Source organism: Zootoca vivipara, chromosome 1, assembly GCF_963506605.1.
Source record: "Zootoca vivipara chromosome 1, rZooViv1.1, whole genome shotgun sequence".
In the NCBI taxonomy this organism is placed as follows: Eukaryota; Metazoa; Chordata; class Lepidosauria; order Squamata; family Lacertidae; genus Zootoca; species Zootoca vivipara.
In genome coordinates this window covers 19,102,591-19,246,769 of record NC_083276.1, presented here as the reverse complement: position 1 = coordinate 19,246,769, position 144,179 = coordinate 19,102,591, and the positions used below count along the sequence as shown (strand labels likewise).

Below are 144,179 nucleotides of genomic sequence, written 5' to 3'. Positions count from 1 at the left end.
GACTTAATTCTGTCCTCATGTAGAGCTGGAACGGACCTCCCTGCCCATCCCTAGTTACATGCTTAACTGTTGTGCCTTCTTACTTACAATAGATTTTTAGCATCTGTGGAAACAGTGGAGGAAACCTCTCCACGTAAGCATCTTGCAGCCTTGATTTGCCTGCCAAAGAGTTGTCCTTTGGGAGAAAACTCAAATAAAGCACCATCTCAAACTGCAGCCCAGAAACCAAGGGGAAGAGAGAGAGAGAGAGAGAGAGAGAGAGAGAGAGAGAGAGAGAGAGAGAGAGAGAGAGAGAGAGAGAGCACAGAACTTTTCAAGAAGATGCTGATGAGTTATCATTTCTTCAGCAAGGCAGATCAAACAAAGGCAATTCTTTAGGATGATGTAAACTCAAGACTAATTAATAGCTGCTCTTTTCGACAAATCACATGGCAAAAACATACATTCCCTCTTAGCTAATTGAGACCAAGTGCTCTCCAGCCTTCATCTTTCCTAGTTTATACCGGTATTTGTGAAACATCCTTTCTCTCTCTCTCTCTCTCTCTCTCTCTCTCTCTCTCTCTCTCTCTCTCTCTCTCTCACACACACACACACACACACACACACACACACAATTTGAAAAGGTAATAGAAAATCCCTAAAGGCACCCCCCTTCTCTCTAATACACACACACATCAATAGGAAAAGCAAACAGTAAATTAAATTTGGTAGCACCACAAAAGGGTAATTTGCACGCGTTGCAAGGGGCTGGGAGCTATGGCTTCCCACTTATCTACATCACATTCTTTCACTCCAAACAGAACAGACCAAACAATCCCCCCCCCAATGTAATTTTGTGAAGGCTCCAGCCATCTGAAAGACCCGATAATTTTGCCATGCTTTGTTATGATGATGAATCACTGTGTATTTTTCTGCTGCACTTGTTAATCTCACTCGGCAGTCCAGGGCCTGTATGTGCACTAAGAGATAAATTGGACAGTGACCCCCATGTAGCAGTGTCACAGCCAACTGTCTAAGGACGTTCTTGAAACATATTGCTAAAGTCATGCAGGTTCTTGCTTTGTGGGATGTTGGATTCGCCACTGGCCAGGAAAGGACTGGTGCACTGCCAGTGGCTCCAGCTGAATTAGAAATCACGTAATAAACCTATGAAGAAATGGGACAGCCATAGAACTAATCCTTCTACTATTCATTGGTTACTTAGAAATACAAGGAGGCCAATCTCGAAACAAAGCAAAAGCATGTTTCTTGTCATCACAGAAGACAACCATGAATTCAAGAAGCAGCTGGGCTGTTGCTGTTGTTTTTAAATGCTATTTAGCAGAACAGAATTATGAATAAGTAAGACAATGATGAAGACAATCTATTGTGAGCAGCTCCATCATTTTATTTCAACTGGTAGATCGTTCACCACTTGGAAGAGCAGCCACCACAGCCAAATATGAAAATGAATGCTCTCAAGAATGCGGGAAGATGCAACCATTGTCAGTTGAATCAGCAAAGAACAACGCAGAGAAAAGAAATCAGTTTAATGCCCTTTCCCTCACTGTGATCACATCCCTGTTTAGGGAAGCTTTTAATGTTTAATAAATTGTTGTATTTTAATATTTCTGTTGCAAGCCGCCCAGAGTGGCTGGGGAAACCCAGCCAGATGGGCGGGGTATAAAAATAATAAATTATTATTATTATTATTATTATTATTATTATTATTATTATTATTATTATCATCATCAACACCACACATTTAAAGCACTCTGATGCAACTTTTAACAGCCATGACTCCCCCCTTAGAATCCTGGAAACTGTAGTTTGTTAAGGGTGCTAGGAACTGGAGCTCTGAGAGGGGTCTCCTAGCAACTCTCAGCACACTTAACCAACTGCAGTTCCCAGAATTCTTTGGGGGAAGCCATGACTGGGGGAAGAAGCCATGGCATCAGAGTATGGTGTGGATGTGACCTGTTGTTGATGAGGCCACATTGCACATATATGGGATGCCACCACTTTTGACAATGGAATGATCTCAGATTGACCATCAAAGACACAGATGCTGACGTACAAGGTCTTTGTCCTCAGCATCTAGCTGCATGACATTGCACCCTCAGAGCACCTATTGTGGTGAAGACCCAAGAGAAGAAACCCAGCGACTTCCACAGCTGCTGTTGGCAACGTGCCCTTGGCACTCCTTGGCACACTAAGATAATTACTGAAGGCCATTCCACTAAGCATTCTCATACTTAGTGGTCATCTTTCACCTGAAGCACATACCCAAGTCAAAGCATCCTCATACTTTGACTTGGGTATGTGCTTCAGGTGAAAGATGACCACACACCTTTGGCTCTCTTGGCATTGCTAAACTACAGGTCCCATCATCCCTGGCTATTGGATATGTTTGCTGGGGTTCATGGGAGTTGCATTCCAGCAACATCTGGAGGACCAAAGCTTCACACCTGCCTTGGTATATTTTTTTAAATAAGAACTGCTTCGCTTCCAGAAGGTCATTTTTCTAAAAAATTTTTTTTGTATGAACACAGCGAAGCCAGAAGTACAACAGAACATGGAGAAAATGTAGTGGGCAATTTTCATCAAGTACACTTCCCCACCCCACACCTGTCCTGTTTTTGCTTTCCTTATAGCAGTGGGGCAAGCTCATCAGTTTCTTGAGTAAATGGGAATGCATTTGGCCTGCAGAGCAATTTGTTCATCCTCTATGAATGACAGTTAACGGTTACTTTACTTCGATGCATATTTTCATTTCAAAATGGAAATAACTTTTCACTGATCTCATACCTTTCACCACACCGCTTTGGACTATTTACAACCGCAAATTAAGGTATAATGGGTTTCAGCTGCTGTTCATCCTAGGTTGCATGCTTCTGCCCAAAGAGCCCAAACATATTTTTTTAAAAAAAAGGAAGTAATATATGGCAAATGGAAATTGCTGCTTTGGAATTGTTTGCATATGACTGTGTAGAGAAGTGGAATGGAATGGAATGGGAGGAAGCAGATAATGGGGGGGGGAGCCTTATATATTCACATGCACACACCCCAACAAACCCTAGATGTACAGAAACTCAATCAAAGACAGAGCATTCCATGCTTTGCCTAGCAAACTCATGGATAACTAACTCGTTAGACCTAGGAAGTGTATGGTGGTCTTGTAATAAGGTTAAAACATACTGGGAAACTATATAAAATGAATTGGAAAAAGATGTTTAAGATAACATTTGTAAAAAACAACAACCCAGAAGCTTTCCTCTTGGGGATTATGGGATTAGAGCTACCTAAACAATATAGAAATTTACAGCTGCAAGAATGATATTTGCCCCAAAATGGAAAGAACGAGTCCTGATGAGAGAAGAATGGCTAGAGAAATTAATGGACTATGCAGAAATGGAGAAACTTACTGGAAGAATAAGAAATCAAGACGACAAACTTTATAATAAAGGATTGGAAATGGTTTGTTGAAATTATATTTTGAGGCATCTTGTCTTTGCTATTTAAAGGAATGGATATTGTGAGGGACAGGAGCTATAGACTACCCCCTCCCATCATGACAACCAGTTCTTCCCCGAGCACAAGCGGGAGCGGGGAAGGGGATGAGTCTAGCGGGGAAACAGGAAGTAGAGGGCAGGGCTCTGACAGGGTCACAGAGCCCCTGCGCCGACCGGGGGGAAGGAAGGGAGAGGGAAAAGGGGAGGCAGGAAAACACGGCTAGAAGACCCCTCCCTCCAGTTCCGGAGCTGCGCATGAAGAAACGGGGGAGGAGATTGGGGATTCCCAGACTACTTTGTTGGAAAAAGACGTGGGAATCCCCATTCCGGGGTACTGACCCAGACTGAGAACATGTATGTTGTACAGCTTCTGCACTGTAAATAGTCTGCACATAATAAAAGCATGAAAAGGCAGCGTGTCGGAGAGTCGTTACTCTAGAGTAGCCGCCAGCGCACCTGTGACAGCTATCATCGGAAAACGATTCCATATTAGATCTTGAAAGACACCTTAACAGATTTGGCTGGCACGCCTATTTGTGGTATGACAAGGTTAAAGTTCATAAAGCTTTTTTGAATCATGTTATAAGGAAACTGGTGTATGAAGCATGGGATAAATACAAAAAATTATTGGAACACAAAACACCCTGGTGGTTCTCTCCACTTGAAGCAATATCGATGGGGGGGGGGGAGGAATATGAGAAATCATTGGGCAACATATAAAGAATTATTAATAGAAGTAGATAAAAATTTAAATTAAGGAGGTTCATAGATATAAGGGACTTAGGAGAGGGAGAAAAGTTTGGTTGTGAAACAGAAATCCTTGTGCTGAACATTCACTTAGTGCGATCTTGGATACAGTTCATTGGGTTGGACAGGACCGTAAAAGTCATCTAAACCAACTACCTGTGCAGGATCTACAATGCAGCGTGCAAGGACAGCATCCTTTCTTTTCTTGGACCATCCAGACTCTGCTTAAATACCTCCAGATTAAGATACCCAACACCTCCTGAGTCAGTCTATTCCACCGCTGAACTGCTCTTACCATTAGGGAGTTCCTCCTGATGCTTAGCTAACTTCTGCTTCTCTGCCATTCCCATTCATTCATTCTAATCCTGCCCTCTGGAGCGAGGGAGAACAAGTCTGCTCCATCATCCACATGACAGCCCTTCAGATCTTTGAAGACAGCCATCTTGTCTCCCCTTAACCTTCTTTTCCCCAGGGCTAAATATACCCAACTCTTTCAAGTATTTCTCTTAAGATGTTTTACTTTGGTGGCTGCAGGAAGAAGTGACTGCTAGATGTTAACATCTAGCTACCTGAAAAGCTGCCTCCAAGCAGTGGCTAGTGGTAATTCATTAGATGTGAGCAAGAATCTGGCAGAATATAACAACTCAGGATGGAGTTTTCTGAAAATCTCAGGGTTGAATTTGTCCCCTCCCAATTTCTGTCTCACTCCTTGATGAGAAATGTTTCTCCCACCACTAGTTCTACTATTTAAAAAAATCTTGCACATTATATGCATTTTTTCTATGAACATATATTATCTGTATCTCCATAGACACACCCAGTGCAGATATACATACAACAATGCATGTAAGTGTATTAAAATACTTCTAAAAATCATGATTCAGAACTAGAGTACCACATGGGGCTTGAATCTCTTACATATATTTCTTGCATGTAATGTTGTATATAATTAAGCTTTTTTAAAAGAGAAATAAAATGTTGGGAAAGATGGAGGGCACAAGGAGAAGGGGACGACAGAGGACGAGATGGTTGGACAGTGTTCTTGAAGCTACGAACATGACTCTGACCAAACTGCGGGAGGCAGTGGAAGACAGGAGTGCCTGGCATGCTCTGGTCCATGGGGTCACGAAGAGTCGGACACGACTAAACGACTAAACAACAAAAAAATGTGCATGCTGTTTGGACATAAGCTCAATTCAAAAAGCAGTCTGGTGTGAGAAAATCTTGATTGGGCAAGAACCACCAAGTTCTGTGTATAAATCCATTTGAAATGGAATCCTTTCCCATTCCCCGGATTCACTGGAACCTACCTATAGCCCAACAATTCACTCACATTTGATGTCATATGCTACTACTGTCATATTATTATAGTAGTAATACTATAAGGGCGGTTTGCAACATACTAGCATGTCACATTGAATAACTGAATGAATGAATGAATGAATGAATGAATGAATGAATGAATGAATGAAGAAGCTATATGTTGTACTTTTGCATGAATCACTGATTTGGATTGCTCCTTCCAATGAGCAGGCAGGCATAGAGCAGTGACTCAGACACAAGAGCAGAAATACAAGGCAAAGGGAGATTTTTCAGAGGGCTCTTATTGCATGAATTCTGCAGATTTTTATAATCTGTCCTGCAAGGTTCTTGTTTCCTCTGATCTTGTTTCAGGGTTAGTCAAGGCTAACCCTTGTTTATGTTTCCCCACCATGATTGCCCTCTCCACACAGGAAAACAAACGTAAGTTGTAATGTACGCACGGCGTCAGAAGAGCCCATTATTTACAGCTGCACAAGCATTTGTTCACTGTTTATAAACAGTTGCACAGGTCCAGTGGTTGGTGAGTCATTTCTAGGTATTCACTTTCTGCTACAGCAGGCAGGTTTTAGGATTCTGCTGTAGGCAATCTGAAATCTAAAACCACCCAGTTTAATCAATCTCTTTATAAACCTGATGCCCTTGGAAAGTGCTTGGAAGCTTCAGCTGGTCCAAAATGCTGTGGCCAGACTGCTGACTGGAGCTAGTTATGGGGAAGCATGTTAAAGTAAAGGTAAAGGGACCCCTGATCATTATGTCCAGTTGTGACCGAGGGAGCTGGCGTTTGTCCGCAGACTGCTTCCGGGTCATGTGGCCAGCATGACAAAGCCACTTCTGGTGAACCAGAGCAGCACACGGGAACGCTGTTTACCTTCCCCGCTATAGCGGTACCTATTTATCTACTTGCACTTTGACGTGCTTTCGAACTGCTAGGTTGGCAGGAGCAGGGACCGAGCAATGGGAGCTCACCCCGTTGCGGGGATTCGAACCGCCAACCTTCTGATCGGCAAGCCCTAGGCTCGGTGGTTTAACCCACAGCGCCACCCGCCTCCCGGGGGGCATGTTACTTCTTTGCTAAAACAACTTCACTGGCTACCGGTTCGTTTCAGGGCACAATTCAAAGTGCTGGTTATGACCTCCAACGCCCTTTATGGCTTGGGCCCAGACTACCTGAGAGATTGCATCTCTCTATATGAACCTGCTCAGGTGCTATGATCCTCAGGTGAGCACCTTCTCTTGGTCCTATCATCACCAGAGACATGGCTGGTGGTGATAGGAGAGGGGGCCTTCTTTGTGGCTGCTCCCCTATTGTGGAATTACCTCCCAAGAGAGGTTAGTTTGGTTCCCTGTTTGTTAACCTTGCTCTGGCAGGCTAAGACTTTCCTATTCAGGTAGAACTTTGAAAATTGAGGTGCAGGAGATGCTGATCACTGGTGCTGATCAGGTCAGCCTGTAGTTCAATTGTTGGTTTTAAATGTGTTCTGCTGGGTTTTAATTATTGGTTTCAAGTAGCTTGTTTTTATTACATTGTATTTTATAATGTTCGAAATGTTGTAAGTTGCCACAAATCCCAACTCAGGCGAATAGTGGAATATAAACACAGTAAATAACAATGATTATAATGTTGTTGGGCAACGGGGTTATATCATAGCTGCCAAGTTCTCCCTTTTTTTAAGGGAAATTCCCTTATGCTGAATAGGCTTACTCACGAGAAAAGGGAAAACTTGGCAGCTATGGGATATATGTGTGTGTGTGTGGTTCTCTCTGCTCTGTGATTTAACAGATAGCTCACCTAAGTCATCCTATCTAAAACAAACTTTATCGTTCTAGGTCTTTGCTGAAGCTTCCAACTCTCAGCCAGCCATGGATCAATATTAATAACAGGGCTGTTTGCGAAAGGAATATGTTTCTGGAATAAATATGGTGTTGTTTTTTTGGAAAGCATTTAGTGTGATGTAACTAAATGATATTTTGGAGGGAAGAAGCCTGAGAGTGCAGAGTCCCATGAAAGATCACAGACGTCCATAAGTGTTCAATTCGTCCATGGTGGAACTTTTGGAACAATGTTTGATGAGAATGAATCTTATTTACATCCCCTGTGGCAGATCTTCTGCAGGAGTGTTTCCTGGAGAGCTGCTTCCAGTTAATGTAGAATAATACAGAACTAGAGGTCTGACTTTCAATACGGCTCCCCTTGTCCCTGTGTCTGGTTCCAAGCACCTGCTAAGCACCACTGGACACAGAATTCACATAGAAATTTATCTTGGATTCAAGTACAGTGGAACCTCAGTTTATGAACACCTCGGTTTATGAATTTTCGGTTTATGAACGCCGCGGACCCATCTAGAATGGATTAATTCATTTTCCATTACTTTCAATGGGAAAGTTCGCTTCAGTTTATGAACGCTTCAGTTTATGAACAGACTTCCGGAACCAATTACACCCATGCTTCTGGTTAAGTACGCTTCAGGTTGAGTACTCCGCGGACCCGTCTGGAACGGATTAATCCACTTTACATTACTTTCAATGGGAAAGTTCGCTTCAGTTTATGAACGCTTCAGTTTAAGTACCCCGCGGACCGTTTGGAACAGATTAATCGACTTTCCATTACTTTCAATGGGAAAGTTCGCTTCAGTTTATGAACGCTTCAGTTTATGAACAGACTTCCGGAACCAATTGTGTTCATAAACCGAGGTACCACTGTACCTAATTTCCTTCGCCTGCAAGGAAGCCTGCAAAGCTTTCTTTGATTCTCATTCATTGCCTTTGAAATATTGCTGCCTCGGAATCAAAGAAAGATTAAATTAGATGGCACTTGTTATAAACTCAAGCAAATCTGATGAAAGAAGTACCCATTGACCCTCTCCTTGTTTTGTTTTTTTTGTCCTTGGGAGCTTGAAAGATCGAGCTCGAGTGAGCTTGTGCTCTCCTCCTGCCTTTTTCCAATTGAACAACTAACTTGCCATTTTAATTCAAAATTGATGAAACATGCCTGTATTGTTTTGCTGCCCTGTATATATTCACTTTTAAAAAGCGGACTGAGAACATCTCATAAAGAACCAGCACTAATATTTCAGCAATAGCCCAATGATCATTAGAGGAAAGAAGACTTGTGGGGTTGGGGAACCCAGTAAACAGATCTTATGAATGGTGCACCATGCCGATTTAATTCAGATTCCGCCCTGCCCCCCCTTTATATTATTAACTAATTTTTCTAGAAAAGAACCAGATTGTCACACTGGAGTAGTTAAGAAGATTATTTCTGTTGTTACTAATAGAGAAAGAGCAAACATTCTTTATAAAGACAAATGAAAATTAAGCCATGACGTTCTGAGATTATTTAAAACATAACTCATCCTTTGAATATTTGAAACCTTGAGTTACTGTGTGGGTGGGTGTTAAATATATTTTTAAAAAATGAATGGGGAGGATGTAACGTATGGATGGAAGAAAAGATGCTTGTTTCCATAATTCTGATTGTACACACACACAAGTGCTGCTATTAAACTTTGGGAAAAGCTTAGTGGCAGCATAGGATCAACCACCATGGGAGTCAGAGGGGTGGGAAGAGATTTAAGCAGCTCAGTACAATTACAGTGGTACCTTGGTTCTGAAACTTAATCCGTTCCGGAAGTCCGTTCCATAACCAAAGTGTCCCAAATCCAAGGCGCGTTTTCCCATAGAAAGTAATGCAAAATGAATTAATCCGTTCCAGACTTTTAAAAAAACAACCCCTAAAACAGCAATTTAACATGAATTTTACTATCCATTGAGACCATTGATCCATAAAATGAAAGCAATAATGAATGTACAGTACTATAAAATAAATAAGACAGTATTGTAGATGATAAAAATTAATAATAATAATAATTCTTACCTGCACTGATGATAGTCATTGTTTGGATGGGAGGCTTTTATCCATTTCCGCAGTCACACAATCGTTCAATCAGTAGCTGAACTGGGTCCCACACAGCCACAAAAACAAATTAATTGAAAAAGCCTCAAAAGCAAAAACATGAAATAAATATCAAAAACAAAAGCGCCAAACTTAATCCATTCTGGAAGTCCCTATGACTTCCAAAATGTTCGAAAACCAAGGCACAGCTTCTGACTGGTGCAAGTGTCCTGGAAACAATAGCCAACTGCCGCATCGGATGTTCGGCTTCTAAAAAACGTTCGAAAACCAGAACACTTACTTCCGGGTTTTCAGAGTTTGAGAACCAAAGCGTTTGAGAACCAAGGTGTTTGAGAACCAAGGTACCACTGTATCCAGCAAGGACAAGAGGGCTGGGAGAAAAAGAGTGGGAAGTACCTCTGATTCTATCCACTGCCATTTCGGGCCCCACCCACTGTTGAAAGAATCCTGCTCTTGATAGTGGAAGAGTGAAAATCTTGCTTTCTGATGATATGCACATCCCCCAAGGCCTCTTGGAAATTTGAGAATGTGCACCCCCTCCCCTGCCCCCGGTATATATATTTATTGAGTTTACAAGAACACAAATTAAAATGAAAGCAGTGGAAACTCATCTGGGAAAGTAAAATTGTGAAGCATGAACATGTGAGAAGGGAAGCAATTTAGTAAGTATACATTATAACTTCGTCGTTAATATCATTATCTAAACATTAACTTTTACAGGGTTTGAGAAGGAGAAGTGAATTAGAAGTTCCATAATCAGAAGAATGCCGGGGGTGGCAAAGAATAATCTTTTCCCAGGCTCACATAGTTAATGAACATCTTCCATGTTGTCTCAAATTAGTCCTTTTTTTCTTTTTGTCCCATGATAACTCTTAATTTTGTGTGTTCATTTCTCTAAAAGAGTGCATTGCCAAACTCTCCGGTACTGCTGATCAGTATGTACCCCGGTATGCAATGAAATGTCTTTGAGTTCTGTGTTGTGACCACTGTCATGGCTGAAAATTGATGGTTCTTTATGACTGAGATCTAAACTTGTATCAAGAAACAAATGTAACAGTGTCAATGTTCCAGAGCTGTTCCGCCAGGCTCAGTCTGCCCCCTCTCCTTTTACAAGACCCTGCATATAAGTGGCCTCTCTCTCTAACTCTTCTCACCAGCTCATAATTGTGCTATGCAAAAATTATGATGGGGGGGACGGGACTGCGAAACCAGCCAATGCTTCTCTCAATTCCTGCAGCCCCTGTTAATTCTGCCTCATGCAGGGGGTAGTAATTTATAATAGCAGTCCCCGGCCCAAATCACCATGTGGCGAAAACCGTGAAGACAGCCAATGCCTCTATATAGCTCTAACTTTATTTCAGACATCGTGATATACCGGTATATCACAATATTTAGCAGGTGATATATATCATGATGTTGAAAATCAGATATTGCCCAGCCCTACCTCATGCATGTCAAAATTGGGTCAGGGTGTGTGTGCGGAAGAACCCATGGAACAGCGTGCAGTGGAGGAGAGGACAGTTGAAATACTTTGTGCAGATGGGATGATGGGAAGAGCATGGTGTTGAATTCTACCCATTGCAGATTGACCTGGAAATGTGCATAGTTCCCTCTTCCTGGAAGGGTTATGTGCACTTTCCTCAAGAGGCCTGGCGAATGTGCACACTAGCCAGTTGTTCTGCACATTAATCATTCAACTTACATTCATATATATATATATAATGATTCTGAAGGCCTTGGGAAAAAGCAGACTTAAGAACAAAAAACCTATCAATTAATGGTTATAACTCTCTCCGGGGTTGGCTAGTTAGTGAATAAAAAATAGATTTGCTTACTGCCTGATTCCTTACAGCATCCTTTTCCTGGTGTAACATCACACAACCTTCAAGTTTTTGATGAGCACAGCATATGGGTCCATGTATTGAGCTGGGCTGTGCAAAATATCTGCTGCAAGGTTTGTCAGAAGGATAGGAGGAGTTCTTTGATCTTTTCAAATACGCTCCCCCGCCCTCGGCCTGGATAAAGTGCATGCAAATCATAATTAAAATCATGTCAGCTTTTTCATTTCCACCCTCCCCAACTTTCTCCACTTCTTTTGCTAATAGGTCTTCTCTTGCGTTTGGTGGTACAATTCATTTCCTCTACGGAAGAACAATTCCTTCCCTTTCCTAAGGCATCAAGAAATAGGCAGCCCAATGCTTTTCATACCATGAATACAAACCAGATATTAAATAAAAGATTAAAAGAAAATCGGGGCAGCTTCTTCTGGGAACTACTTCAATGGCCCTTATAGGGACGGGGACCATCTTTACCACTGCACACCTTCCTCCATCACTTCCTGTAGCCATGACTTCCCTGAATCCCTCTTGCTGTCAGCGGTTATGAGATCACATAGAGCAGGAGTCCCCAAACTAAGGCCCGGGGGCCGGATGCGGCCCAATCATCTTCTAAATCCGGCCCGTGGATGGTCCGGGAATCAGCATGTTTTTACAATAGTAGAATGCGTCCTTTTATTTAAAATGCATTTCTGGGTTATTTGTGGGGCCTGCCTGGTGTTTTTACATGAGTAGAATGTGTCCTTTTATTTAAAATGCATCTCTGGGTTATTTGTGGGGCATAGGAATTCATTCATTTCCCCCCCTTCAAAATATAGTCCGGCCCACCACAAGGTCTCAAGGACAGTGGACCGGCCCCCTGCTGAAAAAGTTTGCTGACCCCTGACATAGAGCAACAGAGGGAGCTGCTTGATACCAAGACAGACAATTGTTCTATCTAGCTCAGCACTGTCCAGACTGACTGGCCATAGCTTTGTGTGGTTTCAAGTGGTGAATGTTCCCAGCCATACCTGTAGATGCTGGGGTCTGAACCTGGAATTATTCTGCCTGCAAAGCAAGTGTTCTTCTGCCGAGCTACAGCTCTTCCCCAACACGTAATTTCCTAGCAGCTAGGATGTATTGTATGTTTTTTTATTATTATTATATTGTAAATTGCTTTAGTGGGCCTCATGGGAAGTGATTCATAACTGAAATAAAGAAACAGCAACAACTCTTGGACATCATGGCAAGACTGATTCCTAACTTTGGTGTGGAAAATAAGAGCCCATGTTTAATGCCCCAATGCTTTTCCTGGAGTCATTACTCCTCACCTGCTACTAATGTTGCATATGGTCCAAGGTGCTACTTCAGCTCCTGGATACAATTACCTGCCACCCACCACATTTAACAAAGGCATTTGTACTTTAGGTTCAAAATATACTGTTGCAGTACAGTTGTACCTTGGAAGTCGAACGGAATCCGTTCCGGAAGTCCGCTCGACTTCCAAAACGTTCAGAAACCAAAGTGTAGCTTCTGATTGCCTGCAGGAAGCTCCTGAAGCCAATCGGAAGCCGCGGAACCCCTGTCAGACATTCGGATTCTAAAGAACGTTCACAAACCGGAACACTCGCTTCCAACGTTTGGGAGCCAAAACGTCCGAGTACCAAGGCGTTCAGAATCCAAGGTATGGCTGTATAACCATCCTTTAGGTGTGAGGGTAGCTCAGCTGGTAGAGCATGAGACTCTTAATCTCAGGGTTGTGGGTTCAAGCCCCACATTGGGCAAAATATTCCTTGCAGGGAGTTTGACTGGCTGACCCTAGGGGTCCCTTCCAACTCTATGATTCTATGTGTTTGCAACCGGTCAAAATGAACCTCAGCAGCTGTGGCAATGGCATTCCAAATGGCAGATTCTACCCTGCAGCCAGTGCCTTCGTGGCCATGCATTCACTAGAGACAATCCACCCATACTTTCTCCCACTTGGAGGGTCAAACAACATGTGATGTGATAATTCAGTGATTGGAATTCCTGACAACTTCTTTTATTTTGCAGAAAGCAGCAGTCCTGTGTGTGTCTGTGTGTGTGTGTGTGTGTGTGTGTGTTCCTGTTTGAATTGAGGCTGTTGTACATGGGGGTAGCTAACCCTTTGCTCCCAGGCCTTGGCCTTGGTCCAAATGCCATCTTGGGGAGGTTTAGTTGCGGCAACAGTGCAGGAGAAAGGATTAGACACCCTCTTCCAACACCACAGTTCTAATCCAATTGCAAGGTGGAGGAAGGTACCTGCCGTTCTTTTTAAAATATAGCTTGAAAACAGAAACTCTCACATCTCATACTGTTTGACCCTGAGTTCTGTTTCAGTGTATCTGAAGAAGTGTGCATGCACACGAAAGCTCACACCAATAACAAACTTAGTTGGTCTCTAAGGTGCTACTGGAAGGAATTTTTTTTATTTTGTTTGACCCCGACTTTTGGTATCTGGAGACCTTGGAGGAAGGATCTGAATGGTGAAGAATGACAGCTGTGGAAATCTCCAGCTCGCCAGTCCAACACACCTATCAAATTTGGCCTGTAGGCCTAGATCAGATGAGGATCTGGCCCATGGAGCCAAAAAGGTACCTTACTTGTGTCTTAGAGGAAAACGTGGCACCTCTCATTTTCCCATTCCAGTGTTGCGAAAGCCTATTTGATTGCGGGGTATCTGCTATCGCAGAAGATTGTAACCTGCTCGGTATTTTAAGGATTTGGGCTTTAATTGTATCTGCCTTAGATGCTCCTGTCCTGAAGACAGTTTCTTACTGTGACTGTTTAATTTGGATGCGTTTTAATCGTATGGTGACCCACTCTGATGCCAGTTATGACGAGGGGCGGGTGAGGATATTTAAGTAAACATTTACATTGGCTGGAGCCTGCCCCATAGCCATGAAGGGGAGCACACCTCAGGGCAGTTCACATAATCAAGCTGTTACTGGAATGTACTGGGATCAGCAAATCTAGGGGGGGGGGCAAATGTACCTGAGGCCCCCTCAATCTTGAGGCAGGCCTCTGCATGTTGTGTATGTGATATCACGTCTGTGCCACAGCCTCCTCCTTTGAACACATGATGTGTGTTGTGCATGTGATGTGTGCCAACACCTCCCCCCCCCCCATATTGGGGTCAACCCAGTGCCTCTCACTGGGAGACTCTGGAGAGAGAGAGAGAGAGAGAGAGAGAGAGAGAGAGAGATAGAGAGAGAGAGAGTACAGTTGCTGGAGGTATGCCCCTTTTGTTTATGAGCTTCAGGGAAGTCTGGGGTTTGCGAGAGCAAAGGATTTGTCATTTGAACTTGCGTTAACTTTTGAAAGTGCACCTTTCAGCAGGACTCGCCATGCAACATTTATGAAACCCGCACAAGCCTTTTGGAAGAAAAGCAAGAGTGGAAATTTTAGGTCGGATATCTGAGATTTCCAATAGGGCTCGCAATGTGTCTGTGGAACAAGGCCATTAAAAATGATCTGGTGTGACATTCCTAGCACGCCACAAAAGAAGGGAGAAAGGAGCCTTTTCATTTACAATAACCCTCATGCTCTTCAAGCTCCTGGAGCAGTGCTGCATGGGACGAGGTGCCTCTTCAGATATGGTCACCTTATGCATCTGGTTGATGCAGAGAGGCAATGTGTAATTAGGAAACTGGCTAGAAACATCAAGTTAATATTTTCCTTTCCATCCCAACTCTGTCCCCTGTGATCACAATAGCAACTCCCAGATTCTCTCCAGCTGTGGTAGCTGTGGCATGCATGGTATTTATTCATTTAAAATCGGCCTTGAAACACTCCTCCATTTAAAATACTTTAATGCTGCATTTCAATGAAAAATTGCCCATATATGCAGGCATCACTTACATTTATATTTTGAGTTGTTTGAATTGATTGTTGACTGCAGGTTTCTTTAATGGATCTAATGTCACTGTGTGCTTTATTTTTATTTATTTAACAAAATCACCATTAAACAATTACAACTAGGAACAAATAAGAGCAGGTACAATTAAATACATTCATCCAGCCGGTGATCTTGGGTTTCCCAGAAACCGTATCCTTGAGCATGAATGCCTGCGTAAAAAGTAAGCAGGGGCCATGAAAAAGGCAAATTCCATGCTATGGACCATTTTTGAGGCCCTGAAGCTTGATCTGTCATGGGGTGGGTGGGGTGGGGGGTGGGCATCACAGCCAGCAACAAGGTCTGAGTATCATCTTCTTCAGTGGTCACTCCACCTTTACAGCATCTGCCCTACTGATGCCCAAACTTTTGGCTTGTTGAAATATATGCAACAAAAAAACTGAGTTGTGCAAATCAAATTGGGTCTACTAGACCCCCTCCCTCCAAAAATGAAGCAATGTGGACTAAAGTCACTTTTGGAGTCCCTCCAGGATTGGGGCCCTGAAGCTTAAGCTTCATTAGTTTCATAGTAGATCCGTCCCTGGTAAACGTCCAATGAACCTGAATGCTGGGAGATTCAAGACATTTAGAGGAAAGTGCATCTTCACAGTGTATAGTTAAACTATGGAACCTGCTCCTTCAGAAGGCAGTGAAGGCTACCAAACTAGGTGGCTTCGAAAGAGAATTAGACAAATTCGTGGAGGAGAGGGCTAATGGTGTCTACTTGCCGTGATGGCTATACTCTGCCTCCATTGTTGAAGGCAGTAAACGCTTCATACCAGTTGTTGGGAACCATAGGAGGGGAGAGGGCTCTTGTGCTCAAATCCTGCTTGCGGGTTTCCCACAGACATCTGGGTGGCCACTGTGAGAAGAAGGTGTTTGACTAGAGGGGCCATTTGCCTGATCCAACAGGTTCTCCTTGTGTGTTTTTATACCACACCAAGCCAGAGGTCTCTACACACACACACCTCTGTCCTCCATCCATGTAAACAAAATGCTTCCTTATCACAGTTTGGGGATACACTCCTGCTAGGGAACAACAATCAAAGAAGGTGTGGAGCAGGACCAGTGGTGGATGCAGCCTGGGAGGGGATGTGATTTAGTGAGAGTCCACAGGCCTGGATAAGGTAAAAAAGGTAAAGGTAAAGGACCCCTGGATGCTTAAGTCTAGTCAAAGACAACTATGGAGTTGTGGTGCTCATCTGGCTTTCAGGTCGAGGAGCTGGTGTTTGTCCACAGACAGCTTCCTGGGTCATGTGGCCAGCATGACTAAACCGCTTCTGGTGCAACGGAACACCGAGATGGAAGCCAGAGCGCCCGGAAACACCGTTTACCTTCCCACCGCAGCGGGACCTATTTATCTACTTGCACTGGTGTGCTTTCGAACTGCTGGGTTGGCAGGAGCTGGGACAGAGCAATGGGAGCTCACCCTGTCGCGGGGATTTGAATTGCCGACCTTCTTATCGGCAAGTCCAAGAGGCTCAGTGGTTTAGACCACAGCGCCACCCACGTCCCCTACAGGCCTGGATAGAGAGTCCCCAGCCCTAAGGTTCTGTATCTGTGGTGCAGATGGTGGTAGGGATGAGCCAATGGAGATGCAACAGAGGTGGAGGGCACCAGGAATATGGACTTGCTCTTCCACTCATGCAATTCCAATTTTGTGAAGGGCAAACACCCAACCAGGTCTACAGTTTGATGGCACATATCGTGATTATTTCTAGTCTGATTCTCTGTCTGACGTGAAATATTGCACATGGGCATAAGGATCCTTTTCAGTCTGCCGCATGCACCGCAGTGAAGGAGAGGGGAAAGTGTCTTTGGTTCTCCAATCTCGCAGATTTAACATCTGCTCAAGCCCTTCTTCTTACTATTATTATATATGCATATAATACTCAGGCTTTTCCTTTTCTTCTGGGCATGAAATTAGAGGGAAAATTCCAAAGAGAAGACAAACGCTAATAAAAACCACATCTGTTCAAGGTACTTGAATGGGGTTTAGGCAGATATGATTGAAGCAAAAGTCGAGTCCTGGAGGCTTATATGGAAAGCAAGAGCCGGAGACTTCCCACGAGTATGCAGAAATGTAAATGAGAAGCAATCAGATTGTTTCTCTAGTTAGAGGCGTAGGGACTTTTTAATCCCCGGGACGTATTTGTTCCTGACCTGATTTTTGTACTTTACACTAAAGATATGCTAGAAAAGCAAAATGGTCCAAGAAGCTATTACCAGCCATTCAAAATGAGCCCCACCAGCATGTGAAAAGATAGACCAAGCTACGTGGAATCAGTGTTCACGCATGTGCGTTTAAAAAGACAGGTGCATTAGAGATAAGGCCTATTTCTTTACAGCCCAATTACGCAGAGTTAAGCCCATTTAATTCAATGGGGCTTACTCCCCGGTGAGGTTAGGAACAGTGGCGGAGCATGTGCTGCTGCTGCCCGGGGCAAGTGCGCAGTGCACTGGGGGCGGTATGTGCAGGAGGCAGTGTGTAGAGGGAGCCCGCTGCAGTCGCACCAGCCCAGCCCTCACCACTGCTTCAAATCAGCCTGATCGGCCTGGTTGTGCCCCTTCACAAAAATGTGCCCAGGGCCAAGGTCCTCCAGCCCCCCTTGTTATGCCACTGATCAGGATTGCAGCCTATCCTGTTTTATTGCCATGAATATAGTCAGATATTCACACCATATATTTAAAGCAGGCACCCCCAAACTGCGGCCCTCCAGATGTTTTCGCCTACAACTCCCATGATCCGTAGCTAACAGGACCAGTGGTCAGGGATGATGGGAATTGTAGGCCAAAACATCTGGAGGGCCGGAGTTTGGGGATGCCTGATTTAAAGCATGCAGCTTCCTCCTAAGAACCCTGGGAGCTGTAGTTTGTTAAGGGTACTAAGAGTTAAAACCTCCCAGGGTGGTTTAACAGTTAATCCCTCCCAATTAGGGACTCTCACCACCTGTGGTTTCCAGCAACTGGTAACTGTGGGACTGTGGCTGGCCACATCCCAACCACTGCCCCCAACTACAAGATCTGCATGTGTAAGGGACTGGGCAGAGGAGGAATGGTGGAGACCGTCTCCCTATCCTGACCCTTCGAGGGAGGAGGAAGAGGAAGATGGTATAGATTTACAAACCTCTGGGTTTGAGGGAGGTCCAGGCTCAGAGGCAGATGAGGAGAAAAGTTGGGAAATAATGGGAGAGGAGGAGCAGGCAGAGTGGGAGCAGCAGCTGGCTGACACATCATTACAAAGCATTCCAAGACCCACTGTCTCCCAGAACCTGGCGAACCTTAAAAGTAGGAGAGCAAAGAGCTCAAAGACAGAGGGCACATAGCAGCACCCATAGAGGAGACGATGAGAATGAGGAATGAGGAAGTGGGAGAGATGGGGGTGGAGAATAATAATAATAATAATAATAATAATAATAATAATAATAATAATAATAATTTATTTCTTCTACCCCACCCATCTGGCTGGGTTTCCCCATCCACACTGGGCGGCTTCCAACAGGAGGTTAAAAATACAATGAAACACCAGTTATTAAAAACTTCCCTAAACAGGGCTGCCTTCAGATGTCTTCTAATTGTCATATAGTTGTTTATTTCTTTGACATCTGATGGGAGGGCGTTCCACAGGGCGGGCGCCACTCACTCAGGACAACGCCATTATCCAACAGGCTGGGTTCTACAGCCTCTCTCTGTGAAGTTTGAAATAAAAAAGGACTGTAAGAAACTTTCCCTTGTCTTTATACTTTCCTGGGCAACCAGCTGGGAGCCTCTGACAGCCTCCTGACAGCATGTTGGGTATAACATCTGGAAAAGGTCAATGATTTGCATACATCTGTATGTCCATAGGCTTGCTCCTTTCCAAGGCCACAGAGTGAATGTGTAAACTCTAAGAGGGGCTACGTGATGCACTGAACTGGGGGGTGGAGCTGGTTGCTGTAGGTCCTCCTGTTTCCTCCATGCGTTGGCTGTATATGTTGAGGGATTCACTTGCACTGTACTTCCTTCTTTCCATGGAGAAAGTAGGACCACACCTGCTTCCTAAATCATATGTTACTACTACTCAGCCAGCCCAGCCCCTTAGACCAATAAATAATGGACTAGCATCACTATGCTGCAGACCTGCTTTGCTGACCTTTCCTCCTGACACCATCCCAATACAAACATCTAATAATAAATTACACAGTTATGTTCTCATTTGTTCCTGTGAACATCCATAGTGAAGGTGTTCAGCGGTTAAGCTATTCCTCTTGAGATGGAATCAACCAGCTTAGCCTGAATTCCACGACACTATCATGCCAATCAAATAATTCTTTGTGGGCATGTGATGGGCATATGGAGTTCCTCTGGTCACAAAGGCATGCCCATTCCTTCCCAACAAGGTGATAAGTTCAGTGACCTCAAAGAGATGCACACTCCAAAGCTGCTGTCTTTTCAGAAGCAAATGAAGAAGCTGGCTGACTAAGAAGCACTGAGAGTGTGTGCAATGTGTTTTGTGCATTGTAATGAGTAATGACAAGATGGTTGGACAGTGTTCTCGAAGCTACGAACATGAGTTTGACCAAACTGCGGGAGGCAGTGCAAGACAGGAGTGCCTGGCGTGCTATGGTCCATGGGGTCACGAAGAGTCGGACACGACTAAACGACTAAACAACAACAACAACAACAAATGAGTAATGGGGAAGCAATTCAATTCACTTCTCATTTTAATGCAGACCTACCTAATCTGCACTCCCTGATACAATATGCAAACTGAGACACAGCAATCCTTCAAAATCCACTTTCCTGAATCTTGTGATGCCGTTTTCCAAACAAAAAAAGTGTATAAACTCTCTCTCTCTCTCTCTCTCTCTCTCTCTCTCTCTCTCTCTCTCTCTCTCTCTCTCTCTCTCTCTCTCTCTCTCTCTGTGTGTGTGTGTGTGTGTGTGTGTGTAGTTAGGCCTCAGCACAGAAGGGTTATATGTTCATGCAACTTCAGCCCATGCGGCTGGTATTCAGTACAACACCTCTGGCTTAGCCTTTGACTGGTAAACAGAGGATAAATTCTTACCTTCCACTCCTGACCACTGGGACTACATCCTCATCAAACATTGAAAGCACATTAGGCAGGCATGGCTTCTCCCAAAGAATTCTGGAAGCTGTAGGGTGCTGAGAATTGTTAGGAGACCCCCTGTCCCCCTCACAAAGTTCCCCGTGAAGTGGAATTGTTAAACCACTTTGAGAACTGTAGTTCTGGGAGGGGGAAAGAGGATCTCCTAACATCTCTCAGCACCTGTAACAACCTACAGCTCCCAGGATTCTTTGGGGGAAGCAATGAATAATTAAAGAGGCATTATGATGCTTTCATTGTAGGGGGTATGTTATGTATGTATGTTATGTTTGCCTGAGCTTGAGTCTGGACTAGGACCCAAAGTCCTGTGTTTTGATCCAATACATGATATCCAATCACATAGTATTGTCAGGGTTTGGGCTACAGGCATTGGCTCTTAAGCTCTTGGTTATGATTTGCAGCTTGGGGATTTAGCTAGCCAATCACGATGAGAATGGGAGTGGCCCAGGCCTTCAGAAATATATATAAGCAGTTGCTTTGCCCTTGTTTGACTGTTCTGTGCTGTTAGTCATCAGCTCTATGAAGTCTGTTGCTGTAATCACCGTGTCTCACCTCGTAGAAACCCACGTACACATCAGTGTGAACGCAGCCTGCGTATGTTGAGGAGCATATGCTCTAGGTTGCGGCAGGGTGTACACACATAGTAGAATGAAATAGGAACAGGGCTTTTTTTTCAGTCGGAACTCAGTTCCGGCACCTCTCAGGTGCCATTATAAAAGAACAAGGGAAGTGTTCATGGTGAGTTCCGACACCTCTTTTTCTAGAAAAATAGCACTGATTAGGAGCATTCTGAGATGGGAGAATGGGCCGCAGGAAGGGGTGCCATTTTGCAAGTATAAGATTAACAGGACTTGTCAAGAACTTCTCATCTTGGTGGGCTGCTGTTGTCGTTTTTGCATGGAGAGTCATTAAAGAAATGGCATCCCGGCCAGCAGTCTAAAGTGGCACAGTCCATTCTACCACCTCAATTTTCTTCCATCTCATTTTGGTGCATGCATAGAGACCAGGCGTTTTTGTTAGAACAGCAGCTCAGGGTAGAAATATAATGCGTACCCACTCCTCGTGACAGAATTTGAGAGCGTCTGCTTTGGAGGAGATAAATATGTCCAGTTTAGCAAAACGGCAACTGGATTGCTTGCATTCTTCAATATGCCCTTGACACATTTTTATTTATGAAATTTGCTGATATATCTGAAACAACTTACATCTGGGAGTCAGAGGAGAGAGAAAAAATCGATAACTAAGCATGTCTATCTTTGCCACTGGTGTAAAGGGAGACAACAGAGGCAAGCCCTTCTGGAGGTTAAAACCAGCTTTCTATCTGAAATACAATAAGGTTGGTGGGTATGAAATTTGATAAGAACCTTAGCAGACCATTCTTAAGGCACAAGGGATTAAAATATCCAAATTACTTTGCGGTTTAAAGGATGCCCTTCATCACAGCTTTTGTTCAGGGTTGCAAACTTTGTTATGAAGCAATTGTTGTGCCCAATTATTTGATCCTATAATGTTGGTTATTCTTTAATTTAAAACTTCTCATTGTGTTGCATTCTTGAAAAATGAAAAGATATACAAAAAAATAAAGAGGTGGGTCTAGACTTCCCATTATGCTTAGAGTAGACCCGTTGAAATAAATGACATTTAAGTATGTTCCTTTGATTTCAATGAGCCAGCTGCAAGTATGACCTAAACAGACATGTTGTCCTACAAAGTGGTCTGTGTTTGCCTGAGCTTGAATTTGGACTAAGGATTCTGAGCCCCTGTGTTCTGATTCAATACATGATATCCTCTGCCATTGGCCCTTAAACTCTGACTTATGATTCGCAGTTTGGAAGTTCAGACAGCCAATCACGTTGGGAATGGGAGTGGCCCAAGCCTCCAGAAGTGTATATAAGCAGTTGCTTTGCCCCGTTGTCCACTTCTGTTTGCTTAATAAAGGTTCTTGCTGTTATGACTGTGTCTTGCCTTGTGGGAACCCACCTACACTTCAGTGCAGGATCAGATCACTTTAAACAGCCATGACTCCCACCCAAAAATGCCGGGCTGTAGTTTAAGGGTGCTGAGGGTGATAAGAGTTGCTAGAAGGCCCCCACGGAGCTACAGTTCTCAAAATTTATTAACTGTCAATTAATATAACCAGGGGACTCGGATAATTTTCGCTCTGTAAGGGGAAGAGGGGTCTCCTGACATCTCTCAGAACCCTTAAACTACAGTCCGGCATTTAAACAGTCATGGCTGTTTAAAGTGGTCTGATCCTGCTTTACATGTTTAGTGTAGATGGTTATGGAGGACTGTTTTCCTCCTCTCTGGACTCAGCTAGACTATCTGACTTTTAGAAGACATCTGAAGGCAACCCTGTATTGGGAAATTTTTAATGTCGAGATATAAATAATAAAATTATTATTATTAATAATAATATTGGTGATATAACATTGTGCCACCAGATGGCGATGTGGAGTCCTGTTTCTCTTTACCTGTTTTCCCTGTTTAAATTTACAACACTTTAAACTGAAACAAGTTGTCTCTTGGCAATCTATTTAGTAACTTTTAAATTAGAATCTATGAGATATTAAACATTGGATGGTGCTGCATTTCAGTAGTTTTTGTGATATTAAGTATGTCACTTTTAAACGTTTTCGAATGCGGAAACATTTTTTTTTTAATTGTCTGAAATAAGCTTCTTTGGAGAGAGAAACAGAGCCCACAAAATATGTTTATTGTCATATTGGCAAAATAACCTGAGACAAGATGGGGGAAATAGCTGTGGTAATTCTCTTAGGTTGCAGCAGGGAAACTCTCTATAAATTCACATATATAGATAGATCAGTAGGGATATATTTGGAAGCCCTGGTGCCCAGTGAAATAGCTATAATTCGTTCTAAACTGAATTTGAACCTAGCCTGTCAAAGCCATTTTCCCGCACAATGAACAGTACAGGAGATGTAAAATACAGACTTCCGTGAACCACACTAGGAGATTATTTTCGCTTTACTTTTTTGTGCTTCGATATGTATACCTACTTTAGTGCCCCAGGACTCCTCCAGTTGTGGCAGGGGGGCTTAAACACTGTCTCTGTCCTGGCTTCCTCTTTGGCCTCCCAAGATTCTCCCTCCCTTGACCTCAGAATTAGAGGGAATAGGGTGAACAAACTCCCGCTTCCAGATTCAGTTCTTCAGCCTTGTCTCCTAGCAGTGAAGCAAAGGCCACAGATTTGTCCTTTGTGACCAGGAACATAATCTCACGAGAGTTCCTTGCCATCTTATGAGACTTTCTGGGCATCCTCAAGCTGAGATTGCCCTTGCCACTGCCACGGTAACGGGGATACAGCTCACCTAGACACTCTATTGAGAAATGCATAGGTCTTCACATGACCACACACAGATTCCTATCCTGCTGTGGGTTCCACCTGAAAAGATGGCAGGCAGATGAGGCAGAATGTGGAAGTGCTATCCGTATTTGATTCACATGGGAGGCAATTACAGACATCCACACAAAAACATATGGATGTACATATGGCAAGGGTGTCACAAACAAACTTGGAAGCAGGAGGTAATGATGTCCTTGACTCTTCACCTGAGTTTTGGGTGTGACATATGTCCATTTCTACATGAGTGTGCCCCATTGTACTTGATGGGCACATGTCTATGTTGTTAGGAGTATTCAAGCACAAAAACCAGAAGTCTTTTTGGAGTCTGTGACTGGGAGATTTGTGGTCAACTTTGTTTCCTGATGACTTTTCTCAGCATGGCCCCAGTGACCAGCTCCTCCTCTTCCTTCTCCTCCAGCTGCATAGGGGAAGGAGGGCCAAAACCACCTTTCACTGGTGGCAGCTGTGGAGGAGAGATTTGCCAATTGTGTTATTGAGCTAGATCTGATCCTATAGTTTGCATTGCTTGCATTGTATAATTGTGAGTGTATGGCTTAGCCCCCACCCCCCCTATCCCTGGGATGACTTGCTTAAAATGCTTTTTTTCCCTTTGCCTCTCTCTCTGTGCCAAAGGGTAATGTAAACAAAACAGGATGCCCAGCTAAGCTATCAAGGCCAGATGAGCTGGCCCTGTCTGGAACACAGAAGGACTTATCAGCTGCGTAGTCTTACTCAAGGCTACTGGAAGTGCTAGCTTGATGCGTAAACTGAAGGCTAAAGGCTTTGTTGAGCCAGCATGTGTTTACGCACAGGACGTGTACTAGTGACCCCCTTGCATGCGTGACCCCCTTGCGTGCGTGACCCCCTTGCGTGCGTGAACCCCTTGCGTGTGCACATTTACAGGGAGGGGGGAAGGAGCCCTAAAGAAGGGTATAAGAGAGCTTTGCAATTTGTGTTTCTTTACTCTTGTCGTGGAACTAACCACCTTGAGTCTCTTATTAATAAGAAATTAAATTCTTTCTCTGGAACTCAACCCCGGTGTCGTTTTGACTATCTTTGTCCTGCCTGGGGCAACTTAAAGGACCCTTAGTAGCTGATAAGGCTGCACAGCGACAAAAGAAGGTGGAGGAGGAGCTGCCGGCCATTGAAGCTGTGCGGCCGCCATGTTCCTCCCAACGTTCTGATGTCGTGTGTGTGATGTTGCCCCCACCCCAATCGCCTTCACAAGCTGGCGCCTTTGTTAGATATGTTTAGACATATCTGTGAGGGGCAAGGGATATCGCGAAGCCCCTCCCCTCCTGAGTTCCAGCACAGACCCGAGCGAGGCTGAAAAGAAGGAAAGCTCCAGCTCAAGTGGGGAAACAGGAAGTGGGTTCCAAGGCTCTGGCAGGGAAAGAGAGCCATCGTCCCAGGTGGGACAGGAAGGGGAAAGGAAGGGGGGCAGGCCAGTCCCCCCAACTCTGGAACTTCGCAAAAGGCGTCGGGGGAAGAGGATGGGTCTCCCCAAGTTATTATGTTGGCGCAAAACGCGCCAAAAGCCACTGGGAGGTTCTGATTCAAGCTAAACAGATGGGTCTTTGTAAATAGCACTGCCATTAGCACTGTAAATACTCAGCACCAATAAAACCATAAAATGCAGAGCTGTGTAGAGTCGTTACTCTGAAGTAGCCTTCTCCAGGCACCGTGACAATATCTAAAAGGTCTCATCCCTTATATACCAAGCTGATCACTGTGTTTCGCAGGAGAAAACAAACTTAAGATGCCATCTTATCAGGAGGTCTGCTGCACACAATGTTGAAATTGGGCCTTTAGCCCGGCAGTGCCCTTTGAACCTCTCTCTTGTTACACACCAGAGAACTGCCACCTCTGTTGGCTTTCCTTCATCATTTGTTGTAGACTTTCTGCTTTCAACAAGCTTTCTAAGTGAAGATTTTTTAAAAATATCCCCATTAGGATCTGAATTTTGAAATAGTTTTCTACTATATATGCAGTTGCTGTTACATACATATTTTCAATTGTTTTAACTGTTTTTACATAGGTAATTATTTGGATATGGTTTTTATTATAGGTGAAACTCAAAAAAATAGAATATCGTCGAAAAGTTCATTTATTTCAGTAATTCAACTTAAAAGGTTAAACTAATATAGGAGATAGACTCATGGCATGCAAAGCAAGATATGTCAAGCCTTTATTTGTTGTAGTTGTGATGATTATGGAAATTCATATCAAATACAATTTGCTTGGGACACGGGTGGCGCCTAGGGCTTGCCGATCAGAAGGTCAGCGGTTCGAATCCCCGCGACGGGGTGAGCTCCCGTTGCTCGGTCCCAGCTCCTGCCAACCTAGCAGTTTGAAAGCGTCAAAGTGCAAGTAGATAAATAGGTACCACTCTGGCAGGAAGGTAAACAGCATTTCTGTGTGCTCTGGCTTCTGTCATGGTGTTCCATCACGCCAGAAGTGGTTTAGTCATGCTGGCCACATGACCTGCAAAAACTGTCTGTAGACAAACGCCGGCTGCCTTGGCCTGAAAGTGGAGATGAGTGCTGTATCTCATAGTTAAATTCGACTGGACTTAACTGTCCAGGTGTCTTTTACTTTTACCTTTTCCTGTAGGCCCCAACTAAGGATGAAATCTGATTCTAGGTACTGGTTCAGATTACAATTAAGTGGACTCACTTTTCAATGTTTCTCTTCAGTTATTCCTTCTCTATTTTTACCTGTTCCTGATACAGCCCTTTAGCTTGTTGAATATAATGTTATTCCTTACGTTTGTTATGACGATTTCAGAGCTGGCTGAAAACTCAATGAGCCAGTAATTGCCCACTCAAGTATGCATCTTGCTTGAGGGTTGCTGTCTGCTTAAGTGAGGATGAGGAGGTGATGGGAACCCCCCCCCAAAGTTATTGTTTTTTTGGTCATTTTTTTTACTGTCAGCTAGCTAGCATATTAACAGCGTATATTGTCAAGGATATGAGCGACCCACCAGCCCCCCCCCCAAACCCAGCTCACATTGTTCAAGGCATGTTAGTTGTGGTTAATGGCTAATATAATCACCTCAACACATAACCAATGAGCAGAAGTTGAAGTGAATGCACATTTCGAAAGTACCATGTTAGCAGGCAGTTAAGATAAACATTGGTGATGGTAGCTGACTAAATTGTATCAGAACAAATGTCGGCGTATTTGACAAATTCTGTTTAAAAACAAAACAAAAACCTAACAACCAGGATAGGGAAAATCCACAGAAAATTGTTCCAAGCAAGACTGCTTTGCAAGGAGACAAGCGGACTATGGGTCAGTTTGATATGCAACCTGTTTGCACATTCCACCACCATCCCTCGTCTCAACAATTCCTTATCTCAACAATTCAGTGTGTTGCTTTCCATAATAAGTTTTAGAGAACTGGGCTTTCTACAGTTCTTGGTCCAGTAAAAAAAAAAAGGAGCCGGCACTGGTCCAATACATAAATATAGAATAGCAAGTATCTTTCTTTTCTCTTCAGTATTCCAAGTCCAAATCTGATCCCAATATGCTTCTAATTACATAATCAGGAAAGCAGTGAGGTCCAACCACTTGCAACCACAACTCCCGCCACCCTTTCCTTCTTACCTTGCCTAGCATTAATAGAATGGTTGGGAGACCTCACCAGAGTCCTTGTTTCCTCACTTTCCGACAGCTGTTGGAATTTCTCCCTGGGGAGGCTATGGAACTCCTCAGCTGTTTAGAGGTGGATGAGGTCGAACAAGCTGGAACTTAAGAAGAACATAAGCAGACTGCTGAATCAGGCCAGGGGCCCATCTAGCCCAGCATCCTGTTGTTACAATGGCCAGCCAGATGCCTGTGGGGAACCCTCGAGCAGGATTCGAGCACAAGAGTGCTGTCTTCTCCAGTGGTTTCCTGCAATGGGTATTCAGAAGCGTTACTGCCTCCAACTATGCAGTAGACATTATGGCTTGTAGCCATTGACAGCCCTCTCTTCCATGAATTTGTCTAATTGCCTTTCAAAGCCATCTTGGTTGGTGGTCATTGCTGCATCCCGAGGGAGCAAGAGCCATAGTTCAATCATGCTCTGTGGGAGGAAGTTATTTTCTCTGTCCTGAATCTTCCAACCTTCAGCTTCCTTGGACATCTATGAGTTCTTGTATTATGACAGATGGAGAAAAGCTTTTCTCTGTCCACTTTCTCAATGCCATGCATAATTTTATAAACTTCTATCATTACTTAAGATACTTTCCTCTGGCCACCTTTTCACTAAAATGTCCCAAACTCACTCCACCTGCTTGATCATTTTGCTTGCCCTTTTCCAAACCTGCTTCCACTCTATAATATCCGATTTTGAGGTGGAGTGACCAGAATTGTACACAGCTTATTGTTTTATTGTTGGCTGTTGGATTTATCCTTATCTTGTTCATGGAATGAATACGTTATTCTTGTATATTGTATTAGTCTTGTGCTTTTCAATATTGTTGTATGCCACTTTGTGGAGAAGCTTTCTTGGAAAGTGTGGTATTAATTTCTTAAATAAGCAAATGTATCCGTTTCCAATCCCCGTCACCTTTCTGTGACTTGTTCAGGCTGCTCCAGGCTGTTTTCATTCCAATAGGTTTTTTGGGGGGGGCAGGGAGGGGATAAAATGAATAAAAAATGAATTTCCATTCATTCATTTGCTTTCCCATCTGTTCCCATAACTAAGACAAATGAAACAAATGGGTCTAATTTGCTTTGTTTTCCATCCATTTTACAAAATGAATGTACACCTCCAAAAATATTATAAATGTTATATGCAATTCCCCAACCCCTTCACTAGCACAGATATTGCTTCTGAAATCTTGCCTGTGAGGTGAGTGTGTGACTGTCACAGGACCCTATTGGATAATGCCTGTGATATCAATGATACAATTCCTTGGGTCAGTTATTCCTCTGCAGGAGGGGTGAGGAAGCTTTGTGACTCCACAGGCTAAATCCTTATTTTGCCTAGAGGGTAAAATATGACAGGTGAGTGAGGCCATTTACCTGTCAAATCAGCACCTTTGCAAGTCTCAGCCTCCCCTTTCAAACTCCTAGTCTTGGAGGTTTAATAGGAGAGTATGGGGATAGTTGCAAGGATATGAAACAGGCCCTGTGCTTGTTTCAGCCTAAATTGGGAGTGTGCAGTGCAAGGATGTCTCAAAGGCTTTGCAAAAGTGCTGCTTGCAGCAGCTGCCTGCTTCTCCTTTAAATGAAGAAGAGGGGACAGCTGCTGCAAACAGTGCTTTTGAGAAGTGCTTTCAGGCAGTTCCCACTATTTCATTTCAGCTGAAATGGAAGTATGGTGGCTTCCTTGAAGTGTTTCTCAAAATGTGTTTAGGATTGCAGCCTAAAGCTGTAGACTCACAATTTCCTGAGCTTATATGAGTTGCCACATATAGGATTGTACTGCCACATATTGTTTGTTAAGGGCTACTTTAATTTTATACTTTTATTTCTTTTGTTATAAACTTATCTCCCACTTGTTTTTCAGAAGAAATTATGGATGGCCAGCAACAACAACAACAACAAAATAGTGTTAAATATAAAGTTCCACAATTGAAGCAAATCATAAATTGAAACATTAGCATCTTTAGCTTCTCCTGTTGATTCAAACGTTGGGCAGGGGGATGCTGAACAAACACAAGCAACAAATCTCATCCCCCTCACAGGATAAAAAAAACCCCTTGCAAAATTAATGGATTTGGAATCTCTAAATACGAATGATAGTTGTCATATCAGTGACTGTTAAAATAAAGGATCAAGATTGGAACTGTTGCATTTGGATTAATTAAGAGTTTCGGAGCAGGACCGAAATAAGAACGACACCCCCCTGAAATCCAGAGCACGGGAAGTCATTCAAATGGTTTGAGGTGGCGCTGTGGTTAAACCACTGAGCCTAGGGCTTGCTGATCAGAAGGTTGGCGGTTCGAATCCCTGTGACGGGGTGAGCTCCCGTTGCTTGGTCCCAGCTCCTGCCAACCTAGCAGTTCGAAAGCACATCAAAGTGCAAGTAGATAAATAGGAACCGCTACAGTGGGAAGGTAAACGGCGTTTCCGTGCGCTGCTCTGGTTTGCCAGAAGCGGCTTTGTCATGCTGGCCACATGACCTGGAAGCTATACGCCGGCTCCCTCGGCCAATAATGCGAGATGAGCGCGCAACCCCAGAGTCGGTCATGACTGGACCTAATGGTCAGGGGTCCCTTTACCTTTACCTTAATGAGCTTTTATCATTGTATTATAATTTGGTATTGTATTAATGTGGCTTTTACTGGATTGTTATAAATGAAAATTAATAAAAATTATTATACAAATTCTCATCCCCTGTAGCATTTATAGAAAGATTGCATTCATGTCCAGAGATGCTTAAGACCGAAATTCAGCTATTACTTTCATACCCTACTTATGCTCTTTCAAGGGACACCTGGCTGTCCACTGCTGGAAACACAATACTTGACTAGATGAATCTTGCCTGATCCAGGAAGCATTTTTTATGTATACAGTTATGAAAGCGAATACCTTTTCCCTTTTCTCTTTCTTTCCCCCCTTCTCCTTCTCTCCAGCCCAGCACTGGAACATACGTGACCGAAAAAGGTATGAACGGAATCTCTCCTTCACATCCTCTCACACACTGGCATTGCCTCTTTGCTATATTGGCAGTGATCTCACACTACAGATACATCACACTTATCTCACCTATGCATGTGCCTGGGCATTTAATGTCCCAAAGTGTATTTACAAGCACTTGCAAACAGATGTTGATTGTGCACAGAATAAACAGCTTTCCTTTTTGAAACACGGTTTTTATGTTGGCTGGGATCCAGCTCAGGAAGTGCTTCAGAAGGTAAGAACATTCCCAAGGTTCATGTTCAAGCTAACAGATGGTTCTGAACTGGTGATTCAGTGCTCCTAGTCCACATATATGGGGGACTTTAGCTTCTTCTGGTCTTCTCCAGTCTATCAGTCTACAGCCAGCTGAGGCTGTATAGTCACATGACTTCTGCCTGATGTACCTAATGGAGATGCCTTTAGAGAAAAAATATCCATACTCCTGGGTCATTCCTTGCACCTCATGTTAGCCATTACACACCTGAACAACACAGGAATGCACCCTAAGAAAGAGCCTCTTCAGCTATGTGTTGTTACCTATTTTGATGCCCACCCTATAAATTTAAATGCACTGCAGCCATTTCAGTTGTCATAGCATCTGGGCAAGGGATCTTGGGAACTGTAGTTCTGGAAAGAGGGTAGGGTTCTCTACTAGAATATAGATTTCACAAGATTCCTTAAGGAAAGTTGAGTTTCACATTGGCTTTAAATTTATAGTGATGTGCATGTATGGTATGAATCCGACCTGTCCAGCCCTCAGACCACACCGGTCCTCGTTTCTTCCTGCACAGTGGAGATCAGATGAACCACACTTGCATGTAGCTCTCCACTGGCAAATTAAAAATGCTGGAATGGGATTCCAGTTGCTTTCTTGATGTGATGAAGCGGCAGTAGCAAGAGGTCAGAGGGCCAGTCCTACCATTAGGCAGAGTGAGGTGGCTGCCTCAGGTGGCAGATCTTGGGGGACAGGGGTGCCAACTTGAATAAAATATTGGGGGGCAGGCAAGTCCCGCCCTGCATAATCGATCACATGATGCATTGGACACAACACCATTTGAATGGCAATGTCCATCAACTTGGGGGGGGGGGGCTTCAAATATTTTATTGGGGAGGGAGGCAAAGGGAATTTGACCCCTAGGAGTTGGCTCCTTTGTTGGGGGAAGTGAGAAGGCAGCAGTAAGAGCCCCTCAGTTGTTCTTCCTGAGGTCCCTGAGCATTTTCCTTCTTTCGGAAGACAGGGCTGTGCTCCCCTGTCCTTTACCCTCTATGCTAGCCCACTGCCCTCAGGCACAGTGCAAAATGTAATCTCTTCCCAGTGTTGAAGATGCAACTGCTAGATAGAAGACTTGGCTATCAAAATGTTACCAGGAATAATAATAATAATAATAATAATAATAATAATAATAATAATAATACCCCTCCCATCTGGCTGGGTTTTCCCAGCCACTCTGGGCGACTCCCAACAGAAAAATGAAATAAAATAATCTATTAAACATTAAAAGCCTCCCTAAACAGGGCTGCCTTCAGATGTCTTCTAAAAATCTGGTAGCTGTTTTCCTCTTTGACATCTGATGGGAGGGCATTCTACAGGGCAGGCGCCACCACCGAGAAGGCCCTCCCTCTGCCTGGTTCCCTGCAACTTAGTTTCTCACAGTGAGGGAACCACCAAAAGGCCCTTGGTACTGGACCTCAGTGTCCGGGCAGAATGATGGGGATGAAGACGCTCCTTCAGGTATACTGGACCAAGGCCATTTAGGCCTTTAAAGGTCAGCACCAACACTTTGAACTGTGCTCGGAATCATGTCAGGGCATCTTGGCCTTTCGTCTGACCCGTATTATCACAGAATAAAGGTGATTCTGCCTTTGGTAATTGGTCTGGTCTTATTGACTTCAGCAAATCAGGACCAGGGCAATATTTTTTTCCATATCCTGTTCTTCTTCATCTTTCTCGAGGATGGAGAAAAGATACATCTGGTTAGTTAATCCCATTGTTGTTGAACCATGGCTGTAACTCCGAGCAAATTAGCAAAAGTAAATATACACACGCTGTATAACTTTGCCAGAAGAACTTGGCTGAGCCAACAGATTTTCACTCCATGAGACAGGTTTCGCTATATTTGTAGAGGTCTCTTTTTAAAAACAACAACAAACAAACAAACAAACAAACTCCCCTTGAGGACTATTAAATTCAAAGCAATCACTAGATGCCCTTCCCTTCCTGATGCTCACTAAGCTGCTACTGTACTTGTTTCTCTGTATCATTCCGTATTGCTTCTCCAACCAACCAAACCATGTGTGTGTGTGTGTGTGTGTGTGTGTGTGTGTGTGTGTGTGTGTATCTGTGTGCTTGCTTGGGTTTATTTGAACCCAGGGGCTGCCTTCCACTTTGAAAAAAATGAATACCATTTGATATGGGAAATGCTCGGGCATGTGAGAGCATTTTTCATCTCTGAAGAGTTCGGTTTCATTTGCTCTCCTCCTTCTGTGTTCCAAGCAGGCAGTGCAGAACGCTGTATAAATAGCCAAGCCTGTGCTACATCCAGTTTGAGATATCCAGGCATCCAGGAGGGGAAGGCACACGGCAGGGGGAAAGCACTGAGCAGCTTGCGAAACTAAAGATGATGTATATTTCAGACTCAATCTCCTGAGCAATCTTGGGAAGCTCGGATGGATTACAATAAGACTTCAGCAAAGCTGCCGACGTTCGTAAGGAGCTGTCACTTACCAAGGAGGATAAGAGCTGGAGAGAATGTCATAATTTCCTTTCCCCATAAGATAAATTTGAAGGGCTGATTCTCTGGACAGGATGAGCAGCACTGCAAAAGATGATGGCTTAAACTTTTAACATCTCTTCCAAGTGGAATATGTGAGTCTTAAGACCCTTCTTTCTTTCTTTTTTTTTAAAAAAGAAAACAAACTGAATGGGGGTTTGAGTGGGGGGCAGTTGTTGTTTCGGAGGAAATTGCGTGGAGCTAGTTTTTAGCTGCACAGTGCTATCTTGGCAATACTTGCAAGACAGATTATTCATGCCCGAGTTGTACAGTTTTCATTAATACATTTTAGCCGTTTCCATTCTGAGAACTTGGCACAGCTACCCAGCAAAAATGTAACAGTTACAAAGGTGGGACCTTATCTTAATAGGAGGTCCTGTACTTACAGGTATCCCGGCAAATTTTGACTGGATCCTTATTGCACAGTGATGTGGGGGGGTAAGCCCCAGTGAAGTCAGTGGGACTTACTTCCAAATAAACATGCATGGGAACAGGCTGTGTGATTGCTGGAGCACATCCTTCCAGTTCGTTTTCTCAATCTTTGCTTTTTGCAACCATCAAGTTCTTGTTCCACCAGGATTCCACCCCCCCACCCCCACCCTCCACTAGCTAGGTTTCTCTTTGGTGGCATTTTAAATGCTGATAAGATGAATGTAGTCTCTGGATCAACATGAAGGCTCTTAATGGGTTTATGGATAATCTGGGCTATTCAACTTGGATCAGTTACAGAACAACTGCATGAGTGAGGGATGTGCTAATAATGCCTTAATAGAGAATGCTATTTGCAATGACAGGTGATCACTGGTTCTTTTGTTAAGAAAAATTGAAAATTACTTTTGCGCGCGCACACACACACACACACACACACACACACACCAACAGCAACCTCAGTTTTTAGTTGCACTTTCATGATTTTCAATATGAATCTTAAAGGTGTAAGATGAATCTTTAGGGTAGCCTTTTAGGAAAATAAGTCAGAAGCAGAGTTGAGCAAAATTATTAATTTTATAGCGATACAACAAAGGAGAAAGTGTAGTTGATTGTGGAAAGTAATTAATTCGAATACTGGTTTGCATTTTAGTTATGCGATCTGCACACAAACATGCTGACAGAGAGAAATTATAACTAAAATATATGAATAGCTGTATGCTTAATTAACAGCAGGCAGAGCTGTTATCGTTTCTGCACCGCATAAGCCATTTAGCACCCCATCTCACGGAGGGCTCACGTGAAAAAGCCACCTCATGATCAGCAGAGGAAAGGAAGTGAGATGTTAAAATAGGGAGAATTTAATATGAACTTAGTAGCTGATTAACTGGGGAATATAGGGATATAGGCAAGCAAACAAGAGTAGCATCATGTCATATCGTATTTCTCAATTTTGAAAGCAGCAATCTGGATGTGCTGTAGGAACGTGATTGCTTTGGCATGGTTTATTTCCTAATAGTCATCAGCTGGGATTCTGAGTAAACTATTCCACAAACCAGTTGGTGGAGCATGTTTAGTCCCATGGAAGTTTCCTGACCGTGACCTCACATGTTTGATTCTAGTCACATTTACCTAGAAGTAAATCCTAGCAGTAATGCTGCTACTTACTTTCAAAAAAGTATGCCCGAATCCTAGGCATGCTAAGTCCCATTGTGCTCAGCATCATAGTGAGTGTGTTTTGGACTGCAACCTTAGGATCACTATTCTGCGAATTTCCCAATATCTTTCATCAAAGTAAGATATTTCAAAAAGAAAAAAAAAACCAGTCAAGAAAGTTCGTTGAAGAGGAAAACAGTTGCACAGAACAGTGCTTCAGAAAGATTATCTCCTTTCATGCTCTTCATGAGCACAGATTCCTTAACAGAATTTTTCAAAGCGATTCCCTAAATTCCATTTCCCATTCCTTTACATCTAGTACTCAACAAAATCATTTCAATAAACTTTGGAAGCCTGAATAATATTATTCAGCACAGTGAAATGGAACAGAGCACAAAACTGACAGCCAGAGCATTAGTATTAAAGTCTCAGCCTTGCAACATGTTTTGATTTTTTTTCAGTTGCATTATTTGAAGTGTGTGTGTGTGTGTGTGTGTGTGTGTGTGTACACTTTCCCAGAAACTAATCCAATGAAAGAAAATATCCCCAATTTTCTACAATTTTCAATGCATAGAAACTTGAAGAGAAGTTATTTTCCTGTTCATGATTTTAAGCCAATAATGGGGAGCTTAACTAAACTTTAATAAGACTAATTGAGAGGATAGCTGTTTTCTCCTCCAGTAACCTGATACAATTCTCTCTCTCTCTCTGTTTCTCTCTCTCTCTCTGCCATGCTTTTGGGGCATTTGCAATAATAATAATAATAATAATAATAATAATAATAATAATAATAATAATGTGTGTATATTTATGCAGCTGTTACAACTGTTAATTTGGGTAACTTACTGGAGAGTTTTCTCTCTTTTTTTGAAGTACATATCTGCTTAGGGTTAAAAGGATTTCAGGCAGATGATCACTCTTGAGATTCAGTGAATTCGCACATTGCATGTCCTGTCTTATTACATGGTTGTACAGGAAGATGATCATTTCCCCAATGAGCTTCGACAACAAACAGAGGATGTGCAAATACATCACTGCATCATATTCAGAGATAATCTGATTCTTATATGATGTTTGGAATGGAAATTCTGCAAATTCATCCTTATTACTTCTGCAGACTGACACGTCTCCTTCATAAGATTTAAAACAAAAAATCTGCTTAGAAAAGAAGCAATGGGAATGAGAATAATATAATTTGGTCCAATGCTATTGGCCCGATTCAGACCCTTTCCTACACACAGCCCCCCTCCCCCCCATGTACAACTCTCAGTATGTGGTGTGGGCTGCTATTAGGAGAGGAGAGAGAACACAGAGGAGCCCCGTACTCAAAACAAGAGTGCATAAGAAAGGGAAGAGAGACAGTGGCTGAAGATTGCAACATTTATTATGTTTTTGCATTTGACTGATGGGGTGAGACGTTTTGTTGCCTATGAGAGGCCGCTGCAGAAAATCTGAGAGGCAACTTCAGCAATGTTGCAAAGGATGCTCAGGCACCCTCTTAGTTTCTGCATTGCTTCAGGGGTGTTTGTGGGTGTTTTGCCTGAAGCATGAGAGATGAAATATGCACAGCAGGAACCTTGGCAACATAGCAGGGAATGCTGAGACACACCTCTTAGCTCAGAATAATAATAATAATAATAATAATAATAATAATAATAATAATAATATATTTATACCCCGCCCATCTGGCTGGGTTTCCCCAGCCACTCTGGGCGGCTTCCAACAGAAACATTAAAATACACTAATTTCTTAAACATTAAAAGCCTCCCTAAACAGGGCTGCCTTCAGATGTCTTCTTAAAATCTGGTAGCTGTTTTTCTTTTTGACATCTGATGGGAGGGCATTCCACAGGGTGGGTGCCACCACCGAGAAGGCCCTCCGCCTGGTTCCCTGCAACTTGGCTTCTCACAATGAGGGAACCGCAAGAAGGCCCTCAGAGCTGGACCTCAGTGTCCGGGCAGAATTATGGGGGTGGAGACGCTCCTTTAGGTATACTGGACCGAGGCCGTTTAGGGCTTTAAAGGTCAGCACCAACACTTTGAACTGTGCTCGGAAACGTACTGGGAGCCAATGTAGATCTTTCAAGACCGGTGTTATGTGGTCTCGGCGGCCGCTCCCAGTCACCAGTCTCGCTGCCGCATTCTGGATTAGTTGTAGTTTCCGGGTCACCTTCAAAGGTAGCCCCATGTAGAGCACATTGCAGTAGTCCAAGCGGGAGATAACTAGAGCATGCACCACTCTGGCAAGACAATCTGCAGGCAGAAGCCACTTGTGCCATCACATGGTCTGAAGGCTCTGCCCCAGTGTCCTCTGCAATGTTCACTTTGCTGGCGGATCGCATTGGGTTGCGTGAGGCTCACACTGCTGATGCAGCCCCATGTTGCTGATGGTGCAATGCCTCTACTTCCTTTGGGATCTCATAGGTAGGTGCATTATGGAGAGAGGAGAGCCACTATCAGAGTAGGCTGCATCAAAAAGCATGCTCACACCAATGAACCTCTTGGAATGCTTGTGAAAGGAATGGCTAACTTTATTCCCCGCCAAGGTAGTTGTGTAATCAAAGGGAGGGGAACCCCTTTGTTTTGCCATCTTTCCTTTGATGGGACAGGGGACTAAGGCCCTGCGTTTATCCTTATTGCCCATGCAGGCAAGTTGAGGGACACAAGGCAGACTTTACTCAAGCACATTTGATCCCATGAAGAAATGTTCTATGGCTGCTATTAGATGAGATTGGAAATATATGATGAAGATCACCTACTCTTTAAAAAACAATAGCAATGAAAGAAGTTAAAAACAGTTTTATAAGTGAGGGAAATGGGGATATGTGGGGATATCGTGCTAGAGAATAGGGGGAGTCACTTTTCAGAATGCCCTTAAAAGCTGTCAGTATCCCTATTACAACAAAGAGAGATACCATACTGGTCCTATTCTCTCCCTCATGAAAGGGGTGATTTAGATCAGGAAAACAGCACAGGGAGAAGTGTTAACTGTTCTTTCCCTAGCATCTTGTTCTTATTCAGGTTCAGCTGCTTTGAACTTTTTTTTTTTAAGGCGATCCTAATGCACTTTATTTATTTATTTATTTGCACCATAGTCTAATTTCACCCTCATCAGCTCACAAAATTCTGGGAAGCCATTCCCAGTTCTGGCACCTAATCCACGAAAGCTTATCTTAAATTTCCCGGAAGGTGTTTTTCTGAGTCTGAGATTTCTCTCCCCAACCCCTCGCTTGGGAAAAAAAGACCACTTTGCAGATTCCCCCCCCCCCCCGCAGAATATTCTCCACTTCTTTCCCCCCCTTTTGGTAACAGTTGCCTTGGAACTGGGAGAGATCCAAGACACAGTGGAGATTTTTAAATGATGACCAGGCTGCCAGCACAGCCGCTGCTTCTGCACCAACATTAGGAAACCCACCAACTTAGGGGGGGGAAAGGAAGAAGCTTTGTATGATGAACTGAGAAGCTGTTGGAGAATTCCTCCTCTCTCTGGAGAAGTCTGGCAAAAAGCCCCTATCCCCAGCACAATTTCTCTGCGCGCAAATAGGTTGCAGAATTTCTGCAATCAAATTATGGCTCTGCTATCCACATGCAGCCTTTAATGACCATTCACTGTTCCAGATCACCCCTGAGGGAGCATTGCTGGAGCAGAAGTAGGTTCAGCCAAGGGAAGCAGTATGGATAGTGCACTGAAACACTGCAGAAATTGCCTATTAGGAGTGTAACTTAGGTCAGCAAACTCTGGCTGTGTTTAGTATATGCAGAGGTATGTGGTACTTCCTTGATCCGCAGCATCATGAAATAATTAGGTATCGAACAGTAAGTGTAATTTAAACACAGCTGCTTAACTCAGATGATAAGTGTTCTGCATTTTTGGGGGGTATTTTTCATTTCTTTTCCATGTTGACTCAGTTGCAGTAAAATATTCTGCACTGAACTGCTTTTTTCTAGTTTTAGTGTTATGCTATACACGGTTGTGTATAGCATAGAAATAGAGGAAAACAATAGAATGGGGAAAACCAGAGATCTGTTCAAGAAAATTGGAGATATGAAAGGAACATTTCGTACAAAGATTACCATAATCAAGGACAAAAGTGGTAAGGACCTAACAGAAGCAGAAGACATCAAGAAGAGGTGGCAAGAATACACAGAGGAATTATACCAGAAAGATATGGAGGTCTCGTACACCCCAGGTAGTGTGGTTGCTGACCTTGAGCCAGACATCTTGGAGAGTGAAGTCAAATGGGCCTTAGAAAGCACTGCTAATAACAAGGCCAGTGGAAGTGATGATATTCCAGCTGAACTATTTAAAATTTTAAAAGATGATGCTGTTAAGGTGCTACACCCAATATGCCAGCAAGTTTGGAAAACTCAGCAATGGCCAGAGGATTGGAGAAGATCAGTCTACATCCCAATTCCAAAGAAGGGCAGTGCCAAAGAATGCTCCAACTACCGCACAATTGCGCTCATTTCACACGCTAGCAAGGTTATGCTCAAAATTCTACAAGGCAGGCTTAGGCAGTATGTGGACCGAGAACTCCCAGAAGTGCAAGCTGGATTTCGAAAGGGCAGAGGAACCAGAGACCAAATAGCAAACATGCGCTGGATTATGGAGAAAGCTAGAGAGTTCCAGAAAAACGTCTACTTCGGCTTCATTGACTATGCAAAAGCCTTTGACTGTGTCGACCACAGCAAACTATGGCAAGTTCTTAAAGAAATGGGAGTGCCTGATCACCTCATCTGTCTCCTGAGAAATCTCTATGTGGGACAAGAAGCTACAGTTAGAACTGGATATGGAACAACTGATTGGTTCAAAATTGGGAAAGGAGTACGACAAGGTTGTATATTGTCTCCCTGCTTATTTAACTTATATGCAGAATTCATCATGCGAAAGGCTGGACTAGATGAATCCCAAGCCGGAATTAAGATTGCCGGAAGAAATATCAACAACCTCAGATATGCAGATGACACAACCTTGATGGCAGAAAGCGAGGAGGAATTAAAGAACCTTTTAATGAGGGTGAAAGAGGAGAGCGCAAAATATGGTCTGAAGCTCAACATCAAAAAAACCAAGATCATGGCCACCGGTCCCATCACCTCCTGGCAAATAGAAGGGGAAGAAATGGAGGCAGTGAGAGATTTTACTTTCTTGGGCTCCTTGATCACTGCAGATGGTGACAGCAGTCACGAAATTAAAAGACGCCTGCTTCTTGGGAGAAAAGCAATGACAAACCTAGACAGCATCTTAAAAAGCAGAGACATCACCTTGCCGACAAAGGTCCGTATAGTTAAAGCTATGGTTTTCCCAGTAGTGATGTATGGAAGTGAGAGCTGGACCATAAAGAAGGCTGATCGCCGAAGAATTGATGCTTTTGAATTATGGTGCTGGAGGAGACTCTTGAGAGTCCCATGGACTGCTAGAAGATCAAACCTATCCATTCTTAAGGAAATCAGCCCTGAGTGCTCCCTGGAAGGACAGATTGTGAAGCTGAGGCTCCAATACTTTGGCCACCTCATGAGGAGAGAAGAATCCTTGGAAAAGACCCTGATGTTGGGAAAGATTGAGGGCACTAGGAGAAGGGGATGACAGAGGACAAGATGGTTGGACAGTTTCTCGAAGCTACGAACATGAGTTTGACCAAACTGCGGGAGGCAGTGGAAGACAGGAGTGCCTGGCGTGCTATGGTCCATGGGGTCACGAAGAGTCGGACACGACTAAACGACTAAACAACAACATACACGGTTGAGCACTGGAGGCTCGAAGACTGTACGGCAGTTTCAGCCACTATCTCTAAATGCTGAGGGTGTGCTTCTTTTCCCTTCACGTTTTCAGGTGTACACTGATATTGACTGATGGAGTCTTATCTCGCCAACTTCCTGAATCCATTTTTCTTCAAAGCGAAGACTGAGTTATACTACAGCATTCAAAAAACGTGGCTTCTAAACTGAAGTGCAATTTAGTTAGGGCAGTGGCTTCTAAACTGCGTGCCGTGTCACCTTCTGGCAGGAGAATTTGAATGAGAAGTTGAACAGTGGTAGTCAAGTTTTCATGAGAGCTAGCTTGTCTACCGTTTCCAACCTACACCCTTTGCTCCCAGGGCTTTTTTCAGCCGGAACTCACCGGAACTCAGTTCTGGCACCTCTCAGGTAGGCGCCATTGTCATTATAAAACAACAACATAGCTGCCAAGTACCCCGTTTTCCCTGGGAAACCCCCGTTTTTACTTACCTTTTCCCGGTGGTCCCCCGTATCACTTCGTCTCCCGTTTTTCTCCGTTATTTTCTCCTGCCGGCGGCCATTTTTTTCTTTCCGATTTGCCCTTCTATGGGCACCAAAAATGGCCGCCGCCGGCTTCAAAAGCCGCATCTACGCATGTCCGGAAGTGCACAGACGCGACTTCCGGTGTCGGCAGCGGCCATTTTGGGTGCCCATAGATGGGCGGAGCAACACTGAAAGTTGCGTTGGCGCACTTCCTGACATACGTACAAGTGGCTTTCGAAGCCGGCGGCGGCCATTTTTGGTGCCCATAGAAGGGCAAAGTGACACCGGAAGTTACGTCGACGCAACTTCCGGTATCACACGGCGGCTGGTCCCGGATTCTGCAGTCCGGGACTTGGAAGGTAAGCAACAAGGGAGGCATACATGATGAGTTTTAGAAAAATAGCACTGCCAGCCTCCGTGTACGACAGCTGCATATTCCTACATCGCAGGGTGTTGAACTGAATGATCCACACGGTCACTTCCAACTCTACAGTTCTCTGACTCTATGACTAAAACATAGTTGTGTGTGTTCTTTTCACACTTCGCAGGCCAATGCCCATGCAGAGCTTATCTGAGACCAGGGGGTGAGTCCCCGGTCAGCTAGGAGACACAGGGCATTCTTGGCACGATTGTGTAAGTCCAACAGCACCCCTCTGAGGCCCAGAGCAAGTGTACTCTGCTACCCCACCTCTGCCCAGGGCTGTCCAGGACTAAAGCTGAGCATGAACTCAACCCCTCACACACATTTTGCTGACCCATTCACAGAGTTGTGAAATGGTGCGGATGTTCTGATTGTTCTCCAAGAGGGGGCGGAAATTCCAGGAATGGAGGCAAATTCTTTTTTGTTCTTCTTGAGGGCTGCTGACTGGCAGCTATCATTTCTCCTGAAAAGGGCTTTCCGAGAAAAGCTATGTCTTCATGTAGTTATCTTGTAATCAGCTGATCATTGATCATAAGACCATAAGAAGAGCCTGCTGGATCAAGCCATTAAGTCCAGCATCTATTCTCACTGGGGCCAATCAGATGTCTCTGGGAAACCTACAAGCAGGATTTGCGCACAAGAGTGGTCTCCTTTCCTGTGGTTTCCAACAACTGGTATCTAGAAGCATTGCTGCCTCCAATGTGGAGGCAGAGAATAGCCATCATGACAAGGAGCCATCAATAGCCCTCTCCATGAATTAATCTAATCCTCCTTGAAAGCCATCTAAGTTGGTGGCCACCATTGCTTCCTGTGGGAGTCGGTTCCATAGTTTAACTATGCACTGTGCAAAGAAATAATTTATCTGTTCCGACTCTTCCAATTTTCAGGTTCATTGGGTGTCTGTGATTTCTGGTGTTGTGAGAGAGGGAGAAAAGTTTTTCTCTTTTTCCTTTTTTTATGCCACACGTAATTTTATAAACTTCTATCATGTCACCTCTTAAGTCCCAAACACTGCAATTTTTCTTCATAGGCATAGGTGCCAAGTTCCGGATTGAAAAATCTGGGATCAGCAGCGCTGCGGCACTGGAAGTCACTTCTACGCACTTCCGGACATGTGCGGAGGCGACTTCCGATGCCGCTGTGGCCATTTCCAAAATGTCCTGCAGCGCCAGAAGTCACTTCTACGCATATCCGACTTCTGGCACTGCAGACATTTTGGAAATGGGCCCAGTGGCATTGGAAGTCGCCTCCACGCATGTCCGGAAGTGCGTAGAAGCGACATCCGGTGCCGGTGCAGCACCAGAAGAACATGGCTGCCGGCAGGAGCTCCGTAATCCGGGGGAATACGGGGTATTTTGCCATTCAGGACACCTGCAGGAAACGGTAAGAAAATACAGGTGTTTCCCGGGGGAAACGGGGTACTTGGCAGCTATGTTCATAGGCGAGTCACACCATCCCCTTGGTCTCTTTGGTTCTAGATCTTTTCTGATTCTACGTTTCTGAGGTGAGTTGACCCATGCATGGCACTTCATAAGACCAAATAATCAGCTGATATTCACTGCTATGCAGACCACCAGCCCCTTCAGAAAGTTACAGTTCCTAGAGTTCTCTGCGAGGAAGAGGAATTGATACATCGCTCTGAGAATTGTAGCTCTGGACAGGAAACAGGGGTCTCCTAACAACTCTCAGCACTCTGACTATATCTTTTTCTTATTCATTCTCCACCAATCAATGAAAAATAATTGCATATGAATATTATCGTTTGTGCATATGCATGTGTGTGTATGTGAAGTTTTGGTGGTGTTCTCATGGGTGTGATGTAGAGTTTTGTTGCACTTAACCTTACTTTGAGGTGACAGATGGGGGAGTAGCGATGGAGGCGAAATTAGTTTTTGTTTGTGTTTTAATGGGGAAATTCCTAATTAACATTTCTTGAAACAACACGCAGAGTGAACTGTCACTATCCTTTGGAATTCACACTTCTCTGAATTTTGCAATGCAGTTCTCCAGTCAAACAATATGTACCAAATGTATATATTGGGGTGTGTGTGTGTGTGTGTGTGTGTGCAGAAGAATACATATGTTAGTGAAAGCAATATACAAAAATGCATTATATCATGGGAAATTTCTTGCAGAAACGTGCTAGTTAATTATTAGTTAAAAGTACATACAATAATGTGTTTATTAGGAGAATTTTGCACTTAAATGCTGATGAATCTTCATGAGGATTTTCTTCTTCTTCTGGCAAATGCCACAGAAACGTGGAGAACTAAATTTAAGATTGGAAAAATGAAGACCTTGGGAAAAACCAGTATTGGGAGATTCATATATGGTGCCAGCTGTTGGGCAAGTAAAAGCAGGTCTTGGGTGAAAAAGGCTTTGCTGATCACCACTGCCTGCAAAGCCCCTTGCACAACACTTCTCTGTCAGCGACAATCAGCTGTCTGTCGGCTCTTGGGAAGAGTGTGCACACGGTTTCCCTAGTGCTGACAATCAGCTTATTGTTGGAGTGTGGAAAGAACTGCACACTCCCCCCCCCCGCTGCAAAGGCAAAAATGGGTCATGTGATGTCATTGTGACATCAGGTGTCAAACTTTGCCTGCGGGGTGTGAATGTGGACATAAGAATCTGGCCTACCACCCAGATCCAGTGACCCACCCCTGTTTCAGATAATCATAGAATTGTAGAGATTGGTGAAAATATTAGAAATAAACTATGTTTATAAATTGTTGTTTTGTGAGAAAGTACATGTTTAAATGTGATTTTTCCAGCAGTTTTTTCTGTATTATTGTTATTTTTGGCATATTAATGTGGAAATAGCAGATAGCAGCGAAGCCACTTATGAATCAATGCATGTGACAGTGACAAGGTCCAAAAATGAACTGATGGCTTCCATCCCTAGCAACTGGGCACTGAAGGGTTTCTCTACCTGAGCTTCTGGAGAGCCCCTGTCCATCAAAGTTAACAGTACTAAACCAATGGTATGATTTAAGGCTGTTCCATGGAACGCTGCTAATGTCTAAGAGAAATGCTGTACTGCAAACTCCTCTTGAAATACTTACAGTGGTTGGGCTTTGAATATGGCTTTCTGAATTTGGAAAGTAAACTTCCATTGGCTGCAATGCAGTGGTGGCAAAGGAGCCAAACCATGTAATTTGGCTAAATTTTAGTCAGAATTATTTTAGCTGCCTTCCAAATTATTCAACTGTTTTACCTGAGCAGGAGCCTCACATTCACACTGCCAATTACTCCATTTGCAACTTAATGAATGCATATTGTTAGATACGTGAACATAAACTTGCAAGCAGCATGTGAATGCAACTGCACTTTCCCTACTTGTGATTCGCAAAAACTGATATCAAGAGACTGATAGCCTTTTCTCCATGAATTAAACAAACAAACAAGCAAGCAAACAAACAAACAAAAGAATAGGGAGGGCATTCCACAAATGGAGAAACTGCCAGTGAGAGGAACCAGCCACTTGTCAGCGCCAACCAGGCAGTACAGCTTCTAGCAAAATATACTACTACTACTACTAATAATAATTTATTTATACCCCGCCCATCTGGCGGGGTTTCCCCAGCCACTCTGGGCAGCTTCCAACAGAAAATAAAATACAGTAATCTATTAAACATTAAAACCCTCCCTAAACAGGGCTGCCTTCAGGTGTCTTCTAAAAATCTAGTAGTTGTTTTTCTCTCTGACATCTGATGGGAGGGCGTTCCACGGGGCAGGGGCCACCACTGAGAAGACCCTCTGCCTGGTTCCCTGCAACGAGGGAACCGCCAGAAGGCCCTCGGTGCTGGACCTCAGTGTCCGGGCAGAACGATGGGGGTAGAGATCAGAGCCGTCTTAAGCATATCTGGCGCCCTTGCGCCGTGGTGCAAAGATCCCTCCGGCGCCCCCGTTTCCTAGCACAGCTGTCTGGCGAGTGCAGCGCGCAGCACGGCTGCTGCGGGCACAGCAGCGTTGCGCCCCCTGGCGGCTCGGCACCCTGGCGCATTGCGCCACCCAGCCTTGCCTTAGGGCCGGCCCTGGTGGAGATGCTCCTTCAGATATACTGGACCGAGGCCATTTAGGGCTTTAAAGATCAGATTTTTCTGAGCACCAACACTTTGAATTGTGCTCAGAAACGTACTGGGAGCTAATGTAGATCTTTCAAGACCGGTGTTATAGTTTCCAGGTCACTTTCAAAGGTAGCCCCACATAGAGCGCATTGCAGTAGTCCAAGCGGGAGATAACTAGAGCATGCACCACTCTGGCAAGACAGTCTGCAGGCAGGTAGGGTCTCAGCCTGCGTACCAGATGGAGCTGATAGACAGCTGCCCTGGACACAGAATTGACCTGTGCCTCCATGGACAGCTGTGAGTCCAAAATTACTCCCAGGCTGCACACCTGGTCCTTCAGGGGCACAGTTACTCCATTCAGGACCAGGGAGTCCTCCACGCCTGCCCACCTCCTGTCCCCCACAAACAGTACTTCTGTCTTGACAGGATTCAACCTCAATCTGTTAGCCGCCATCCATCCTCCAACCGCCTCCAGGCACTCACAGAGGACCTTCACCGTCTTCACTGGTTCTGATTTGAAAGAGAGGTAGAGTTGGGTATCATCCGCATACTGATGAACACCCAGCCCAAACCCCCAGCAGCTGCATGTAAATGTTAAAAAGCATGGGGGAGAGGACAGAACCCTGAGGCACCCCACAAGTGAGAGCCCAGGGGTCTGAACACCCCCCACTTTCTGAACACGGCCCAGGAGGAAGGAGCGGAACCACTGCATGACAGTGCCCCCAGCTCCCAACCCCTCTAGACGGTCCAGAAGAATGTTATGATCGATGGTGTCAAAAGCCACTGAGAGATCCAGCAGGACTAGGAAACATCTCTCACCTTTGTCCCTAGCCCTTCAGAGATCATCAACCAGTGCGACCAAGGCAGTTTCAGTCCCATGATGAGGCCTGAATCCCGACTGGAAGGGATCCAAATGGTCCGCTTCTTCCAGGCGTGCCTGGAGTTGTTCAGCAACCACTCGCTCATTCACCTTGCCCAAGAATGGAAGATTTGAGACTGGGTGATAGTTGGCCATATTGGCCGCATCTAAGGATGGTTTTTTAAGAAGCGATTTAATAACTGCCTCTTTCAGCGGGTCTGGGAAGGCTCCCTCACAGAGAGAAGCATTCACCAACCTGCGAAGCCCATCGCCCAGCCCCTCCCGGCTAGCTTTTATAAGCCAGGATGGGCAAGGATCAAGGAGACAACATCAACATCCTCGGAGGTAACAGATTGGAATTGATCCCATGCAACTTGACTAGACAGACCTCTAGCACTTCCCCACCCCGGCCCTGCTCCCACAGTGGAGTCTACCTCTTCCCGAATCTGAGTAACTTTATCTGCAAAAAAACTTTGCAAAATCGTTGCAGGAGATCATGTGGCCCGTACTGGGCACCGATGGAGCAGGTGGTTCCACTAAACTGCGAACCACCTGAAAAAGTCTCCTGCTGCTGTTTTCTGCAGATGCAATAGAGGCGGTGAAGAAAGTCTTCTTTGCCGTCGCTACCGCCACTTGGTAGGCTCGACATTGAGCTCTAACCCGTGTCCAGTCAGCTTCAGAATGAGTTATCCACCACCGGCGCTCTAGCCGTCTCAGCGATTGTTTCATTGCCCTCAGATCCGTGGAAAACCACGGATGTGCCTGAGCTTTCCAGTAGGTTTGAGGGGAATCTGGGCAAAACTCCATTATTGAATACTCTTCTGAGTTGGTGGGCAGCAACAGCAGGCAGAGGCAAGGCATCAATGCTGTGATATGTTGCAGTGAGTTAGTAGGTCAGTGCCCCATGTTAAATTTCCAGCATCTTCAAGTGAAAGGAACAAGCAACGATAACAAGACGTATGCCTGAGATGTATGCATCTCCACCCCCATCGTTCAGCCTGGACATTGAAGTCCAGCTCCAAGGGCCTTCTGGCGGTTCTCTCTCTGCGAGAAGTGAGGTTACAGGGAACCAGGCAGAGGGCCTTCTTGGTAGTGGTGCCCTCCCTGTGGAATGCCCTCCCATCAGATATCAAGGAAATAAACAACTCCAGAATCTCAGTCACCTTAGATATTCCCTCCCACATCTCCATCACTCCCTCTCTTAAGGATCACAGTCCTTTGGGTCATCTCTCTTTTGAATTCAGAGTAAGCAGCCTTAGAGTGACTCGGGCAAATTAGCCTGCGGCCTTTTCTCTCGGCTGAAGCATTTCCCCTTTCCGGCGAATTTGTTGCCTCTCTTATCCCAACCGCTTTCTAAAGAGAAGGCAGAATTTCTAACGCTTGACCTAACACAGGTTAGGAAAGGAGAAACGGGGAGTTTCTTGTTTTAATCTTCTTTTAAAGCAGAGGGAGTCATTTGTTGGCAGTGCAAAACTGAGCTGCAATTACAAAATATGCACTATGTGGGAATTGCGAAAGTTTGTTCATTAGAAAATAATTGCCTCTTTGTAGGGGGGTGGGTGGGCAAAATTTTGTTGCAGTGGAGTAAAGGAGACGCACCCTCCTCCTTTTTGGTTAGCTACTCCAGAGCGTCACTAAAATACTTCTTTCTCTCTCTCTTTCTCTCTCTCTCTCTCTCTGTCCTCCTCCCTTTCCTTTGGAGTCTCTGATGACAGCACAGATCTCGGGATGAAGAACCTCTCCAGGCTGATTGGAAATGGCATTGCAGAGCTGAAACGTAACTGGAGGAAACATACCTCTCAATGAAGAAAGTACAATGCACTTGAAAGCTCTGACTCCTGGTGAAGAATTCAAGCCTAGAGAAAACTTGTCCGCTTGGCTGGGAAGGATGGGTTGGACAATCCTCACGCATTCCAAAGGGAATCTGGATGCCATGCTGAGCTTAATCTCTGCAGCATGCTCGGTGATTTTCTCCTCCTGATGCATTGCATGGTAAGGCCATTTCTCTTCTCGTAGCAAATGCTGGTTTCAGTTTGAAAGCATGTAAAACAGTGCTTGTTGTTTGCTTATTCTTGTAATCAGGCATCTAGGTCCTTAATCCTTGTGGCTCAAATGTTTCATGGTTGTTGTTGTTGTTTTTTAAAAATGAAAACATTGGCCAGGTTGTGCTTTGCATTGTATTTTGAAGAGCAATATAAGGTTATGGATTTGGTCCTGTGTCACTTGTGTGTGGCTGAGTTCCATTGATTCAGCGGGATGTATACATGAGTACCTATGCATGGGATTGTAGTCTATGATAGCTTTGTTACAATGTATGACCAAGGTAATTTGGCTGTTGAAAAGTGGCCTTCTACTATCTCTGATCCTTGCATAAGACAAACTGGTAATAAAGAAGAAGAAGACTTCTCTGGCTTTTCTGCTATGTTAGACTTGGATTCTACAGATACTAAGCAGGTAAAGAAAGTTTTGCGGGTGGTCACCACTCAACTTTATGACAATGAAACCATTTCCACAGCTACTTTTTCTGCACAATTACTGCAGGCTACATGTGCAACTGTAATTGCATGGGGAAAGTATTGCGTGAGCCATCGGTACACTGGTCCCCCGTTGCAGCAATTTCCACGATTGCAGCAGTACTTTGTGCTGTCACTCCTGTGGAGGAAATCACTGCAAAGTGCGTTTGTGAACTTTTAGTAAATGCGATATTTCTCCCTACATGATCATATGCTTGGAGGTACCGAGTGTATAGCAAGTGACAACACACTAAAACAACAAAACACCCCTAAGCTACAAAAGCAATCTAACATTAGCAACTATGCACAGTAGCACATTCAAATGACAGCGCTTAGGACTGATAGGGTGTGTGTAGGAGGCAGCGGGTCACCAGATTGTAGAAACAGTGGGATTTTCCTCTTTAGGACTGGAATCTTAAGCAAACTTACGACAAACTCAGACTCATTGAAATCAAGTAGGTTTCTTTTTGATCGAACTGAAGGTTCCCTTGAGGTAAAAATATATCATTCACACCGATGGATGCCTGTTGTAGTAGCATTTTGTTCTTATAATTTCTGAACATCAATATATTTTTGATTGGCTGGACAAGTCCGGCAAAAGTTGGAGTATCTGAAATATTGATAAGACATGATGTATGTATTGTCCTGAGGAATCACAGTGTGAGGGAGAAAGACATGAAGTGAAACTCCTTTGTTTGGACAGTCAGTGCATGAGTAATAAAGACAGCATCGAGGTGTTTTGTAAGAGAATGGTTGCAGTGGTGTTGCGTCCTTTGCTGGCACCTGGGGCATGTGCACATGCATGCACATGTACTGGGCAGGACTGGGGGCAGGGTCAGGAGGGTGAACAAAACTGGCTGTGCCAGCCCAGCACTCAGCACCAACACCACAGAGGGTTTGTCGGGCTGCTCTGCGCCGCTTGCCTGCCTGCCTACACAGGGTGGCCATTCAGCAAGGGGGCCAGGGACACGGTGGCAAGGCAAGGCCAGAGGCCCCCAGTGGCAGGCAGGGTGGGACAGGGATCCCTGAATGGGTGCACCTGGTTCACTAGAAATTGTGCGCCAGGGGCTACGCCCGTCCCCGCCCCCGTCCCCCAACGCTACATCTCTGACTGGTTGTGCCTTGCAGAATCTGGAAGTGTTCAAACGTACAAGTCAAACAGTGACCCAGGTGGTGACATGGTGTGGTTGCAGACTGGGGCAGAGCGTCAGAAGTTATCAGAGCAGGAGAAATAAGGGACAGAGCAGAATGGTGTAAAGAGAAGTACAAATGGATTAAAAGGAGGTTACATGGGAAAGTACAGCAACTAGACTTGGGGGAGGTGCCATTTATACTTGTGGGTGCAGAAGGTGCCCAACTCAATTCCCGTCATCTCCAGTTTACAGAAATGGGTGATGGATAATGAGAAAGATCTCTGCCTCTCCCAGAGACCTTGGAGAGCCACTGCTGGAAGTCTAATGGCACTAATAAGGTGATCTGCTACAAGGCAGCTTCCTAGAACACAAGCAAAAGCTGGAGTGATGGGTGCTCTGTAACACATCATAGAGTTAAAGTACATGGCTTCCATCAAAGAATCCTGGAAACTGTAGTTTACTCCTCACGGAGCTGCAGTTCCCAGCACCCTTAATAAAAGTTCCCAAGATTCCTTGGGGGAAGTCATGTGCTTTGAAGGTATGGGGTGTTCACAGTCGAGGATTAAGCACAGAAGGTTTTGCAGCGAAAGTCCGGGGAGGCAGTATATCTGCTAGATCTTCTTTTTCAGCATCCTGTTCTCGCAGTCACCAACTGGACGCCTATGCAAGCGGAACATGAGGTCAACAGTGCTCTCCCCACACTGATTCCCTTGATATTCAGAGACATATTGACCCCAACAGTGCAGAGTGAACATAGTCATCCTGGCTAGTAGCTACTGATAGTCTTATCTGTTATGAATTTGTTGAAACCCCTTTAAAGTCGGTGGCCATTATTATAGCAGGCAGGAGTGAATTCCATAGTTTAACTATTATTATTGTTGTTGTTATCATTATACGCGGGTGGCGCTGTGGGTTAAACCACAGAGCCTAGGGCTTGCCGATCAGAAGGTCAGCAGTTCGAATCCCCGCAACGGGGAGAACTCCCATTGCTTGGTCCCAGCTCCTGCCAACCTAGCAGTTCGAAAGTGCGTCAAAGTGCAAGTAGATAAATAGGTACCGCTACATCGGGAAGGTAAACGGCATTTCCGTGCACTGCTCTAGTTCGCCAGAAGCGGCTTTGTCATGCTGGCCACATGACCTGGAAGCTGTACGCCAGCTCCTTCAGCCAATAAAGCGAGATGAGCGCCGCAACCCCAGAGTCAGTCACGACTGGACCTAATGGTCAGGGGTCCCTTTACCTTTAATAATAATAATAATAATAATAATAATAATAATAATAATAATAATAATAATCACTGTGTGAAGAGAGGTCTCCTTTTGTCTTTTCCTGAATCTTCCAATATTCAGCTCCATTGGATGACCCCAATTCCTAGTGTAGACGGGAGAAAACTACTTATCTACTTTTTCTATACCATGCCCAACATTATACACCACTATCATGCTCCCTCTTACTCACTTTTCCTTGAAACTAAGAAGCTCCAAATGTTTTCACCTTTCCTCATAGGACATTTGCTCCAACCCTTTGGTCACGTTGGATGCCCGTTTCTGAACTTTCTCCAGCTCTACTGTTTCACCCTATTTGGTGAGACAGCCAGAACTGTACACAGTATTCCAAGAAAGAGGGCATGCTGTGGTTCTCAAGGAATCTGGTGTTTGTGCAACATTGAAAAAACATGGTTGGGAGAGGTGATACTGAAGTTCCATCTGAGACGGTCCATTCGCATGCACAAGGCACTACCAGTTCCTGAAGTGATCAAATAGTGAATGTGCTTGGCCCTTAGTCCTAAACCGAGATGGGGGGGGGGGATATAGCTGCTTGTAGTACAGTCAACCCCCTAATTATACACATTCTTCTATTCAATCCTGCTTACTATACATATTTTTGCAAATACTTTTGCCTAATTGCACAATGCATTTTTTGTATGTTAACTTCACTCATAGATACATATGCTTCCCCCCATTTTGTACACACTTTTCGGCTGGAGAACCATCAGAGCAGTGCAAATTTCAAAGGATAGCTGCTTTGTGGTTCACATATTTTTTTTCTTTCAGGAAATGTGAATCAGGCAGGTTCACTTTAAAAAGCGAATTGAATTCCTTCCCCATTCATATGATGGTGCATACACAGTAAACCATTCACTATGTTTTCTGTGACATCCAAGTGAGCTCAGTGAAGGATCTTAAATACCACGAAATACCATTCCCTCTGAAGAGGATTTGAGAAGAGGGAGGTACAGTACCGATAATTCCATGAGAGAACAGGGCAGACTTTGCCTGGCCCTTTAGAAAGAATAAAGATGGTGTCAGGCGAACACGCCTAGGGTGTGAGTTCAAACGTTTAGGGGCCACCACAGAAAAAGCTCTTTCAATAATAGCCTTCCATCTGACCTTCAAAGGACCTTCAAAGATCATAAATGAACCACATTTGAGAAAATCATTATTACAGTTCTTGTTTGTTTGTTTGTTTGTTTGTTTGTTTCATTTATGAATTGCTTCCCATGAAGGACTTGCTGAAAAGGCATGTCTTCAACAGAACCGAAAGCCCAATAGAAAAGGTGTCTGAGGAAGTTGTAAAGGATAGGAACCACCACACTAAAGGACCGATTCTAACATTGTGTGGCGCAAACCCTGGATAGGATAGTTTTAAGCATTTCCTGTGGTTAGAACTGAACGTTGAAGCAAATTCTGACTTACGGCACTCAATCCAGTGAAAAGTGAGGTGAAGCTAACATGTGACTAAAAACAATTCATGTGAGTAAAGGTTTTGTCAAGTTGGGTTCCTTCATTGTCATGGCAGCAGTCATTAAGCTTGGGGCATAATTCCTGTTTTTCTCTTCTAAACAGAGTCACTTTAATAACATTATTTTTGCTCACGTAAATCTTTCCTTACTGTGTAATTACAGCAAGCAAACTAGGTCAATAACAGATATCTCAGTTTTTTAAGCTCTCTAAATGCATTATTTAGCAATCTTTTCCAACTGCAAAAGTTTACCATTAATTACAGGTCCAGAGACACAAAGACACTTCAACAGAAGCTCGTATTTTAATAATTTGTATATTTTTCATATAGTAAAAACTAAGGGAAAGTTCTAAGTTAGAAGGGTCATTTACACCAGTATGAGGGATGCAAGTGTAAGCAGTACAGCAATGTTGATGGGTTTTTTTTGGAGGGGTGAGGTTCATAGTGAAGAACAATTTTGGGGTGGTATGTGATGTTTTCATCAAAAGGGAGAAAAATCTGCCTTCTGCTATGAGATTTTGACTGTCCCCAAGTGCTACATCTCTCCTTGCATGTCAATCCAGAAGTTTGGAGATCAGTAAATTAAAATCCAGAGACTCCCTGGGAGAATAGGTCTGCCACACATGACTCCTATTTTAATAGTACGGTACAATCATGAGAGCCAACCTACAGCCAGAGAACTACCCAAGAAAGACAAGAGGCTTAAGCAAGCACACATCTCAGCTGGTCCTCCATACTGTGGTGTGATGCATTGTTCTATTTGCACTATGGTAATTGCATTTTTATGCAACTTTAGCCAATGCAAATAAGTATGCAAATCCGAGCCACTTGTCTGAACTCTTTTTGAGAGATGCATCTCCTCTTTTTTAATGATGGGTAAGTGACCAACTTTTCTGGATTTGGGGAAAGCTTATGAGTCCCTCGCTACAATGGCTAATGTGCAAAATCTAATTCGAGTACTATAGAGAAACAGGAATCCTGAAATAACTTGAGTTTCCCTTACACCAACACATAATATTAAGGTCCGCATGTTACTGCTAGGTTCTAGAAGCAGGTCTGCATTTTACTTTGATTCTGGATTCATCACACATGCTCAACTTTCCAGTTTGTTCTGCAGATCAGTAGTGACATGCAAGGAGCTTAAAACTGAAACCTTAGAAGTGGCTCTTGGTGATTTTCACGCTGAATGTTAATTTATTTGTTGCTTTTTGGGTGGAGAGGAGACAGAGAAAACACTTGTGGAATGGAATTACTGGGGTGCAATTCTTTTTTCAAAATGTAATCTTTCGGCGTTTAACTGAGTCTGCAACACATGATTCAAAAGTGTGGAGCAGGATTTGCTTACCTGCTTACCTGTGGTGCCCCAGGTGCCCTTCACAGAATCATAGAATTGTAGAGGTGGAAGGGACCCAAGGGTCATCTAGTCCAAGCTTGCTCCTTCTTCTATGCACACTTCAGAAGGAAGGGATTTTTTTATTTTGTGACTACGGCAGACCAACACGGCTACCTACCTGTAACTAAAACTATGGAAGGCACCACATTGAGCCACATGAAATGGAAGTCCATCAACCTCACCAAGAAACTTGCACAGGTATAAGGGTCTGGTGACTTCTGTTTCAGTGTATCTGAAGAAGTGTGCATGCACCCGAATGCTCATACCAATAACAAACTTAGTTGGTCTCTAAGGTGCTACTGGAAGGATTTTTAAAAATTTGTTTTGAAGCATTTGGGGTCATCCATCTGCCAACACAGTCATCATTATCTGCTGGTGTATCATTACCCTTTTAAAAGTATAAATTTTTTTAGGTAGACACCTAAAATTTTAAGTGTATGCCTAAAAATGTAATTGTTGATACTCTTTAGAATTTTATATTTATTTACTTACTGTGAAACATTTTGAGCAAACATTTTAAATATGTAAAGGTGACTGATATACCCCCCAAAAATAAATGAATACAGTTAGAAGCAAAGAAGAATGGGAAGGAGTGCATTGGGAACAAGATGGAACAGAGCATGAAGATTTTCTCAAGAATGTTGGAAAAAAAGAAAAGAAAATTACATTACATTAAAATTTAAAATCACATTTGCTGTGATTATGCAAATGAAGTAGGGTTTCTGTAGGAATGCTTTAAAGCAATCCTAACCATGTTTACTCAAAAGTAAGTTCAATAGGACTTAGTCCCTGGTTATTGGAGTCAGGAATCTAGACCAGCATGTCTCTGTGTTTGTAACTTCTGTAGTTGGGTATTCATTGTGTGTTTATGCAGATTTTTGAGAATATCCATAAATAAATCCAATGTGGTAATGGAAAACTATCCTGCTGAGAAATATCAAAGAAAGGCCATTTATTATGTGAAATTGGTGCAGAATATTAATAGTGTGATTTGTGCCCAAACTTGGAAGATATGACACGAGCAGGTAATTGGTGCCTTTAATAAGGACACTGTAACTCTTCAATTGGAAGTAATCCCTCAAATTTATATAAAGAAGGGGGAAAATGTTTGGGAAGGTGGGTGGAAAAGGTTCCCAAAAACAAATCAGAAAATGAAGGAAATTCAGTTGATCACTCTTGTACTATCAATAAAACATTTTATCCACCAGAGGGACAGCTTTTATTAAGGCACCAGGCTTTTGGAGGAGAAGTAATTCTATAGCAGTACGTCCATGAAGATAAATTGCACTATGAAGTCTCTACCTGTGTGACTGGTGAATGCTGCTCCATGTAAAATAGCAGCAGACAATTTAAATCATAGAGAGGATTGTTTTTCAGCCAGTTTAACTAGATATGAAATTATTAGAAGACAGTTTAATTGAATACATTGTTCTTGCCAGATACAACACCTGAAAATATAAGCTGGGTATGCAAGAATGCAAGCATAAATTTAACTGGTTTTGCACCAACCTCAGCCTGATCTCCTCGCTGTTTTTGGAGATGGAGGTTGCAATCCTATGCACACTTATCTAGGATAAGTCCCATTGAACTCAGTGGGGCTTACTAGGGCTCTGACATTATGCAGCATGCATTTGGGAATCCCGGGGCTTTTTGCTTTGCAAGGAAAATCTAAACAGAGTTCTGTCCCCTTCAAATATCTGGGGGAACTGGGGAGGTGCATAACTCTCTCCACAAAGAGCCACTTCCCAGGAATAAAATGCCATGTTGCTGTGCATTAAATGACTCCACTTTCCAGGATAACCTTAGCATATGCCAAGCGGCATAGGTTCTACTGCTGCCTGGAACAAACCATCATCACTCTGGAGCTTGTGAATTAAACCATCACAGGGCAGGACCAATTGTATAGGCAGTGGCATAGCAAGGGGGGGGCAATGGGGGCGGGTCGCCCTGGGTGCCACTCTGGAGGAGGGGGTGACACTCGGCGCCCCCCACTGGGGACCTTTTTTATTTTCTGTTGCATGAGATTTTTCAACTGTTCTTATATGTTCTTTCAATGCTGATTTCATATCTGAAGTCAGTTTTGTTCTGTAAGCTCTAGTTTTTTTTTGCAATTCATGTTTTTCACTTTTCACCAGAGACAGAACCAGAGCCAGAGCCGCATGAGGGGGGTGACAAAAAAAAAATCCGCACCGGGTACCACCTGGGCTTGCTACACTTCTGTGTATAGGCCAGGGGTAGGAACGTGGCCCACCAGATATTGCTGGACTCCAACTCTCCCTCCTGTAAAGTTAAACCCTTGGGTGCCCACTCCATGTTGATGGGCAATGCCATTCAAATGGTGTGTGTGTGCCATTGCGATCAATTATGCAGGATGGGGCTTGCCTGGGCCCCCAATATTGATGCCCCTGATTCCACCTAAGGCTTCTGGAATGTCACCAAGTCCCATCAAGTTCTTTTTCTTTGTCACTAATTTTTATTTAGTTTTCCCCAAATCCATATTCGTTACTCATACATTCAACATTTATCTTGACTTTGTATGTACATAAATATACAGAAATTGACATCTAATATAAAAATCAAAAAGGAGAAAGGAAAAGAAACTTTTCATAAAACTGAAAATAAAAACACAAATACAGAATTTGACTTCCACACTACCTTCTTCTGTTTTTTTAAGGTCATACTTTACCTTGCGCTGTTTAACATTCGTTATACCTTAGGTCATCGGCCCACTTTTATTCAAGTCCCATCAAGTTCTTGGCGACAAGAAGATTCTGTGGGCAGCTAGATTTAAAAGTTTAAAAGAAAGAAATACATTTTAGAAGAACAGACATAGTGCTGAAGCCCTCAGACTGCCTTGTAGTTACTTTTTTTTAAAAAAGTTTGCATTTCCATCCAGCTGTCTTAAGGATTTCCCAAAAAATCCGCATGGAAATGGGATGAAACAGACTTAGCCCCACCCTAACTGGGATGAACCAGCTGTTAATGGGGGACACTCGCCTCCAGTCTCTCTTCAGTTTCAACTAGCTAGTGTCCTGCCACTTCCAGGCAATGCAGAACAATTTCTTTTCACCAACTCATAACAAGGCAACTGGCCAATTAAAAGTCTGTTACATAATTTTGCTATAGCACAAAATCTGATTGTGAATGTAAATTCTTTCTTTGCATTGATCTTCACCTCAGGCGTAGATGGAGAAAAATCTATAGAGTGTACATTCTTTGAAAAAAGGAAACAAGCCAATTGCATTTTATAATAAGAATAAGAATAATAATTTGTCAGGTATCCCGTTACATAATTACATAATTATGAGGACACTTTGCCAGTGCGAACTCTGTTGAAACTCAAAGTGCAAATAGAGCAATTAAAAAGGAAGTGGTGTATCCTTTGGATTCAGTATTGGATTTAAGCCCAGCTACCCAAACCAGAGCGCCGATATAGAATGATAGAATTAGAGAATTGGAAGGGATCCTGAGGGTCTTATAGTTGCCATATTTGAAAAGGTTGTTGAGCTGCTTCTTTTTTAGTTTTGAGCTATTTTTGTAAAATCGCCACAATATTGCCTTCTGACATGGGTTGTCATATGTCTGGATTTCCCCCCGACATTTCTGCGTTTTCAACCTGGACAATGCTCCCAAGTGCCATTTTCCGCCAATGGCTGGGAAATTCCGGATGTATGGCAACAACCCCCTGCAGTGCAGGAATCTCAACTAAAGCATCCATTATAGATGGCCATTAGGGTGATGACTTTTTCATTTTTTTCTCAAGAATTATTTCCTGTAGCACAAATGGATGAAATTTTGCCTATTAATGACTAAAATGAGGTATATTCCATTGAAATATTTAAAAAGGTCACGCACAAACCATTTTTAATTTTTTTGTATGCCGTTTTACCATTTCATAAAATTGTATTAACAATTCTATATATATTTCGTATCAAATTTGGACACAACACCACATTCCACAATGGGGAGTGTTCTTAGCAACATAGGGTATACAAATGTCACACCTGCGCAATGTCCTAATGTGGCCTAATGTCACACCCCCTTTTTGGGACCTCAAAACTCAGCCAGCAGACCCTGCCGGACATGCTGGGAAAAGAACCTACAGGAGAGGTAGCAAAACATCGCCCTCTAACAGCGTCTATACTGTTACTGCAGCTAAAAAAAGCTTCCTTGTGTGTTTGATGACCTTATATAATGTTGTATATATATATGTGATTCTAAAGCTTGGGTTCAATTTTATATCTGCTTACAGTGACTTCAAAAATGGTAAAAAAACTGATAAATTAAAATTATGAAAGTCATTTTGTGCGTGAGGTTTTTTTAATCAAATCTCTTTGAAAGTAAGATTTTATTTAATTTTTAATGAAAGCTCATCAAATTATGATACAGGGAAATGAGGTTGTAAAAAAGTCATCGCCCTAATGGCCATCCAAACTCTGCTTAAATTTAAAAACCTCCAAGGAAGAAGAGTCCACCCCATGAAGCAGATTAGGCCGAGAGTGAGGGACGGTGTGGCCCTAGGTCACCCAGTAAGTTTCATAGGCAAGTGGGAGATTTGAACCTTACTCCCCCAGGTCCTAGTCTGACACTCTAACCACTAGAGCCAGTGTGGTGTAGTGGTTAAGAGTGGTAGACTCATAATCTGGGGAACCGGGTTCGTGTCTCCACTCCTCCACATGCAGCTGCTGGGTGACCTTGGGCTAGTCACACTTCTTTGAAGTCTCTCAGCCCCACCCACTTCACAGGGTGTTTGTTGTGGGGGAGGAAGGGAAATGAGAATGTTAGCTGCTTTGAGACTCCTTCGGGTAGTGACAAAGCGGAATATCAAATCCAAACTCTTCTACTCTTCTATACTACACTGGTTCATGGTAAGAGTATTTACTCACAGAGGAGACCCACTGAGTTCAATGGATTTACTCAGTGAATATGCTTAAGATTACAGTTGTGCAACCCAATCCTATGCATATTTGCTTCAAATTAAGACCCATTCAGTTCATTGGGGACTACTCCCAAGTAAGTTTCTATTGGGTTACAGCCTTAATTAGTGGGGAAGTGTGTAAGGGAAAACTGTAATTGGTGAGACTAAGAAATAAGACCACAACAATTTATTTTCAAAGCTATTTTGATTCTGGTGTGTTCACAGCCATAACTAAAGAAAAGAACACTAAAGATTATCTTTCATCCAAACAAAGAATAGCAGCTTCTGTTAATTAAATTATAATCAGTTTCACACTTTCCTTAGTATCTCATGAGAATAATCTATATTGAATTTTTTGCGATATGCAAATTTACTTAAATGTAATCAGTTAATTAATCAGTTAAAAGTCAGGTAATAGTGCAAGCCTAGAAATGTCTAATCAGAAGTAAGTTCCGTTTAGATTATTATTGTCAGGAGCAATGCAGCAATAAATCACACAGAGTACATGAAGTTAACTCTTTATTAGAAGAAACAAGGTCTCCTCAGGCCTAATGAGCACAGCAACTCTTCTTGGTAGGTCTTGCCCCTATGAGTCATTTGTGGAGACTGAAGGTCCCCACCTTTCCACAGCTGCCTATGTCTCCTCCTTTCCCAGATTTCCCCCAAGCAATCTGAGACTACGCCAGTGTGCTTGCCTTTTCTCCTCCCACTTCATCCCTTTCCTGGTTCTGGGCAAGCAGGGGAGGGGAGGTTTTTTTTGCCGAAGGAGTAGGAGACACCCTTGCTTCTTCACCAGCCTGACTCATCTCTGCCTCTTGGCCTCCCTCCTCTCTTGCTTCAGCTCCTGCCTCTGATTCTGGACTTATCTTTGCCCCAACCCCTTCCTGCTCACTAAACCTGGTTACTTCTTCAGCTTCCAACACCCAGTGGTGTAGGAAGCCGGTCGGGCACCCGGAGCGGCAAACATGACACGCACCCAGGGGCGGGGCATCGCTACGTAGCATGCAAACGCAGCTTCGCTACATACGACGTATGCGTCACTACGTATGACGCATGCGGCGCTACGTACAACACATGTGTCGTATGTAGTGACACATACATCATACGTAGTGACACTGTGCATGCATGCTACGTAGCGGGGTGCTGGGGGTTGCCCTGGTCCACCCCTTGCCTTCGCAGCTCCGCCGAGCAGGTGAGCAAGCAAGCCAGCTGCCGCCGCGCCGAACAAGGCTTTTTACCAGGCGGCAGCGCTCGGCTTGGGAGTCGTGGGGGGTGCACCGAGTGTCACCCCCCTCCAGGGTGGCACCCGGGGCAGACCTCCCCCAACGCACCCCCTTGCTACACCCCTGCCAACACCCCCCTCCTTCCAGTCTTCTCCCTCTTCTCCCCCTCACCACTCATCATCTTCTCACCCCGAATCTCCGGGCTCTGAGCCTTCTTCCCTTGAGGGTTGGGATCTGTGTCCTTCAATGGCAATTAATATAGACCTCCTTAGCCCAATTAGATTTTGGTTTATGACCTGCTGTTTAGAATTAAACTCTTCCACATAACTAATCTGGAGCAAACCTAAACTAAATTTAGTTTAGTTTAGTTTATTGAATGTGTGCTTCCAGATGCCCCAGGAAACTCAAAAGGAGAGCAAGCCTCTGAATAAATCCTTTAAACTGCAAAGGGAAAACCTCCTTACATTTTAAATCAGTGGTGACATCAGTGCAGGGCTTTGTTGGATGTCTGGAATAAGGATGGAGGAAGATTTTGGTTGGCTCCAATCTTTGGAGCAAGCCTCTCCAGAGGCGGAGCTACCTGCTCCGGCACCCGGAGCGGTGTGGGGCTAGCCGCCTGCATGGCACATATCCCTAGCCTCCTGCCGCCCGTGTGGTGAGTGCTGGGGGAGGGGTGCAGCTAGCCTTCCGCTGCCCGCGGTGAGGCTGGTGAGGGCGCGGCGATGTCACCCCCCCCAGGGATGGCACCCGGAGTGGGCCGCACTCCTTGCACCCCTCTTCCTCCGCCAGTGAGCCTCTCCATTCCACATCCAATAGGTCATACTCAGTTTGGAATACAGACATGCAGATTAGGTTGCGCAGCTGCACACTTTTCCAGAACATAATTCCTTTCCATTTGAATTATTTATTTAAAGAATTTGTACCCCACTTTTCACTGTATGCCCCCAAGTGGCTAACACACACACACACACACACACACACACACACACCATGCAGTATACAAAATTTTAAACGTAGATGAAAGCAACAGAAACATCAGAACAATGTCATGGTGAAAAGAGCTCCTGAAATAGAATTGTTTTAACCTGGCACCTGACATTTAGGAGGGGCAGAGCCTACTTGACTTCTAATGGGAGAGAATTCCATAGATTTGAACCCACTACACTGAAGGCACAGCTTTTCGTTACCTGTACGTATCACCAATCAATTTACCAGGTGACCTAAGATTAGGCTCTTAGGGGAAGAGAGAGATGCTTATTGCAAGGTAATGGCTTAATTTCGAGAGGAAAGGTAATAAACACAGATGTTCAGAACACCTGTAATTGCTTGTTTAATTTAGAATGGCAATTTCCCCATATGCAGAAGATGACACAAAGCCCTTTACACTTAAGTGTCATTCTGATATGCCTTTTGGGTAGAGGGAATCAGTGGCAGGAAGCAGAGCAGCCAGGAGGAGATGGCTTCCCTTCTATGTGGCTGAATAAATTATGCTACGCTGGAGAAATTTACTCAACGGTACCTGCATTTCTATGCTTGCTTTACTTTTTCCCTCTTTTTAATTATTGTGCCCTTAGTGTTCTTGATTGCATTTGTACACTTTTGTATTTTTTTTAATTTACGTTTGTATAGTCGTTTTTGTTGGGTACCTTGGCCTTCTCTCTCTCTCTCTCTCTCTCTCTCTCTCTCTCTCGGAAAGTTCACATGTAATTCAAACACATTCATGATATTTCAGATTGTCGCATGTGAAGTTCTTCCAGGGACATGAAAGGACTTGCTGAGCTAGACAAATTGGTACCATTGTTGCCTGTATAATGTCGGCGAAAACTTTTAGTCTGTATCGTGGAACCGGCATTACTTACCAAATCCTAGCAGCTGCTCACTCTGTTCTGCTCCAGCTTTCCCCAATGGTCTCTTCATTTGAGCATCAAATTGGGCACATCCCTTTTTCCTGTCTGAAGTTTTGGAGGCACTCAGGGCTGGCCCAAGACATTTTGCTGTCTGAGGCAAAAGACAAGATGGCGCCCTCTAACCCTTCCTTGAATCAAAGCTGATTGGACTGACAGCTGTGAATCAAAATTCCATTGTGACCTGAAAAACAGTGTTTTTCAATAGAGTCCCTAGCAGAGGCGAAAGAGATGTACAGAAATCACATGGGATGTATGTACTGGAGGGCTGGCCCATTTAAGCTGCTGGGGAGCTCAAATGTTCGATTGGTCCTAATGCTGCCATTAGAGTGACTCTTGGATAAAGTAAATATATAATCCACAGGAAAATGATGGTATGACATGATATGAGAAGCACAAAAAAGGTTAGTAAGAAAACAGTGAGAAAAGTAAGTGCTTCAAATTATAAATGTGACGTACTTCAGGAGATGACTGGAAGCCAACATCTTTAGGTTAATAAGTTAGGCTTGATTATGTTTAAATTATGAATTCTGTATTTATTTATCCGTTTTTCTCTTGTTTTCTTTTTCTTTGTATATATTTGATTTAACATAAACAATAGATGTAACAGATGTTTTACTGTAACCAATTAACAATATATATGCATATAAGATTGTAAAAGGATTAGCATAATAATAATAATAATAATAATAATAATAATAATAATAATAATGTTCAATTGGTCCCCCATGTCTCTGCATCTGCAGGCTAACGCAACACCCTTTCCCTTCACATGCTTGTGTCATATAGGAGTTGTTACTGTTGTTTCATTTTGTGGGAGCATATCAGGGTTCAGTTCTCTTCAGCTGAAATAATTATTATTATTATTATTATTATTATTATTATTATTATTATTTATTTACACCCCGGCCATCTGGCTGGGTTTCCCCAGTCACTCGGGGCGGCTCACAACAGAATAGAATATTAAAAACATGATAAAACATCAAACATTAAAAACTTCCCTAAACAGGGCTGCCTTCAGGTGTCTTCTAAAAGTCAGATAGTTGTTTATTTCCTTGACATTGTTTATTTCCACAGGCGGGTGCCACTCCCGAGAAGGCCCTCTGCCTGGTTCCCTGTTACTTCACAGTGAGGGAACCACCAGAAGGCCCTCGGAGCTGGACCTCAGTGTCCGGGCTGAATGATAGGGGGTGGAGACGCTCCTTCAGGTATACTGAAGAGTGCAGCAGGGCAGCCATCCAAGGTCCGAATGGGGATTGTAAGTGCATGTGGCTGGACATGCAATAAGATCTTCCTGCAATCTGGGTCCCCAACTGAATGGAGGTGTCTAAGCACATTCAAGTGAATGAGCTCACAACACCCCTTTAGACCTTCCAGCACACCATGGGAAAGTTTGGGACGGATCAGGCAGGGCCAACCCATGCAGTGAATGATGCCGAGGGTGAGGTAGATGAACACAATCATGAACCCTCCTCCCATATTTTCATAATGCCTGACCATGGTTTGTGTGAATATGGGATCTTTTTGCATTCTGTAAGCAAATGAATGAGAAAGTAGGGGTTCTCTGTCTATCATTTACCTCAATGAGGATAGTGAGTCTTGAGTAATAGGACCTGGGGAGCGTTTTCTGGATGTCTGAAAAGGGGGCAAGATTTCTCCACTGGAAGTGCAGAATGGACAACACACACAGCAGGACTGTTTGCATCATTTTCTATCAAGCTTAAGGCAAATATTATGCTTTTGTTGTGTTTCGGAGAGAGAAGCCAACATATGGACTTCTGGTTCTGAAGCTAAATATAGAAGCTTCTGCAAGAGATTGATTAATAAAACAGCATGTTTCACTAGTATATTGCTCCATGTTGTACTTGTTCCAGTGCCTTTTTTAATCCCATAAAGGTTTTCCTACCCATCCTATGAGTGTCCTATGAGAAACCCAGAAGTAGTACTAATAGTATCTGTAACCTTATTTCTCTTATGTGTCTGGTTGTGTTTCTGCATATAGCTCCAAGGTTCTTTTCTGTCTTCTTTTTTAGGACAAGTGTTGACAATCCAATATTTCCTTCCCTTTCCTGCAGTTAATTGTGTTTTATATATGCAAGGAGTTGGGTTTTTATTTTTTGCAAAAGTTTTCTGTTTGTCTCTTGCTTACTGAAGAATTGATCTCGTGCATCTTGCATTCCTGCTGTTATAAGAGATTGATTGGGAAATGTGGGATCAGTCTGCTTGCATGTACATGTGGGGTGATCAATACACTCTTTGCTGGTTCTGTGCAAAATGTTGCTCTCCATATCATGCTTCCAGTTCCATGGTGTGAAGGGTGTAAAATATATAAAACAAAATAAAATACAAATGAGAAAGAGAGCATCATGTCTACACAGAACAAAAACAGAATGTTTTTATGCAATAGCAATGTCCCCTAAACCAGACCCATATATATGTTTTGCTATAAATATGCATCCTCTAGCAAATTTCTCCTTTCATATTAAACACATCCATGTCCATATGTGAATACAACAGCCAGTCCTTTTCAGTGGGAAAGTCCTTGTGGGTTTTCAAGTCTTGTGATGCTAAGTAGGATTGTCAACTCTGCAAGTAAGAAATCCTGGAGAGAGAGAAAACCTAAATAAATTAAATGGGTTGGTTTGCTGCAATGTTTTATATATCAGTTATGGAAATAAAAAATCAAATAAATCCCTCCTCATTTTAACTGAACTTGAATAAGGTTTTTTAACACAAATTGTTCTGAATTCGTCATGGGTCCAGTGCTACCAGCTATCACTGGCTTGTTTCCAGCAAAATAGAGTAGAGTAGAGTAGAGTAGAGTAGAGTAGAGTAGAGTAGAGTAGAGTAGAGTAGAGTAGTAATTTAGTAAATTAGTGCAGGGTTTTCTGATTTCCCCTCTCAGAAGGTACATGGGATTCACAACACACAGTACAGCCACATAGATCTCCCCCTTCTTCTGCCGCTCTAGTTCTTTAAGGGTCTTCCCTTCGGGACAATATGGGATTGGGGGGCCAACTCCCATCTCTTGCAGGGGCGCATTTAGTACCAGTGCTGTCCGTTCAGAGTTAGGTGTAATCTTCGACACTTCCTTTTCTATGGAGGCGCAGGTTGCAGCTATAACAAAGGAAGCATTTTTTCATCTCCACCAAGCTAAGCAGTTGGCTCCTTACCTCTCTCGCCCTGACCTAGCCACTGTGATCCATGTGACGGTCACCTCCAGGCTGGATTATTGTAACTCACTCTACGTGGGGCTGCCCTTGAGACTGACCCAGAAACTCCAGTGGGTGCAGAATGCCACGGCGAGATGCCTTACGGGGTTCTCACCATGGGATTACATTCACCCAGTGCTATACCAGCTGCACTGGCTCCTGGTGGAGTACAGGATCAGGTTTAAGATGAGGCTTTGCTTAATGTGACTGTACAGCTAGGCTCAAGAAGCATATTGCTTGCTGTTGTAAAAACGTGTATAGGAGTCAGGAAATGTGTAGTTTGAGAAGGGATTTGGTAGATTAATTCTTATTGACAGTGGGGTCTTTTCACTGTAACAGATCTTGAAAAATCCCCCAAAGTGTTTTATGGAAGCAATGTGCAGAAAATAAGCAGCTCCATGTTTAGATAGTTTCTCCTCTCCCTGCATAGCTGCCAAGTTATCCCTTTTTTAAAGGGATTTTCCCTTATGCTGAATAGGCTTCCTCGCGAGAAAAGGGAAAACTTGGCAGCTATGTCTCCCTCCCTCCTCTCTCCCTCTCCCATCCCTCTTTAGAGATTTCTACCAGGGACGGAAGCATTTGTCAATTTCGATTCTCTCAGTTTTTCAGTTTCAATCTTAAATTTGGTTCTCCACACACATAAGCAGCAGCAGCAGCAGCAGCAATTTGTGGCTTTTCTTTTTTCATTTTTAAATTCCCCCGTTTTGAATGGGAAGGTCCACACAGGATCCTCCTTGTGTTTGCTTAAACACAAATAGAGCCCTCCACATAATAAAGGTTCCTGACAGAGCAAGGGCCTTGATAACACAGGGGAGTCTGCTTGCATCAGATACAATGTGAGTAGGAGCCCTACAGATCTTCCTTGGGCAATAGAGGGAAGTTTGGTGACCAAGGGGCAGTCAACAAGTGCGAAGGCATTGGGGGCAGGGCTTGCATGCCCCCCATCACTGTCCATACTTTGAGTGTTCACATTTCAGGCAAATACCTGTACACGTTTCAGGTCAAGCATCCATTCCTGAATTCACATTTACACAAAACATTTAGTAGGAAATGAAATATATATAAACCAATTAAACTTTTCCTACACAGATAATTAATGTGCTGCCCTAGCAGCAGAAAACACCACACAGGGTTCAGGTTGCACAGAGCTCGGTCCCCATGCTGAATCTAAGCTATTTGGGTTATTATTTTTGCTCCAAGCTTGTAAAAGGACCCCTGAACAGTTAAGTCCAATTCAAGGTGACTCTGGGGCTGCGGCGCTCTTCTCGCTTTCAGGACAAGAGAGCCAGCATTATGTCCGCAGACAGCTTTCCAGGTCATGTGGCCAGCATGACTAAACCACTTCTGGCGCAATGGAATAGCGTGACAGAAACCAGAGCACACGGAAACGCCATTTACCGCCTCAGCAGTACCTATTTATCTACTTGCACTGGTATGCTTTTGAACTGCTAGGTTGGCAGGAGCTGGGACAGAGCAACGGGAGCTCACCCCGTCGTGGGGATTCGAACTGCCGACCTTCTGATCAGCAAGCCCAAGAGGCTCAGTGGTTTAGAGCATAGCGCCACCTGCGTCCCTCTGGGCTTGTAAGGACATAAGAACATAAGAAGAGCCTGCTGGATCTTCCAAAAGCCGATCTAATCCAGCATCCTCTTCTCACAGGGGTCAACCAGATGCCTATGGGAAGCCTGCAAGTAGGGCCTAGGCACCACAACACCCCCAATTGTGAATCCCATCAATTGATATTCAGGGATATACTGCCTCCAACAGTAGAGGTAGAACATACCCATCATGCCTAGTAACCATTGATAGCTTATCCTCCATGAATTTGCCCAAGTACCTTTTGAAATCCAACTTGGTGGTGGTGGTTGTTATATTTCTATTCCACCTTTTTTTCTTGACATGGCACCAGCCCTTTTATTAAAAGCAGTCGGTTCGACTGCCAGCAGAAGGACAACAAGGAGGGAGCCATACTAACTTTTCTAGGGAAGGAGGTCCAAAGTCTGGGAGCCACCACTGAGAAGGCCCTCTCCTGCATCCCTACAGAGTGAGCCTGTGAGGGTGGTGGGACTGAATAAGGGAATACAGTCTTTTAGGTAGCCTTGCAGAGCTTTTTATGTCATAATTAGCACTTTTAATTGTGCCTGGGAACTGCCTGGGAGCTGTTGGAACAAGGGAGTCAGGACTGAATACCATACTTTAACTATGCCCTTAGTGGATAAGTACTTTTCCAGGACATTCCAACATTCATCTTCATTGGATGGCACCATGGTTCCACAGTTAAGAGAGAGGGAGGAAGACTTCTTCCTATCCATTCTGTCAAAACCACGCATAATATTATACACCTCTACCATGTCTCTCATTCACAACAGTCCTGTTGTGAACCGTCCTGAGATCCACGGGTATTGGGCAGTATACAAATTTAATAAACAAACACACAAATAAATAGCCCCAAACACCATGACCTTCCATCACAGAGGACTTGCTCCAGCTACTTTTCTGAATCTTTTCCAGTTCTATGATAACCCTTTTGAGGTGTGGCAACCAGAACTGTACTTACTATTCCAATAACATGGTTGTGCTACAGCTGCTCTCGAGCGGCATTATGATTTTGACAGCTTTATTTTCAATCCCTTTCATGGATCTTTGCCTGCCTCACCTTTGCCACAAACTGGGGCCGGCATTTTCATCAAGCTATCCACTGCTGCCACAGTGTCCTTTTCTTGCTTCTCTCCTTCGTTGGCAACATTCACAAATGATGTGCTGCAAACTAGAAGGTGTTCTCAGCTTCAGATGTGAAGAATGTCCTGACAATGCAGTCTGCCTAGCCTTTCAGAAGTCCTGTCCTCTACTGTAGGATGCCTGTGCCCATGCTCAAGCGGAACACTAAATCTTACTCTTTGATGAGCACCTTCAAAGGAATAAAGTAACTCTTGGAAGATGAAGGAGCCTTGAGCTCTTTCTTCTGACCTTTTGAACAGCCTCCCTCCTCAGCTGCAGCCAAATATAACTGTTGTGGAACTTTTTTTTGCCCTTGTATCCAAACCTCTAAGTACATGGAAGCTGCATAAGCTACCCATTCATCAGGCCTGTAAGTAGGGATGGATCTGTTAGTTTGGGCACAGTCAGTTTCTAATCTTTCCTGTATTATATTCACTTCTTCACATTTCTGCAATGATTTGCATTTCTTTTTTTTAAAAACAAACAAAAAACCTCATGAATATTTGCTAGCATTTTTGTAGAAATTTCTCCTCTACTCTTTTGACCTAATCTACAGTTTTGCAAGCAATTTCCCTCAATAGAACGTATTTTATAGGATTATTATTTTTAGCCACCCAGAGTGGCTGGGGTAGGTATAAATAAATAAATAATGAATTTCAGCAATATAGTCATTTTAATGCACATTTCCCCCAAGATGTTGTTGTTGTTGTTGTTAAATTTGCATACTGCCTTCATCTGAATATCCCAGGGTGGTTCACAACAGAAAAATCCAAAATAAAACTAAAATAAACAATAAATCAAAAACAAACAAAACCAATAGAAATCCCCCCCCAATATACGCACCTTTGTAAACACTGCTTACTTGTAGAATGGCATTGCAAAATTCAGAGAGGTGCGAATTTTGAAGGCTAGCTGTATTTTGAATCTTGTATTGTTTTAGAACTTGTGAATTAAGTAAGTTCTCCTGGAAATGCGAACAGAATGGACTTTCCTCATCCGTAGCTATAAGAATTAGTGTCTCTTATCTTGATTTTTGTTTGTCCAGAGACCAAAGCAGAACAGAAAAGAATATGTTCACCGGGAGCAACAATGGCTACATTGCTTTGCTTTCAAAAAAAAAAAACCTAACGCGATGAAGCAGATGTGCATGTATCTGCCCGGTTCACACCTAAAGCAGGGTCTACTCCAGGGGAGGCTGACAGACTACAACTTCCATCATTCCTGGCCATTGGCCATGCCAGCTAAGGCTGATGGGAGTTGTAGTCCAACAGCATCTGGAGGACTCCATGTTGGCTACCCCATGTCTCCTCTTTACATGACCAACCATAGCTGCTGATCACCATAGCTCTCCTGATCACAGCAGAGGATATAAAAAGGTCTGTCATCTGTACAAGACACTTGTTCTGATGATTTAACAAAGGTAGTCTGGACTTTCCAAACCCCAGCTCATTTGTGCTGGTGAGGTTTTATCCCTCTGAAGTTGGAATCACATCAACAAACAAATATAGTGTGAAATGCCATCATTGTGTAGTGAAGCAACTCCATCCCATTCCACATCAACAGCGGCTACTAATGAAGGCAGAGAAACTTGGTATATGACAGCACACCATGGAATGTTTATGGTAGTCATTATGCTGGGAAGGTAGAAACCATGGCTAGGAAATAAATTCAGCTCAGCCTGCATTTAAAGTTTACCTAATCCACAACCATAGGCAAACCAAAACACTGCCATCATTTTGACGTTCCCTCTTCTCCAAATTTTGCAGCGCAGTTTTCCAGCCAGGTAGTGTGTACAAAATGCTTATGCTAGAGATAAGCCTTGCATTCTTTGTTAGTGGCATAGATACGTCCAAAGCAGGCATGGGCAAACTCGTCCCTCCAGATGTTTGGGGACTACAATTCCCATCATCCCTAGCTAACAGGACCAGTGGTCAGGGATGATGGGAACTGTAGTCTCAAAACACCTGGAGGGCTGAGTTTGCCTATGCCTGGTCCACAGTATCTTCGTCTATCAGAAGCTGCTGCTGATTTCTTTTGGCTTCACAACATCAAAGTGGAAGGAAAGCAAAAGTCCCTGGAGGAATCCCTATTCCAACTGGGGCGAGTGGCATTCAGACTATGGCTATTGATGACTCTTTAGCATGATGATAGCCATGTCAGAGGCAGCCATGCTTCTGAATACCAGGTGCTGGAACTGCAGGAGGAGAGACTGCTCTTCTGCTTAGATCCTGCTTGCTGGTTTCCCACAGCCATCTGGGTGGGCATTATAAATACAGAATGCTGGACTGGATGAGCCATAGGCCTGCTACTGGAAGGTTCTTCTTCTGTTCTTAGGGCTGCCAAAAAGAAATAATAATAATAATAATAATAATAATAATAATAATAATAATAATAATATATTATTTATACCCCGCCCATCTGGCTGGGTTTCCCCAGCCACTCTGGGCGGATTCCAACAGAAAAATAAAACACAGTAATCTATTAAACATTAAAAGCCTCCCTAAAGAGGGCTGCCTTCAGATGTCTTCTAAAAGTCTGGTAGTTGTTTTTCTCTTTGAAATCTGATGGGAGGGCGTTCCACAGGGCGGGCACCACTACCGAGAAGGCCCTCTGCCTAGTTCCCTGCAACTTGGCTTCTTGCAACAAGGGAACCACCAGAAAGCCCTCGGTGCTGGACCTCAGTGTCCGGGCAAAACTATGGAGGTGGAGACGCTCCTTCAGGTATACTGGACCGAGGCCATTTAGGGCTTTAAAGGTCAGCACCAACACTTTGAATAGTGCTCGGAAACGTACTGGGAGCCAATGTACATCTTTCAAGACTGGTGTTATGTGGTCTCCGCGACCGCTCCCAGTCACCAGTCTAGCTGCCGCATTCTGGATTAGTTGTAGTTTCTGGGTCACCTTCAAAGGTAGCCACACGTAGAGCACATTGCAGTAGTCAAGTGAGAGATAACTAGAGCATGCACCACTCTGGCGAGACAGTCTGCAGGCAGGTAGGGTCTCAGCCTGCGTACCAGATGGAGCTGATAGACAGCTGCCCTGGATACAGAATTGACCTGCGCCTCCATGGACAGCTGTGAGTCCAAAATGCGCACCTGGTCCTTCAGGGGCACAGTTACCCCATTCAGGACCAGGGAGTCCTCCACACCTGCCTGCCTCCTGTCCCCCACAAACAGTACTTCTGTCTTGTCGGGATTCAACCTCAATCTGTTAGCCGCCATCCATCCTCCAACCGCCTCCAGGCACTCACAGAGGACCTTCACCGCCTTCACTGGTTCTGATTTGAAAGAGAGGTAGAGCTGGGTATCAAAAGAAAAAGAGGGCAAATGTATAGGTAAACCTGATCCTCCAGATGTTTTGGGACTACAACTCCCATCATCCCTGACCACTGGTCCTCTTAGCTAGGGATGATGGGAGTTGTAGGCCAAAAACATCTGGAGGGCCGAGTTTGCCTATGCCTGTTTTAGAAGACTGTGACCTTTGGTGGCCTCTGGTGTGCCTGCATAGTCTGCTAGCCAGGTGATAACTGTTGATGGGCAGCTTCATGACCCTTGCTGTTCTCCCTTCTTATGGTCCATTATCTTACCCTTTGGGGAAGGGCTATAGCTTAGTGGTAGGTCACCTACTTTGCATGTAGAAATTTCTTGGTTCAGCTCCTGGGAAATCTAGACCTGTGTCTGGGAAGCTGCACTTAAAGTAATGGGGTGGGAACCTGAAGGAGCGTCTCCACCCCCATCATTCTGCCCGGACACTGAGGTCCAGCACCGAGGGCCTTCTGGCGGTTCCCTCATTGCAAGAAGCCAAGTTGCAGGGAACCAGGCAGAGGGCCTTCTCGGTAGTGGCGCCCGCCCTGTGGAACGCCCTCCCATCAGATTTCAAAGAGAAAAACAACTACCAGACTTTTAGAAGACATCTGAAGGCAGCCCTCTTTAGGGAGGCTTTTAATGTTTAATAGATTATTTTATTTTATTTTTCTGTTGGAAGCCGCCCAGATTGCTGGGGAAACCCAGCCAGATGGGTGGGGTATAAATAATATATTATTATTATTATTATTATTATTATTATTATTATTATTATTAACCAAGATTATAGATATAAGCAAGAAGTAGCAAAAGGATTACAAGATCACAAGGCACATAGCTACAAGCCCTGTTTCTTCAAAGCTCCGCTCAGATACTCCTACAGGCAGTGCTTTTTTTTTTTTTTAGAAAAAGAGGTGCCAGAACTCACCATGAACACCTCCCTCGTTCTCTTAGAATGATGATGATGATGATGATGATGATGATTTTATTATTCATACCCCACCCCTCTGGCTGGGTTTCCCAGGATGGCAATAGCGCCACTATGAAGCTGCGTGTTGGAGTTGGTTGAGGGAGTGGTTGCTTCTAGAAAACACTGATTTACTAAAATTGGAGGGATGGGATAAATTTTTTGGATGGCATGGGTACCTGATGTATGGGAAAATACAGATGCATAATGGATTTAAGACCCATCTGGTAAGAAACACTCTATTTGAAGTATGGGAAAGGACAAAAGAGAGAATAATAGATACAATTCCGTGGTGATCATCCCCAATAGAGGCAAACTCAACATTGAAAGTTAATAGGAGGAAAACCTGGCCAGCCTACAGAGATTTGATAGAAGGAACAAGTGGAAAATATAAATTAAAGGATTACGAGACAATCATGGTAATGGGGATAAATTGGTTAGAATATTATCAGCTTAAAGTGACTTATGCAAAAGAGACAAGAACAAGGGGATTTGGAAAGAAAAGTACTAAATTTGAAAGAGAAATCCTTCAGAATAATGAAAAGATACTTTCAAAGATGTATAGATTGTTAGAAAATGTAGACTTAGACAAAGAAAGCAAAGAAAAATATATGCAAAAATGGGAAAGGGATTTAGGTTATGAAATAGAATACAAGGACTGGAGAAAATTATGGATTAAGACCATAAATTTTAATGCCTGCTAAGAGAAAATTACATGAAGATGCATCATAGATGGCATCTGACTCCAGACAGAATAGCAAAAATGAATAAATCGATGAATAGTAACTGCTGGAGGTGTAATGCAGCGGCTGGCACATGGTACCATACATGGTGCACATGCCCAGAGATAAAAAAAAAGGGGGGATATGATTCATGAAGAGATTAAAAAAACTGATAAAAATACCATTCTCTAAAAGAGCTGAACTCCATTTATTAGGAATTATATACAATGATATCCCCTGTGATAAAGTTAACATCCTTCTGTATGCAACCACGGCAGCAAGGATTCTAGTTGCAAGTAAATGGAAAAGTCAGGAAACTCCAACTAAAGCTGAATGGTTAAACAAGTTATGTGAATATTTGGAATTAGCAAAATTGACGGATTTGATTCGACGGAAATCGAAAGATAAAATTTATAAACAGTGGGAATACCTTAATGAATACTTGGGAAAACAAGGTCTGGGAACAAAAAATTGGCTATGTTTAGACTAATCTTGCAGGAATTGTATGAAGGATAATAAATGAAGGTTAACAATGTAAAAGAGCTAAATTAAGACTAAATAGTTTAAGAACGACAGAACGTCTTTTCAATTAGAATATACGAATGCTGTGAGAAAAGCGGCGGAGGTCTTTTATCTCATAATGTCTTCTTTTCTGCTTTTCCACCCTTTTCTTTTCTTTGTCTTTCTTTCACTCTTTTTTTCTCTTTATTTTCTTTTTTCTTCTTTTGTCTTTAGCACTATTTCAAAGATAATTGTAATGGGATGATATGAGTGGAGAACAAAAATTGTATGTTATGTTATATGTTATATGTTTTGTTTTTAGCTAATTATGTTTAATAAAGTTGTTTTAAATTTAAAAAGAAAAGAAAAAGAAAAAAGGATGGCAATAGCGCCCACCTGAGAGGTGCTGGAACTGAATTCCAGCAAGTTCTGGCTGAAAAAAGCTCTGCCTACAGGCCTCCCTACATTTGATGACACTCTCCGTATGCATGAGAACGAAACTGGTGTAGTTACAGCCCAAGGGCAATTTTATGTGTCCCAATAGACGCTTCCACAAAGCAAAAGGAATATAAATTTTGGACCAGTGGAAGGAAAACTTCTGTTGCTAAATCCAATGGGCAAACACATATTTCAAAAAAGAGCGCTCTACTTCAACTTGAATGTCATCTCTGCTGCGATTTAAAGTCTGTTGGCCCTTGCGCTAATTTTTATCTTGAAAACTTTTTTCTCTACTTTTCTGTTTTGTCTTTTAAAGCTAGCTGATTTGCAAAAAAATCTGGAGCTTTAGCTCCTTAGCTCATCTGCCAGTAGTTTTTCATAGAATCATAGAATCATAGAGTTGGAAGAGACCACAAGGGCCATCCAGTCCAACCCCCTGCCAAGCAGGAAACACCATCAAAGCATTCTTGACATATGCCTGTCAAGCCTCTGCTTAAAGACCTCCAAAGAAGGAGACTCCACCACACTCCTTGGTAGCAAATTCCACTGCCGAACAGCTCTTACTGTCAGGAAGTTCTTCCTAATGTTTAGGTGGAATCTTCTTTCTTGTAGTTTGAATCCATTGTTCCGTGTCTGGTCCGTCTGGAGCAGCAGAAAACAACCTTTCTCCCTCCTCTATATGACATCCTTTTATATATTTGAACATGGCTATCATATCACCCCTTAACCTTCTCTTCTCCAGGCTAAACATACCCAGCTCCCTAAGCCTTTCCTCATAAGGCATCGTTTCCAGGTCTTTGACCATTTTGCTTGCCCTCTTCTGGACACGTTCCAGCTTGTCAGTATCCTTCTTGAACTGTGGTGCCCAAAACTGGACACAGTACTCCAGGTGAGGTCTGATCAGAGCAGAATACAATGGTACTATTACTTCCCTTGATCTAGATGCTATACTCCTATTGATGCAGCCCAGAATTGCATTGGCTTTTTTTCTGCTGCATTACTTTTTCTTGTAATGAAGGACCAGATTGAACTCAAGAGTCCCTTCAGCAAAAGCCCTGTACAAGGACCTTTGCTTGAACAACTAGAATTTCTTCCCAGTCTCCTCCCCTTTGTGCCACTTGCACCCGCCCCCCAAAAAAACGGCTCAGGGGAGTCAGGAGAACCTCTAGAACAGCACACAGGGGAGGAGAGGGGGTATCATTCCATCTGGGAAGCCCAAATTCTTGCCCTGATAGAACGGTCACCTTAGCATGATGCTGAATTCCTCCTGAAGGATGCACATACAGTCCTGTGCACACTCATACTTGGGAGAAAGCTCCATTGAATGCAGTAGGACTAACATCTGGATAAATCCAGATGGGATCAGCCTGGGTGGCTGCCATTTTGTGCAAGCTTACATGTGAGTCTTAGCTTGGAGTCTACAACTAGTTTGGAGTCATAGCTTGTTCAGGTGTTACTGCAGGCCAGGGGTGAGGCTTTTCAGGTCTGGAGGATGACTGCAACTTCCCATCTCACAGGCCTCTGTGCCCAGCCCCTGACAATCTCCCCAGACCATCTGGCCCTGCTCTGCACCTTACCTGACTTAGACATGCACTTGGGCTGTGACAATGCCTCTTGCTCACATAGATGGTTGATTATGATGGTGTGTCTGTATGTCTTTGGCTTTTGCCTGGGCTGAAACATAGCCTGATACAAGTCACAAACTATAAATATCTTGGAATGGTGGTACAGGCCTCGGGATCCAACAAACTTCACACAAATTCTACTGGGAGCTCCACAGAAAAAAACGCAAATTGCATCCTCAAATTCTTTAGAACCCAAGGGTTTTTTTTTGTCCCTGCAGCCATTAAACTATTCAAGGCCAAATCGCTGGCACAGCTCCTTTATGGAACCTTTCTGGGTCCGCCTTCCTCTACCTTCTCCGCCCTGGAGCGTGTGCAATCCAAATTTCTTAGAGCGCTTCTACAAGTCCCCAGATGCGTGCCAAATGCATGGGTGAGATTAGAAACGGGGACGATGAGAGTGGAGGCTCACTCTGCCTAATATCAATTTACAAAAGGCTGACATTAAATCTGTTCCCTCGAGGATTAGCTCCATTGATACTCTGCAACCATTTCCAGTCAGGTTGGCTGACAGCAGTCCTGAACACCCTCCAGAAAATGGGTTTTGCTCCCCAAACCCTCTTAAGACTGGGGTTGGGTCAAGCAAAAGCCATGGTCAAATAATCACAGATATTGAAAGACAACAGGACTGCTCAAGATGCCCTGACTATAACATAGGAGAACCAGAGAGATACATAGCCGTCCCGGCAGCTTACCTCTCCTTTCTCTTAGCCAAAAACGCAAGAAGGGCTTTCACACTCGCCAGAAGCTCAGCCCTGCCCCTCACCGGTCCTGGAAGCATCCTACAAAAAAGTTCCATACTTTGTGCCTGTTCATTGGGGGAAATAGGAAGCCCAGAGCATCTATTTTTTAGCTGTCCCTTCTTTGAAGAGGCCCGTAGGGAGATCCTTGATTCCATGCTGGTTAGGCTAGCTGACCTCACAGAGAAGCAAATATACATCCTGCTCCTGTTAGGCAACGATCAGAAAACAACCCGGACGGTCGCCAGATTCTGTGTTCAGATCTGCAGACATAGACCTTCTCCTGAGCCAAACTAGTGCGTATGAAAGTCCTTAAATCTGGCTCCCCGAGTGACTCAGGGTCAGATCTCTGCGGCAGCTTATTTTAAAGTTTTAGTACCTTTAGGTTCACTGTACTTTTAAGCATTATTTTTTATCATTGTATAAAGTCTTACATGTATGTTTTGTCCTCTGGGAGCGTTCCCTCAAATGTGTTCTAAAAACCGGTCTCTGACCATAATAAATTATTATTCTGTTCTATTCTAGCCTGATGTAGAATGGAAAATGTTACCTATGCTCTACATAGCTGCCAAGTTCTCCCTTTTTTTTAAGGGAAATTCCCTTATGCTGAATAGGCTTCCTTGCGAGAAAAGGGAAAACTTGGCAGCTATGATGCTCTACCTCCACGTTCAGAAGCAGTAATGTGTCTAAATATCATTTGCTAGAAACCGCAAGTGGAGAATGTGCTCCTGTGCTCAGGTCCTGCTTGGAGGCTTGCCACAGGCATCTGGTTGGCCACTGTGAGAACAGGGTGCTGGACTAGATGGGCCACTGGCCATTGGCCCAATCCAGCAGGCTCTTCCTTTGTTCTTCTGCCACGCCTGTTGCTCTGGTTCCACCCACTTTTGCCACTCACAGTGTGACTTGTGGCCTCTGGAAGGGTGCCCATAAAGGAATGCAGCCTTTGCAGCCTCGCCCACCACTACCCAGGTTACTTGGAGAACAGCCGTATACAATTTTTGCCCTCAGACAGCCCTAGAACCACTGATCACAGTGCTCATAGGGACAGCAGCACAACCCTCCATTTGAAGGATCATGAAAAGAGGCCAGGAAAGAAACACTATGCATTGTTATATTTTGGTTATGACTTCTTCTTCATGTCTCAGGAGCCATAGATCAACTGTTAGTGTTTAGTGACCTTCTGTCTAAGAGTAGAGAGCCCCTGGGTGGTTCTAACTTGTGTAGCTGGCATTGAATTGCAGATAATCTAAGATGACACAGACCTTGGCAACCTTCTGTGAGTAATCTTTTCAGCAGGATAAGCTCTTGTTGAACAATTCCTTCAATGTACTTTTGTTTTGTACACACTCACGGCCATCATTTCAATCCACATCACTATAGATTTGTTTCTTCTCTCTCCACCCGCCGACACTGCCTTCAATGAAAAATAACATCTCAGCCACCACAGTGTGGTCATGTGCTTACTTCATAGCCTAGAGTGCCACTGAAGTGGGTAAAGCTTTTTCGCTTTGCTGGGTTGATGAGCCTTATATAGAATCATAGAATCGTAGAGTTGGAAGGGACCCCAAGAGGCATCTAGTCCAACCCCCTGCAATGCAGGAAACTCAGCTAAAGCATCCATGACGGATGGGCATTCAACCTCTGCTTAAAACCTCCAAGGAAGGAGAGTCCACCACCTGTTCTACTGCCAAAAAGCTCTTGCTGCCAGAAAGCTTTTCCTGATGTTTAGTCAGAATCAGCTTTCTTGTAAGTTGAAGTCATTGGTTTGAGTCCTACCCTCCAGAGCAGGATTCCTCATAAGGCCTGGCTTCCAGACCCATGATGTTAGGGATTGGGCAGATGAGGAGGAGGAGTGGAGACCACCCCCCTCCAAGATCCTTCCAGAGAGGAGGAAAGGGGCGAGTGTATGGACATAGGATGGTGGTGGTTTGAGACGGGTCACACCCCAGAAGATGAAAGGAGCAAGATAGCAGTGCACAGAGACAGGAAACAGATGTGTAAGGAACAGTACTGTGGGCAAGTGACATGCTGTCTCTGGAGAGTTTGCTAGAGCCCCCTGCTTCCCCTAGCATCAGACGGGCTCTTTGTGTTTCAGAGCAGAAAGCTCTTAGCAGCCACCGTAGGCAACAGTAACTGCCAGGGGGGTGGAATGGCACTCTGAGCCACGTCGGTTCAAGTGTGAGGATGTACATTCCATATCTTCCTGTGTTTCTGTGGATTAAAATAAAGTAGGTGAAAAGCTCTCTCTCGCTCTGATTTCACTAGGCAGACAGCCAGTGAGCTGTTGATGTCACCCCTGACACTTGATCATCTTGGTTGCCCTCCTCTGCACATGTTCCAGCTTGTCAACATCCTTCCTAAACTGTGGTGCCCAGAGTTGGACACAGTATTCCAGGTGTGGTCTGACCAAGGCAGAATAGAACTTCCCTTGATCTGGACACTATACTTCTGTTCAGGCAGCCTAGAATAGCATTAGCTTTTCTCTCTTTTTCCTGCTGCATCACATGGTTGACTCATGTCAAGCTTGTGGTCCACCAAGACCCCTAGACCCTTTTCACATGTACTGCTAGTAAGCCAGTTCATAAATCAGGAGTGGGAAACCTCAAGCCCAGCGTGCAAATACGGTCCCCAGACTTCTCTAGCTGGCCCTCAGAACTTTCCCCAGGCTACACCCCAGGTGTCTTTGCCTGACTGGGATATTTCCTAGAACTCTTATAACGCCTCTTGCTTGCTTGGGTAAGGATAGGAAGCAGTGTGCATAGAAACTACCCTACTGTACTGTCCTCCATCCACTTTTGCACCTGGCTCTACTCACTGGTGGCATGCGGCCCTTGGAAGGTTTCCCAGAAGGCATTGCAGCCCCCAGGCTTAAGAAGGTTCCCAACCCCTTGTGGTTGTTGGCATCTAACTGTATATGCTAGGGAATCTTTAACTTGGAGTGCTCTGGCAGTCAGAGCTGTCTTTCCCATAGGGCTTAGTGGTGTGTCGCGCCAGGGCGCTGGCCTCTCAGGGGTGCCCCAGCAAATGAGGGAGCTGCGCAGCTTTGCCAGCAGCCTCCCCTTTCCCTGCACGCCCGCCAGCTGTGCCCCGCCAACCATATACTGGCAGGCGTGCAGCTTCCCTCCCAAGCCTCTGCAGGGATTGCTCTCCTCCCGAGGAGGCTTGGGAGGGGCGCAACTTCACTCCCAAGCCTCTGCGGGGATTGCTCTCCCGCAGTGGCATGGGGGAGAGTCCCCCCCCCCCGGATGGCTGGCAGTACGCAGCCACGGCCACCCAACACTATCTGTGGTAATTTGGGGGCGCTGGGTAGATATTTGCACCCCGGCGCCACATCTGCTAAAGACGTCCCTGCTGGCAATGCCAGTTGATGGAGACACCAGACGATGGCTTTCAGGTGTGAAGCAGGCAGAACTGGCCAACCCAAATGATTGAGGGGCTGGGGCAGCTCCCCTTTTGAGGAATGCTTGGGCCTTTTTTTGAACTTGGTAAGAAATATGGAGGCAAGAAAGGGTAACAAACGTGTATGCAGGATAGCGAAACATTTATCTCCCTCTCTTGTAACACTAGAACCCAGTGGTAATCCATTGAAGTTGATTGGTGGGATATTCCAAATAGACAAGAGGAAGGACTTTTCTTTGCGCTGGGTGTGAAATTCACTCTCCCAAGAGGCAGTGATAGCCACCTGCTTGGGTGGTTTTAAAAGAGGATTGGATAAATTCATGGCATATAAATCTATCAGTGGCTACTGGTCAGGATAGCTGGGTAGTGTCTTTGCTGCTGGAGGCAGCTGCCTCTGAATACCAGATAAAGATGAGATTATCAGTGCCTACTAGCAGAGTTGGTTGTATACTGCTATCTCTAGCACCAGGCAGCAAGCTTCTGAAAACCAGTAGCTGGGAAACATGAAAAGAGAGCAAGAGAGAGAACTGTTGCTATTTTATTCATAAGTGTTGGGAGATATTGTTGGTTTTTGTTTGCTTGTTTGTTATTATGTTGTGTATTTTTGTGCTGTTATACTGCAAACCACCCAGTGATCTTCTGATGAAGGCCGCTATATAAATTTAATAAATATTGATACTAATAAGTTCCGATCCACCTCTACTACAATGCTGCAAGATAGAGGCAAGATACAATTTGCTTTGGGGTCAAATTCTTGTTTTCATTTCCCTTTTTTACATAGTCACTGTTTTTCAATTACCGATGATACATTAGAGCATGTCAGGATGCATCATGTACCGTGGCGCAACCTACCATGACCTTGAGGCATTGCAATGCATATGCTGCATTGCAAGAGACATCCAAATATGTTCTTTATATAGTCCGGCCACCATTGCAGAGAGGAGGCTATTCTCAAAACAGCAGAGAATTCAGCCCTGCATAGGAGAGTTACAGTATAGGGTGCTGCCAGGTGGGTGTTCCAGATGACCAACAACTTTTTCTTTTTCTTTTCTTTTTTTGGCAGTGTCCGCATGACACCCTTGGCATAAAAATGGCAGGTTGTATCCCTCCCACCCCATTTAATCCAGATGCACTCTTCATGCAGAAAATTCTGTATTTAAAATTACTGTATTTTATTTTTCTGTTGGAAGCCGCCCAGAGTGGCTGGGGAAACCCAGCCAGATGGGCGGGGTGTAAATAATAAATTATTATTATTATTATTATTATTATTATTATTATTATTATTATTTTAATATTAAGTGCCAGTCTGGAAGTACCCAGGGTGTCTCTGAAACACACTCATCTTTGACCAAAGACAAGAGTCTTGTGACGTCACAGGGTTGTTCTGAAGAGAAGTTCCAGTGGGTGAGATCCAATGCCGCCATTTTGGTCCCATAGCTGATTTTGACCCAGTGGAGGAATCCCTTCCCCCCTGCAGCCACTCTTTATGCTGTTTTGAAGGGTCTCTCCATTGGTGCAGGGACATAGGATGGGAAGAGGACATGAGAGAACATTGCCTCCCTGAAATAGTACATAACACTCCCCTTACCTTAGCAGGTAAGGTTGCAAGTGGAACAGCAGCAGGGGATTTCACAAATGAATGATCACATATGTGATCATCCAACCCCAACCCTTGTGAAAGAGCTATCATTTAGTTAGTTGTGGGGCACAAGGCAGGTAAAGGAAAGGAGGGACAGTCCATATCTGAACATATGTTTACATAAACTGTCTAATCCTCACAGTGTAGGTAAGCTAAACTTCTCTAACCTGAAAGCTGCATTCAGCCCTGGTCAACCCTCTGCCCAAAAGTGGGTGTGGCTATCCAACACTCTCTCATGCAACAGAATACCCTTCACATAGGGATGTCAAAACCATTCTCCCATCCCTTTCACATGAACCAGTGCCTATCCGCAACCTTACAAGTTGTGACAAATTGCTACGTGGCAGGCGAAACCCAAATGGCTACAGCCAATCAGCCAAGTGGGGAAAATTCCTGCCGTGCCCGTCCCAACAACAGACGACACACGATGGCATAGCAAGGTCAATCGCAAAATGCCCTAAAATTAGGGAGAGGTGGGTGGGTGTTCCAATGCACGAGCCGAAAGAGGAAGCTCTGGGACACGTGCATGGGTTTATATAGGTCCCTCGATCCGTTTAGACTGCACCCCATTGGCCAGATTAAACCCAGCAATGAGGGACCTGCCAATCCGGTGTTGTGGCTATCCAATAGACCCACCCACAACCAGGAGGTCAGTCTCCAGGTCTCACCGCAACACGTGCCCTCTTTTAGGGAGGGCACGATTTACACGTTAAGTGGTGGGCCCACTGTACTGTTGCACTGTGTTTGCATAAAGAAATGCTTTCTTTTGTCCATCAGGAATCTACTGACAATTTCCTTGGATTGCCGATGTTCTAGCATTCTGAGAGATGGAGCAGAACAGCGATATGGTTGTCTGAGTTTTGCACAGGTTTCTTGGGGCTTCTTTGTGGGAAAAGGCAGGATACACATTTTCTAATAGACAAAGAAGTGGTTTGGTTTTTAATTTTGATTGCGGTGCGCTTAATGTTGCGCCTCTGTTTCCCTGAACCTTTCTTAGCCACCTTGGGAGGGTTTTCTACCCTGAAAGGCAGGGTACACATTTATTAAAGAACTGCATGAAATAATTGAGCAGGGAGCGATATCCAGCCTGGCCTGTTCCCATATCTTTTAATGGAACCTTGATCTGCAGAAATCACCAGGCAGAGGTTTCTAGAGCATGGAAATAAACAAGGCCGCCTGCTGAAGTCTTCAGATGCAGCTGCTGCAGGGGCCTGTTGAAAATCAGGAAATGCATTAAATGCTCATTGTGATCAAAAACTCAAAGGTTCACCACTCCGCAGAGGTGTGGATTTTGCATACTGTAGTGGGGTATCAAGACATGCATTGAACAGCATCACAGAGTTCAGATGAGCTTTGGCTTGGAGTGCATTATCTTTAGAGTGCATTATTGCTGCATGTTAATTTTATTTTATCGTTAGCTGCCATGAGCATTGGGCCATGCTGCTGGCAGGATCCAAATTCAATAGAAAAGAGAAATAAATTCTAAATCTGACTGGATCAAGCTCCGCAGCTTTTGACCATTATGGCAATGATCGCTTTCGTTCCTTCTCAGACTTGCAAAAATTGTGGTGATGGGAGTCTACTGCAACTTATAGCGGAAGCCCAAGAAGCGGCACACCCACAGGCGCCGCTCCTGCCTTACTGCCAGCAGAGAAGTGGTGCCAGCAGGGGTGCCAGTTTCTGGTGAGATCTTGCAGAGTGCACCAGCTGGCAAGGAAGTCTTGCAGGGTGGGGCAGCGGCACAGCACCAGCAGGGCAAAACGGCACATTCCATTGCCACATGTTTTCTTCAAGGGCAAGAAGTTTGCATGCCTCTGCCTTAGCAGACAAGGGTGGAGATTATTCATTGAACTCAACACCTGGTAGAGGAATTGGGTAGCTGGAGAAGCACTGGCCAGATTGCTTATCCTATGTGGATTATGGGGAGCAGGTGATGCTGTGATATTTATTTATTTATTTATTTATTTATTTATTTATTTATTTATTTATTTTCTATACTGCCCTAAACCATAGCTGCCAAGTCTCCCGTATTCCCCGGGAAACCCCCATTTTTCCAGCTGTTCCCAGCTGAAAAAATGGATTTTTTTTGTTTTTCCCTGGTTTATTCTGGCGCGGCGGCCATTTTGGAACTGGGCGGAGCATGCTCAGAAGCGACTTTTGATGCTGCCTTGCCCAGTTCCAAAATGGCTGCAGTGCGACTTCTGGTGTGGTGGCCATTTTGGAACAGGGCAGAGCAGCATCAAAAGTAGCTTCTGAGCATGCTCCGCCCAGTTCCAAAATGGCTACTTCCGGTCTGCTATTTCCGGTCCTTATTTCTCAGGCCGGAACTTGGCAGCTATGCCCTAAACCCAAAGGTCTCAGGGCAGTTCACATTAAAAATCATTTACATGAAATCAAAACAAATACCAGATCCCCCCCCCCCCCGAAAAGAGTCAGCATTTTAAAAAGGGTATAGGATGTCAGGTCAGGCAAAGGCCTGGTTGACCTAAACCACTGAGCCACTTGGGCTTGCTGATCGGAAGGTTAGTGGTTCGAATCCTCACAATGGGGTAAGCTCCCGTTGCTCTGTTCCAGCTCCTGCCAACCTTGCAGTTTGAAAGCACGCCAGTACAAGTGGATAAATAGGTACCACTGTGGCGGGAAGGTAAACAGTGTTTCTGTGTGCTCTGGTTTCTGTCAGAGTGTTCCGTTGCGAAGCAGTTTAGTCATATTGGCCACATGACTTGGAAAACCGTGGACAAATGTCAGCTCCTTTGGCCTGAAACGAGATGAGCACCACAACCCCATAGTCGCCCTTGACTGGACTTAACCTTCCAGGGGTCCTTTCCTTTTTACTTTTTTTAACTATGTGGGTTAGAGGTGCTGCTGAACTTCAGGAGACCAAAAAAGGTTTATTTCCTGGCATGGAGATGTTCACCATTATGAGATCCGAGTACCTTTCTGACTCAGGGGAAATTCTTTAATTTGCAGCCAACTCTCCCGCATGTCCTCAAGTAGCTTCTATTCCCACCATACTTCGTGGCCACAGCAATTCCCTCCCAACTGTGTGCTGAAGGATATGACGAAGGCTTTGCAACCTTTATGCTGCCACATAATGTCTCTCCCTTGGCCCATTTGACTCCTTACATTCCTCTAAAGCACCATTTTGTAGCCAGATTTCAATTGACCCTATTACAGTTGTTGTTGATTACATCCTTCCTTTCCACCCAAATGGCTCTTTTGCTGTTTAGTGGATTTGGACTGCCCCCTTCCACAACCTGGTCCTCTCCAGATGTTTTAAACTTCAACTCCTATCATCCCAGACCATTGGCCCGTGTCTTATCTGACAGCCCCTTCCCACAAATCCTGTTAGAAGTCATAGAATCGTAGAGTTGGAAAGGCCCCCAAGATTCATCTAGTACAAGCCCCTGCAATGCAGGAATCCTGCCCACAGGCCGCCCTTGGTGGGCTCTAACCACCAAGCTTCTGGTTAATGGTCAGACGCATTTACCCATAGCATCACCTGGCACTTTCGATGGGTTTATCTTTTAAACCAGAGATGGGAAAACTATGAGATTCCAGGTTTTGTGGTATTCTTACCCATCACAGTCAACATGACCAATGGTCAGAGTTCCACCCACTCTCTGGAACACAGTTCCATATGTGGTTCATGAGGCAGGAACTGTAAACCACCCTGAATTCTGTGAACTGCCCTGGGATGCAGGTGGTGCTGTGGTCTAAGCCACTCAGCCTCTTGGGCTTGCCAATCAGAAGGTTGGCGGTTCGAATCCCCACAGTGGGGTGAGTTCCCGTTGCTCTGTCCCTGCTCCTGCCAACCTAGCAGTTCGAAAGCATGCCAGTGCAAGCAATTAAATAGGTACTGTGGCGGTGGGAAGGTAAAAAGTGTTTCTGTGCATCTGGCTTCCGTCACAGTGTTCCATTGTGCCAGAAGCAGTTTAGTCATGCTGGCCACATGACCCAGAAAAGCTGTCTGCGGACAAACGCCAGCTCCCTTGGCATAAGCCTAACCCCACAGTCAAATTTGACTGGACTTAACCATCCAGGGGTCCTTTACCTTTACCTTTACCTTTACCTATAGGGCAGTCACAAAATTAAAAGACGCCTGCTTCTTGGGAGAAAAGCAATAACAAACCTAGACAGCATCTTAAAAAGCAGAGACATCACCTTGCCGACAAAGGTCCGTATAGTGAAAGCTATGGTTTTCCCAGTAGTGATGTATGGAAGTGAGAGTTGGACCATAAAGAAGGCTGATCGTCGAAGAATTGATGCTTTTGAATTATGGTGCTGGAGGAGACTCTTGAGAGTCCCATGGACTGCAAGAAGATCAAACCTATCCATTCTTAAGGAAATCAGCCCTGAGTGCTCCCTGGAAGGACAGATTGTGAAGCTGAGGCTCCAATACTTTGGCCACCTCATGAGAAGAGAAGAATCCTTGGAAAAGACCCTGATGTTGGGAAAGATTGAGGGCACTAGGAGAAGGGGACGACAGAGGACAAGATGGTTGGACAGTGTTCTCGAAGCTACGAACATGAGTTTGACCAAACTGCGGGAGGCAGTGCAAGACAGGAGTGCCTGGCGTGCTATGGTCCATGGGGTCACGAAGAGTCGGACATGACTAAACGACTAAACAACAACAACAAAAAATACCTGTCTATTTAAACAGGCATTTCATCGCACGGTTATGTTTTATTTTTTTATTGATATTTGACCGAAAGATAACTTCTTTTTGTTTTTTACTCAGGCATTTCTTTGTATTTTTGGTTTTAAATGTTGTATATACCTTTTTTCTTTTTAAATTATCTTACTGGATTTTAAATAAACTCATTATGGACTTTGCATATTAAGCGGCATATAAGTAACGATCTTAATGATGATGGGAGGTTGAGGAAGGCTGATCTAGGCTGTTCATGTCCAAGTGGAGAGCATCTCTGGATCTTGTGCCACTGCTTTGCACATTGCTCCAGCACAAGGTGGGACACTATCTAGAAGCACCTTGATTTACCCATGAGTGCACAACAGTTTTTTCCAACCCTGGTAGGAACCTCCCCATGCCCTGAATAGCCGCATGAAAAATGCAAAGTATTTACCATCATAGAATCATAGAATTGTAGAGTTGGAAGGGACCGTGTGGACCATCTAATCCATGGGAGACAAACTAAGGCCCGGGGGCCAGATCTGGCCCAGTAGCCTTCTAAATCCAGCCCGCAGACGGACCAGGAATCAGCATGTTTTTACATGAGTAGAATGTGTGCTTTTATTTAAATGCATCTCTGGTTATTTGCAGGGCATAGGAATTCATTCATTCCCCCCCCCTCCAAAATATGGTCCAGCCCCCCACAAGGTCTATGGGACAGTGGACCAGCCCCCTTCAGAAAAGTTTGCTGACCCCTGATCTAATCCAATCCAATCTTTTGCCTAATGTGGGGCTTGAACCCACGACCCTGAGATTATGAGTCTCATGTTCTACCAACTGAGCTAGACTTTACAGTTTTACCTCGATTTATGAACACAATTGGTTCTGGAAGTCTGTTCATAAACTGAAGCGTTCATAAACTGAAGCGAACTTCCCCATTGAAAGTAATGGAAAGTGGATTAATCTTTTCCAGACGGTCCGTGGAGTACTTAAACTGAAGCGTTCATAAACTGAAGCAAACTTTCCCATTGAAAGTAATGGAAAGTGGATTTATCCGTTACAGACGGGTCCGTGGAGTACTCAACCTGAAGCGTACTTAACCCGAAGCATGGGTGTAATTGGTTCCGGAAGTCTGTTCATAAACTGAAGCGTTCATAAACTGAAGCGAACTTTCCCATTGAAAGTAATGGGAAGTAAATTAATCCGTTCCAGATGGGTCCACGGCGTTCATAAACCGAAAATTCATAAACCGAGGTGTTCATAAACCGAGGTTCCACTGTACAGTGGTACCTCGAGTTACAAACGCCTCAGGTTACAAACTTTGCCCCAGGATGAGAACGGAAATCGTGTGCTGGCGGCGCCAATTAGTGAAAGCACGCCTCTTGTTAAGAACAGTTTCAGGTTAAGAACGGACCTCCGGAACGAATTAAGTTCGTAACTAGAGGTACCACTGTACTATGAATTAACCTTACTGGAAACCATAGAAATCATAGAATTGCAGAGTCAGAAGGGATCCTGAGCATCATCGAATCCAACCCCCTGCAATGCAGGGATATGCAGTTGTCCCATACAGGGATCGAACCTGTAACCTTGGCATTATTAGCACCACAGTCTAACCAACTGAGCTAGAGCAGGAGAAGAGTTGAATCTCTCACAGCTGTTACGCCACAGAATGAACCCAGCAAACTTACAAACTTGCACTCCCTGTAGAAATCGTTAGTCTACCTTAGTCGACAACAAGCACCAGAGGAATAAAGTTGTGTGTTGAGGTCCCCTGACCACCCCCTCAAATAACTCACACCACAGACAGAATTTTGATTTGGGTTTTTGGCATGAATTTGGCCACAACTTTATTAAAATACAAAGTATGTGAGTGGTTGCGTAGGCATTGGTTCCACCAACTGTCCCCTATGGACAGAACTGACATCTAAGTCAGTCAGAGGAAAACCCTCTGGGGAGAGACAGGGGGTCGGCTGTGTCTGACCCTCCCCTCTCCCCTCAGGCTCCCAGGGGCTCTTGCGAGGCCCTGGCCCCCGACCGGGGGATACGGACAAAAGCATGTCGAGCCCCTGGATTCCTTACCAATTGGAGGGGTAGCCACAGTCAACAATACCCCTCCATTACCAATAAACTAACCAATGCCTAACCACCAACCTTACAAGTTGTGACAATTTGCTATGCAGCAGGCAAAAACCAGACAGCACCAGCCAATCAGCCAGATGGAAAAAATTCCTACTGGGCCCCTGCATCAATGCGGACGACCCCATGACAGGCACAGCAAGGTCAACACAGAAGCCTAAAAATAGGGAGGGAGGGAGATCCGAAGTACGCAGACAAAGAAGGGGATCTGAACACGTGCTTGCCTATTTATACCCCAGGGCTGTCAATCAAATAATGGCAACATGGCAACAACCTGTGGTCCAATCACCATAGCGGTAATCCAAACAATCCCACCCCAGCAGCAAAGGGGGTAGTTTGTTGGCCCCCACCGCAACACATGCTCTCCAGGAAGGAGAATCCGCACTGCCAAATGACCAGAAAAGGGGTCTGGCATGCTCTTGTGCTTATAATTTCAGTATCATGTATGGGAGAAATCAGTGTGGAAACACAGCATTGTTGCTGTTAAAGGCAGTGCCACAGTGGCTGGTTTAAAAGTTGGCAACCCTGCAGACAGAGAGTAGTTCATGAGTGAGACCAACAGCACCTGCTATGCTACATTTGGGCACCCTCTGGAAATGCATCCCCCCCCCCAAAAAAAAACAAAATCTGAGAGGAAATGCTTCAACTTTTTTGAGACAGGCTCTGAATGTTGCCAGCACCTTGGCTTGCACTTGAAAAAGTTGTGGGAATGATGGTGATTTGAGATTAAAAGCAATAATTTATTAAGATGCTCAAGAGAGATGCACGAGCAAAGCTTATCCCGTGGAGAACTGAACAGATTCAACTCTCACAGCTTCCGCAGCGCCAGAAGTAATTAATTATCACATCGCAGAAACTTGCTTGACACCATGTTGGACCAGGCTCAACATTATGCTGGCAAGCATTATCTGATGATTTGCAAAACAAGTCAGGCCTCTTCTTTTGTAACCATTTCCCAAAGGCCACATCTGCCAGTGGTGTAAATCAAGAGCAGCTTTCCCTTTATTTGAACGGAGCATGAAAAAAAGACCGGGAAATGAGGATCTGTCCCACCTCTGTTCAGTCTAGCTTGACTATCAGCCCCCAGTTCTGTATGCTTTCATACACAATCACAGATCTCCCAGGCAAATTGTTCAGAAATTTCAGCATGTTTTCTACCCCCAGGCTATTAATTGTGATGACACATTAAGAGATAAGGGAGCATTAATTTTGGGAGGATACTTTCATCCCTCTGCAGATGAGAGATATACAGCAGAAACCTGCTTTGATTGGCAAACTGAAGTAACCCCCGGAAGGAAGGGGTAAAGAGGTGTGTGAGCTCCTACGCTGTTGGAGTGCCGAGTCTTCCTTATCTCCTGAAGAAGAGAGGCACCGGCAGTGATCAAATCGCCAAGTAGGGAAGAGAAGATTCTGGGGAATGCGTAGGCTTGAGCTGTATGAATGAGACAAAAGAACGGACTATTCCTTTGTTATTTATCATTTCTTTTAAACGTGCTACCGCTCCCCTCTTCTGAAGCGCAGTGGTTGTTCGAAGTTTGAGTTGGGAAACTTTCCTAAAAGCAAGCTGGTGGTTGACTCCCTCAACAGTGACAAGGAAACAAAATAAATGTGCCCTCAGGCCCTGATGCCAAGTTGACCAGCCACGTTGAAAAAAAAGAGCAGGAAACGGGCCCATGATATGTGACAGGGGAAGAGGAGGAGAAGAAGAAGAGTTTGGATTTGATATCCCGCTTTATCACTACCCGAAGGAGTCTTAAAGCGGCTTACAATCTCCTTTCCCCTCCCCCCCCCACAACAGACACCCTGTGAGGTGGGTGGGGCTGAGAGACTTCAAAGAAGTGTGGCTAGACCAAGGTCACCCAGCAGCTGCATGTGGAGGAGCGGAGACACGAACCCGGCTCCCCAGATTACGAGTCTACCGCTCTTAACCACTACACCACACTGGGGACACCAACGCGACATCTGTGGGCATGATGGCACAAAGGAAGACCTTCATTGGCACACCTGAGCAGGAGCTCCAAACTCTGAGGTGTTTTTTTGTTTTGTTTTTTAAGTCTCTAGTCATTCTAGAAAGAAAGTTATGAAGCAAATTCACCCTTCTCAGGGATTTCAGCAAAATGAGCTCATCCTGGTTGTTCCCACCTGTTGAAGGCTGAAGGTTTTGGCTTCATATATGGGTGGTTTGGCAGTTAGCATTTGCTCAAGTGGTGGTTTAGGCATTGGGTAGGCATAGTGTTGGACGGAGGAGAGGTTGTAGTCTCCACCTGATCCCTCCAAAAGTGAGATATCCCATTAAAGGGATCCAGGCGAGATGCTTCTGTCTAGATATCCAGGTGGGGGTGGAGGGGCCACAACACTCCACAGGTGCAATCCAGTGGGGGGAGTTACTCCTTGATGTAGGTCAGGAACTTCCCCACTTCTGGTTGACCCCAATGTAAGACCTTCTGGCAGGCTGGCCAGAAGTCGTGGGTTCTACATCTGTAGTCAATAAAGATGTGGCCTGATTTTACACAAAATAATAGCTGTCGTGCCTTTGGTATGGGGAGGACTAAAGGGCAAGGGGGACGCCTTGCCACACAAGTTAGTTGTTTGGGAATCAGGCAATAAGAATCCCTGGGATCCTAAAGAGCTGTTTCCCCCTTCTCTTTAGGGTACATTTCCTGCTTCTCTCTTATTTTCTAATAGCCTTTGGAATATTTGCTCTTCCTTTTTTCATAGCGACCAGGATGTATCTTTCCTGTGGCGGGCTCGTTTGAGATCAGGTACTCCCTACACATTACTTGCTGCAAATACTGCTATGCAGTAAGTATGGTTGGGGGCTAAGGAATCCTGTCCCCAAATGGCAAGTGCACAGTGTGAAAATTTAGCAAAAGGGCTTGGGCATGTCTCAGCTGTGCAGGACCTAAAGCCAGGCACTCATTAAGAATCCACCATATATCTCACTTACAGTATAATGATAGACATGCCACACCTCTGTGGGGAACAAGCCCCTCTCGAAATGACCACGCTGTAAGATCTGGGCTCCCTCCATGCAGACTGAAGGTGTAAATGGGTGAATAAATCATATTTCTTAAAACTATGACAGTCTTCAACTCTCCAAAAGAGCACAAACCCTGGGTGAGCACTTGGAACCCCCTGGAATCTTGCTACTGCTCGTCAGAGAGTGGGGATGGCTCCCAACTTCTGTAAGAATATTACCAGCCTGGGTAGGGGCTGAGATCACAGCAGAGTTGGCGATCTTAGAATTATAGAGTTGGAAGAGACCACAAGGGCCATCCAGTCCAACCCCCTGCCAAGCAGGAAACACCATCAAAGCATTCTTGACATATGGCTGTCAAGCCTCTGCTTAAAGACCTCCAAAGAAGGAGACTCCACCACACTTCTTGGCAGCAAATTCCACTGTCGAACAGCTCTTACTGTCAGGAAGTTCTTCCTAATGTTTAGGTGGAATCTTCTTTCATCTTAGGGATGAAACCATGGCAAAATCAGGTGGGTCAAGATCCTGTCTTGCTTTCCTTGATGGATATGGAGCCTTCTGAGTTGTGGGTGTAGCTTGGGATAATGTGATTGCTTTTCAGAGACCAAATATCAGTCGTGTGTGTGTGTGTGTGTGTGTGTGTGTTTTCAGTGTCCTAGAGAGCTTGCAGCTTCAAAAAGCGGGACTGGTCAGCACCATATCCCACCAGCAGCAGCTGTCCTTGTTGCAAATGTTTCATTTTATATTAAGGAGAAGGGAAAACAAAAACAAAGAAAAAAACCCTGTTCCATCTCTGGTTTTATTCTGCATTATTTATAAGAAAGTCATTGTAGTTTTCTTTCTGTGCAGGGAAAATATAGAAAAAAGGTGGGGGACTCTTGTTTACCTCCTGGGATTGTTTTCTCTCTCTGATTATATTAGCAGAAATGAGATTTGGCCAAGCCTGTTCTGTTATGCCCTCACCTGTGCTGCTGCAGAGTGTCAGATCTTGAAATCAGAACTTCTGAGAGCCTGGGAAAGGCTAATAAATGAACCCTTTTGGCTCCAGGTTACAGAGCCCAGAGAGGGTCTGGGTGTGCAGCCTAACAGGGGGTCTGGGTGGTTTTCGTCATATCAAAATCTCCATTCAGCCATGAACAGCATTTGAAACTCCCATTGTTCTAGGCACATTTTGCCACAGGAAATTTCATTCGCCTGAGCATTTTCTGAGCTCTGGGCTCAGAATCTTATGCCTAAGATTTCAGTTAAGGAAAGGAGGACCTTTTTCTGCCTCCCCACTTCCAGCTACTCTCCCAGACATTGAAGTCCAGTGCCAAGGGCCTTCTGGCGGTTTCCTCACTGCGAGAAGTGAGGTTACAGGGAACCAGGCAGAAGGCCTTCTCAGTAGTGGCACCTGCCCTGTGGAACACCCTCCCAGCAGATGTCAAGGCAATAAGCAACTGTTTTACTTTTAAAAGACAACTGAAGGCAGCCCTGTTTAGGGAAGTTTTTAATATTTGATGCTGTATTGTTTTTACGATTCGGTTGGAAGCCACCCAGAGTGGCTGGGGAAACCCAGTCAGATGCCCGGGGTATAAATAAATTTATTATTATTATTATTATTATTATTATTATTATTATTAAAAAGTGAAGTTACCTAATTTGCACTTTTCAAGACAATATGCAAACCAAAACACTGCCATCTTTCAGAATTCACCTTTCTCCAAAATTTTGCAATGCAGGTCCCTAGCCTATAAATAACGTACAAAAATGAATGTGCTGGTGTAAAGTACTGTATGCACAAAATGCATTTATCAATGAAACAACAGATGAAAATGCATTACATTGGGGGATGTTGCTTTGCAAAAAAACATGCCTATCATGTGTTGTGTATTGAGTCAAAGGATTTTATCTCTGTATTTTTATTGTCTGTATTTGCATTAGGATAAAGTAACTGCCTTTTGGTTCCAGAGGGTACAGCTACTATTGGGTCATTTAAGCTGCTGTATTTGGATCCTCTGTCTTATTGGTTCCCTCCAAAAGGCAGCACTGTGATTGCCTGATATTGTTCCCTCCAAAATGTATCCCTTTCTAGCTAGTTCCCTGTCCCTATAAATGTAGCCTTCCTGCCCTCACAGTCAGTCTTGTTCACTTTAATAAAGAGCTGTTACTAGAGAACTGTCTCCAGCATGTTATGTCAAGAGAGCTGAAATCACAAACCCCACGTCACAACAACTGGCGACGAGGATGGGATCCGGAATGCTGAGGAGCGGTTAAACACAGCCCTGCCTCAGAGTCCGGATTGCAGCTTAGAACAAGACTCACTGGCCAGCTGAGAAGACGACCCTGCCCGCTAGGACAATGGAGAGTCCAAGGGTATTGGAGCCCTTCCAGCCATCAGAGCCCCACACATGGGAAGACTACGTCGAACGCTTCGAGTTCTTTGCAGTGGCTCAAGGGATCACCGATGCCAGCAAAAGAAGGGCCACATTCCTGAGCTACTGTGGGCCCGAGACCTTCAAGCTAGCCAAGGCATTACTTGCTCCAGCGAAGCTGAGTGAGACATCTCTCCAAGATATTCTTGCCTGCCTAACAAGCCACTTGGCGCCTACTGAGACCAAGATGGCCTGGCGGATGGAGTTCCATAAGAGGCAGCAGCATGCTGGGGAGTCTGTATCCGCATTTCTGGCTGAACTCCGGAAGCTCGCTCAGCACTGCGGCTTCCAAAATCTGGAAGAGACTCTCCTGGATCGGTTTGTTGGTGGTCTGAGCAGCAAGAAAGCCAGAAGACGCATCGTGGCTAAAGAAGAGGTTACCCTTGCTTCAGCCTTGAAGGAGGCCACTGCCACGGAGAATTATGAAAGAGAGGAGCTTGATGCCAGTCGCAAGGCCACTAAGCCACAGATAGAAGTTGCGCATGCCATGGACGGGCTAGAGGCTACTCCGAGCCAGAGCCCAGTCCGTGGGGTCGAGTTGGTGCGTCAGGCCTGCACTGTGCACAAAGATCACCAAGGCAGTTGCCCAGGTTGTGGCGGAAACCATGGGCGGAAGAGTTGTCGTTTCAGGGATGCTATGTGCCGGACGTGCGGAAAGACGGGTCACATCGCCAGGGTCTGTAGATCGGCGGCGTCGGGAGCGACAGGAGCACCTAGACTGGAGCATCGCAGACCGCCCACAGCAACTCGTTTTCTAAAGGACTGCCACTACGTAACGGAGATCAACGGGAGGGCCGTGCAGTTTCCAGCGCAAGGCAAGGCACACGTCAAGGTGAAAATTGAGGGTCAGCAGTGCAACATGGAGGTGGACTCCGGATCTGCATTCACCATCGTGTCGGACCAGACCGCGAAGACATTCTTCCCCAGGGGTAAGTTGCCCCCTCTGGAGCCCTTCCCGGCAACCTTGCAGTCGTACTCAGCAGGCCGCATCCATGTTATGGGAATGTGTGCTGTGAGAGTACAGTTCCGGGACAAACAGGCTGTACTCAAACTGGTGATTGCGAAGGGCAGTCGCCCCAGTCTCCTGGGCACTGACTGGTTCCCCGCCCTGGGACTGAGTATCTCAGGGCTTAATTCAATCCAAACCTGCCCTGAGATGAGCGAGGCATTATGCAAGGAATTTGCTGGTCTCTTTAATGGAAAACTGGGTTGTTATAAAGGGCCCCCAGTTGACTTCGAGTTGGACCCCGGGGTGGCCCCAATCCGACTCAAACCAAGGCGAGTGCCATTTGCACTGCAACCCAAGATCGAGGCAGAGCTGGATAAATTGGTCAAGCAGGGAGTTCTCTCACCCGTGGACTCTGCTAAGTGGGAGACTCCAATCGTCACGCCCCTTAAAGCAAATGGGGAAGTCAGGATATGTGCAGATTACAAATGTACTATCAATAAGGCACTCAGGGGAAACTCATACCCCATTCCAGTTGTATCACATCTGTTGGCTAAACTGGCTGGGGGCAAGGTGTTCGCTAAAATTGACCTGGCACAAGCTTACCAACAGCTGCCAGTAACCCCACAATCAGCGGAAGCACAGACTATTGTCACACATAAAGGGGCGTTCAGAGTTAACAGATTACAGTTCGGAGTTTGTGTGGCCCCAGGGATTTTTCAAGGGCTCATGGAACGCCTGTTAAGAGGTCTGCCAGGGGTCTTGCCATTTTTTGATGACGTTTTGATTGCTGGAAAAGACCCACAGGAACTGGTTGCGCGTGTCCGTGCAGTGTTGCTCAAGTTCAAGGAGGTGGGATTGCAACTGAAAAAGGAAAAATGCAGTTTTGGGGTGCCAACGGTGGATTTCTTGGGGTTTAAGATTGATGCATCAGGCATCCACCCCACAGATGCTAAGATTAAGGCCATCATCGAGGCACCACGACCACAGAACAAGACGGAGTTGCAGTCATTCCTGGGACTTATTAACTTTTATCATTCGTTCTTACCCCAGAAAGCTTCGGTAGCTGAACCATTACATAGACTATTGCAGAAAAAGAATGTGTGGCGATGGGGGCGGGAGCAGCAGAAGGCTTTTGACTCCTTGCGAGAAATGCTGAGTAGCAGGAGCGTCCTTGCTCATTATGATGAGTCGAAGCCGCTGGTCCTGGCATGTGATGCCTCTCAATACGGCCTGGGGGCTGTGCTGAGTCATAGGGAACCGGATGGGTCGGAAAAGCCCATCTCTTTCTATTCCCGTACGTTGTCACCCACGGAGCGCAACTATGCTCAAATTGATAAAGAGGCACTAGCAATTGTGTCGGGAATCAAAAGGTTCTATGATTATTTGTACGGTCGCCAATTCTCCATTGAAACGGACCACAAACCACTGTTAGGGTTGTTCAACCCAAACAAACAAACGCCACAAATTCTCTCCCCCAGAATGTTGCGTTGGTCAATATTCCTGAATGGGTTCCAGTACACCTTGACCCATGTGCCGGGGAAACAGTTGTGCCACGCTGATGCGCTGAGTCGATTGCCCCTTCCTGGCGGGAGCAATGAGGATCCTGCTCCGGCGGAGCACATTATGATGCTAGAAACACTTCCGGGGGCTCCTGTAACAGCTACTGATATAGCTGAGAAAACGAGGAAAGATGCTGTTCTCTCCCGTGTGCTCACTTGGGTGGGGAGGGGGTGGCCAGGTGGTCCGCATGAAGAAAAATTCAGGCCTTATGCGACAAGGCAGCACGAATTGTCCATGCATAAGGGTTGTCTCCTATGGGGAGATAGGGTGATCATCCCAGCACCACTGAGAAACAGGGTTCTTGAGACGCTTCACATGGGACACCCGGGAATGGTCAGGATGAAGTCGCTAGCCCGATGTTATGTGTGGTGGCCTGGAATGGACCAGAACATAGAACAATGGGTACGAACATGCAAGGCATGCCAAGAGGTGCGGCCAGAAGTGGCCAGAGCACCAGTCCACTGGTGGGAGCAGTCCAGGACTCCCTGGAGCCGGCTGCACATAGATTTTGCTGGGCCATTCCAAGGGAAGGTCTTTTTGGTTATCGTTGATGCATATTCCAAATGGTTAGAAGTGGCGATGGTCCCTAGCATGGCATCAGCTGCCGTAATCAAGGTGTTGAGGCAGCTGTTTGCAACCCACGGGTTACCTGAGACCATTGTATCAGATAATGGGGCAGCTTTTGTATCCCAAGAATTCAGGGCATTCTTGGCTGATAACTTCATAAGAGGGGTCACATCTGCGCCCTTTCACCCATCCTCCAATGGGCAGGCTGAGCGCATGGTAAGAACAGCCAAAGAATCCATTGCACGCTTAATGGAGGGTAACTGGTCGGCTCGCATTGCGCGAATGTTATTTTTGCAGCATGCGACGCCGTGTACTGCGACGGGCAAGTCGCAAGCCGAGCTGCTCTTAGGTAGAAGACTGGTAACGGTGCTGGATTATGTCCACCCAGATAAAATGCCAAACCGTAATTCAAGAGCAACCCCCCAGGCTGAGACTGACACAACAAGGTATCTCGCCCCTGAAGATCTGGTCTGGGTGAGGAACTATTCACGAGGTCCGCGGTGGGTGGCCGGTGTGATCACCCGGGCTAGTGGACCTGTGTCCTATTATGTGACCTTGGAAAATGGGCAAGTTTGGAAGAGACATATAGATCAGCTGAGGCGCCGGGCGCTCAGCAGGGAGGAGTCAGATAATTCATCCCTGGCTAATGACGCACAGCTGCGAGACCAGAGTGAAGATGGCCCAGAGGTGCAGTCACCAGGGGCTTCAGCAAATGAACCAGGGTCTGCTAGTCCTCAGGATGACGAGGTACAGGTAGGGGACCCTGAGATGTCTGGGACTCCATCTGTTCCTGACGAAACCCCTATAGCAGCCCCTCCACCACAGGTAACACCCAATCCAGAACCTGCAACACCTGTTGTCAGGAGATCAAGTAGAAGTTGTAGGACCCCACAGTACCTGAGGGATTACGTCTGCTGTGCTCACTAGGGGGGGAGGGGTGTTGTGTATTGAGTCAAAGGATTTTATCTCTGTATTTTTATTGTCTGTATTTGCATTAGGATAAAGTAACTGCCTTTTGGTTCCAGAGGGTACAGCTACTATTGGGTCATTTAAGCTGCTGTATTTGGATCCTCTGTCTTATTGGTTCCCTCCAAAAGGCAGCACTGTGATTGCCTGATATTGTTCCCTCCAAAATGTATCCCTTTCTAGCTAGTTCCCTGTCCCTATAAATGTAGCCTTCCTGCCCTCACAGTCAGTCTTGTTCACTTTAATAAAGAGCTGTTACTAGAGAACTGTCTCCAGCATGTTATGTCAAGAGAGCTGAAATCACAAACCCCACGTCACAACATCATGCAAAACTGCATACAGAAGTGTGGTAAATATTGCCCTCAGGTACTGAAGCGTTTTCACGAGGCCTTTTTAGTTTTAATTTTAAAAATTGCAAGCTGATGTGCAAATGTGGAGAACTGAAGACTGGAAAAATTAGGAACTGACACTGACAGAATTTGCCTGTTCACTAATTCATGAATAGAGCAATTGTATTCTGACTCTCTGCTTTGCTCTCTCCTTCTCTCTTTCTTTCTTTCTTTTTTTACATTGTAGGTTAGCCTGAGGAGAAGGATTAAGAAACTGGCTACCAAGATGGTAATCACTAGTGGAAATGAAGAAGAAAAAGGCAACCAGGAAAAGGAGAGCAAAGAGGAGTCCATCTTGGCAATGCTGGGCATTATCGGGACAATCCTGAACCTCGTCGTGATCATTTTTGTGTACATCTACACGACATTGTGAGGCGCAGACACAAAACAGGGGAGACAGCTGACAAGAGGTGATGGCAAACGTGGCCGGCTATTGACACACGGCTTAATGAGAATTGACTCTGTAGTATATTAAGACGTCATAAAAGCTCTGCCTGAGGGCGTTGGAGGTTGAAGCACAATTAATTGAACAAGACTTTTTTTCACACAGTTACAAGCAAAACTCGCATCGCTCCCTCCCTCCCTCTCTCTCTCTCGTAGAGAAATGAGTGCAAATCTGTAAGTATCAGCTTTGGATGGGGGGGTCAAGGAAAACCCCTCCACTATGGATAAAACTTTTCAATACAGCCAAAGACTGGACACTATTATAAACAGTGACAAATATATAGCATATCTGTGCCAAGTTAAGTTCCATGCCCATAAGTCTGCATCTTCTCTTCTCTTCTTTATTTGGTTTACATCGAAGCTAGCAAGCTTTTCTTTCTCTCGCTCTTTGTTTTTTTTCCAATTTTTAACTAAAAATGAACATATGGTGCAATCACAAGGCAGGGGGGAGGGGAACCAGCTACTCCGCTGAGCTGCCTGAGCTACCAAAGGGTAAAACCTTGAGCAAAGTAAGGTTACCTGACGTTCCTTTTCTCTCTCGGTTGCTTGACATCTGTGTCTGTTCAAACCGATGTTTATAAATATATATTTTTAATAAATGTGCTATATTTTTAGCATGAGCCAAACTTTGGGTGACGCCAATGTTGTTGTTTTCCAGCCTGGGTTTGTTCCACAAAAGAGCGCCCCTCTTTTTCCTCCATCCTCCCCCCCCCGCCCCCTGGTTCTAAATCATCATATGCTAAGGGCTTGGGCTTTAGTTTTGTTTCTTTGCCGCAGAGACAGACACCTTGTTTCCTGCTCCACTGCAGAGCCCAGACACATCATGCTTACATGCCTGACTTGAAACAGGAATATCAGTTGGAAAACATTGCATTTCATATGGAGGCATGGCACGGCGACCTTTGCCAAGTCGCTTCATGGGCACAACTCTATATATAGACAAACAACAACAGGAGCAGAAAGAGTTGCTCCACCTCCTGTTCCACCTCCACTCTTCCTCTCAGAGAATGTCAAGCCTTTCAAATATATACTTAGTTCCCATTTTTGACGGGGACTTCAAGGATATACTGAAGTCCCATTAAGTTCAACGGGGCTTGCTGTGAGATAAATGAGTGTAGGATTGCAGCCCACATATTTGAATGGGATATAGATTGCGAGGGGAATATGAAAATTTGTGGCTTCTTCATGGTACTCCTGGACATAGGAGACAACTCCTAGGGACCGTGGGTGCTTTGGTCCCCACAATAAAATCTTTGAGGGAGACAGGCACCCATAAAGTTGATGGGCATTTCCATTCAAATGGTGTGTGTGCACTGTGTCATGTGACTGATTATGTGAGGCAGGGCTTACCTGGGCCCCCACAATATTTTATTTAAGCGGGCACCCCTGCTCTCGGATATGAGTTAAAAATTGGATAGCATCAGTTTGAGAGGTCCTCCCACTTCTCTTACTAATACTTCTCAAGTATTGCTTTTTGTATTTCACCAGCTTTGGACTAATGCTGGGGTGTCATCAGGATGCCTATGGACCTTCACACTTTTATGCGGGGGGAGGGAGCTCTGTGGGAAAGGATAAATGGCAGCGACAGGAAGTGTGCAGAGAAGTCCTCTTATGGGGTGGCTGATTTTAGAGAGGGGCAAAATGGATGGAGCAATGGAATGAGGGAAAAGAGGGTTTTGACTTATGTTATGGATGCCATGCATAATATCTGTATTATGACAAAACAAGGGTACATAAAGGTTTCCAAAATCATGTCGTAAGAAGGATCCTGTACACTGCCTGACTGAGACATAAGGACCTCTTAGAAAGGAAAACACCAAGGTGGTTATCCCCTACTGAGGTGGTATCAATGAAAAGGATAAACATGGATAAAAGGTGGGCTACTTATAAAGATCTCATAGAGTTTAAAGAAGAAAGAATGAATTGGGTGGGGGGGGGGTAGAGAAGAGCTACAAGATTATACTACAGATTGCTTCCAGTACACTACTTGAAGGATTTTTTAAATTTTGTTTCGACTACAGCAGACCAACACGGCTACCTACCTGTAACTAGCATTAAACAAATGTGGGAAGTTTCCATCCAGATCCAATACATTCAACATTCAAGTCTGATGCAGCTATAAATATATTGGATGGGATTCACCCACTGAACCGTGCCAGCAGATGGGCTTCCGCTTGCGCAATGGGCTCCCCCCACTCTCCTTCCCCTTGAAATGGGCTTTTAAAGGGTTGGGAGAACCCCCAGAAAAAGCACATGGAGAGAGGGGAGGGGGGATCATTCTATCTGGTAAGCTGATATAGTTGTGCTGATGGAACGATCAGAGGAGCACAGTGTTGAATGCCACCCATTCCCTTTTCAAGCAAAGACCCGTAGTAGCAAAAAAGGAGCCATTTCACCCCTTCTATAAAGCAGGATGTGAAGAACTCTTCTGCACACAAGGACAAACTGAACTTATTGGAAAATGCAACCCTAATTGGAGATCATTAGCTCTTTTGAAAGCTGGCCCAATGACAGGTAGACTCTCCTGGTTATAGTTTAGGACCGAGAAACTAGTGAAAGGGTTATAATTTGGTTTGTGTTTACATCTTGCCTCCTCTGTGCCCGGGGAAAGGCAGTTAACCTCTCTTTGCTTTGGATAATAATGTAGATCTTTCTCGGCGGGGTGCTAAGAGGCTTAATGTTGAGAAAGCACTTTGAAAAGCAAGCATGGGGGAGCTATCAAAGCGGTGTCTTATGACTGTGTATATCTTTGCTTCAGGTTTTGCTAATTCAACCTGCACGGTAAGAATGCAGAACACAAAGCTGGGGGAGGAGAACCAAGTCAGCCAGCCCTGATTCCTTGTAAGCTCAAAATTAGATAAGAAAAAGGATATGGGCTTTTCTTTGCTTTCCCCCCAGCAAACATAACGGCCTGGCTATGCAAATTTATCACTAGATGGCTGCAACATCAAGAGATGATCATAGGATGTTAGAGTTGGCAGGGATCTTGCAGGTCATGTAGTCTAGCTGTTCAGTACAGGCATCTTGCAACTGCAGCATCTTTGGCAAGTGGCTGTGTAGATCCTGCTTAAACAGCAGCAGCAACAGAGAAACTATCACCTACCAAGGCAGTGGAAAGGTTCTTGCCATTAGGACATTTCCCCAAAATCTGTTTCCTTCCCATTTCCACCCACTGGTCCCAGTCCTGCCCCTCCAGAGCAACAGAAAATAAGTCTGCTCTACCGTCAGCATGACCGCCTTTCAGATATTTGAAAGCAGTCTCTTGGCCTTCTCTTCTCCAAGCTAATCGTAGCCATTCCTTGTAGGACTAGGGCCAAATCTGTATTATACATTTAAAGCAGCATCGCGCCACTTTCACATTCACAGCTTCCCCCAAAGGATCGTGGGAGCTGTAGTTTGTTCAGTGTGTTTGGAGTTGTTTGGAGACCCCTATCCTCCTCACTGACCTACAATTCCCACACTTTTGGCACTCGAAACTTAAGAATGTCTGTGTGATCCCTTACTGCTGCATTGCCAGGTTATATTTCCTCTTTTGCTACACATCCAGTGACTTCCCATGAGCTCGGCTTGGTGACCAGAGCAAAAGAAGACCACAAGACAATGCCTTGAGGAAAAGCAGGCTTCCTTTTCCAACCCTCTGGAAAAGAGGCCATGAGGCCTGATATAGCCTGGGAGTGGCTAGGGCACATGGAGAGTCCACTCTCTTTCTCTCCTTTTAAACCATTTTTGTTGGTTTTTAAACAACTGCAAAAGCTATTAAACACTCGTCCAGCAGTACAGCTAATTATGTTTGTTCTAGCCATCTATTATAGACATAAGCTTACACATTCAACGTTCAAACATATTACTTGACATAACCTGTCCATTGAGAATATTGAGTGATGGGTATAACAAGGGCTGGATCTACACAGATATGAAGAACACTATAAAATGTATTTATAGCTCCCTGTGCAATTTACCATTGACTTCTGCTTGCTGCTCTACAGCACCATCTGTTGTCACATTTTTACAGCACATTTTTAATGTTATAATTGACCTGTGTAGCTGAGTCCTGAGTCCTGATTTTAGTCATTAACATAGTTAAAGAAAGGGGTCCACATTTTTTGGAAGGTGCCTCTTTTCATTATGCCCTTAATTACCCACCTGTGCCTGGTGAGATGCTCAGACATTGCTGTATCCCAGATATCATTTTCCCATACGTTTATTCCTTTTTGAAGGGCTGTCCAGTTCAAATCCAGTTTCATTAGAAAGGAGAACCTTGAAGTTACCTACCAACGGACTGGACAGCAGAATGAGCCCAGGCACATAGGTCCCCTTTTAACGGTCTCTCCACTGTGGTGAGCTGTATTGCATTTCTGTTTTAAAAGGTAAAGGACCCCTGACAGTTAAGTCCAGCCACAGACGACTCTGGGGTTGCGGCGCTCATCTCACTTTACAGGCCGAGGGAGCCGGCGTTTGTTCGCAGACAGTTTTTCCGGGTCATGTGGCCAGCATGACTAAACCGCTTCTGGCACAACAGAACACCAAAACCAGAGCAGCGCACAGAAATGCCATTTACCTTCCCACTGTAGTGGTACCTATTTATCTACTTGCACTTTTTGGCATGCTTTCGAACTGCTAGGTTGGCAGGAGCAGGGACCAAGCAACGGGAGCTCACCCCGTCATGGAGATTTGTTTTTTTTTATAATAATTTTTATTGGTTTTTATACAAACAAGACAAACAAAACATACAATGTAGACTCTGTCCCTTCATTTTCCCTCCACCCACAAGTCCACTTCTGCCACCAGTAGTACCCATGGGCGTTGAGAATCAAAGGGGTCCATTATAGGCTGGGTTTGACCTCCCCCCTCCCTCCTCCCCCCTCATCCCCTCCCTGCCACTGAGAGGACAGGGATGGAGGAGCTCTGAGGATTGGTTTTCCCCCAGCTGTTTCTTCAACACAACAATCAGATTAACAATAAAACAACAAAAAGAAAAAGAAAAAAAAGAAATTCCCAATTCTTATTTTCTTAACATTGTAATTGTGACTTCCTCGATTCTCTTCCTCCTGGTTTTCCTAACTTCTCTAATTAATTATGGCGGGTTTTCTATTCTAATTCAAAATCTTATTCTTATATTAACTTAATCCTCCTCCTTCTTCATGCTGCCCCCCCCCCACGAGTCCCCTCCTGCCACAAGAGGAACCCGCGGGGCACAGCACTTCAAAGGATCCATTTTTGTGTCTGGGTTTCTCTCCACCCCCTCCTCTCCCCTCAGAGCACCCCCTGCCACTAGGTGCCTCCGAGCAAAGAGAGGAAGACAGGCAGCTCTCTACCCAAACACCTATCTAAACACAAAAATATTAATACTAATCTAGAATTTATTTCCTCAACCATTCTTCTAGCTCCCTCCAGAAAACTCAGTTTTTATATACTATCACATCTCTAATCAAAATCTTAACCTTAAACTTTAAAACACTCTCCTTCCCCTCTCCCGATGCCTTTTCCCCCAATTGGATCAGCATTTCCTTTAACAAGCCAAGATTTCAGAAACCGTTATTCAGCAACCAAAAAACCTTTTAACTAAAATTATCACCCCACACCAGTTCTTTCCCACTTCCAACTCCAGGCCCTTGTTCCCCCCTCCCCCTGTCTTTCCCATCCCTCAATGACACCACTCCATGTTTCAGTCCCTCCAGGCTCCTCATTTCCATTGATCTTCATTTCACTTTGCTTCTCATTATCGTCCTCTTCTTCCTTTTCAAGTCCTTGTTTTGCATCATCCAAAACATATTTTTTGTGGTCCGAATCACTTTCAAAATTATCGTCAAATTGTTGCTCCTCACACACAGTCTCAGAATCGAAATTGTCCTCTAAATCCTGATCTTGAACCTCAGTCTCCATTGATGATGAATTAGGATGTTGCCGTTCCTTATACATATCCTCCCATATTTGTAGATAGTTCAGCACAGCCTCCTGGAAGGCTCGAGAATACATTGTTTTCATACTTCTCTTAACCGCAGGCAGACAGGAGATAGGGGACAAAGGGTGCTGGAAAATTCCTTCCTGCTACACGGTCGGCTCCATCTTGGTTGCTCTTCTCCTTTGTCTTTAACTCCATCACAAATCAAGTCCTGATTCCAATTAGATTACTTCTGCCTCATCTTCAAACAAATTTTACCATCCACAGCAGTATAATAGATTTTCTTAATCTTTTAACAGCTTGACAGCTTTTGACAGCTGTCAAAACACTTTCCCCCTTGTTAAAGCTGTACCTCAAGGGGTGCCGGCCTCGGGAGCTGAGAAGGGTTGGAAAAGTCTTTCTTTCTCTCGGGTCCACAATCCGAAAACTTTTTCCCTTTCGGCTTGAGAATATTTAATGCGCCTCCCAATTAGCCATTAGGAAGAGATCGACTTCCGTTTTTTTGGAATCTCTCCCTATTTTCCAAATTAATATTTTTAGAGTCCAAATGGAGATTTCATTTACTTTATAGAAATCTTTTATTTTCTTGGAAGAATCCGCCGCTTGCAGGCTAAGGACTCGGAGCTTCACTTCAAGGAGGTAAGATGATTCCCAAAATGGCTCCCGCGACTCCACTCCGCTGGGTCTCGATTGCTCTACTGAGCTCTCGGGCAGCGGAGGAATCACGTCCGGAGCAACAGCTGGGCGGCTATGCCACCGGGACGCTCTTCCCGGTGTTTTTGCGGGAAGTCCGCTCGCTCTGCGGACTTCCCCCCCCCTCCGCGATGCCAGGGACTTTGGAGCGCGAAGTCCCTGCGTCCAATTCCGCCAGCGCGACGGACCGGAAGCCCCCGTCATGGGGATTTGAACCACTGACCTTCTGATCGGGAAGCCCAAGAGGTTCAGTGGTTTAGACCACAGCGCCACTCGCATCCCAATTTCTGTTTAAATTATAGCAATTATTTCTAAATTTGCATCTGTCCCTAAAAGTCGGCATGTGCAAAAAGTTAAGCAAATATGTGCCTTAAAAACAACAACCAAGAACTCTGTTATAATTCTGAGACAGAAAGGCAGTTTCAGATCTCACCACTGCTAAAAACTCTCCAAGGCTGTCAAACATTTGCAGAGAATTCAGCGGGGCTCCCTGCTGAGTAAAAATGCAAAGGATTGTGCTGCGCACCTGACTTTAAGTGAACCATTGTTCTCCCTTACCTGCCATTTGGAGCTGAAAATAACTGGCCATGGTTTTTTTGGAGGGGAAGGAGAAAATTGTAACATGGATAGGGAGAATAAGCCACTGGAGGGTGGGGATTTGAAGCACTGAAACAGCGGGCAGAGGAATGATTAACACACACACACATTCACCTCCTTGCTGTTTCTTAGCTTCAGATCCCCCTCCCCTGGCACTGCATTTCATTGTAGGAAATGGCGCTAGGAATTAGCTTTGCACATTTGCATAGCCTATACTGTTATTATTTCCTTCCTTAAGTTTGCATTGAGCAGCAGAGTCTCACTCTAGGTCTGCATATGGAACAATATGTTTCTTTCTTCTGCTTGTTTCTCTGCTTGCGTTCACATGTGTTGCAGAGATTAAAAAGCCCCCCCCCCCCCGGTTCCGGGATACAAACCTCTTTCCTGGTGTGTCTGTGTGGCAGGGAGAGTAGAGTTGAAAACAAACACACAACGTAAGCACAAGCCTGAGGGCAAGAAATCAAATCAAGGCCTCTCATGAAACAGTGTGGAACATTGGACAAATCATTGGCAAATGCACTGTAACAAACACTCTTGCACAGGTGGGACAGCCAACTGTACTCTGTGTGCTAAAGTGGATTTTTCTTCCTTTTTCCAGAATTGGTGCCTATATGTAGGCCACAAAATCCATATTTAACTATTCAGCCACTAGCCTTTAATTGTGTTTAAAAGATTTTGCACCCACAGTTGGCATAGGAAGCCCCTTCTCTCCCCCCCCCCCCGAGATAGTAATGATAATAATAATAGTTGTTGTTGTACGGCTGCTACAAAATCTGATTATATGGTCATGAAAACTACATTCTCAAACTGTTATAACACTGTACACAGCTATTTACAGGGGCAGCAAGGCTGGTTACATCTGCTTTTCAGCCCAACTCCCTGCAAAACACAAGGCTTTTGAATTAGTGCCACCCAAACCTTTAATCAGTGCTATTTTTCTAGGAAAAGAGGTGCTGGAATTCACCGTGAATGCCTCCCTTGTTCTCTCATAATGGCAATGGTGCCCACCTGAAAGGCTCCACCACATCAAACTAGTCACTCCTGCCACCGGTCCAGTTGAATTCTATACCTGGAATGATGGGGAGGAAGAGGGTCTTTGGGAGACCAGAGCCCTCAGGCAAACATACTCTCTTCCTTCTCAATTGCTGAAGAGCCATTTGGATTTGTTTTGTTTTGACCTGTGACCCAAGGCACAAAATCCAATCCTGACATGATGTGCAGCTAAAGATAGGCTGAAATGTCATTGTTGGGAATGGATTCATCCCCCCAAAAAATCTCCCAACCATGTAGTGTTGCTAGGTTGCACATTGTCCAAAATTCTCTGGGCACCCAAAATGAGCAATGAAACTTTTGACAAATCTGCACGTCTTGCTCACTGTAGAAGGAGGTTGAGAGGAAACATTGGAAATGACTGGAAAGGAATTAAGGCTATCCCTCTATTAAAGCCGTCTTCACATCAGCTAATTGCATTAATTTGGCTAGCCCAAGACATTTTGCAGACTGAGGCAAAGGAGAAGATGGCACTAAGCCACTATTGAGATACGCTCGGGAATTTTCCAAGTTGATCAGCTATGGAATGGGTTGAGCAAATTAGCCCAAGTCAGAGCAGTGGTCCAACCAGCTCAGTATTGTTTACACTGACCAGCAACAGAAGACATTCTCAGTCATACCTGGAGGAGCTGGGGATTGAGGAGGAGGAGGAGGAGGAGGAGGAGGAGGAGGAGGAGGAGGAGGAGGAGGAGGAAATGAAAAGAAAGAACCCCTTGTACAGGGATTCCACTGCTTGGGAATCAAAATAAAGAAGCGATCAATAAACATGCTGGCTGCTCTTCGATCACTCAGCTCTGGGCTTACTGCAAGATTTACTGAGATGGGAGTAAAAATAAAACAGAGCCCAGCCACCACTTTTCAAATCAGGTAATTATTTATAGCCTTTGTTACCTGGCCAGGGGTACAGTTTTTTCCCCTTTTCCTCCAAGCCCTGATACTGACAGTGGTTGTTGTTGTTTATTTTTTCAGTATTGCTTTGTGGACATTTAATTCTGCATATACTACTTATGTGTGACTGAAAGCAAAAGTAACAGGATACAGAACACTGTATCTGTTTAAATTCTAGCAGTTATTCCTAAATCTGCACCTGTACATGTAAATTGGCATGTGTATGTTTTCTGCAATTCTTCTAAGTCAGTGTTTCTCAACCTTTTTTGGGCCACGGCACACTTGTTCCGTGAAAAAAATCACGAGGCACACCACCATTTAAAAAGTTAAAAAAATTAACTCTGTGCCACCCTATATTATAATTATGACTGTAAGAAACACTTGCCAAATATTGCTTTCTGGCGGGTCAGCGCTGCCGAGTTCTTAAAAGATCCGGGTTTCTGATCCACCCCTCCCGACCCCGCCGTCCCGTATCTTACCCTGTGCGTGTTCTCGGACTTGTGAGAGGACGATTTGGTCTTCATGCCTCCGTGAATTAGCAACAAACTACCTTTTGAATGATGGAGATTGAATATTTTAAAAGTAGCTACTTGAAGTTCGCTCGATTTTCCAAAAAAGAGACACACGTGCGGCACTATTAGCTGCTGGGGGCTGCCATCTTGGCTAAAGGATTCTGGGATGATCCTGTCACGTGAGGCATGGGGAAAATGGAAATAATGAAAGCTGATTGGTCTGTGGAAACTAGAAGGGGCGAAGAAATAGGATGCCCAGGGAGGTGGAGTTTGCAGCTGCAAAATCGCCCTTCTCGTCGCCGCACACCAGCCAGTGTCTCGCGGCACACTAGTGTGCCGCGGAACAGCGGTTGAGAAACGCTGTTCTAAGTCATGGGCAGTAGATACAGAATGGACTGCTGAAAGTGCTTCTTCACACATTCTTTGGAGGGAACCATGACTGTTTAAAGTGGCTTTCAGTGTTTGTTGCTGAAATGGCCAGATAAGAGTGTGAGGGGAGAGAAGACGGTGGCCTCACCCCAATTTGGCTCTTCTCCCAACTACTGGTATGTACTGGGACTGTAACCCTCAGCAGGGGGGTGGGGGGAAACATGGCATGTCCTTGAGTTAGCACACTGAGCTTTTTACAAGACAGATTTTGCATATGCAATGTGCACATTTTATTTTCATGGGAATCCGTGCATATCTGCCAAGAGTTGCTCTCTACCTTAAATCCACAGCATGAGAATTGGACACTATTGAGAAATGTACAGGTTCAAATTGGAGTGATGATTCCTGGCCTTAGGGTGAGTTAGGAACCTGATGGGCCTCACATCCCACTCCACATGCAACTCAACCTGTATTTATCACACCACTACAAACCTTCTGAATGTGAGCTGACAGTCTATAGATTTTATGTAGGCTAAAATGAGAGGGAAGCAGGTGATTCAGCTTCAAAGAAGCAATGGCCTCCATGCCTAACTCTGCAAGGATCCACGCTACCCTCCATGATAATCTGCTTGTGCAGAGCACTCCCAATTCACCATTCTTGCCAACATAATGTTTCTCTAACTTTGCAAAGTCCAGCAGAGCTCTCTGTGTGCAGCAAGACTTGAGCCATGACAAATTCTTCATTGGTGCACATGCTGAGGCATGTCTGCTCAACACACTGACAGCTTGTGGGTGCAAGCTGCTTGCCATAACTCTTTGGCTGCTCTGCATCTGTTAAGCCGTTGGCCTTGTTAGAGGGACTCTGCCTTCTGCTTGTCTTCTCCGCTGTTTAGAATCTTGTTCATAGCTTTCCCTTTTCACAATGTGCTGAGATGAGTCTTTACTTCAATACATCCTGCTGTCACCATTGTCATCTTCTAGGCTTCAAAATTCGGGCGTAAAACTCTTCTCCTTTATGTACAAAGGACCATTTGGAGCAAGCTTGTATTCTCCTGCTCTGGACCTGAACCAATGGATTCACTTTACAAGAAAGGAGATTGCAACTAAACGTCAGGAAGAACTTTCTGACGGTGAGAGCTATGGAACAGACTCCCTCAAAACAGGGCTGGCCCTACGTGCAGGCTGGGTGGCGCCGGCCCGCCAGGAGGGCACCGCGAGCTGCGCCCGTGGGCTGGCCAGTCCGCCGCGCAGCGCGCTGCCCCCACCGTGCTGGGAAACGGGGCGGGAGGGCGCCGGAAAGATCGCACTGTGCTGCCCGCCTGCCCGCCACGCGGCAGCACCTGTAGCAGCCGTGCTGCACGCTGCGCCCACCCGCCCACTGCACTGGGAAATGGGGCGGGAGGGCGCCAGAGAGATCCGGCGCACCACGGTGCCAGGGGCGCTTAAGACGGCCCTGCCTCAAAAGGTGATGAACTCTCCTTCCTTGAAGGTTTCCAAGCAGAGGTTGGATGGCCACCTGTTATGGATGCTTTAGTTGAGATTCCTGCATTGTCCTCTAAAAAATATTTAGCATACATCAGAAAACTTTAATGTGCAAAGAGCAACAATGAAAAATTGAAATGGTTAGCATGATTTTAAACACAAATTGAATTGAACCCCCCCCCCATGCCTAGAGAAGCTAAGGACAGGCTTCATTTTAGCTTTTTAGCTGTGGGAGGAGGATGCATATGGAAATAGCAGAAGTACTTGGTGGGGCAGGACACTGAAATGAAATTAAAACTGGCCTCAGTGCAGGTATGAAGACTCTCACTTCTCTTCCCTGCAGCACTAATCTACATCGCAGCTCTGCAAGCCCAGACAATGAGAGCACTTTGAGCGCAGGCCTTTTGCCTTCGCTTGTGTATTTTCTCCACCTCTTCTTTTTTATCTTTTCCCTGCAGCGTGCCTTATGCTTCATAACTAATAAATCTTATTTTGCACCTATTTCCCCAAGGTGGAAATGTGTTGAAAACTTCCCTTTCCCCCCACTGCCTCCAGAGAGTAAGGTAAACAATAGCCTCCACTCTCCCCCAGGCTACTTGTCATCTCGAGCAAGGCGAGGCTTACCCTCCAAGGAGGTGCTTTCGCAGCCTGGCTGCGCGGTGCCGCTTTTCTCAAGGTGATTTAAAACTAGTCCGCCTGCACCTGCTCGGGAGGTTATTAGCGCGCTTGGGCTGTAGCCATTCATCATCCACCTGTCTGAAGGTGTAGAGCACGTGTCGGGTCATTGGCTGACTTTTCCAGGGACAGTCCAAACAAACTTGTCTGTTGATACTTCCCTGATCAGGATGCGACGCAGCCCTTTCAGTGTGTGGTGACTGGGTGGATTGATGAAGCTCCTGGACCATAACCCAGTGTCATGGTCTGGCACAGGGTTCCCTTTCTCCAGGAGATGAGATGGGGACTCCCGAGTCTGAGGAGGTCTCATAGAATCATAGAGTTGGAAGGCACCCTGAGGACCATCTCAGCCTACTCCCTGCAATGTAAGCTAAAGCATCCATAACAGGCAGGGACAGAGGAAGGGGGTGCGGTAGGGGTGGGTCGCCCCAGGTGTCACCACTGAGGGGGGGGTGACAAAATGCTGGGCGGCACTCACGCCGGGGCCTGCAGCGCGCTCGAGCCATGTGTCTCTCCTGGGAGTGATGCGGTGGCATGGGCATGCACAGGCTCCACGCTGCCCCAAACGGTCCACCCACCGCCTCCCCCTTAGCTGTAGGGCGGCTGAGTGGGAGGAGACAGGCACATACCTGCCAAGTTGCTGTCAGAGAAATAAGGGACCGGGCTGGAAATAGCAGACCGGAAGTAGTGCAGCCTCCATTTTGGAACTGGGCGGAGCATGCTCAGAAGTGACTTTTGATGCTGTTTGCCCAGTTCCAAAATGGCCGCCGTGCCAGAAGTCGCACCGCAGCCATTTTGGAACTGGGCAGAGCAGCATCAAAAGTCGCTTCTGAGCATGCTCCGCCCAGTTCCAAAATGGCCGCCACGCCAGAAAAAACCGGGGAAAAACAAAAAAAATCTGTTTTTTCAGCTAGGAACAGCTGGAAAAACGGGGATTTCCCGGGGAAAACAGGATACTTGGCAGCTACGGACAGGCACACTCTGGAGGCCCCCGCAGAGCGTCCTGTCCCGCAGGCGGCTGGCCCTGCCCCTGGACACATGCCCCTGGCCCTGACCCAGACACCCGATCGGCTCTCCGCCGCTGATGACAGGTGGCCATCCAACCTCTGCTTTAAAACCTCCAAGGAAGGAGAGCCCACAATCCCCCAAGGGAGACTGTTCCACTGTCAAACAGCTCTTGCTGTCAGAAAGTTCTTCCTGATGTTGAGTCGGAATCTCCTTTCTTGTAACTTGAAACCATAGCTTTGTGTCCTAACTTCCAGAGCAGGAGAAAACAAGTTTGCTGCATCTTCCATGTGACAGCCCTGCATATTGTATTGTACAGTGGTACCGCTAGTTACGAACTTAATCCGTTCTGGAGGTCCGTTCTTAACCTGAAACTGTTCTTGACTAGAGGTGTGCTTTCGCTAATTGGGGCCTCTTGCTGTCGCTGCACCTCCAACACACGATTTCTGTTCTCATCCTGGGGCAAAGTTCTCTACTCGGGGTAACTCTTCCAGGTTAGCAGAGTTTGTAAGCTGAAGCGTTTGTAACCCGAGGCGTTTGTAACTCAAGGTACCAATGTACTTTGCTTCTTTCTCTTTTCATTTTCGTTTTAAATTTTATCCCTTTGCTGAGGAGTTTCAATAAAAGGTAAGTATTAGAAGGCTGCTTGTTGCTGAAGCAACATCAGCGTTCTTCTCTCTTATAGCAGCGCCTGGCCTGCTGCTTCTGCTTAAGGCTGTGCTGAAGCAAGATCAGAGCTTGGTAGCAGAACCTGAGCCGGCAGCAGTGTGTAGGAGAGAGAAATTCAACAAGACCACAAACTTGACTTGAGTCAACAGTGTGATGTAGCAGCTAAAAAAGCCAATGCAATCCTGGGCTGCATCAATAGGAGTATAGCATCTAGATCAAGGGAAGTAATAGTACCACTGTATTCTGCTCTGGTCACCACAGTTCAAGAAGGATACAGACAAGCTGGAACATGTCCAAAAGAGGGCAACCAAAATGGTCAAAGGCCAGGAAACGATGCCTTATGAGGAACGGCTTAGGGAGCTGGGCATGTTTAGCCTGGAGAAGAGAAGGTTAAGGGGTGATATTATAAAAGGTAAAGGTAAAGGGGCCCCTGACCATCAGGTCCAGTCGTGTCCGACTCTGGGGTTGCGGCGCTCATCTCGCTCTATAGGCCGAGGGAGCCGGCGTTTGTCCGCAGACAGTTTCCGGGTCATGTGGCCAGCATGACAAAGCTGCTACTGGCGAACCAGAGCAGCACACAGAAACGCCGTTTACCTTCCCGCCAGAGCGGTCCCTATTTATCTACTTGCACTTTGATGTGCTTTCAAACTGCTAGGTGGGCAGGAGCTGGGACCAAGCAACGGGAGCTCACCCTGTTGCAGGGATTCGAACCGCCGACCTTCTGATCAGCAAGCCCTAGACTGTGTATTAACCCACAGCGCCACCTGTTCAAATAGCTATGTTCAGATATATAAAAGGATGCCATATAGAGGAGGGAGAAAGGTTGTTTTCTGCTGCGCCAGAGAAGCGGACACGGAGCAATGGATTCAAACTACAAGAAAGAAGATTGCACCCAAACATTAGGAAGAACTTCCTGACAGTAAGAGCTGTTCGGCAGTGGAATTTGCTGCCAAGGAGTGTGGTGGAGTCTCCTTTTTTGGAGGTCTTTAAACGGAGGCTTGGCGGCCATATGTCAGGATTGCTTTGATGGTGTTTCCTGCTTGGCAGGGGGTTGGACTGGATGGCCCTTGTGGTCTCTTCCAACTCTATGATTCTATGATTCTAAGTGTAGCTTCTCTCAGTCTCATCCCTGCATAAGAAACTGCACTTGCAGTTGATCACCTTCCTGCTTATCCCCAGAGTGCTCAGGGCTTTAGTAATCTGTTTTTATCCTCCATTTCATGGAATGGAAATGCACTTTATATTTCCATGCACCATATTCACACCCTCCAACATTTCTCCTATGAAAATAAGGACTTCCTATTCTATTATTATTATTATTATTATTATTATTATTATTATTCCCTGCCCATTTCACTGGGTTGCCTCAGCCACTCCGGGAAGCTTCCAACATATAGAAAACATAATAAAACATGTGGTTGGTTGGTTTGCTTGTGTGTGTTTTTTTTTGTAAAAATAAATTTTTGATCCTTATTCAGAGATATAAAAAAATACATACCCATTACAAAGTATCTTTTTATAAGATACTGATATTAAACAGCTACTCAGTATAAAAAAAAGAATAAAGGCAGAAAAAAGACAAGAGAAGGGAAACTCTAAAAAGAGAGAAGATGAGAGAAGTTGCACCAAGTGTGGTTTTTTTTAAGGGAATTGATTTGATTCAGCGTTGGTCATATGTTCTGTAATGTATTCTTTTACAACTTTATGATGTTTGAATGATGCTACTAATATAGATAGAAAGATATAGATTCAGCAGTTTAGACATGTTCTTATAATTAAAGGAACATTCCTGTGGGCTTGTGATGGCATTTCCTTTTAAAACTTGATCAGAAAAACTGAGCCTCAGTTACAGCAGCTGGGATTTGGGTACCAAATGCCTTTTTCTTCCTTTCTTTTTCTCCTAGCAAGTGGAGAAACGGTGTCCTCGGGGTTCTTCGGAATGTGATTTGAGCAACTGCTCCAAAGTTTAGAAGCAATTTGGCAACTTGACCCGTGTGGCTCACTTCAAACACCTGTCCTCCGATGGGTTTGTGTGGGAAGATCCTTTCTAATACAGAAGCGATTAGCAAGCTGTGATGTGGCGAACTGTAATTTAAGGCCTCCCTTCCAAAGATAATTAATCCAGTTAGTGAAGAAAGCCCTAGAGCTCATCTCAAAAGAGGCCATTATCAAACAATTGTTATCTACTGAGAACCATTTCTTTCCTCTCCCCTTCCAAATGCCCTGCTGAGACAGAGTAGAATATTTGCCGAGTGTCTGAGAGTTTCCCTCTGCCTGAGGGATGGACTGCAATTATGGCACAGTAAATATTTCATTAGAAGAAAGAAAAGCACAGAGGCACCAATGGGAGGCAACATTCTCTTTATTTAAAACTTTTATTAGAATACATGGAGGAAATCTAACAGAGGGATTATTCTTCATGCCCAACATGCCAGTCAGACAGAGAGAATGCAATACACTGGGGTGACATCTGGTCTGCAAATGTCTCGGCCCAGTATACTTGAAGGAGCATTTCCACTCCCATCCAGCTCTGAGGGCCTTCTGGCACTTCTCACTGTGAGAAGTGAAGCTACAGGGAACCAGGCAGAGGGCCTTCTCGGTAGTGGCGCCTGCCCTGTGGAATGCCCTCCCATCAAATGTCAATGAAACAAAAAACTATCTGACTTTTAGAAGACATCTGAAGGCAGCCTTTTTTAGGGAATTTTAAAATGTTTTTTAATATTCTGTTGGGAGCCGTCCAGAGTGGCTGGGGAAACCCAGCCAGATGGGCGGGGTATAAATAAATTATTATTATTATTATTATTATTATTATTATTATTATTATTATTACCCACTGAATCCTAAATGTTTAAGGCAGCTTAATACAATCCACCTTTTATGATTGTCCAAAGGAACGCCGGCTCCATGATGCTTAAGAATGAACTCTCACTTGGGCTCTAGCTATGGTCTTAACACATACCAGAACTCAGATCCATCCAATAGAGCTGGTTGTTAGAAGAGTCAGGATAGGCAAAAGAAAATACTTTAGTACACAGCACATGGTTGAACTACGTGATTCACTCCTACAGGATGCAGTGGTGGCTACCAACTAGGCTGACTTGGTCTAGACAGGAATCATGAGCCTGGATTCCTAGAAGGCCTGACTAGGGGAATCTCGGCCTCAGGAACTCCTGATTCACTGGACTGAGTTGTCTTAACAGCACTGCTGGACTAATGGAGCAAACAAATATCAGCTGCAGGGGTGGAGAACACTTCCTGACCATAATCTCCCCATATTTGAAGGGCCAGCTTTGTCAGATTAGCGTGGTTGCGCTTTGAAGGCCCGGTTGTTGGGACTTCAAAGCAATTTGAAGTTATGTCAGATGCTGCTGCTCTTTGAAGGCCCGGTTGTTGGGACTTCAAAGCAATTTTCCCAAATACAATGCATTTTATGCTATTTCCATGTATATATGCATTGTTATACCCAATTCGTCCAAGTATATGCATTTTTGTACACATTACTGGGCTGAAGAACTTCATTGAAAAATTTAGTGTGGATTTAGAAAGATGACAGTGTTTCAGTTCCCATATTGCTTTGGATGGTACAGATTTGGTAGGTCCACCTTGAAAAGTGAACTGATTCTAATTTCTCCCCCATCTCTACTTGCCACAGCTAACAAGAACATTTCTGGTGGTACTGTCCCATCCACTGAGCTTTCCATGGCTGCAGAGGGGGCATCTTTGCCAATGAATGCCCTACCATACCTGGAAGATGATGAAGACCAGCAGATGGACACCTCCACTCTATCCTTTCTATCAGTAAAGATCAGGAGGTTAGGATTTCTCCCAAAGTCCCCTCAAGCAAACAAACAAAACAGTGCAAATTCATTGCAGCTGCTTTCATTTGTTATCTGCTTTTAATTGTTCTTTAACTGCCTAGAGGTAAAGGTAAAGGGACCCCTGACCGTTAGGTCCAGTCACGGACGACTCTGGGGTTGCGGCGCTCATCTTGCTTTATTGGCCGAGGAAGCTGGTCATGTGGCCAGCATGACTAAGCCACTTCTGGCGAACCAGAGCAGTGCACGGAAACGCCATTTACCTTCCCTATTTATCTACATGCACTTGACATGCTTTCGAACTGCTAGGTTGGCAGGAGCAGGGACCGAGCAACGGGAGCTCACCCCGTCGCGGGGATTCGAACCGCCGACCTTCTGACCGGCAAGCCCTAGGCTCTGTGGTTTAACCCACAGCACCACCCGTGTCTCCTAGTTTGTTTTAAATATATGTTGTCGATAGCTGCCTTGAGGTTTCAGAATTAAGATGGGTTCTACAATTTCTACAACATAAATATATATATATATATATTTAAAATGTATATATATCACTTGACTGTAAAAACAAACAAACAAACAAACCACTACCGGTAAGTGTTTTAGGAAAATATGAAGCCTTAAAATCGTCAATAAAAAAACTGTTAAAAACAGGTAATTAAAAATATTCAACAGATGGTTAAAATCAACATTAGCTAAAAAGAAATGAAATGCATGTTACATAAATGCAACATAAATGGAAACTAGCCAAAAATCCAATACGGCATCAACTGGAAACGATTCTAACTAGCATTTATATGCATTCACACAAAAATCAACTATAATCCAATTACTGGAGGTTATTCAAAGGTTATTTTTAAAGTGCTCCGCAGAGATGGGAATACAGCATTTCATTCATTGACAACAGTGGCTAAAGTGGGAAGAGGAACTCCTACTGGAGGCATCAAAATAGGTTTGAACTCCTGCACTATGGGGAAATCTTCCAGCAATCAAAGGGTGACCTTCACAGAAACTGGATTCCGCTGTGCTCCCACGTCCTGAAGAAAGAGGAGTGCTTGCATAATTAAAATAAAAATAAAAATGAAGAAGGTGCTTTTTATGTGACTGACATGTTGACATTTGTTAATTATCTTAATCTTTGCTCAGAGATCTCCAGCTGTAGGATGTGATTAAAGCTACTGTTAAAAAGATGCTGTTTGTTTGCTTTCCATCCTTTAAGTTGTTTGCAAAATATTTTACAGTAATTAGGCATTTAACTACTGAGTATTTCAAGCGAGGATTAGGTAACGTGATTCCCAATAAGTGCACAGAAACAGAACGGAGAGGCACCGAGCCCCTTAGCAAAACTCACTGATTGATCGAGAGTCTCTCCTTGGCCTCAAAAAGCAAGTCTGTAATCTATATGCTATTATCCAACTCAGCCCACTATGCCAATACCATTCGGAGACATTTACTGAGCTCTGGAACACTTGACTCCTGTGATATTTGAACGCTCAAAATTCAGAGCTATAACAATTTCAGGCTTCAGAAAAACCAATGGACACATCACAAGCACCCTTCCCTCCACATCCCCTGCCCCAAACTGCTGAAACCTACTAAATTCACTTATTTGAAACTTTTTTAAAATAAGTACAGACCTATAATGCCTCTGCTCTTTTGGCTTGTACAGATTATGGTTATAAGGCTGCAAACCTATATCCTCTTCCCAGGGAGTCGACAATGAATGAATTTAGTGGCACTTATCCTATATAATAATGTCCATGTTGTCCCTGCGTCCAGATGTCCCGTGTGTCCCTGGGTCACTGCGCATGTGCCCCAGGGATACAGGGATTGGACAGCAGAGACTGCGCGCGCGCACTCTCCCCCCACTCTGCCTCCTCCAACCGCCGCTCCCGCCGGGGTGGAGGCCGGCGAAGGCCTCCTCACAACCCTCCCTGGCCGTGAGGAGCGGCGGTTGGAGGAGGCGGGGGGGGAGAGTGCGCGCGTCCTTCCTGTCGGCGGCTGGGGGAGAGGAAGGAAGGAGGAGAAAGCGCCGCTTTCTCCTCCTCCGTTCCTGTCCCCCTGCCGCCGACAGCAAGGACGGGTCCCAGGGTTCGGAGAAGCGCTGCGCAAGCGCTTCTCCGAACCCTGGGATGTCTGCTTCCTGTCGGCGGCTGCGGGAGAGGAACGGAGAAGGAAAAAGCAGCGCTTTCTCCTCCTCCGTTCCTGTCCCCCTGCCGCCGACAGCAAGGACAGGTCCCAGGGTTCGGAGAAGCGCTGCGCAAGCGCTTCTCCGAACCCTGGGATATCTGCTTCCTGTCGGCGGCTGCGGGAGAGGAACGGAGAAGGAAAAAGCAGCGCTTTCTCCTCCTCCGTTCCTGTCCCCCTGCCGCCGACAGCAAGGACGGGTCCCAGGGTTCGGAGAAGCGCTGCGCAAGCGCTTCTCCGAACCCTGGGATATCTGCTTCCTGTCGGCGGCTGCGGGAGAGGAACGGAGAAGGAAAAAGCAGCGCTTTCTCCTCCTCCGTTCCTGTCCCCCTGCCGCCGACAGCAAGGACAGGTCCCAGGGTTCGGAGAAGCGCTGCGCAAGCGCTTCTCCGAACCCCAGGATTCTAGCGCCCGTTATTGAACGGGCTGAAAACCACTAGTTTCTCAATAAAGAGCTACAATACCCGAACTGGTTTAACAATCAATCCTTATTCGCAGGAAATACTGAGATTGTAGCTGTCTAGGGGAAATGGGGGGGGGGTCCTGTCACAACTCTCAGCACCCTTAACAAATGACAGCTCCCATAATCCTTTGAGGGAAGCCATGATTGTTTGAAGTGGTACCACAGAACTTGAAATGCATGTCAATGTGGCCTCTGTCTCTTCCTTCTTCTCTTAAAAATAAAGAAATAAGCAAGCAAAATAGAAAAGAACGTAGTGGTTACAGTCAAGTAAGGGCATAGCTAAGTGAGCTAAGTGAGAGCTGGGCCATAAAGAAGGCTGATCGCTGAAGAATTTATGCTTTTGAATTTTGGTGCTGGAGGAGACTCTTGAGAGGCCCATGGACTGCAAGAAGATCAAACCTATCCATTCTGAAGGAAATCAGCCCTGAGTGGTCACTCATAGGTGCCAACTCCCAGATTGAAAAATCCGGGATTGGAAGTCGCACTGCAGGCATTTTGGAACTGGGCAGAGCAGCACCGGAAGTCGCTTCTACGCATGCTCTGCCCATTTCCAAAATGCCGACAGCGCCAGAAATCATTTCTGCGCATGTCCAGAGACTCCAGGCATGCGCAGAAGGAACCTCCCCAGGCCGGTAAGAATCCGGGGGATTTACGTTTTTTTTTTAATCTGGGCTGCCAGCGGGAAACGGCTGGAAAAATGGGGGTTTCCCGGGGAATACGGGAGACTTGGCAGCTACGGAGGAGGAGGAGGAGGAGGAGGAGGAGGAGGAGGAGGAGGAGGAGGAGGAGGAGGAGGAGGAGGTTCCTTACAAGGAGAAGGGGATGGTTGGACAGTATTCTTGAAGCTACCAACATGCATTTGACCAAACAGCGGGAGGCAATGGAAGACAGGAGTGCTTGCATGCTCTGGTCCATGGGGTCATGAAGAGTTGGACATGAGTAAATGACTAGCTCAGGTCAAGGGGCACCCCAACAGAGTGCCCCAATTCTTGCTCACCAAAGTTCACACCTTGTGATAGATGCGTTTCCTAGCTGTGGTGACGTTCCCTTGGCAGATCACATAGAATCATAGAATTGTAGAGTTGGGAGGGACACCAAGGGTCATCTAGTCCAACCCCCAGCAATGCAGGGATATCAGCTACAGTATCCATGACAGATGGCCATCCAACCTCTGCTTAAAAACCTCCAAGAAAGGAGAGTCCACAACCTCCCGAGGGAGACTGTTCCACTGTCAAACAGCTCTTCCTGTCAGAAACTTTTCCCGAATGTTTACTCAGATTCTCCTTTCTTGTAACTTGAACTTCGAGTGCCACCCTCCAGAGCAGGAGGAAACGAGCTTGTTCCCTATGGTGACTGCATTGCCATAGGTTCCTTACAAAACAGAGAAGAGGGAAACTAGGCCAGGTCTGAAGAGAGAGCATGCGTCTACCACAGAAGTACATGTAGGCAAAGTGCATCATTCAACTCAGGTCTTCTGGGCACTGCTGAGAAAGTTTGGAGGGAGCGTTCTGAGGAAAACAGAGTGTTATCTTGCCAGGCGGTCTTTTTGCATACACACATACAAAACAGCAGAGGGAAATTTCTCCATCCTGACACTTTACAAATGGTGTCTCCCTCCTGGAGACCATACAACTGACTCACTGGGGATATAGCTTCTCCGTGCTTGTTAGCAGCATCAGGAATAAAACAGGGTGACCTATTTGCTTCAAACGCACCCGGCATTCTGTTGTACAGTGAATTAATCTTCACCATCCTTGGCCATTTCTTTGTGCCACAGCCACCTAGCTGGCCCAGTAGTGGTCCATCTTCTTCACTGGTTGCACTCAGTCTGGGTATTCCAAGGCATTCCAGGGCATTCATCTGGGCATTCCAGGAACTCCATACACATTGCCCAGGCTTGCGCCCTAGAGTGGTCACTTCAGAGCTGCTAACACTGTTGCTAACTTCACCCCAAGAGGTGTACTCCATTGCCTCTCAAGACAGACGGATGCCAACAACTAGCTTGACCAGTGGGTCTGACTCAGTATAAGGCAAGCTTCCTATATTCCTCTGTTCATTTTGTATTTGGTGCTAAAAGACCATCCAAACAGTACATTTAGTACACCTTTAGATATCAAAGCAAAAAAAAAAAAAAGATAATCCATCTTCAGTTCAAATTTTTGCAGTTCTATTTTTCAGTCCCTGACCATTCACCATCTATCAAATCCCATATTTGCAAAACAGTTTGGGGACATGTATTTTTTTTACTGCTGTTTCTGCCTTAACCTCCTGTTTCTGTTTCAGATGGAACAGACAGGACTGCTCCTTTTCCTCCCCCAAACTTCTGTCTCATCTCCAGCTTTTCTGTCACTGTTGGGCAGATTGTCACCCAATATTTGGGTATGCAACCTCAGGGGTTTTCTTCGAGAGCTCTTGATCCTTCCAGCCGCCACATATCCAGGTCTTTCCATTCTTTCATCTTCAGCATCTCCAGCACCTAGGCTTCCAACTAAAGCCTTCATCTGTGTCCTCATCATCTCCACTCCCTCCTCTATTGCAACCCCCTGATGTCATGTCACCCCTCCTGTCAATTCCAAAAATACCTCTGCTACAGTCATCATCTCCTGTCACTAGGAGCTTAAATCCCCTCTCATTAGATCGCTTCACTGTCAGTATCAGCTTCAAAACCTTGCTCGACATCTCTCCATCCCTTATTATAGAATCAGACAATATGAGCTTATACAGACATACATTTTCAAGTGACCTAAACCCATATCCACCTTGCCCCAATCATGCTGGACTTGTAAACTATAGTACCATACTAATCATTTTCTTCGAATGATGGACATTTTATGCTGTAGTATCGCTCTTGTTTTCTGGACTGTATGCTGCTATTTGATGGTTTATCTATTGTTTAGTTTGTTTTAGATGCTTTGGTGAAAACTGATATACAAATACTTGAAATAAATATTTGGCAGTTCTATCTCTGCCTCCGGTTCCTCAGATTAAAGCACATGACTTGCCCCAAAGAATCCTGGGAACTGTAGTTTACCCCCTCACAGAGCTACAATTCCCAACTCCCTCCAGTTCCCAGGATTCTTTGGGGGGAGTCATGTGCTTTAAAACTATGGTAAGTACATAACCTTTATTATTATTATTATTATTATTATTATTATTATTATTATTATTATTAAAAATTGTATGCTACAGCATAAAAATACAAGATAAAAATGTAAAATACATAATACAAGGGTCCTCCCACAAACACATTTAAAAGACTATATTATTGGATATTTGTCAGCCGACAGCTTGGTTGAATAAGAATGTTTTCACCTGGTGCCTTCATTATACACCTTTAGGTGCCAGACAAAAACCTTCCTGGGAGAGCATTCCACAGAAGAACTCACCTTATAGTGACTCTCCACATCTTTCAGAGTCTAGATCAGGCATCCCCAAACTTTGGCCCTCCAGATGTTTTGGACTACAATTCCCATCTTCCCCGACCACTGGTCCTGTTAGCTAGGAATCATGGGAGTTGTAGGCCAAAACATCTGGAGGGCCGCAGTTTGGGGTGCCTTGTCTAGATTGATGGTCACGCATGACCTCCAGGCTGAGCCTCACAATCAACATGGAGGAACAAAAGGGATACAGGGAAACCTTGACTTCTTTGTCTATGCCTAACTCTGATCGGCTCCTCCCCTCATTCAGAGCAGACCCAAGTGAGAAGGGCCCGCAGTCAGGGATGATGGGAGTTGTAGTCCAACAACATCTGGGCACACAAGGTTGAGAGTGGCTGCTCTAACCACTACACACACTTGTGTTTTAGCCAATGGCAGAGTTCAGTACATGTCAGCCTTCTCCCTCAGAGTTCTCCCTCAAGGACAAAACCTTGACTTTAAACAATTGCCAGCATTTTTGGAGTTCCTCCTATTTACTATCCATATAGGCAGTGCTTTCCCCCCCTAAAAAACGTTTAGGGGTACTCTCATTTTCCTACTCATATTGAAATACTGCCCCTCGATGAGGACAAACTTAGATTCACAAAATATTTAGGGGTATGTGTACCCTTGCATCCTCCCCCCAGAAAAAGCACTGCATATATGTATATATTTGTTTTCAAACCTCTCATCTGTTTCCTTTGACAGTCCACTGCTTTCTCATCTATATGCCTAAGAGTGGGAATTATACTTGAGTTGAGAATTCTCAACTTTGATCTAGATTGAATAACTTTAATTCCCAGATATTGTTAAGTTTGTAAAACACTTCAGCTCCCTCCTCTGCATTCTAATAATGCCTCCTTTTGTTATACCTCCGGCAGCTAGCATGGAGCTTTCCCAAGGAAGTGAAATTGTTTTCCTCCTTCAATTTCTCACCTTCTAATAAGATGCCTGCATTTCAGGCATGCCGGTCCTATTCCTATTGATTTCAAGTCTTAATGGACAAGCAATTTCTGCAAGCTTAATTGTCTCAGCTGTGCAATGTGTCTGGCAAAAATAAACATCTCCGGTGTATTTGGCATCTATCTGGGCTCTTTCAATGCTCACATTTTGAAGCATTTCCTTATTTCACACTCCTGCTCAAACTTTCCTGCCTTCAGATTGTTCACTATCATGCCTATTTTGCCTTAGGCATCATGCCTATTTTGCCTTAGTATTGAACTGGACAACTAACCCCTGTACTAGGGGTCTGGATCTGGCTAAAGCCTGCATCCTGAACCAAATTGGCCAGATTCAGAACAATTTGGCCTCGGGTTCGATTGAGCTGAGATTGCCCTGGATAGCTTCAGGTTAGATTATCCCGCCTGGAGCATTCCAAGGCTGTCAAAAAGCAGAGCTCTGGGGCAGCAGAATGGAAGAAGTGGAGGCAGGCAGCCTCTGCAGTGTGGGATGTGATACATAAGTAGCAGTCAAATACAACATTCCTTGTTTTCCTAGAGTGGACATGCAAGGGAATGTTTGGTCCAGCCAGTCGGAACTTCCTGTCTCCTCCTGGGCTGGGACATACTTCCTTTGCATGTGACTGTGGGATGGAACACTGGGGCAGACAAGTCACAACAGTTCCTAGAGTGTCCACTAACAGGAACTTACCTGGAAGGACACCTGATTAAGTTCCTGTTCCTAAAGACATGCAAATGAGATGTTTTAGCTGGGACAAAGCCTCTGACCATCAGCCATTCTCTCTCTTAGCTACTTCCTCCTTCGATGGGAACACATCTCCAGAGAATCTCCAGTTAGAATGGTTCTCACTCTTGGCCTGCAGCCAAGACCTTTGCCAGGAAGTGTAATATTGTACAGGTTCTAGCAAACCTGAACGCACATGCTTTGTTGCACACAAAAGGGGAATGTCACTCTGCTGATATTGGAAGCTTACTAACACAAGCTTGGATAGGATCTATCTAATAATATATCCTAATCCACATCCCTAACATTCCCACAGTGACTAGAGGTGGGCATGACCTTACCTGTGCAGGTAACCAAAGCACAAGGCATGCAGCACTCTCTCTTTGACGTCCTCCATCGCAGGAGCAACATCTTTTTAGCTAGAGATGTACTGTTGGCTTTCACTGGGGTTATTCATATGGGATAGTTCCACATGTATAGTTCCATATGGGATAGTTCCACATGTATATACTTTGTAACTAAGCCTGCCTTCAGGGTTCCAACTGTGAACTGATGATGTTGTGAGCAAACTTCTTTTATTGACTTTAAACAAGATTGCTGTGTGTTCATTCTATTAAGAGGGATAAAAAGGAGACTTACCAGGAACATACAATTCAGTACTGAATTGTATGATAGTGAGAGGCTTAAACAAGCCTGCAACCAGCTACCCGCTGTGCGTTTAAAAGGGGAATGCACTCTGCTAAGTAAAGGGACTTTCTAGCGCAAGTTAGGACCCCTGACGATTAGGTCCAGTCGTGGACGACTCTGAGGTTGCGGCGCTCATCTCGCTTTACTGGCCAAAGGAGCTGGAGTACAGCTTCCGGGTCATGTGGCCAGCATGACTAAGCCGCTTCTGACGAACCAGAGCAGCGTGCGGAAATGCCGTTTACTTTCCCGCCGGAGCGGTACCTATTTATCTACTTGCACTGGCATGCTTTTGAACTGCTAAGTTGGCAGGAGCTGGGACCAAGCAACGGGAGCTCACTCCGTCGTGGGGATTTGAACCACCGACCTTCCGATCAGCAAGCCCAAGGCTCCGTGGTTTAGACCACAGCGCCACCCACGTCCTTAGCACAAGTTAGGAAGGATATTAATAAACAATATCTCCTCTCCTGCCTCCCTGAATATTCCACATGCAGTCTGCTTTGCTAGTGCTTCCCTACAGGGAACACCCTGGTGAAGCAGCACATAGCAGGATTGAAGCCTCTGGTCATCAGCTCTCTGCAGGGGTCTGCTTAACCAGCATCCAGCAGGATTGGGTACAGCATCTCCTTCTCTCCCCCCCCTCCTGACTGTATGCTTCATTAGGGTTTAAAATTATTTAAACCTACTGTGGGTGTCAAGTGTATATAAATAATAATACATTAGGGCTACTCTAGCTTAATTTTGCTCGTGATTGTATCAGGATGGTTATATGAGATCCCAAGTTCAATACTGTTTGCACCTGCAAAGGTTTTGGGGTAGATTACTGGTTTGTTTTCAAACGGTGGATATCCTGTAGCTTCCTGCTGAAACCCTGCAACTTTTCATACTACAAATGTTGCCGTGCAAGAGTGGCCCTCCAGACGACAATGGTATCACTGGGATAGCAACAGTGGCTGGATCGAGACACATCAAAAAAGCGTTTCAGGAAAACACATTCTAATCTACAGTACATGAAGGGAAATCACGTTGGTGAAAGACGGGACTCCACAGTGATCTGGTTTCACAGCGTTATAACACATATAAAGCACTTTTTCTTTACCAATGTGGCTGAGTTCAGGGTGGTAACACTGGGGAAGCATCACAGGAGAACGGATAAAGTGGAATGATGTGTGGACCATCCAGGATAAATCCACCACTGCTGCAATATTGTTGCATCAGTGATGTGTTGTGCAATATGCACACACAAAACCACCAGTGGTAGCAATTGCGGACAAACATCCCCCCCAAAACAGCTTGATTACAACTACTAAGCTCCCCTGCAGTGCAAAAAGCCACAGGGAAACACTGATAGATAGATAGATAGATAGATAGATAGATAGATAGATAGATAGATAGATAGATAGATAGATAGATAGATGATAGATAGATAGATGATTTGGTAGCACACACACAACAGGGGTGCCCAGTGCTTTTCTTCTAGGGGTTTTCCAGTACTGTGTACCCCCAGGGGGGGAAAGCCCAAGAGGTTATGATTGCTGGAATGTGCTGAAGTCAGACTGCTGACTGCAAGAGGTGTTTGGGCTGACTAGGAAAAACTGGATGAGATTTGAGCACCCCCTGCTGAGGATGGGGGGGAAAACGGAATGTATTCAGGCCATTACTCAGAGATATCAAGCTTTCAGGGGAAAAGATGATCTGGCAGATCGCAACATCTGGGAAGGAATTAAAAGAATTGTAGAGAGTTTCCAGATGGCAGGATCCCCAACAGTGTTGTTGCAACCTGGGAGGTAGTTTTTGATCACAGGCGTTTGGAAGTACCATTGCTGGGTCTGCAAGATTACTGCTGCCCTACTTTCACACACATACGCACAGAGAGATGGGACGGGTGTCAATCACCAACAGAATCAGCTCATTTAGCTTCTAGCTTGTGGGTGTCTAGCATGCTGCAATCATAGAGCACTGGTTTCATGCAAAAGCACCATGATTTGCTTGTTTCCTGGTCCTCACTGTCAGATGAAGAAAGCAAACTCAGATTTCTGTTTCTGCCAAAACTTTTAATGCCGTTACAGGAAAATGTGTAAACACACCACAAGCAAATCAGGATGAACGCACAGTGAAGACTGGGCAGAATCTAACCTGTGTGGGCCAAGCTTTGTGCAAACAAATCAGAATGAATGCTCAAGAAATAGGTCATTTGGAGGAGCCCAGTATTGCTGGGAAATCTGCCATCTGGGAACTCCCTCAATTCTTTTTAAGTCCCTTGCAGAAGATGTGGTCTGCCTGTTCGTCCTTTTCTGAAAGCTTGGTATCTGCAAGTAATGCCCCCCCTTTTTTCAGTCTCAGCATGAGGTGCTCAAATCTAATTCAATTTTCCTGGTCAGCCCAAAGACTCGTAGCAGTCAGCAACCTGAATAAAGATAGATACTCTGCTGGCATTTGGTTGTTTGTATATTGCGATCTGGCCATTCGGCTGATCTGCAGAGCAAATAGTTGCATCTAGGAGAAGGCAGTGATCACTGACTGCACCAGGCTCCTTCTGCAAACAGCAAGGACAAATCTTCAGCAGCCATTAAAGGTTTGAATATCCAAGCCTCATGGCAGGGTAGGATTGTGTGTTTTAGCACATAACCACATAACCAGTGCTTTTTTCTAAAAAAAATATGTTTAGGTGTACTCTCCTTTTGACTCAGGAAAACCACCGTTTTATAGTTCAAATTGGGAAAAATAAATACAGTACAAAGATTCACAAAATGTTTAGGTGTATGTGTCCCCCTGCGTCCCCCTAGAAAAAAGCACTGCACATAACCATTAGAAGCACATAACCACTAAAACAGGCACCCCCAAACTCGGCCCTCCAGATGTTTTGGGACTACAACTCCCATCATCCCTAGCTAACAGGGCCAGTGGTCAGGCACATTTTTTAATCTTTCCATGAATGCTGAGGATTAGGAACAGAATCCAGGCACTTGTAGCTACTGGTATTCTGAAAGGGAGATAGCAGCTGTTTCAAGGCATGTCTGCATGTGCCACAAGTGTCCTGTTTTAACGGGACATCCGGAATCACAGAAGCCAATCATGGCCATCTTGAAATCCCCCCCTTTTTTTTTTTGGTCCAGGACCGTAGCATGAGTCTAGAGCACTGGACCCAAATATGCTCTCTCTCCTTTGGGACAGCCAGGTCACTCCAGAACTCTGGCACAACCCTGCTGACAAACACCAGAGCGCAAGACCAGAAGCCATGCTCCTCCTGATGTCCCAATTTTGGGGACAAAAGTGTTTGTGTAGTGAGTCTGAATGGGTTGTGAAGTGCATGAGTGCATTTCTGAATCCTGTAGTACCTTGTTCCCCAATTTAGCATTTTTCACACCACAGAAGGGAATCGGCTGGGCAGCAGCACAGGGTAATGACCAGTTTAGATGTGGCATTAAATGTGCCATTGCATCTAACATGCACGTTTTTTTAAAAAAAAATGTAAATACCTGATGAGGAGTCTGATATTTTTTGGGATCACAGAAGGCTGGGGGCGGGTCACCTTTACATGGATGAGCCTTCAAAAGCCTAAGGGAAGCATGAGTAGGGACAGGGGAGAAATTTGATTCAGGTTGCCTTTAAATATGAACCTGCACTTTCCTAAACGGCCTCAGTCCAGTATACCTGAAGGAGCGTCTCCTCCCCCATCGTTCTGCCCGGACACTGAGGTCCAGCGCCGAGGGCCTTCTGGCGGTTCCCTCACTATGAGAAGCCAAGTTACAGGGAACCAGGCAGAGGGCCTTCTCGGTAGTGGCACCCACCCTGTGGAATGCCCTCCCACCAGAGGTCAAAGAGAACAACAATTACCAGACCTTTAGAAGGCATCTCAAGGCAGCCCTGTTTAAGGAAGCTTTTAATGTTTGATTGATTTCTGTATTTAAATGTTTTGTTGGAAGCCGCCCAGAGTGGCTGGGGGAACCTGGCCAGATGGGCCGGGTATAAATAATATATTATTATTATTATTATTATTATTATTATTATTATTATGAGAACCGAAACACTGCCATCCTTCAAAATTTGCACTTCTCCGAATTTTGCAATGCTTTTATCCAGTGAAGTGCAACAATGCACATGCTGGGGATAAAATGAGCATAACAATCCATTTAATAGTGGAAATAACATGCACAAATTCAATATAGTAGGGGAAATTGAACATCTGGAAGGATGCAGAATTCCTAAGCTGAAGTATAGGGTTTCAGGCTGAGGGTCCACAAGGAGTCCTACTAACACAATAGGGCTCCCCACTCCTGTCCCCAGACATTCCCACATCTCCCCCAAATCCACTCTGGAAGGTCAAGAAATCCCCAGAAGACCACGTGGGGAGAGGAGAAGAGAACAGAGCAGAGGCGATTCCGTCAGGTAAACAGAAGTGCTTGGGCTGCCAGAACAATCTCCTGAAGGCTACTTTGGATTCCATCCTAAGCCTTCCTCTGTTTCAAGCACCTGCCACAGTTGTTTAGAATTGCTTCATTTATATCAAAGTTCCTTTTGCCATTTTTTTATAACGAGAAAGGAGATTTCGTTGCTTCCGGTAATATATCAATATGGAGTACCTTGACTATCCACGTGGGGGAAAGGAATTGCGTTTTAGCTTCTTAAGTTTTCTAAAGAGGCAAGCATTTCTTATACCCGAGGGCCACCTCTTGGTACAAGGAGAGAAATGCACCGCCTTAAGAGGAACCACCATCCTCGTGACAGCTGCTGCTACTGCTGTCCCTGCTATTGCAACTGTTCTCCTTTGCACGCTTCCTAAACTCATGACCTGGCAAGTCTTTGATGTAGGATCGGAGTCATTTTATTAAGGGTTGCTTCTCATGCAGTACTTGGTAGGGAAGCTTTTCAGTCCCAGGTTCGGTTATCCATATTTCTACATCAGTTTGCAATTGCTAAAGTCCTCTTGAAAAAAATGTCAGCATCATAGCTGCCAAGTTATCCCTTTTTTAAAGGGATTTTCCCTTATGCTGAATAGGCTTCCTCGCGAGAAAAGGGAAAACTTGGCAGCTATGGTCAGCATTTTGGTGAGAATTTCCCTTAATGTACACATGTTTATAGGCCAAGTTGCCTACTGCCTACACATTTTTGCAAAGCATTTTGCTAATGGAATGCATTTATGTATGCAGTTTTTAATGATATATGCATATTTGTGCAACTTTACTCTGTTTGTTGACATTAGGTGTTGTTTTGGACAACTGCTGGAGGGGGTGGAATATTCAAGCAATTCTACCCATATACATTTCTGTGTTTGTTTTTAAAAGTTTGACAGATTCTATCTGTAGTTCATTGATAGCTATTTAATATTTATTTGGGGGCAATTTTGTGTGGATTTAGGTAATGTTTTTTATGATTTTATTATTTACAGAACTTAGAGATGTTTTGTGATTATGCAGTCTACAAATCTTCCTAAATAGATGCAATAAATAAATATCAGGGTGTTTTCTTCCCTCTTGCTTTCAACAGATGCACATTTTGTGTGTGTGTGTGTGTGTGTGTGTGTGTAAGATACAAAGGAAGGTTGCAAATACAGTGCGCCACAAGGCAAACATACTCACACTTATCTTTCTGCAGCACCGCACATCAACTGCATGGTGGAGGAATGGCAATTGCACAGCTCACATCACATTAGCTCTGTCATGGTTGGTTTAGCTGAGATTCCTGCATTGCAGGGGTGTGGACTAGATGACCCTTGGGGATCCCTTCCAATATCTGTTGTATTATTTATATGATGTTAGCCGCTCTGAGCCCGGCTCATTGATGATGATGATGATGATGATGATGATGATGATGATATTGGTGAGCTTTAAGGCCACGGAAATTTGATGTAAGTGAAACGAACCATTAATTGTTGATTTTTAGTATACCTTTATACTTTTTATTATGAATCACTAGTGTGATACCTTGTTGGCAGAAAGTGAGGAGGAATTAAAGAACCTTTTAATGAGGGTGAAAGAGGAGAGCGCAAAATATGGTCTGAAGCTCAACATAAAAAAAACCAAGATCATGGCCACTGGTCCCATCACCTCCTGGCAAACAGAAGGGGAAGAAATGGAGGCAGTGAGAAATTTTACTTTCTTGGGCTCCTTGATCACTGCAGATGGTGACAGCAGTCACGAAATTAAAAGATGCCTGCTTCTTGGGAGAAAAGCAATGACAAACCTAGACAGCATCTTAAAAAGCAGAGACATCACCTTGCCAACAAAGGTCCGTATAGTTAAAGCTATGGTTTTCCCAGTAGAGATGTATGGAAGTGAGAGCTGGACCATAAAGAAGGCTGATCACCGAAGAATTGATGTTTTTGAATTATGGTGCTGGAGGAGACTCTTGAGAGTCCCATGGACTGCAAGAAGATCAAACCTATCCATTCTGAAGGAAATTACCCCCGAGTGCTCACTGGAAGGACAGATCCTGAATCTGAGGCTCCAATACTTTGGCCACCTCATGAGAAGAGAAGACTCCCTGGAAAAGACCCTGATGTTGGGAAAGATGGGGGGCACAAGGAGAAGGGGACAACAGAGGATGAGATGGTTGAACAGTGCTCTCGAAGCTACGAACATGAGTTTGACCAAACTGCGGGAGTCAGTGGAAGACAAGAGTGCCTGGCGTGCTCTGGTCCATGGGGTCACGAAGAGTCGGACACGACTAAACAACAAAACAACAACAAAAAGTGTGCAACTATATTTATATGGCATTTTGTGGTGTATAAATAAAAAGATTGTGATCTCTGCCACTGTGGCTTTTAAAGGGATTTTTAATATGCTGTGTATTTTATTCCTTTCTCCTGTTTAACCCTTTGTGCTTGTAATATAGTTGTACCTTCTTGTGATGTCAAATTGTAAGCCACCCTTGCATTGCACACGGGCAATAAAAGGATGCGGCAGGAATAAATACAGTTCACAGCATCATCTCCCGCTAGAATTGATCTATCTCTGAAACGGAGGAAATTCCTTTATAAACTGTGTACAGTCACATGGGGGCAGAAGAAGCTTAGCAAAAATGAATGGCTCCTGGCAACGAAGACTCTAAATATATGCAGCCTTCCCTGCTTAAGGAAAACAGACTTCCCTTTTCAGACTACAAATCTAGAGATACAGAATGCACTGGTAGAGAGAGAAGACTGTTCTGTTAGGCCAACCTAGATATGTTCAGTAGACCTGTGCATGTAGAGCATCCTTGCGTAGAAATGCACTCACTTGTCTGCGCAATCTGGAGTTCTGCTTTTTGCAGGCTGGTTATGCAAACTGAGCTTGCCCTTGCACAGTTTGTACATGTACAGTATAGACTTTATACCCACAATCGGCTGAAAAGGAGCAGGCTGCGCTGTGCGTGGTCATCTCAATCCCATTCCTCTCCTCTACACACATGGATTGAACTCTAGGTATGACATTAATCGTGGGAGTGCACTCAGCAGGTCTTGTTTTTACGGTTTGACTAGCAGTGGAAGTGCGAGCTGGACCATAAAGAAGGCTGATCGCCGAAGAATTGGTGCTTTTGAATTATGGTGCTGGAGGAGACTCTTGAGAGTCCCATGGACTGCAAGAAGATCAAACCTATCCATTTTGAAGGAAATCAGCCCTGAGTGCTCCCTGGAAGGACAGATCGTGAAGCTGAGGCTCCAATACTTTGGCCACCTCATGAGAAGAGAAGACTCCCTGGAAAAGACCCTGATGCTGGGAAAGATGGAGGGCACTAGGAGATGGGGATGACAGAGGACGAGATGGCTGGACAGTGTTCTCGAAGCCACCAACATGAGTCTGACCAAACTGTGGGAGGCAGTGGAGACAAGAGTGCCTGGCGTGCTCTGGTTCGTGGGGTCACGAAGAGTCGGACACGACTAAATGACTAAACAACAACAACAACAACAACAAAGCAGTGGTACACAGGGATGGGGATTAACCCTTTCCCTCCCTGCCACTGCGATCTGAATGAAAATTGCCTATCCTCCAAACTGCTATTAGGGCAGGCGGTTACCATCAGCACTGTTTGTCAGCTAAGAAGGTCTGGAAGTGTGTTTAAATCAAAATGTTATTGAAAATACCATGGATCCATTCTCCAGAAATATCTAATATCCCAGGAAAACTGAGGACAGAATATTCAAAAGCAGGGGCTATATTTCAAAGGAGATAAATAAACGAGGATATAAACTTTTAAAATTATTATTATGTTTTAAAATGTTAGCTAGAGGGCTGCCTCCATCCCTAGGCAATGTTTAAAAACACAATTATAAAATCAAAGAAGATAGAGGTAGTGGGCAAAAGAGCTCAGTAAACCTAAAAATGGATTATTTCACTTTGGTTTTCTTTTTGCAACAAAAGTAATTTGTTATATAGTGAACAAAATACACTTAAGAAAATGCATACTTGGCAAATTGAATGCATCACCCCAATGAATCATTTAACATCCTGATGTTTATTAATGCATTTAATCCATTTTGTTTGGAACTCTTCTTAAATAAATATGACCAATTGTTCTGTTTTTATTTAATGCATTAGCCTTAGGTCATAAAGCAATCCAATAAATTTAAAAGCCGCAACAACTGCAAACATATACAAGACGATAGTTGAACAATAAAAGGGAAACTCCTAGAATGAATGGATCCAAAAGCGTATGAGAAGGACGCATCTAGAAAAGAAATAAGCCACATTTATGTGAAAGCAGCTAACAATAACAACATTGTAGCTGGCAGTGATTTTGTTTTCCAAAAAAGTCTCATACAGTGCAAGCCTATCACTGTCTGCTCAGACATTAGCCCCATTGAGTTTAATAGGCTTTACTCCTGAGATACATGTTTATATGACTGCACATTGGGAGGATTTGTTCATTTTGGGCACTTCCAGGCATTGATTAAGAAAAGCTTTTATCACAGCTGCTGAGCTACAGCAATATGTCTCATACACATCATATTTTGCACTTAAGATCAACAGATTTGAAAACAGTCACCATACAAATGGGACCTGTAACAAAAATGTGCAGCGTGCGGGGACCCCTGTTCATAGGGTGCCGATATCTCCTGTTTTATAGAGGACAGTATTTGAAGGTCTGTCTAGTCTATAGGGACCCTGAGAAAGGAGAGTGGGTGTGGTCTTCAGCTTACCCAAGAATAGTGAGCACCTGGATAGCAGGCAGAGCAGGCACACAGGTGACCTGGTCACCTGGTCAGTCTTTACCACCATGTCAGAGCATAAGACGCCACCTTACCTGTTCAGTGTTTTAGTCACTGCCTCCCATCAGTGGCGGAGGAAGCCGCTCCGGCACCTGGCAACCTGCGCATGCGCGGCATTGCCCGTAGCGTGCATGCGAGCTTCGCTGCATACAACACATGCATCGCTGCGTAGCGACGCTGCGCATGCACACTGCGTCACGGGTTGCCGGCGGCGGTGCTCCAGCGCCGATCCCGGCACTGTTTGTACAGCGCTGGAGCAGCGGCACCGGCAAACCGTGGAGCGAGGTTTTTTTACTGGGCGGCTTGGGAGGCACCATTGCCCTGCTGCCCAGTAAAAAATTCTCACTCTGCAGCTTTCTCGCTCACTTGCTCGGTGCACATGAGTGGAGGCGAGGGGCGGGCCAGGGAGGGGTGCACTGATTGTCACCCCCCCAGGGTGGCACCTGGGGCAGCCCGCTCCCATCGCCCCCCTTGCTATGTCCCTGCCTCCCATTCCCCCACCCAGAGGTTTTCCAATCCCGCCCCCCGACATCAGTCAACATCAGGTGGCCACTGAGCTACCTGCCTCCTTAAGGAGTTTTATTCCCAAATATTTTTGCAAACCTGGTGCTTCCCCGAAATCTGCTTCTTCTGCATCGTGCCATTTTATCTACGCAGATGACAGCAGCCACTTCTGTATGTATGACGTGAAAAGCTGCCCATTGAATGGCCCCGTTGTGTTCATGTTTATGCATGTCCTGTCACAGAATCACGGAATTGGAAGGGACCTCAACGGTTATTTAGTCCCGCCATTGATTTGACAGATTTGTTTCAATTATATCAAATCAAACACAACTCTGTATATAATAAAGGTATAATGTACACTGAATGTCCCAATGCATTCTGTATTATGACTCAAAATAGTATCAACACAAAGCATATATGTACAGTCACAAGGAACTTAAAAAAACATATATACAGTCTTGCAAATTGCTATACAATATAACTGAGACTGAGAGTTCAATAGTTCAACTGTGCAGTAAATCTTGTCGATAAGACTGTGTACACAAAGGACTCCAGCTGACAACAAGACGTCCAGGTAAGGTCTTTGTTTCTAATAATAATAATAATAATAATAATAATAATAATAATATATTATTATTATTATTATTATTATTGTTGTTGTTGTTATTATTTATACCCCGCCCATCTGGCTGGGTTTCCCCAGCCACTCTGGGCGGCTTCCAACAGAAAAATGAAATAAAATAATCTATAAAACATTAAAAGCCTAAAATGCATTTTTCAGGTTAGTCCAGATATATTGATAAACATCAAGTTCGTGCTCATAATTAGGTCAGCTCCCAACTTGCATGGACTCTCAGTTCCTAGTATAATGCAGTTTAAATTATAAGCTTAAGGCTGTGTACACACAACATTTTATTCTGGGAGGCCAAGTAGTTGTTTTTTTCTACATAGTCCACATGCAATCTAGATCTACTGCATTTTTTTTTTTAATGCTCCTGAAAACCAGTGGCGGAGCTTCATGCAGAGAGCAGGCAGGGGCATGGCTGGTGCGTGTCCCAGGGGCATGGCACGCATCCTGGGAGCATGGCACACCGTCCGCAGGGGCATGGAGCATGTCCTGGGGGCATGGTGTGCTGCCCGCAGGGGCGTGACACCCAGCATGCGTGGGGGGGGGGGGCTGCTGCAATGATTCCAGAAATAAAAGCTTGCCGCAGATTGATTCTGGCTTACCCTGCAGTGTGTCTGTTTGAAAACAGGTGTAGGCAGTTCCAGCAATTGTGGGTGATAGTGTAACTATTTCCTTCCTCATTCACCTGGGACATTTGCAGGAAGGAAGAAGCATGGACAACCTGATCAAGTAATGTCATATCAAATTACCACAATAATAACCATCCTTGTGGATGGCAGGATCTTTTTTGTAAATACAAGAGGCTGTCCCTGTTGTGTCCAGTTTGACTTTCAGAAGAAAGAGCTGCTCGGGTTGCATTTTCAACAAATATGTTTGCATTTAAAGTGTAGTTTGATTCAAAGACCATCAACAAGAAATTTTGACCGTTGCCCTGAAACAGATCAATGACTTTCAGTGGGATGATGAGTCAACAAGCAGATTGTGTCGTAAGTGCAAGTTAGGTTAGCTAGCAGAGCCTATAGATCTTTTATTTACGTCACCTCCCCACAGAGGTTCTTTTATTTTTAAGAGTACCGCAACTACAGTTGGCAAAGGGGCAATTTTAAAGGATGACAACCACAAATACAGGATTTGACAGCCACAAATACAGGGTATATAGCGGTCTATGTTTTTCCACACAGTGGACAAGCACACTTCACGGCTCAACACGTGCACCCTGAAAGCAAGATTGGAGCGAAATTTGACAGGTGTCTCATGGTGAAGTAGATTAGTAGATGAAGCTTGCTTGAAGTAGGGGTGGGGTGGGGGCTCCGTTTTTGAACTTTTCTCCCCAAAGCTAGACTCGGACTACTTCTGTGAAAAGTATTACTTTAGAAAATTTGATTTGTAACAAAGGTTGTCAAAACGATTTGGGTGCCTCTTGTTTTGGAAACCAGCTTCTTAAAGAAGATTGATTTTTAAAGCAAACCTACAATGTCCCCCAACCCAACTAGAAGCTGCCTTTAATTGGGTCAGTTGTTTTGTCCACCAAGAACAGCTATCCTGATGCTGTGTGCCCCCCATCCCCAAATAAAGAGGCAGGCAACATTGCTTCAGGTCACATCAGGCCACAATTTTATTGATTACAGACATATACATTCAGCATAGGCATTGAGCATAACCATCGAACCGCGAGCCTGCCTGCTGGAATATACATATTGGGTCAACTCAAGACAAAAGAGGTACTATGACACACATCAAGAAGGGACCCCTTGTGGGGCTGCCACCTCGAGGAGTGCTATGGTAGTAGCCCCTGCCTGGGCATTTGGACGGAAGCAATTCCTCCCGGGTCCCTTTAACGCAGTGTTTCCCAAACATGGGTCTCCAACTGTTTTTGGACTACAACTGCCTTTATCCCTAGCTAGCAAGACCAGTGATCAGGGATGATGGGAACTGTAGTCCAAAAACAGCTGGAGACCCAACTTTGGGGAGCAAATTTTCTTCAAAATATAGTCCGCCCCCCCCCACAAGGTCTGAAGGACAGTGGACCGGCCCTCTGCTGAAAATGTTTGCTGACCCCTGGGCTACAACCTCCCCTCCACCAAAGACTACTTACCCAATGCCTAAACCACCAAAGTTGTCAAAACAAAATAGAAAAATTCATTCCAGTAGCACCTTAGAAACCAACTAAATTTGCCATTAGTATGAGCTTTCGTGTGCATGCACACTTCTTCAGATACCATCTGAAGAACTGTGCATGCACATGAAAGCTCATACCAATGAGAAGCTTAGTTGGTCTCTAAGGTGCTACTGGAAGGGATTTTTTTATTTTTTTTCGACTATGGCAGACCAACACGGCTACCTACCTGTCACCGAAGTTGTGACAATTGCAATTAGGTAGGCGAAACCAAAGAACCTGGCCAATTAGTCCAATGGACAAAATCCTACCCTGCCCCAAATAGTCCTTAGCAAGGTTAAGCACAGACAAAAGCCAAGAAAAGGGAAGGAGGGTGGGAGATCTGATGAGGAACTGAATGAGGAGGTGGAGGCTGGTGGGTTTTATATACTCAAGGTGGACTCAAATGAAGTTTGCCAGCCTAGTCTGATCCACTGCTGGGGCTCAGCCAGTACTGCAGCTTGCCTGCAATTGGCCAAATTCCGGGCAGGCTATGGTCCACTTCCCAGGCAGGTGTGAGGACCACTTTGGGGCACGCTGACTTAGGAAAACTGCCTGAGACATGCTCCCCATCGGATGAAAAAGGGTGGGGAGCCTCTGTCCTGCAATGCCACCTGACCAGGAAAGGTCAGCAGACTTGTTTGACTCCAACACCCATAAGCCTGGGCATAATAGTTAGTGGTCACGGATGATGGAAGCTGTAGTACAGCAACATCTAGAGGGCAGCGGGTTAGGGAGGAATGGCCGAATCCAATATATTGTATATTCTCACTGGCAGAAGCTCTGCAGAGTAGAGCTATTTCAAATAATCAATCTGCTAACCAATTCTTGTAACTGGAGACAGTGGAGATTGAACTAGAAACAACCAAGTGTGCTCTGTCACTGAGCTATGGCCTCTTCCAATGACTTCCTAAGTCATTAACTATCTATTAAATAAAATATCAAAAGACCTACATGTCCAGGGTATGTTTTCAGAATCTGTTTTTTATTGAAATTTCTCTCTCTCTCTCTCTCTCTCTCTCTCTCTGTGTGTGTGTGTGTGTGTGTGTGTGTGTGTGTGTGTGTGTGGTCATTTTAAAATTGTTGGACTCCTATCAGCCTCAACCAACATGCTCAATGATCAGAGTAATGTAGTCCAACGATATATGGAGCCCCATATGCTGTAAAATACTGGTTGCTGCTGCATGTCCAATGTAAATATTGCCAAAACGTGGCTGCTGCATGTTAAGTCCCGTCAACTGTTAACTGCTGCTACTTACCAGCTGTCAGATAGTGTCAAACTGCTGTCCAAATTAACTCTGTGTTAACCATGAACATATCAGTGCAGGTTGTTAAATACTGTCAGAAGCTGCTGTCAGGTGTTTTTTTCTTTCTTGTTCCAATATTGATGGCTACTGCATGCCAGCTGCAAAACGTTGAGCTATATAGTTGTCAATTGACAGTGCTGGATATTAAATTTTCAGTTGCTGCTTACTGGCTATTCTAACAATGTGAGCATATCTGCCACCAAAATTGGCAAAGCATCTTACAAACAACTTGGTTGGTCTTTAAGGTGCTGCTGGAATGATTTTTTTTTATTTTGTTTCAACTTCTTTCGAGAAAATGAATTGCAATTCCGCATTAAGTGTACATTAAGAACGGCTACCCAAAAAGGTATTGCTGAGTTGGAAAACATTCAGAAAACCCTACGATGAAAGGTTACAACATTTTGGGCTTTTTTCTATGGGGCTGGTGAATGAGGGTGTGTGATAGAGGTATATAAGCTTATGCATGGTTCGCAGAAAATGGATAGCGACACTTTTTCTCCCTTTCTCACAATACTAGAACTTAGGGCTATCCAACAGTGGCATAGCGTGGGGGGCCACAGGGGCGGTTGCCCCAGGTAAAAAATTGTTAGGTGTCAACGGCTCCTGGCTGGTTGCCCAGGAAATTATAAAGACAAGGAAAAGTTTCTTACAATCCTTTTTTATTTCAAACTTTACAGAGAGAGGCTATAGAGCCCAGCCTCTTGGATAATGGTGTTGTCCCAAGTGAATCCTAAGTGAATCTTCCTCATTCATCATCAGCACCATCTCCTCTACAGGTGCTGCTAAGTGCCCTCTGTCTTTGAGCTCTTTGCTCTCCTACTTTTAAGGCTCGCTGGGTTCTGGGAGATGGTGGGTCTGGAATGCTTTCTAGTGAAAACATTTCAGCCAGCTGCTGATCCAGCTCTGCCTGCTTCTCCTCTCCCATTACTTCCCAACGTTTCCCCTCATCTGCCTTTGAGCTGTGACCTCCTACAAACCCCTGTTGTAACTCTTTACTGTCTTCCTCTTCCTCCTCCCTGGAAAGGTCAGGATGGGGAAGTGGTCTCCACCACTACTCCTCCTCTGCTCAGTCCCTGACATCAGGCGGAACAAAATTTCACACTTCCATCACTGGGCTCCGTTGAAAACAGCTTCTCCATGCAAACCAGGAAATGACCTTGCTAACCTCCAATTAACAACATTTTTGGATCTTTGAGCCAGTTCACAACCTCTCCAGACAATGGAACGACTGTTCTTATCTCTGTGGCTGAGATTTCCTGGGTGATGTGGACGCCATTAGGCAGTTGAATGCGCATGCATATTCTTTCCGTTTCCCTCCCACCCACCCCTTCTGTGTGGCCCCGGGCACTGGCAACTCATGCTACACCACTGCTATCCAATGACGGTGGGTGTTGGAAGATTCAGGGCAGACAAACGAAAGTACTTCTCCACACAGCACACAACTGAACTAGGGAATTTGATCCCACAGCTGGTAGTGATGACCACCAACTTGCATGGCTTTGAAAAAGAATTTGACAGACTCATGGATCTATTGATGGCTGCTGGCCACAATGACTATATTTTGTCTCTCCTGTCAGAGGCAGTATGCCTCTGAATGTCAGTTGCTGGGAATCACAAGCATTCAATTCAGATCCTGTTTGTAGGCTTCTCATAGACGTCTAGTTGGCCACTCTGAGAACAGGACACTGGACTCCATGGCTTTTGGTCTGGTCCAGCAAGACTCTTCTTATGTAAGACAGCCTCTATATGGTGCCCTGTACGTACATTACTAGCTGAGGTGAACATGGCTTGTAGCAGTACTGATGTGGCTCATCCTGCCAAAGGCTCTTGTCATCTGTCAAAACAAATCCATCATCCCCTATAAAATATAAAGTACCTGTCAAACCAAACATGCCATGAACTAATCAATTCGGAGACATTGTTGTCGTAATGAAACAAATTGCCTATCAAGTCAAGCGCTGGGGAGAATTCAAGGCGCACGCAGCGGGGTCAGAATTCATTGATATGATAGATGTATTTATAAAAGCTTATCTGCATCGTGGCTTTTAACGAGGCTTAAACTTAGCATGTCCCGAAGCTGGAAAAGGTACCTAACCATTGGAAGAAAAGTTCTTGTTTTTCCCAAGTAAGCAATGGATCTTAATACAGAACTTGGTTATACACGGGTAGATTTTTTTTTTACCCACCAAAGTTGTTTGCAGGATACTCACTCTCCCAGCTTTACACTCCTGATATGGCCAGGAACTAGTGTTCCTGTGATAAGAACATAAGGAAAGCCTGTTGGATCAGGCAAACAGTCCTCACTCTGGTCCAAAAAGTGGATCATAGCCTGCCTGCAAATTGGCCAATGGTGGTGAGGCTGCAGTACTGGCTTCGCCCCAGGGTGGATCCGACTAGGTTGGCTCTGGGGTATATAAGTCCAGCCAGCCTCCACCTCCTCTTTCAGTGGTCAATCACCCTGCTTGGTTGCAATCTAAATTCTCTTTGCACAGGACCAGGAGGGGGAAGTGATTGGATAGGACAGAGCTGTCTCTCCTCCCAGCACTGCCACCTTGCTCTCCCTTCTTTCAGTTCCCTATCTTATCCGGTTTTTAACCAGAGTTGGATAGGGCAGATCTTGAAATAGGGGGCACTATTAGGCAGAGTGATTTAAGCAGCAAAATGCTATGCATTTAATCTTGCCTTTTAATTTTACCAGCAGGGAAGAAGTTGGTGTAGAAGGGGTTGTGGTCTGCCCATCTGTTATGTACTGAGCTGAATCCTAGAACAATAGGATTCAGAATCAGCGGGAGCTACCCAATCCAACTCCAGGTGGAAGTGAATCCGCAACCTGATTGGCCTGCTGGAGCAGCCAATCAGGCGGCTGGCAGAAGTGAATCTGCTACCTGATTGGCCTGTAGGAGCAGCCAATCAGGCTGCAGGCAAAAGTCAATCCACAATATAATTGGCCCACAGGTGTAGCCCTGAAGTAGCCAATCACGCAAGGCCCATTGTGTAAATAATGTATATAAGCAGATGGTTTTGGGGAAAGAGCCATTCGTCTTCTCTTCTCCTCCTTGATGACTATGAGCTGAATAAAGAGCATGAAATTCACTCTTGACTCCGAGTATATTTCACTGGCGACGAGGATGGGATCCTGCTGAGCTGACCGCCACCACGCACTGCACCGCAGCACCGCCACCTGCTGCACCGCTGCATCGCACCGTGCATCCAGGCTTCAGCTCCAGGACCCAAGGAACCCAGAATGGCAACCGACAGCAGCTTCTCGCCATTCAAACCAGCATCAGGAGACTGGGAAGGGTACGCCACCCGTTTCAACTTCCTCCTGCAAGCGAAAGAAGTCACCAACGATGCCATGAAGAGGGCGACATTCTTCAGCGTCTGTGGAGAGGAGACGTTTGAAATCGCCCGGGCTCTCCTTGCACCTAGAGATGTCGCTACCGTCTCTTACAAAACAATAATGGAACGGCTGAAGGAGCACTTCTCACCACAGCCCTCGGTGGTAGCTTGCTGAAATGCCTTCTACGCAAAGCGGCAAGCCCCGGGGGAAACCATAACTGGGTTTGTGACCTCCCTCCGCCAAGCCGCCCGGTTATGCAACTTCTCAGAATTGGAGAACATGCTTCGTGACCGCCTCGTCGGTGGCCTGAGGGACGAGATGTTGCAACGACGCCTCTACGCCAAAAAAGACCTCACGTTCCAGATTGCTCTGGAGGAAGCCCTGGCAACCGAAGCCGCCGAGAGGTCAACGCAAGAGGCACGACCGGCCCCGCCATCCCAACCGAGGGTCTACCACGAAGACCTCACCGACGAATCCGAATCTGACAGGGAGGAAGTACACCGAGTACAGCGGCGCACTCAAGCAGCACACACACCACAGCAGCCTCGACGAGAAGGAGGGAACTGTGCAAGCTGCGGGGAGAACCACGAGAGGAGGACCTGTCGTTTCCGCAACGCAGAGTGCAGGCAGTGCAGAAAATTGGGACACATCGCCCGGGTGTGTCGGGCTCAACTCACCCGTCGACAAGCATCAGATGACCGACCCAGGAGCCCCAGGTCACACGGCACCATGCACCAAGGCAACTCGACGGAGATCACGGACTACCAGGTATTCCAGTTGCCCCATCCCAGCACAGAGAAAATTTATATAGAGGTACAGATAGAGGGAGCCCCATGCCGCATGGAGCTGGACACGGGTTCAACTCTATCCATAATCTCGGCCCGAACATTAAGGGAACTGTGCCCTAATGGGGGTCCCAAACTAAGGCCGGCCCCATTCACCCTCCGGGACTTCCAGAAACGTAAGGTCCCTACAATGGGGGTGGGGACCTTCAGGGTGCAATATCGAGGGCGAAAGCAACAATTGGACTTGCTGGTAGTTAAGGGCCCCTACGTTAGCTTACTGGGACTGGCATGGTTTGGACCTCTGGGGCTAGCCGTTACCGGGGTGAACCGCACTAGCTTACAAGTGGACGTGGACGCCATATGCAAAGAGTTTCCAGGGGTTTTCGATGGGGCATTGGGACGATATACAGGACCCCCCATTGCCCTACAGCTGGACCCCGCTGTACGACCCATCAGGCACAAGGCCCGCCGGGTCCCGTTCGCCCTGAAACCCCGCATAGACGAGGAATTGGACCGGCTCGTGGAGCAAGGAGTGCTGGAGCCGGTGCCCAACGCCCCCTGGGAAACTCCAATTGTCACACCCGTCAAGCCTAACGGTTCGGTCCGCATCTGTGCAGACTACAAATGCACCATAAACAAGGCTCTCACGGCCCATGCATACCCAGTGCCAGTGGTCAGCCATGTCCTCGCCACCCTGGCTGGGTCAAAAATCTTTGGCAAACTGGACTTGGCCCAAGCGTATCAACAGTTGCCTGTGGACGAAGCCACAGCAGAGGCTCAGACGATTGTGACGCACAGAGGGGCATTCAGAGTTAAGCGGCTGCAATTTGGCGTTAGCGTGGCACCAGGCATATTCCAGAATCTAATGGACTCTCTCCTTAAAGGGATTCCTGGTGTCACCCCCTTCTTCGATGATGTACTGATCGCCGGGCCCACACCAGAGGAATTTGAGGACCGCCTCCGCTCCGTCCTGCACCGTTTCCAGACGGCGGGCCTCAAGGTGAAGCGGGAAAAGTGTTTACTGGGAGTGCCGCAGGTGGACTTTCTGGGATTTAAGGTGGACGCAGAAGGGGTCCATCCAACCGGTGACAAGGTACGGGCCATTTGTGAGGCCCCAGCGCCCAAGAGCAAGCCCGAACTTCAGTCATTCTTGGGACTATTGAACTTTTACCATGCCTTCCTTCCCCATAAGGCAGCGGTAGCGGAGCCCCTACACAGACTCCTAGATAAAAGGGCCCCTTGGGTGTGGGGCCAGCGACAAAGGGCCGCATTCCAGGCAGTCAAGGACTTGCTCGTCTCGAACTCGGTCTTAGCACACTTCGACGAGAGGCTGCCAGTGGTGCTGGCATGCGACGCCTCTCCCTATGGCATCGGCGCTGTCCTGGGACACCAACTCCCGGATGGAAGAGAGGTGCCGGTGGCATACTTCTCCCAGACGCTTGCTGCAGCCGAACGAAACTACTCACAGATTGACAAGGAGGGTCTGGCAATCGTGAAGGGCGTAAAAAAATTCCATGATTTCTTGTACGGGCGGCCCTTTACCATAGTGACGGACCACAAGCCGTTGCTTGGCCTGTTTGCCCCTGAGAAGCAGACCCCCCAAGTGTTGTCTCCACGTGTCCTCAGGTGGTCAATTTTCCTTGCCGGCTACCAGTATGCACTAATCCACCGCCCTGGGAAGGCGATGGGCCACGCAGACGCCCTCAGCAGGCTACCACTACCAGAAACAGGCCCCGACCCAGCGCCTGCGCAAGAGGTTATGACCCTGGAGCTGCTTCCCGACCGACCCATTCAGGCACAAGAAGTTGCGCACCATTC

The 144,179-nt window shown here is 45.0% G+C and overlaps 1 protein-coding gene across 1 annotated transcript; it reads left to right on the top strand.

Moving 5' to 3' along the window:
* The first annotated feature begins 47,970 nt into the window (after positions 1-47,970).
* TUNAR (TCL1 upstream neural differentiation-associated RNA) lies at positions 47,971-98,312 on the top strand. Its single transcript, XM_060277450.1, has 2 exons — positions 47,971-48,241; positions 98,115-98,312. Exons 1-2 carry the CDS (start codon positions 48,206-48,208, stop codon positions 98,298-98,300), a joined length of 222 nt encoding a protein of 73 aa, XP_060133433.1. The 5' UTR covers positions 47,971-48,205; the 3' UTR covers positions 98,301-98,312.
* Positions 98,313-144,179: the final 45,867 nt, after the last annotated feature.

Bases quoted from the DNA above. Each gene is read 5' to 3' on its own strand.
- TUNAR (XM_060277450.1), top strand. From the start codon at position 48,206: ATGCTCGGTGATTTTCTCCTCCTGATGCATTGCATG. The intron at 48,242-98,114 runs GTAAGGCCATTT...TTTACATTGTAG, and splicing joins TCCTCCTGATGCATTGCATG to GTTAGCCTGAGGAGAAGGAT.